Source organism: Carettochelys insculpta, chromosome 12 (assembly GCF_033958435.1).
Source record: "Carettochelys insculpta isolate YL-2023 chromosome 12, ASM3395843v1, whole genome shotgun sequence".
In the NCBI taxonomy this organism is placed as follows: domain Eukaryota; kingdom Metazoa; phylum Chordata; order Testudines; family Carettochelyidae; genus Carettochelys; species Carettochelys insculpta.
In genome coordinates, this window is record NC_134148.1 from 19,449,568 (window position 1) to 19,571,463 (window position 121,896).

General features: G+C 44.7%; 1 protein-coding gene across 1 annotated transcript; it reads left to right on the top strand.

The window, feature by feature from the left end:
* The first annotated feature begins 2,852 nt into the window (after positions 1 to 2,852).
* Positions 2,853 to 119,628, top strand: RFX7 (regulatory factor X7). The gene is made up of 9 exons (XM_075007379.1): positions 2,853 to 3,310; positions 61,928 to 61,961; positions 77,451 to 77,533; positions 79,215 to 79,337; positions 100,877 to 100,993; positions 103,235 to 103,319; positions 104,062 to 104,269; positions 110,860 to 111,155; positions 112,582 to 119,628. Exons 1-9 carry the CDS (start codon positions 3,144 to 3,146, stop codon positions 115,870 to 115,872), a joined length of 4,404 nt encoding a protein of 1,467 aa, XP_074863480.1. The 5' UTR covers positions 2,853 to 3,143; the 3' UTR covers positions 115,873 to 119,628.
* Positions 119,629 to 121,896: the final 2,268 nt, after the last annotated feature.

The window sequence follows — 121,896 nt, forward strand, 5'->3', positions numbered from 1 at the left end:
TGTCCAAGAGGCGGCCCTGGCTGTTCACCAAGGCCTGGAGGACCACGGAATGGTATCCCTTCCTATTGAGGAAGCATCCTCTGCTGTGCTTCGGGGCACGGATGGGGATATGGGTCCCATCTAGAGCCCCAAAGCAATTTGGGAAGCCCAGGCTGGCAAACCCCGCAATGGCAGCATCTGGGTCCCCAAGCCGCACAAGCCTGTGGAGGAGCAGGGCATTGATTGCGCAGACGACCTGCAGGGGAAGGGGACATGAGAGAGCACCAGTGAGGGGTGTGCAGGGTGTGTCTGGCCCTCACCCCCGGGCTCCCCCCCTCCCCCCAGGATCCCTCCCAGGCTCCCCCCCCCAGGGTTCCCCCCCCGGCTCCTTTTACCTCCATGAGGACAGCCCCGACAGTGGCCTTGCCCACGCCGAACTGCTGCCCTACGGATTGGTAGCTGTCTGGAGGGGCCAGCTTCCAGACAGCGATGCCGACCTGTTTCTCTACAGTGAGGGCATGTCACATGGGGGTGTCCTGGTGCCGTAAGGCAGGGGTGAGCCACTGGCAGAGCTCCAGGAATGTCTGCCGGCTCATTCGGAAGTTCCGGAGCCAGCAGTTGTTGTCCCACTCGCCGAGCACCAGCTGCTCCCACCAGTCCGTGCTCGTGGGGTATCTCCACAGCCGGCGGCGTGTGCGGCCGGGGGGGAGTGGGGCTGGGAGGGCAGCAAGGTCTGGGGCTGCTTCCTCATCCCCCAAGGACAGCTCATCTTCCTCAAATAAAAAATGGTCAGCTGCCTCCTTCATGGCACTGAGCGAGCAGGGCAACCACTGCTCCTCCAGCGGCGGGTGTGTGGGCCTCTGGCGGTGGGTGCTGCTGCTGCTGCTGGGGGTCCATGCCACTTACATGGGCTGTGCGTGCTTGTGGCTCTGCAGACCGCGTGCTGTGCAGGCTGTGTGTGTCTGGGAGGGGCCCTTTAAGGGAGCAGCTTGCTGTTGCCCCGGAATACTAGTCCGCCCTGTGACCCTATCTGCAGCTGTTTTCCTGGCACCCTTATTTTGATTTGGGCCGTGTCTACACGTGCACACTACTTCGAAGTAGCGGCACCAACTTCAAAATAGCGCCCGTCACGGCTACACGTGTTGGGCGCTATTTCGAAGTTGAAATCGATGTTAGGCGGCGAGACGTTGAAGTCGCTAACCCCATGAGGGGATGGGAATAGCGCCCTACTTCGAAGTTGAACGTCGAAGTAGGGCACGTGTAGCCGATCCGCGTCCCGCAACATCGAAATAGCGGGGTCCGCCATGGCGGCCATCAGCTGAGGGGTTGAGAGACGCTCTCTCTCCAGCCCCTGCGGGGCTCTGTGGTCACCGTGTGCAGCAGCCCTTAGCCCAGGGCTTCTGGCTGCTGCTGCGGCAGCTGGGGATCCATGCTGCATGCACAGGGTCTGCAACCAGTTGTCGGCTCTGTGGATCTTGTGTTGTTTAGTGCAACTGTGTCTGGGAGGGGCCCTTTAAGGGTGCGGCTTGCTGTTGAGTCCGCCCTGTGACCCTGTCTGCAGCTGTTCCTGGCACCCTTATTTCGATGTGTGCTACTTTGGCGTGTAGACGTTCCCTCGCAGCGCCTATTTCGATGTGGTGCTGCCCAACGTCAAAGTTGAATGTCGACGTTGCCAGCCCTGGAGGACGTGTAGACGTTATTCATCGAAATAAGCTATTTCAATGTAGCGTGCACGTGTAGACGTAGCCTTGGTGTGTAGATGCTCCCCTGCAGTGCCTATTTTGATGTAGTGCTGTCCAACAATGTCGACGGCACCAGCCCTGGAGCATGTGTAGACGCTATTTGTCAAAATCGCTTATTTCGATTTCGCTACATCGAAATAAGCTATTTCGATGTAGTATCCCAGTGTAGATGTAGCTTATATGTGGTAAAATATTGATAACAGTATATTGGGGAGGTCATAATGTTTAGATAATTGGCATAGCAGAATCTAATAATCTAATTTACATCTGTGTGCATGCACAGGACAATGTCAGAACAAAAAAGCAGTCAAGCAGCACTTTAAAGACAAACAATGTCGCCTATTCTCAAATATTACATGTGTGAATGCCATCCAACAGGTGTTTTGCCTTTTACAATGAATAGTTTCAATGTAATGGGGCTATTCATCTCAGTAAATGCAATGCTAACTAATACAGATTTACAGATTGGGTGGTAGACCTTAGCACAGACATCCGATCCAGGGTTGCACACCCTGTGCCTATGAGGCATTCCTAAGGCCCCTGCCCCTCACTGTGATGTGTATCTGTAAAACACCAGGCCTTGTATGTCTGACTAACAAACCCTCAAACCTAATCATGAACAATGTCATCTATGCGTTTGGTTAACCAAGCATATAATCAGTGTTGTGCAAGTTGGTGAGCACATGTTACCAATGCCCTTCTGAGGGGGCTATCCCAGCTCCCTTCCCTCCAGGGGTGTACTGTACAACTCCTGGCCAGCAGGTGAGAGGCCGCCTTGCGTCGCCAGGGCTGCCTCCATGCCATTGCATCTGGCCCTGCTGGGTGTCTCCCTGTGCACGGAGCGCCCAGCCCAGCCTTCTGTTTCGCATGGCCACTTGGCAGCCCTGCCTGGTGCTGCACCGATAGCCTGGACACCCGCTGACACAGGCAGGCGGATTCAGCGGCAGGGCGCTGCTTTCCCCCCTCTGCAGCGCTGCCGGCGGCTGGGGCACGCCGCTGTGGGAGCCCACCTCCCCCTCCTTCCCTCCGCCGCGAGCTGGGTCCCTGCCCTGGTTACCCCCCTCCCCCCGTGTCTGAGCCGTGTTGTTGCTGTCTGCACAGGGCGGCAGTGAGCCTGCGCGCACGGGCTGCCTGCGCCTGGCAGAGCAGCAGCCGGACAAGCTGCAGGCAGCACCGTGCGGGCTGCAGCGGGACCAGGTGCCGGAGCGGCGGCGAGCCCCCACCGACCCCAGAGCGCGGGGCAGCGCCGCGATGCGCCTTCCCCTGGGGAAGGCTCCCCTCCCTCCGGCCGGGCCCGGCGCGGCTTCTCCGTGATGTCCCCCCGGCAGCGGGGAAAGGCGACTCACTCGAGGGCTGGGGCGAAGGCCTAGTGTCTCCAGCGCCGCTTGCGCCCGCTCCCTCTCCCGCACCCCTCCGCCGGCGATGATGGCAGAAGAACAGCAACCCGATCCCCAGCCGCCGCCGCAGCAGCCGCCGCCGCAGCAGCTCCCCGGCGCCCCCGCGCAAGGGGGGGCTCTGCCAGCCCTGGTGCCCGGGCTGCAAGGGACGGAAGCTAGCGCTCTGCAACACAAAATCAAGAACTCCATCTGGTAAGAGCCGCAGCCCCATGGCACGCTGGCGGAGCCGGAGATCTGCTCGGGCAGGCTCGGCATGTGCATTTTCAGAGCCTGCTGCACGCTGATAGGGCCCTTGACGTTGTTGTTGGTTGGTGCGGGGGGGGGGGGATGGTTACTTAATATGCACATTTGACACCCCCCCCCCCAATAAATCCTAAGCAGGTATTTTTTTTCCAGAGCTGTGGAAAAACAAATGGCTTAAAATCTGTGGGGATCGAAGCACTGGGTGTATTTAAAAGAAAGGAGGTTGGGAGATAACTTGCACTGCATGATGGTGGTGTATATCTGTGGGTGGGGGATGGGGAATGGAAAATGTGTTTACTTGCCTTTGCAGAGAGAGAGAGAGAGAGCCCCCTCCCCACACACACACACAGAGGAAGAAGCGTACAGTATTGTGAATTTCAGCCAGAGGGACCATTGTCCATAAGAATATTAATAGGGAAAGCAAAACCTCCTCTGTCCTGGAATTAGTTACCTTCCTTAGATGTTTTTGCAATGTTTATTCAAGATTGTACAGCATCCAGGAGAGGTGGCAGTTCTGCATTTCCACGGAAGAATGCATCTTTTGGAAATCGGTATAACTTACACACAGGTGTGTGTATGTTTTGTATTGTATCACACCCATAAATCCTCTTTTATTTGGGGATACCAGCATTTTTCCCAGAAATTATATACAGTCAAATGCACAGCAGGGTTTGGTTGGTTATGTTTACATTCATTTGTATCCAGAGATAATGGTAATTATAATAGGATTGTGTTAAGATAATGGATATGGTCTCACCTACTTAAGGTATCTTAAAAATTGATTATTGCATTCTCCTTATTAATAGGCTGCTTTTGATATGTGAATTTGTCTGATCCCCAAAGCATTAATACATCAAGAAGTGCAAAATACTGTAGTAAAGATTATATCAATATTCCTATTCTAAACCTCTGTTTCCATAGGTATACAATTAAAATGTGGTTTCGGCTAAAATGTGGCATACAAGTTCCTTTCCAAGAATCCAATTTTTGTTATAAATTTTAAGCAAAAGCACCTGATAGTAAACCAGTGTTTGGTTGAATTTAGTATTACTTTTTAAAAACTAATTTTTAAATGAATCAAGTTTAGTTTGTCCTACAAATTAAAAAAAATAAAAGCTTTGTTTTGACAGTGAAGTATTGTAAGGGTCTGGCACCTGCAATATGTGGATTAAGCCCTTTGGGTATATTCTAAAAAATGTATCTATACAATATTTTTTGCCTTTTGCGCTATCCGTATTATGGGCATCTAGTATCCAGTATACTGATCCAGTGTTTATGTTGCTTTATACTATACTTAGCTTTTATAGTATATTGAATTAATAAGAATTTTAGAAGAAATTGTAAAATATAAAAAAATACTTTGGGGATGGGGTTATGTAGTTAAATGGATATTTAAGAATCCTAGGAAATTAAACACTAAATCACATTCTCTGTCCTTAATCCACACACACAGCCTTTTGTTTAGTTTTTGTGTGCAGTGAGGTGACTTAAGGAGACAATATTGCTGAATAATTTCCTGGGTGCTATGATTGTGTTCCCTGCCGATTATTCTGCTTTATAATGGGTTTTTGTGGTACATGTTTTACATTTTCTGTCCTCCCATCAACAGAGTGGTTGGAAATCAGCTTCTCTGACTGCATGTTTACATTGCATTCAGATTAGGTATCATATCCAAGTTGAAGACAAAATGGCTACTAAGTAAAATCTCTCCTTTAATAAGAACTTGTTTTTTAAAAAGAGCTTGGGTATTATAATATTATATTCAGAGAGATCCTGGCTCAAATATGTAAAGTGTTTAAGTAAATAACTTTTTTTTTTTTCAGTAGAAAAGACCTTCATTAGCTTCACCAACTGGTGAGGTATAAGCTGGTGCAAAGTATCTGAAACCATCAAAGGTTTCACCAGTACATTGTGGTTGTCTCCTTTCCCAGTATGGCTTGTAGAATTAGTTGATTAGCCATCCTTCACCTATGCATAACCTTTACTGTTTGACAGGTCTAAAACTTCTGCAGCACTTCCAGACAGTATCTATTGGTACTCGCGTGCTATACTGTAGACATATAATATGTGAAACAATTTACTTACGGTAAAATTGAACTTCATTTTCAACTTTACTGTAAATTTTGTTTTTCTGCCAATGGAGAGCTAATATTAGAAGTCCTGTGTATTCTCTTAGTACTGCAATGTTAGTACAAGCAGTCTTCACTTGAATGCCTGTTTTTTTTTAAAAAAATTACTAGTGTCCTGTATATTATATTAGTACAGATTCAATTATTCTTTTAACCAGAAAGGATAAGGTTGCATTGCAAAAGAAAAGCAATACATGTACAATTCTTAAGTCATGCTTTGGAAACTCACTCGTTCCCTGCACCCAACCTAAGAATTAGTAATGTTTACAGTAGCTGAAGTGTACTGGCAGTTAATGTATTGTATAAACTGTTCTTCAGAATAATACTAAAATGGCAAGATTCCAGCTTTCTGGGTAGCTTTAACTTATCACTTAATTGAGAAGGGTATTTTCTCCTAGGTTTTATATTTTAGGAAGTCGGTGTTTTTTAACTTCTGAAGGATTTAACACTTTTAAATGAGCGCCTTTCACTATTGTCTTTACCCCTTTCCTGCCTCCTCCAATTTGCTATTATAGTGGATGGACGTTTTTAGTTTAAAAGAAGTGTTTCTAGTATGCAACACATATATTTTCAATCAAATAGTGTAGCAAGATACAGCAGTTACTGAAAACTGGACTTGCTGATCATAAACAAGTCTGTGCCTGTCCTTCCACTGCACAGACAAATATAAATATAGTATGTGATGTAGGCTTCTAGCAGAACAATGGGTTATTCATTATATCAACTCATAGTTAATTTATTCTGTTTATTAAATTAAAATGCAGTTTGACAAAAGAAGTAACTCTTCTGTCATTGCAGACCTCTAGTATGTCTTTCAAATCAACCACTGGATTTGGTTTTCATACTTAACGTTGATGGCATGCATATTGCAGACTTCCCAAAATATTTAGCAATGCTTTAAGTTAATGTTTTTATTTGCATTTTAAGTTTCCATTGGAAGGGGAAATGGAGAATTTCTCAGATTGTTTTAAAAGATCAGGAAGCATGAGTATTACCGTTTTGTCTCTGTACAGGTATGTTGGATAGGTATGGCTGATTAACTTTGACTGATTAAAAGATCAGGGATTTGGCATTGTCTGTCCAAAGAATTATTTTTTTCAGGTGACCTGCTTGAATAGGCCCAATGCAGTGTTATCCATTTTTATTTTGTATCACATATATAACTTGCTTTGACAGTTGGATATGTTCTTACAGTGCTGATGAAAAGGACAGAAATAATATTAGACTTCTTCTAATCCATCACTGGAAAAAGTCTAGACTAGAGGGAAAAAAACTGTCTTTACAGAGCCTAGACTCTCTGATTAACATTATGTTGGGCAGGTTTGTAAATTGTCCTAGTCTTTTCTGGACAGTGGGTCTCAACACACTTATTTGCATTTCACCATAGATTTATTAAATCCTTTATATTAATAGCTTTTTGTCCAGACACTAAAGCCTGGCGGAGGGAAGGGAACCTCACTTACCCTGTTTAACTGTCTGCATATGGCCTAATGCCATTTCAATTTTTTGGAGTGAGAACATAGTATTATCAAATAAGTGTTTTGTTTTCCATATGGAGCATGTGTACACAAATAGACTGCTGTACATTTTGAGTCTACTCATAATTCCATTAGGTTGCTAAAGTATATCCTGTTGGTGGAAAAAATCAGGCAGTACTGTACATGCATCAAGATGATGCAGATAGAGATTAAGAAATTTGGATTGCAAACAAAGAAATATTTTCACATAGCGCAGAATGTCAACAGTAAACAACAGACCCAATGATTTTAGGCAGTTCCAACCTTCTATTACGATCCTGTTCACAAGGTCTAGTTCACACCCTGTAGCTAGTGGAAATTGTTTTGTTTTCCTGATCATTATTTTGACTGCTTGGAGAAAACTATTACATTAAATACTTGTTTACTGTTGCTGTAAATTGTCTTCCTTTGTTTACATCTGCACACACCAGTGAGGCCCTAGGTTTGCTCACCTTACATAGTTTCCAGTTCATTTTTGTCCTTAAGGCATCTGCTGTGATTTGACTTTATTAATTCTGCATGAGAGATGAATGCTTTTTTTCCACACGTCAGACATGAAGGCCACGCTAAGGATTGGGCAGTATGGAGATATGAACACAAAGCATACACAGGCTGCCTCAGCAGTACTGGATATGGGCTTCTGATCACAGTGTTGTTGTCAGATCCATCTTTTGGCTAGTAGCATGGTGCAGTATGCCAAAGCTCCATGAGCTGGGCTGCTGAGTGGTAAACTCCTGCGTATGACAGTTCCGTTGAGTCAGTGGGCATTGCATTGGGCCCTTGTGCATTCTGGACTCTTGGTTTTGTGCTAAGAAACTAGGATGGATTTATATCAGTTGTTCTTAATATCTTGAAAACTCAGCGCCTTTTCAGGAGAAAGAAACCAGTTGTGCATCCACTACAATAACACCTCTCTTAATTAATATGTATTCTGTGTATGCATTCCAGTTAACTCTTTGTGTCCCCTGCTTTGGCAAACATTGGTGTTGGACTTAATATGAATCTCTTCTTTTTTGTACGCTGTGATGATGATCCCTGGTCCAGTTAAGTATTGATATTTAACGTATCACTGTTGAAATTAAGGGGGTTGTTCACACCTTACAGCTCCTCTTTCAGACACTCAGCAAACTCAGGTTCAAATGTGTTTGACAGATTTCTTCTGCAAGCTTGATGGCTAAAAATATTAGGGTTGGAAGGGAATGTTGAAACTTTGGGAAAGTAGTTGAGGAGTTTGCCTGCAAGCTCTTCCACACTCAGCTACTCCTTCATGCTTCTGCAAAGACAGCATGTGCCGCAATTTGGGAAACACTGCTTTTTACTCTCTCTCTCTCTCTCTCTCTCTCTCTGTGTGTGTGTGTGTGTGTGTGTGAGAGAGAGAGAGAGAGAGAGAGAGAGAGAGAGAGAGAGAGTGTAAAACTAAATTGTTTTAATCCAAGGGGGGAAATTAGTATAGAAATAAACTTTTATCAACAAGATGCTCTTAATTTCCCCCATCCACCAAACTTGGTATTTCAGTTTTGAGGGGCCAGTCTCTCATATTTATTGGCATTTTGTAGTGATGTGATTATGTTTGTATATTTGCTAGTTAAATCTGCTGCCAACTATCATAACACAGTAGGCCCAGTTTGTCACTGGAGTTATATTCAGGACAAAGTTGACTCAGTATCTAGGTTGTGTTAGTCTTGCTCGTATGATATTGAACGTGCTGCTAATGAATTGGGTCGTCAATAGCATTGAAGCAATACAGCTTTATTGGTGCTCAGTGAGGGGCTATGGCACATGTTAAAATGTGTACCTGGCTAATGAATAAGAAGAATTATCTATTTGGGTTTTGCTTCCTAACCAGACTATTAATAAAGACACAGGCTGGGATTTTTAAAAGAATTTTATGGAATTAGAATCCTGATGCATTAATTTTCAGTGATATTGAGGTACAGACCTCCCCAGCTATCTCACTCAAAGTGCAGAGCCTCTGCATCTGGAAGGAGACAGATGTTATAAACAGAATACATGAAATAATGACAGTGTCTGTAGAGAGAGCATCTGAAGACTTTTCCTGAGGGAGGTTTAGGTTGGACATTAGGAAAAACTTCTTAACTTTAAGGAAAAATGTAACCAGGAGTTCTGTGGCACATGGTAGACTAACAGAATTTTTGGAACATAAGCTTTTGTGGCCATAGACCCGCTTCGTCAGATTCATGTAGTGGAGATGCAAGAGGCAGCTCTTGAATATACATGCTCAGGAAAAGAAGGGAGTACCAGTCAATAGGAAGTCCAGAGTTGATGAGGTCAATTCAGTGAGGGTGGATGTGGCCCTCTTCCAGCAGCTGATGTGGGGGTGTGAACATTGAGAGGCAATATGTGCCAGCAGTGCCACTCTGTCATATACCTTGGCCAAACTGGATAGTATCTACGTAAAAGAATAAGTGGAAAGGTAACATACAAAAACCTATTGGAGAACATTTCAGTCTCCCTGGACACTCAGTAGCAGATTTAAAAGTAGCAATCTTGGGGGGGGCGGGGGGGACACCTTTCAAAAACAGGCTCCAAAGAGAAACTGCAGAGCTACAATTAATTTGCAAATTTGACACCATGAATCAAGGATTAAACAAAGACTGGGAATGGCTGGCCAACTACAAAAGCAGTTTGTCCTCTGTTGGTGTTCACACCTCCACATCATCTGCTGGAAGAGGGCCACATCCTCCCTGACTGATTGACCTCATCAACTCTGGACTTCCTCTTGATTGGTACTCCATTCATTTCAAGAGCTACCTCATAAGAGTGACACTAAATTCCCATTAAAATACATCTAAAAGTCCTGATTCATTCCAAGTGCTGGTAACTTGACATAAGCCAGTTGAGTTAAGTACTTTTCTGATGCATTTGGATAGTTTGGCACCAGAAATAGGATGCAATGTTTGTATGTAGAGCAGGGATTTCCAGCCTATGGGTTGGGACCCAAACATGGGTCCCGTTAAATTTGTTAAGGGTCGCCAGCTCGGCAGTTCGGAGCTGCATGTGGCTGTTATAGAAGCCTTTTGCAGTTTCTTAACACTGCTGCCTGAGGCAGATATCTGTTGGTAGAGTGTGCTGCTGGAGATGGCAGCTATCTCTATCCGTAGAAATATCAATTACCTTATGCCTATGTGCTGAAACCTTAACACTTGAGTTAATTGGTTTTAACGACTGTTTCCTGCTGGGAGCAGGAGGGCTGGAGGAGCTGCCCAGCTGAGCAGCCCTGGTGAAGAGCCTGTGGGAGGAGGAGGAGGAGTGTCAAAGGCTGGGGCTGTTTAGGGCTGCGGTGGGGGAGGGGTGGATCTAAGGCTGGGGATGGTATGGGGGGGCGGGTCTAAGACTGGGAGAAGCTTGGGGCTGCAGTGTAAGGCTGGTGGTGGTTTGGAGCTACTGGGAGGTGCTGACCTGTGAGCAGTTTGGGGCTGCTGGGGGCGGTTTGGGGCTGCTGGGGGGGTCTAAGGCTGGGGGCGGTTTGGGGCTGTTGGGGGATGTTTAAGGCTGGGGGCAATTTGGGGCTGCTGGGGGAGGTTAGGGACTGCTGTGGGAAGGTTTAAGGCTGGGTGATTTGGGGCTGCTGGGGGGGGTGTCTAAGGCTGGGGGTGGTTTGGGGCTGCTGGGGGAGGTTTAAGGCTGGGGCAGTTTGGGGCCGCTGGGGACAGTTTGGAGCTGCTGGTAGAGGTTTAAGACTGGGGGTGGTTTGGGGCTGCTGGGGCATGGTTTAAGGGTAGGGTGGTTTGGGGCTGCTGGGGTGGGGAGTTAAAACCTGGCCGAGGCTGAGGTCTGTGGGATGGGCTGGGGGGACTAATACAGTAAACTCTCAAGTTACCCAGGGGTTGTTCCTGCAACCCCTGCATAACTCACATTTTCCTGCAAGGGGAGGGTAGCCAGGAACTACCAGAGCTGGTTGGTTTCCAGACTCACAGAGTGGCAGGAGCTGGGAACCAGGGGCAGGCTGACACCAATCTCCCCATGGCTTGCAGGACTGGGAAACTGATCAGCTCATGGCTGGTCAGTTTCACATTCCCACCAGCAGGGGGCGGGGGAGAAGCAGCCTAAGAGCCTTCTTCCTCTGTACCCTCCAGGGCTGTCAGACAGCTGCATGTCTGGGGGAAGGTAGGGAGGAGGCTTCAGCCGTGGGCTGTGGGTCTCCCCGCCCCCCAGGCAGGGATCCTGCAGATGGCTCTGCACCCTCTGCGGGTCTCCCCATCCCTTGGCCAGGGATCCCGCGGCTTGCTCATATCAGCGGGGGAAGTTCCCTTGTCTAGTGAGCATGGTAGGTATATGTGTCGCGCGCTTTAGCGAGCACTCGTAAGTAAAGTACTAGCTAAATGAGAGATGAGTGTACTGTAAAATTGCCAGGTGTTATTGTTGCTAACTCAGTTTTCTTTGGCCTTGTGGCTGCACTGTCATAGGCTATGTTACATGTCCATTCTGGATAGGAATTGCTATTTCTGTTACACAGAGATTTATGGACTGTACTTTTTTAAGTCAGTGCGTACTGACTGTAGCGTGGGTCAACCTGATCAGTCCTCTCTGGCTGGAGTGTATTATCCTTGAGCAGTTAATAGGGGTAGCCTGCCTCTTGACGGTGAGAGCTGGCTGGATCCTCATCTGTCATGTGGCATGGGAGGAGAAGGGAATATCTTCTTCTGTCTCAAGGAGACTTCCTCTGCTCATCTAAAATGGCTTCCATCATTTAGTTGGTTAAGAAAGCACTTGCTTTGCCTCTTACAACGTCAAGGAGCTGCTCTTGGCAAACTGCGTCTCTAACCTACCTCCAATCAACAGGTGCAGCCTGTGACTCTGTCCTTGGGGAATGGGCAGACTTAGCTGCATAAATGGCATTTGGCAGTGAATGCAAAGGTTGGGGAGGGAAAGCAGAGCAGGAGAAGTAATCTTTCAAAATGAGGAGCCCTCACCAGGGTAGAGGAGTCTCTCTCCATCAGCAGGTTTCGAGGCCATTTTTGTGTGGAGGCATTTTTATGAGGTTAGAAGGTAAGCTGAATAAAATGAAAACTGACCTTTATGTAACCTTTGAGAGCAGAGTTGAGGTTTTTTAAGATCCTGGACTTCTGCATATCATAGAGATCACTTTGCAGAAGTGAGCCATTGCAAAGCTGACTGCAAGAGGATAAGAACCAGAGTTATTCACATTCGTTTTGCAAATGTGGTAGCTAGTAAAATGTTTTATAAAACATATTCAAATAATAAGGGATTTGGCAAAGAGCCACTACTGTCACTTCATTTAACTATGTATAGGAGAGCATTAAATTGTTGACTTCACAGCTTAAACATATAAATTTTTTTTAATTAACTTTACACCACACTTTACACCACAGGTATTGTCTTTTTTTTCTTTGTTGCAGCAAATCAGACAGTGCAATATTGTAATACATAATACATTTCTAATTTGTTTTTCATCAGCAAAGAATTACCTAGAGCCATGTTTCTTAAACTATGGTCTGTGGGACGCTGGTGTTCTGTGAACAACTCACAGGTGTGCTGTCAGCCTCTGACACTTTTTTGATATCAGACACTGATGGTATATATTTTCTGTTATTAAACCAGTGACAGTGTTACTTCTTCAATGCTGATAGCCGATTAAATTACTTCATTTTCCTTTTGCTTTATATGTTGCTGTTTGGCTTTTTTTTTGTCTGTTGACAATTTTTTTCAGGAAGAATTCCAGAAGTGTTCTTCATAAAAGTATTGTTTGGTGTTCCATGATCTCAAAAAGTTTAAGAAACACTGACCTAGAGTACTGTCATCTCAGGCTGATAATGTACCCTCCACTGAGGGTGAAATTGTCTTTAAATTCGTGCAATTCAGGTAGTTTCATTACATCTGTCTGTCTGCTAGAGGGAAGTTAGTCCTCAAATCTTGATTGCTATATATATTATTTTAAAAAACCCAGTTTTGTTTCCAGCTGCTATATAATTTAATAAAAAATACCCTATTACTGGAGATGGTACTGTTTGTTTGTTAAATTGATTTGACTAGATTTGCCTGGAAAGCACTGAAATAATTTTATGCTATTGAGAGAAGGATTACAGGTTCCATGACTAATGTATGTTGCTTTCTTTTATTACCTTAATTCTCTTATTAACCTCATTTTATACATTTCGCCAAACTGAAGTATATGGGGTTGGGGTAGAGCTGCAAAGTTCAGCCCATCTTTAGTGTTAATTGGTTTACTTGAAAGCTGATACAATTACAAAATAGATAAATTGATACGAATACATACTTGGACATTACAAAAGGGCATCCATCAGAATATCTCAGGGTAAAAATATCTCACAACAGTGTCAAATTTATTTTGTTGCATTCTGCATAAAGCAAAGGAATAAATAAAAATGCAGCAATTCTGCCATTCATACAGACAGAATTCTATGATGAAGGTCAGTAGAAAGGAGCTGTTCCAGACTTAAAAGAAACATAAATTTTGGATAGTCACAGCGAGGTACCCATGTTAGTCTGTAGCTTAACAAAACAAAAAGCAGTCTTGTAGCATTTTAAAGACTAACAGTGTGAGTTACTAGGTCATGAGCTTTCGTGGGACAGACCCAGTTCTCCAGATCTGGAAATTCTCTGAAGAAGAGGGTCTGTGCCATGAAAGCCCATCACCTCATAAATCATTTTGCTAGGCTTTAAAGCTACAAGACTGCTTTTTTTGTCCTTTGAGTTCTGCAGTGTTCCACAAATACTCTGCCACCAGCCTCCGTACATTTGAGTATTGGAACTTCTTGCTCTAGCCCCTCAACACATCTTTGTCATGAAAAAATGTAGTGAAGAGAGGCAGTTTCTCAAGTTTCAGGCCCCAGCTCTTACAGCGCTTTATTGGTTGATAGCAAAACTTAGATTTGTATTTCTTGATAAAAATTAATTCAAGTTGCCAGTGATCATGTTGTCAGCTAGTGTTCATTGACTACCAACAAGTGCTCCAATTTCTACCTGCTAAATCATAAAGACAGCTAAAAATTAATTTAAAGCTGTCAGCTATTTTTCCATGGCATTATTTGCTTCAATTGCCATCAGAATGTTGTACAAGTGAAATAGGACGGGGAGGTGGGCTGTGCGTTTTTGTATGGGAGGGAGGGTGGTTTGGCATGTGACCTTTGCTTTGAGTAGGTTTGAAAACCTCAAGGACAAAAGTGGACCATTTTTATTTGAGTGGGAGGGCGGGTGGTGGTGGTGTCCATACGCAGATTTTGGTAAGTGGTCAAGCGCTGCACATTTCTGTGGAGAGGGTATAGGGTCTAGGATAGAGGTTGGATGCAGAAGGGAGCTCTGGGGATGGGGTATATGAGAGGTTGTGGGATTTGGATGAAGGAAGGGGTTGTGATTTGGGGCAGTGGATTGGGGTGCCAAAAGGGGGTGCAGGGTTCGGGAGAGGGTTTGAATGCAGGAGTTGTTTCTGGCATGGAGGAGGAGTGTAGGAGGAGGAGCAGGGTGTGGGAAGGAGTTGTGAGTTGGGGTGAGGCGGGCAGAGAGTTTGGTGGTAACCTGAAGCAGAAGGGTGTGGGGTGCCAGACACAGGCTCTTGCTGGTAGGTGCTTATTTAAGTGGCTCCTGGCCAGCAGTCCAGGAGGACCATCAGGTAAGCCCCCTGCCTGCTGCAGCTCTAGGCTGCTCAAGGTAGCCGACTGCTGGGGCCATGTGCCAGTGGAAACCTCAGAATTGTGCTGAGAATGGGGGCAGCGAATGAAGTCTCCATGCCTTCCCCCTGCCCCCACACAAATGGCACATGGGGCCTAAAGGCACAACACCTCAGCAGCCATCTGCTTTGAGTGACCTTGGGCTGCGGTAGGGAGGGAGTCTACCTGAGGGTCTCATCGAGCCTCAGGCTAGATCCAAAGGCTTGACAGGCCAGATCTGGCCCACAAACCACATTTTGCCTGCCCCTTCCAAAAGAGAATTGATATTTGTGACTATCCCATATTTTGAAGCACACATTCAGTTGCTAACTTGCTGGACCTAGTTAGTTACTAAATTCAAGCCTTCCCCAATTTAATTAATATTGCAAGAATAAACTCCATAGACACAAACAACATTTTTTGCAGGTAGTAAATATTTTGTAATACGGTTATTTATTAAGTGATGAGCTTTCATGGGTCAGATCCACCTCCTCAGATTTTAGGTATCTGAGGAAGTGGGTCTGACCCCCAAAAGTTCAATACCTAATAAATAAATTTGTAAGTTGTTAAGATGCTACAGGGTTGCTTGTTGTTTGTGAAGGCACAAACTAACATGGCTTGCCCTTTGAGTCTAAAAATTTTGTGTAATTTTAACAATTCTGAATACCAAAGTTTTGTATGGTAGCTTTCTATCAACTGTAGAGACTTTTTCTGGGTAAACGTTTCTTCATACTGTAGATATGATATAGTTCAATGGTGGTTTTTCCCTCTTTGTGAACTATTCATGACAGACTACTATAAATTTGTTTCTAGTGGTAAGATGTGAAGTAAACTAGGAAAAAAAGTGGTTCGATACCCCTTTCTTTGTGACATGCATGAGTCTTTAATGGTGGTAGTTTTAAAGATAAGTATCCTCATCATAACACCAGCTTCTGTTTTTCTGAATATGTACTAAATACTTTGCTTTCAATGCTATATAGAAACTATTTTCTTTCTTCAGGTAAGTAGAAAAGTCAGTGCTGTGTTTCTCATGTATTGGTTTGAAACAAAATTCCCTGACTTAAAAAGCTGGGAAGAACCAGCAAGAACAAAGCACTTGGAAAGAAAAGCACAATCTAGGAATGAGACTGACATAATGGGGTCTGAAATGATAACTGAGAAATTCAACAAAAATAACTTTGAAAATATTGACTATAAAAACCCAGTATACAACTGAACCGGTTCTGTTGTACTTAGTAAACTCTCCCCATTTGTGATACACACTAACTGTAAAAGCTTGATTTCCTCCCATCTTTTGTTCTTCAGGCAAAAATGATTGTGTTCTGTTTGGCAGCAGTTGGAGACTATCGTACACAGCGTGCATTCTGCATAGTTAAATGTGAGAAACAAATGTACAAAACCAAAATTAATTACACGTATATCACACGAAGTATCATGCTTATTTTGTTTGAAATACTAAATACTCTTCAGATTCATTTGCACGAGGGTAGATGTATCTCATCTGGATTCATGTATCTGTATGGAATTATAACCGTGCTCATTGCGGTAAAAATGATGTTCTTCTTGCTTCAGAAAAAGGTTGGGTGACCCTTTTGGATTTACTGAACTTCCCATAAGGCTTAGTATAAATGACTGGGCCTGTTGCATTAGGAAAAGATTGAGAAGTAGTTTATGCGCTTTGGAATGTAGACTCCTTCATGCTTGGATCTCTTTTGAAAATGAGATTAGGCTCTAAATCAGGTGCACATTGTAACTTCGCTTAAATACCTTTTAAAAATGTGGGCCATATTACTAAAGGATGTTGTTGATATGTTTAGCAGGGCTATCTATTTGGATCTAGAAGAGGTAAATTGAGGACACTGTGCAGTCTCTCTGTGGACTTGAGGTGTGGCATCCCTCCAGGTTTTATGCTGTCTTCATGTACGTATGATATGTTATCTCATCTATTCTAACTGTGGAATAGAATATCAATGTGCTGTTTTGCAGTGATCTCGTCTGACAGACCTTTCAAGCCCAGTTTTTCTCCTGGAGACGTTCTTGGGTGATATTCCTGTTTGTTGTCAAGATACCTCCTTTCCACTCCTTGGAAAGTGGAAGTCTGGTTGTTGGCTAGGTTCGTATCTTAACGTAAGGGAAGGATTGAAAGTAGTTTAAAACTTCCCTGTTTTTATACACATCCTTTTTATGATCAGCCAGGTGGTTCGGACATTCAACAAAATACTGATTCTGCAGGTGAGAAATCTGTATGGGCTGCATCCATGCTCCAGTGACTTTCGTACTAGCAGCATATTTAGTTGCCACTCTGAGGCTCTTTCGACTTGCCTGCTCATGCAAAAAATAGCAGCACTACTGCCTAGTTGCATTATACTGGTTGCTTATAACAGTGAATGTATTTTTTAAAACATAAACCCAGCGGTTGCCTAGGTATATTCGAGAGCACCACCCAGTACTATATCCGGCAGGAAGCCTGTGCTCCAATAGCACCTGCTTTGGGTTGGCAGGAGTTTGTGCTGTTGCTGCAGTGGTTCCTAGCATCTGTAAGTTGTTCCTACTTAACATCTTCCACAGCTGCTCCTTGCCCCTGTTCAAAAGTTATCTGAAAACTCTAGTGCAGCAGTTTTTCCTGTTTTAATTTGGCAACCCCTGTGCAGGCCTTCAGCCTTCCGTTTTGAAAAATTGTTACCATATTTAAATAGAGACCAAAAGCTGGATTACATTATGCTGCATTTTGGCAGAGGATCACGATAGAAAGAAGTAATAACTTAGTTAAGTTGAAGGCACAAGAAGCCCAGAATTTGAAGTCTCTAAACTTTGCCTGTTGTTGTGTTCTGTGGATTAGACTGCAAGTCCCCTTTAAAAAAACCTGCATTGGCTATATTTTTAATGATTAACGTTGGAATGCTAACTCCCTTTTCCCCAAAACAGGGCAGTGTTTTAGCATCCAGTAAATGGTTTTGTTTGTTTTGAATAAATATCCCAAGCTGACTCAAAGAGTCCTGACAAGAGTTTAATAAACAAAGAAGTCAAAAAAGTAACAATTTAAAACTCCCAGGATGACATTACAGCTGTGTCTACACTAGCAAGTCCTTTTGAAATATTTTGTGAAAGAATGGGCTCTTTCGAAAGTTTCCTGTGGTGCATCTGCATGCAAAATACTTCCTTTCAAAAGTAATTTCGAAAGAATGAGGTGCTGCTTTTGAAAGTGTTCTTCCCTTCCCGTTTCAGGAAGAGCGACTTCTCTTAAAAGACACTTTTGAAAGAGAATGTGTGTAGACGCTCCACAGGCTGCTCTTTCGAAAGAGCAGTCATCCATGGCACTAACCACTTGGAGCCTGGCGATGCCCTGGCCAGCGCCCCTGGAGCTCTATGCTGCCTGTGTCTAGCTGTCTGAAAGCCACAGGGAGCCCTAGAAACCCCATGGCAGGAAGCTGAGAGCATGCTGGCAGGGAAGCACAGGAGCCTGGTGCTACACACCCTCACACCTCCCCATGAAGAGACTGCATGCACCATGGCTTAGGCCAGCCCCCATGTGACCCCCCAGGGTCCCCCACAGAGCCCTCAGAGGGATCCCAGGAGCCCACCCCAGCTGCCAGGTGGAGGGTGCCATCATGGAGCGAGACAGAGTTGCAAGACCTCCTTGCTCTGAGGGCATATGAAGACATCGTGTGGGCAACAGTGGGGAGGAGGTGGAATGCTGTTGCCTACGGCTGGTTGGCCACCTGCCTGGCAGCCTGCAGACACCCCTGCCATACCTTGGAGCAGGTCCACTCCAAGGTAAAAGAGCTGTGTCAGGGATATGCGTGGGCCAGGGATGCTGCCAGGCGCCGTCTGCCACCATTACAGGGGCCACAGCCTCCTCGCAGGTGACGACAGCCCCCCCACAGCCCCATCAACACATCAGTCCAGGGGACTCAGTTGGTGCCCGAGGAGACAGCCTAGGAGTGGCTGGGGCCAGAGCTGAAGCCAGAGGCCCCATTGGATGGCAGGTCGTCTGAGGGGGCCCTGATCATTGCTGTCCCTTCACGGACCTCCAGCTGGGCATCCCCCAACATCGCTGAGGGACCTTCCGGTAAGTGCTAGGAGCGTTGCACATACTGGGGCGGGGGAGAGGGTGCCCACCCCAGCCACAGCTCAGAGTGGGTCAGCCACCCAGGCAACATCACAGCCCCTCACACACCACTGAAGGGTGCACCCCAGGCACACCTGCAGGCAGCTGTCAGCACCAGCTCCTGTGGACAGCACTGTGAGCCACAGCGCTGTGGGGGAGGGACCTGGGGAGGGCCGGGCCTCACCTAGTTCACATGCCACCCATGCAGGGACCCCTGTGTGCCCGGACCCCACCCTTGCTCACTAGCCCATTCCCTGGGGGGAAGGGTCAGGGGGGCCACAATGAGGGGCCCTCATTCCCAAGCCAGCATGGGGCCCATGGGCACCAGGGCCTGCCGCACAGGGCACACATGCTGCCACTCCCAGGCTGCGGGACTGAGCGACCACCTCTCTTTCCTCCTCCATCCTTATAGCACGTGGTGGTGGGCCGGTGAGGCCAGGAGCAGTGGCTGCAGAGAGGGCTGGGGCACACCTGCCTCCGGTGGCTGGCCAGGCCCGTGGCCGGTGGTCACAGTGCCGCACACAGGACAGTGAGGCCACCACCAACACAGCTGGCCTACCCCTCCAGAACCAGGTCGCACAGCAGCATCTGCGGCCGGAGGAGACCAACCAGGCCTGGTGGCGGGATGCCTGGGCCGAGCTGCTGGTTCATCAGCCTGTGGTCCATCAGCAGGACCCTCACAAGGCTGATGGCCCAGCCTTATGACCCCAGCCGGTCTGCCTGCTCCCCGCCCCGCTGCCTTCACCACTGACCTCACTGCCCTGCTGCCACTGGATCTCCCCCCTGCCACCTTATGGGACCTCAGCAACTGCTCCTGGCAACAGTGTGCCCTGCTGAGCCAGTCCCCCCTCCTCCTCACTGAGCCCACGGCTCCTGTCCCATGCTCCTAACTCCCTATGGTCTGGGCCCCATCTCAGGCCCGATGGGGCCCTGGGCTCAGGGAGGGTGGGGTGGGTGAAGGCACCGTAGTTTGTGGCTCTCCACACCTGTGGAGGGGTGAGGGCCACAACCCAGTTCCATGCGTCCCTGTCCAAGTTCTGGTGTCTCCACTCCTATCCCAGACCCTTCCCAATGTATATAGTTCCCCCCCGTATATAGTAACAGGTAGCTGTGTTGGTCTGTATTCTAACAAAACAAAACAGCAGTCATGTAGCACTTTAAAGACTAATAAAATAATTCATTAGGTGATTTTATATAATATATAACATGTATATGTATTTATAGTAACATCTATATGTATAGTTCAGATGTTATTTTTCTCATTGCCAATGTTTGAGTTTGTTTTATAACATGGTTTTTTCCTGTCAACACCCCCATGTCCCTTGTTGTTGGTGGGGCAGTGGGCAGGGTGGATGGGGTCATGGGGAGATGATGGGGCAGTGGGCTGGAGGAGCTTCCGGGGTTGCCCAAGGGAGGGTTACTGGGGCCCATGGGCAAAACTGCCCAGAGGGCCTCCCAGATCCAGAGCTCATTGCAGAGGGCCTGACTGTTGGGGACTGCAGAGGGCTGGTTGTACCCAGGCCCAGCCTCGGCTGTCCACCCTGTGAGGAGGGTCCCATTCCTAGCCTCTGTAGGGTTGTGGAGGGCACAGCACGCCCCCACCACCTGGGGGACATTGTTCACCCTGGTGTCTAGGCACGTGAGGAGCCTCTTGAACCGCACCTTCAGGCAGTTGATGACACACTTGATGGGGTAGCATGCCTGGGTGAGACAACTGTGGAACAGCTCCTGGGTGGGGTCTTGGTGGCCTGTGTACAGCTGCAAGGTCTGGGGCTGCTGGGGATAGGCCTCATCCCCTACTGTTCACAGTGACATGGTAATGTCCCCAAAAATGAACTCCCACTGTGGGATGTGGGTTCCCTCCCAGCCTCTGCCATGCTGCCCAGCCCGTTGGTGGGCTCCCCTCAAGCAGTGAGCCTGTGTCAGCGTGGGGTGTCACGGTCTCCTGGGGCTATGCCTCCCTGCCCTGCTCCCTTGCACACTATCCCCAGCCCCTAAGGGTCTCCCTTGCCTGGCAGCTCCCTCCCTATGCTGGGCCTGCAAACCGAGTGTACCTTGCCTCGAGGACGGTGGCCTCAACAGTCAACCTGCCCACTGCGCCGTGGTTCTCCACAGATCAGTAGCTGTCCAGGATGGCCAGCTTCATAATGTTGATAGCCAGGCACCTCACCTAATGGTAATGGCCCAGCACCCCTCCAGGGTGAGGATGAGCCACATGTGGATATCCTGGCATCAGAGAATCAGGTTGAGCCACCTTCAGACCTCCAGGACTGTTTCCTTCTGCATGCAGCCACTGTTCTGCTGCAATCCCATGTTGTCGCATTCAGCCAGGACCAGCTGGTCCCACCCATTGGAGCAGCTTGGGTAGCTCCAGAGGCCCCAGAGGTCACCAGGGGGTATGCCGGGGCTGTGGTGGGTGCGGTCCCCAGGGCCAGGCCTCAGCCACCAGAGTGGGTGAAGGGTGGCCGCAACAATGGTAGCCAACAGCGCAGCCGGGGCACGCATGTGGGTCTGGGGCTGCTGTCAGTCCATGGCTCTTGGCTGTGAGCTTTGGGACCAAGGTCAGGCTCTGCTCTGCTGTATGCACCAAGGCAGACCTCAGCAGCATGTGCAGGTAGGGACTGTTTGGGCAGGGCCCTCTGAGGGCTTGCTGGTCATGCCACCTAGTCCATGGCATTTCCAGCTCGTGTCTTCCCAAAGAGCACTCAAGGCTGTGTGGATGCTCTCTTTTTCGAAAGAGTGATCTGTTCTTTTGGGAGCTTTTTGTGTGTAGATGAGTTCTTTTGAAAGGCAATTGTCTGGAAAATAGCTTCCAGAAGATCGCCTCTCAAAAGAACTCCATAGTGTAGACATAGCCTACATGTTGCAGTTGAACAGGGATATCTTTAATAAGGAGGGAGTGTGTGAATGCATTGCTGATACTGTAGGGTCTCAACATTTGTGAACTTAAGGTTCGTGAATTCAGTTATTCGTGAGTGGCCGTTTCCCCTGGGGCGCTGGGCAGGAGTGCTGGCTGCCGCTGCTTCCTGGTGCTCTGATGTGGGAAGTGTCAGTGGCTGCCAATTCCTGGGGCTTCAAGGGAGAGAGAGACAGTGCCTGCTGCTTCCCTGGGCAGGAGTGCTGGCAGCCACCACTTCCTGGGACTCCAGGGCGGGGAGGGCTGGCAGCCACTGCTTCCCTTGGGCTCCGGGCAGGAGCTATGGCAGCCAGGCTCCAGGTGGGGAGTGGCTGCCATATTCGTGAAATTCAATATTTGCAAGGGTTCTCAACACAGAACCCTCACGAATGTTGAGATCCTGTTGTATTTACATTTTAAAGACAGGGATCAGTACTACAGGATGAATTTTTGATGTAAAAAGTGCAATAGCCTCTGTAATTTATGGCAGTCTCAATTACATTACCAGGGTGCACTCAGCTTAAGGATCAACCCTGAGGCTTGCCACTACTGATAGTGTTAAACATGTTTATTCAAATCCCCAGAAGAGGTAACCTTATCACAGAACAGTTCTTGTTCTCCAGAGAATGCTGCAACCACCGTAGGAAAAACATATTACCTCACCCTTGTTGCTGTTTAGAACTCTGCTGTAATCATAGAAACATAAGAAGACTAGGGTTGGAAGACACCTCAGGATGTCATGTAGTCCAACCTCCTGCTCAAAGCAGGACCAACCCCAACTAAATCATTATGACTGGGGATTTGTCAGGCTTGACCGTAAAAGCCCCTAAGAATAGAGATTCCTTCATCTCCCTAGGCAACCCATACCACTGCTTCACCATCTTCCTAGTGATATAATTTTTCCTAATATCCAACCTCGATCCCTCCACCTCAACTTGAGTCCACTGCTGCTTGTTCTGTCATCTGCCACCACTGAGCATAGCCTAGCTCCATCCCCTTTGGAATCTCCTTTTCAGGTAGTTGAAGGCTGGTATTAAAATCCCCCTCTTCATTGTCTTTTGAAGTCTAAATAAATCCGGTGCCCTCAGCCTCTCCTCATGTGCACCAGCCCCCTAATAGTTTTCATTGCCCTCCACTAAACTCTCTGATTTGTCCACATTCTGTCTGTAGTGGGGAGCCCACAACTGGATAGAGTACTCATCAGTGTCAAATAGAGGGGAATATTCACTTGCCTTGATCTGCTAGCACTGCTCCTTCTAATGCAGCCCAGTGCCATTAGCTTTCTTGTCAACAAAGGCACACTGTTTACTCATATCCAGCTTCTCATATGCGGCAATCCCCAGGACTTTTCTGCACAACTGCTGCTTAGCCATTTTGTCCCCTGCCTGTAGCAATGCATGGGATTCTTCCATACTAAGTACAAGATGCTACACTTGTCCTTGTTGAACCTCATCAAATGGCCCACTCCTTCAATTTGTCTAGGTCACTCTGGACCCTATCCCTACCCTCCAGCCTATGTACCTCTCCCCTCAGCTTAGTGTCATCTGTGAACTTGCTGAGGGTGTAATCCATCCCATCATCCAGATCATTAATGAAGATGGTGAACAAAAGCAGTCCCAGGGTTGACCCCTGGAGTAGTCTGCTTGATACCATCTGCCTAATAGATATCAAACGTTTGATCACTACTCATTGAGCCCAACAGCATAGCTAGCTTTCTGTCCATCTCATAGTCCATTCATCCAGGCCATACTTCTCAGTTTGCCCGCAAGAATACTGTGGAAACCATATCAAAAGCTTTGCTAAAGTCAAGGTATCACTACTCTTCCCATATTGACAGGGCCGTCTGTACAACATAGAAGACAGTCAGGTTAGTCAGGCATAACTTGCCCTTGTTGAATTCATATTGATAGTTCTTGAACACCTTCCTCACCTCTGTGTTTCAGCATGGATTCCTTGAGGACTGTAATTTTTCCAGAGACTGAAGTGAGGCTGACTTTCCCCAGAGCTGCCTCCTTCCCCATTTGCCCCTTCCCTGTTGTTTTGGACCGCCCCTTATCCCCATGAGTTTTCAAAGATTATGGCCAATGGGTCTGCAATCACATCACCCAGTTCTCTCAGCATCCTCAGATGCATTAGATCCAACCCCATGGACTTCTGCACATCCAGATTTTCTAAATAGTTCTTAACCTGTTTTTCACCACTGAGGGCTACTCACCACCTTCCCTACTGTGCTGCCCAGTGCAGCAGTTTGGGAGCTGAATTTGAAGACCAAGGCAAAAAAGAGCATCGAGTACTTCAGAACCACATCATTTGTCACTAGGTTGCTTTCCCCATTCAGTAAAGTATCCTGCACTTTGCCTGAGCACTATCTTGTTGCTAATATACCTGTAGAAACTCTTCTTGTTATCCTTCATGTCCCTTGCTACCCGCAACTCCAGTTGTGCTTTGGGGAACGACTTCTCTCTTACTATGTATTTATGCAATGTCTAGCACAGGGGTCTGCAACCTGCAGCTCCAAAGCTGTACGTGGCTCTATAAGGACTTCTTTGGGGCTCGCGATGCTGTAATTGCAAAGTAAAAAAAAACCCTTCTGATTACTTTTAATAAATGGCGAATGTCTGAAAGCCCAACGATGAACAACTCATATCTAAAGACAAACAATATTTGATCTCAAAACATTGGGTAACTCCAACTATAGTATGTGCAGAGCATTGTGGGGTATGATACTGTATCTGTTTTGATCGTGTTGCTAATAAAATCTTATTCACATGCACCGTGGCTCTTGAATTGTTGGGTTTTTAACTGAATTTGAAAAAAAAATTGTTGTTGTTGCTATTTTGGTTGCTGACCTCTGGTATAGCACAATAGGAAACTCACACTGGTGACTTTACAAGTGGAAGACTGTAGTGTATTACCAGTCCCAGAAGTTCCAAAAATCATGTGACAGACCCCTCAGAAATAATAGGTGGCTCTAGAAAGATGAGCCTTTTTTCACTGAAATGGTTTGAGCCACCAGTACTTGTGCAACTTTGAGTAATATGATTCTTGTGGTCTGTACTGCTCTCTAGAAGGCTATCAGAACTCTCACTAGAAGACTGTCAATCAGGATCCCATTGTGCTAAACACTGCATAAATACATGCCATGAGAGAAGTCCTGCCCCTGTGAGTTTACAAGCTAGTGCAGAGTATGATGGTAAGAATGTGATAGGGGAGCTGAACCTAGATCTACCACGCTTATATGGAAAACAAACGTATTAGATTTGAACGGGTGTTTTGTCCCTCCTGAGCTGGACAGGGTTTACACTGGTGACTTTACAGGTGGAAGACTATCTAATTTTCAGTGTCCTAAGACACCTAGTCCCTGTAGGTGCCAATGTTACATCTCAAGAATGAGGCTGTCTCTTTAGAAATCTAACCTAACTGAGGTCTTGTCTACTCTTAACAGTTTTGTTGAGAGAAATCAGGTTTTTATCAAGTTGTATCAGCAAAGTATCAGTGTAGACATCATCCTTAGTTATGTCACTGTACATGGTCTTCAGGAGGTATCCCACAATGCCTGTCTTGAGCACTCTGGTCAGCAGTTTGTACTCCACTGCCCTAGACCCAGATATACAAGCATCCTTCCCTCCCCTTTAGAAAGCCGAGGAATTCTTGAAATTCCACTTGTTTGCTCAGCATGGAATGGTCACGTTGCATCTTCCCAGCTGACCACAATGGGACAAATGCTCTCCTGCTTGGAGCATGCCTCAGTTGTTGGATCTGCTGGCACTGTGGGGATAGGAGGCTGTGGAGTCCCAGCACTCTAGCCATAGGAACTTTGATACCTATGGTCAGATTTCTTGTGGCTTGCTGGATAAGGGCTACAATTGTGAAATGCATCAGTGTCAAGCAAATAGAAAGGAGCCGAGGCAGGCATACCAGAAGGAAAAGGAGGACAGACATCACTGGTGTTAAACCGAAGACCTATTTCTTCTTTGAGGAGCTGGACGTTGTTCTTAGAGGACCCTGACCACCACCACCACCAAACCCCGTGTGGATACTTCAGCAGGGCTGGCGGCATATGCCTGTGGACTGAACCCGGGGAACAAAATCATGGATGATGAGGTTGCATTGGAGGGCAATATGGAATCCACAGCAGGGTCATCCGGTAGCACAGCAAATTGACTACTTTTTCCAGTCTGGAGGGGTCAAACCACTTCCAGCAGTCCATCTCTGGCACACATGATGCAGGAGATGAGAATCCTGGTAAGAGGTCTTTTTGAGCTGATGTTACTCAGTTATATATGTTCTGTATATTCCAGAAATGAGTGAAGGGCAGCGTTCTCTGTAAGCTAGGTGCTAGTGCAACTGCTCAGGAGAGATTCAGATGTTGCCCGGCTGATTAGCATGGCACCCACAGCTAGGATTTTTGTTTCTGTTGGTGGTGCACATTCACATGCCTTATTGTGCATATTCTGCACATGCACGGAAAAAAATCAGCATGTGGATGGGAAGAAATTACAGGGAACATTGGTGAAGAGATAGAAATGTCTAAGACTAGCTGTTTTGAGTATGTTCCGCCTTTCCTTGGGCAGCTAAGGAGTGTGATGGACCATTGCGTTAATTCACACTTAGATCTCATGGGAATCTTCCAGAGAGGTTTCTAGGAAACTTTACTGAGGTTACTCTCCAGTGTTCTACCGGAGGTTCTTTGGCAGAGATGTTTGAGTTCCTTCCTTGGTTGTAGGAAACTTTCCTGCACCAATTTGCAATCGCTGCTGCAGGGACCAAAGTGGTGCAAGGCAAGCAGCATAGGGACTGGATCTGAAGGTGCATGTGTGCAGCAGATGCACCCTTGCATGGATACTTATCCTCAAGAGTGCAATGCTGGCTTGCAAGACCTCATGTGTGGAAAATGGTGGCAGAATTTACAGTATTGTCCCTAGTTGCCTGCAATGATCCCCTTAAACACCTATACTCTTTGCTCCTTCTTGAGTCCTGCCCTCTGGCCTTCCCAGCTTAGTGTTTAGGATGTTTGTCGAGATGTGTGTATAGTGATAAAGTGATCCATATGTTAAAAAAAAAAAAAGGTGTGTTTTAGTATAATGATTCAGTGCTGTGCATCAACTTACAGTGATGCATTTATGTATTGTCGTCTTGTGCTTCTGCAGATGTGCCCTTCTGGGGAACCCCCTACATGCTGGTGGAGGGCCTCCGTCAGATCAGGAAGTGACCAAGGTGAATCAAGGCAGACATCTTCCAAGTATCTGAAAAAAGAGAATAGAGGGGGTGGAGAACAGGCTCTGGAGTTAAAAATGAAAATAGAAAGGTAGGACAAAAAGGAGAGCTAGGAACACCTTGTTAGTAGCCAGGAGTGCCTGATAACAATGATGGAGGAGTAAACAGAGATGTTGAAGTCTCTAATCACACTCTAGGCAGAACACATACACACGTGTTCCCACCCTCCAGATGATACAGATGCGTTTTTCATGCCCTTCCCAAATTCCTCTCATGCATTCCTTGCAACTTCCTGGAATGGCTGGGCACCTCCATTACTCCACCTCTTTGGGTAGCTTCCAAAATATTTCGACCTACTGCTATGAGAGCCCGTGCTGCCCTGCACTCCTATCTCCCTTTCCACCAAGTCTTGTGTGTGTGCTGTTAATTGTTGTTTAATAAAAACAAACTCTGTGAAAGAGGACCAGCCTTTATTTATGTCTTATATGTGGTGGTTGCTGCTGATAGTCGTACATAGGGGCAGTTAGATTATTTGCTGGTTACAAATTGTGGTCAGGAAACAAAACAGATCTCATGCAAGGCAGCAAATTAACAAAGCATGGTAAAGTACTGTGTCGAAAGACATATAATTGGTGCTCATTGTCAAAATGTTGCCTCAGAACCTCTCTGATTTGAATACCTCTTCCGTTGTACCCCTTTAATAGCTCTGGTATCTGGCTGCTCAGATTCAGCAGTCAGTGATAGACCTCTGTGTTCCACCCCAGGAGAAACTTTTCACCCTTAGCCTTACAAATATTATGCAGCAGACTGCTATGACTGTGAGAATATTTTCCTCATTTAGGTCTAACTCCCACAAATGCAATTACATCCTGCTTTTAATTTGCCAAGGGCACATTCTGTGGTCATTCTGCACCTGCTCACCTATTGTTGAACTACTCCTTGCTTGCAGTATAAGGCCTCATTAGCCATGGAACTAAGGGGTACACTGTGTCTTCCAATATCACTATGGGCATTTCAGCATCTCCTACTGGAATATTCTGGTTTGGAAAGAAAGTCCTTGGTTGCTGCCTTTTGTACAGGCCAGTGTTCCTGAAGATGTCACTTACTTTCCTGGACTGCTCTGCCCTGATGTTAATGAAATGCCCGTGGTAATTCACAAGTGCCTGCAATACCATAGAATGGCACCCTTTCTGCTGATCTCTGTTGCAAGATGCTCTGGGGCCAAAATTGGAATGTGTGCACCATCTGTCATCCAGCTGCAATTAAGGAATCCTATTACCACAGAGCCATCCACTATTTCACACACATTGCCAAGAGTCAACGATCCTTCACAGGAAGATATGATTAATGGCCCTCTAAGCTTGTGTTCCTACAGCCCCAATGGTCAACTTACTTGACTCCAAATGGTTCACTACTGACTGGTGGCAGTTTGGAGTCCCCATCTTCCATAGAGCAGTCACCATGTGCTTCTCCACTGAGAGGACAGCTGTCATTTTGTGCCAAGGGGCTGCACCATGCTCTGCACGCAGTTATAGGAAAGTAGGTTTCTGCACCAGAAGGTTCTGCAGCCATTTCTTGTCACCCCACTCTTCAATTCTTGTTTCCTGAGCTCAAAAGCAGCAGTTCACTGGGTTAAACTGCTCCAGGAACACCAAAAGTAATCTGGCGGTGTTTCTTTCCATGACACACACAAGGTCAGGCAATTCTGATTCCTGTTCAGGTTGGGACTACATGACCATCCACAATGTGTTCATTACAATGATCACAACAGTAGAGAGCAGTGCAAGAGCCGTTTGTTCAGAAAGAGGTGGGGGGCATACAGTAAACCGAGGCCAGTGAAGAATACCACAAAATGAAGTCAGAAGCCCATGGAATGCTGGGATGGAAAAACTGTATCACGTTATCTTGGGCCTGCACCCCGATGCAATGTGACCCACTGTCTTCTCACAAATCCTAGATGTAGAAGATGGTGAGTAGCACAGTGGGATAAGTATCCACAGTGGACTGCTCTCGCTGACAGTAGAGGGACAAGTGTGGACACTCCTATGGAGGGTGTGTTTATGTAAACATGCACAAGTGCTGTAATTATACTTGGTTTTGATTGTTGGTTTAATTTGCATAAAAACTGCTTAGTGTAAGCCTGACCTTAATCTAGGTCTGAAATTTTTGAAGAGCAAAGGAATAAGAAGTTGGTGGCAGAACTAGAGTTCTAACCTCATGGTTTCTGTGCTTGCAGTTCAGTTAAGTTTTCCTTAAAGGGCGTTTATTGTCTGGTCTCTGCTTCCCAATTTCCTACAAATCACCACTTTTTATATCATGATGAACCTGCTTGCAGGAAGGCCCAGAATCATGTTACACATAGTTCAGAAGTGTTAACATGGTTTGGACAGATGCCTTCTTAGGGCTCTGGTAGAGAAGCCAGTTACTTCCATTGCAGGAGTCTTGCCTATGCCCCAAACTGGTTTGTTTTTTTGGAGGAAGACTACTTACAAAGGTTGACAACATGGCTTTATTGGCCAGCTTTAGTTATTCAAATTAAGGAGAATTAACTTGATTTTAAAATAAAACAAATCTTTGATTTAAATCAGGTCGAAGCTGTGTGTGTGTAAAATGCTAAAATAACGCCAATAATAGTTTGTACACTAAAATAACAAAAATTATAATTAGAATTAATAATGTGACAATTTGTATTATTATTTTTTGTGTATAAACTATTATTTTAATGTCACTAGTGGTAGGATGTCATCTTAGAATTTCACAAAACTGCCATAGGGAAAAGAACCATATTGTTCTGAGCAGGTGCATTTGTGCAGTATGTAACTATACATATGAGTAGTCCTGTTGAGTTCAGTGAGACTGTTTATGTACTTAAAGCTTGTGTTGTAAGTATTTGCCACACAAGGGACTAAACTTATATTTCAAGCTTTTAGTAGCGAATCTCTGCCACTTCAAACCGAAACTGCTTTAGAATCAATAAATAAGATTCACACTTTAGCAGAACATAGTTGCAAAATGTATGCACTGGCCAAAAATTTTCACAAGTAGGACCCCAATAAGTTAGATTCCAATGGTGGAATTTTCAAAAGCACCAAAATGACTTAGGAGCACCAACCTTACTTTCATACTGTGGAGTCTGAGGAATGTACATTGTTTGTAGCATAATGGCTACAATATGTTTACATTCAGTGCATCAGAAGTTAGTGTTGCTTTTTTAAGTATAGCACAGGCAATTTGCATATCAGTTTTGTGATAAAATCTGAAATACAAATAAGGATGTTAAAGTAGTCATGGATTTGTCTTTTAAAACAGTCATAAGATGAAAATGTGAAGCAAAAAGTCAATGTAAAATCTGAAATTCTAACCATTAGGAAGCTAACAATTATAAATGTCCACACTAGCAATTTAAAACTAAAGGGGAAGTAAAGAACTAGCAATATGTAAATGAGTCTAAATCCTTTTTAAAAATGAGGTTTTTTTAACTGCTCTGTTTCCTGAGCAAATGTATTATTCACTTGCAACTTTTTCTGAGGGACAGGAGATATACACACACACCCTAATATTTTCCTGTTCAAGAAAAGAAGTCTCTCCTCAGCTCCTTGCCAATCCCAGAAAACAAGTTGGAATATGAATGGCTTGAAAAAAATAATTCCATTAGTATCCTGAGTAGTTACACTGAAAAATAAACATACAGGCATGAAACCAAAAACTCACTTGTAACTGCTAGGGAAATATACTGCCATGCCCACAAAAGTGGTTCAGTTCCTTTGATGCCCAGATCTGTTCTCTGTTACGTTTGTGAGAAGATGCAGTGGTCTGAAAATCCAGTATGGTCAGTTAGATAGCCCTCTTTTAGGGAAACCCTCTTTTCAGAATTAATGATCATACAGAGATTGATTCACCTCAGCATAACACTTAGGCATACAATTTAGAAAAATTGTTAATTGTTTGAAGATGAAGCAATAGCAAGTCATGAACCAGACTGAACAGGTGACATTCTAAAAAAAAGTTCACCTAAGCAAATATAACCTTGTCCTTGATTGGTGTTTTTATGTCTGTAAACTTCTCCTCAGTTGAACTCCTTGGCGTTGTGCAAACAAGTGGCACCTCACATAAGAAATTTCAGCTTTTCTTGTAAGGTTTTTTTTTTTTTTTTTTACCAGATCTGTCCTAGGGGTTTTATGAAGAGCAGCCTTTTTGTTTCATGTTTCTGCTAATTTTTTTCATATAAGCGGATACATATCTGCATTTTAAGTTAACACCCAGCTAGCTACATTATGGATGTAAACATGAGACTCTCTGGTACGGTGGGGGCCAGCTGTCCTGACCCAGAGCAACCCCAGCTGCTTGTGGGCTGATGGGCTGAGCAGTAGGACTTGGGCCTTGGTATGACTTCACAGCTGGGGAGGGGTGAATAGTAGGATTAGATGGCTGCGACAGGGCCAGAGAGTGGGACCTAGGTTAAAATGGTTAACTGCTTAAATGCTGTTATTTAAATCAGTGAACTGCTTCAACATCCCTGAGCCACTTCACTCAGGAGTGTGAAAAATCCACATCCCAAGCAATGACGCGACACCACCCCCGCACCCCCAGCCCCACTGTGGATGGTTGACGGACGAATTCTGCTGTCAACCTAGCTTCTGTCCCTTGAGAAGGTGGATTCCCTCCGGTGACAGGAGAACCTCTCCCCTCTCTGTAGTGAGCATGTACACTGAAGTGCTACCATGTGCATTTTAAGTATAGACAGACCGAATTTTATTGGCGTGAGTTTGTGAGAACTATGTTACTCTTGAGCAGAGCATCAATGAGAAAAATTGGCAAATCATCCTATTTGGGTGCTTATAAATCCTTCATGTTATAATGGCATGTATTCTGCTACATATGTTGCAGAGAAAACCTGATGTTTAGAGTTTTAAAAAAATGTATCACAATATCTTTTGTAACTGTGCACGTGAAGCCAAGAGCATTAGTTATTGCTAAATTGAGGGGAGAGATTTGAAATCGAAAGTTATCTAAAAGTGCTCATACATACTTAAAATGTCAGGGCCTTTCATATGTCACGTACCCTGTGTAAGGCTGGGATTGACCCCAGGCCTAGTTGTTTAAACACCTGTTTTGATAGTACATATCAAAGTGCTCTAATCTGGAACTTTCTGATCCGGCAACATCCATAATCTGGCATGATTTTAGTTAGCCGAATAACCACTTATCATGAGTGTGGCCAGTTTCCCAGGGTCCCATAAAGTTTGTTTATAGACATCAATCCTGGATCTCAGGGTGCGTCTACACAGGCACAAATCTTCGAAATAGCCGTGCTAATAGCCATGTTGAAGATTACTAATGAGGCGCTGAACTGAATATTAGCATTAGGACGCTTCCAGCAGCAGCGCTTCAAAAGCGTGCAGCTCGGCTACACGGGGGTCCTTTTTGAAAGGACCCGCACCTTTCAAAATCCCCTTATCCCACTCACTGATGGGAATAAGGGGATTTCAAAAGGTGCGGGTCCTTTCAAAAAGGACCCCTGTGTAGCCTTGCTGAGTTGCGTGCTTTCAAAGCGCCGCGGCTGGAAGCGTCCTAATGCTAATGAGGTGCTGAATATTCAATTCAGCGCCTCATTAGTAATCTTCGAAATATGGCTATTTCGAAGATTTGTGCCCGTGTAGACACAGCCTCAGTGTTCTGTGCTGTTATTTAACTGTAATTTACCCCAAATGTCTTCTAAGAGCCCAGTAAGCAGTGGAAGCGTTGTTAACGCTGCCAGACCAGCAGTATCCAATACGCTTCCCATTCACCGCATGTGGAGAGGCGGCTCGTTAGAGCCACACATGTGGAATACCTCCCACTGGCTCCATGCAAATGCCCCACTATTTGGTGGGCCAAACGTGGTGGCAATGGCAGAGAAGGCTCCTCGTGCAGCTGTGGTGGTGGTGCACATGGCTCAGCTTCAGCTGTGGGCCAACATGCAGGGCTCAGCTACAGCCACGAGGTGGCTTGCGCATGGCGGCTCCAGTAGCGGCAGCTCAGGTGAATCACCAGCAGTTGGTGTGTGGGGGCCGGTGTTTGGTGAGTGGGGAGGCGCCTGCCTGGGGGATGGTATTTGTAAATCTCTTTTGAACACCTCTGTGCCAGACTGTGTTGACTTCCCATGATTCCGCAAATTCTCTCATTTGGCACCGGTCAGGTCCCAAGAGGGCCAGCCAAGAGAGGTTCAACCTGTAATGGAAAGAAGAAACATTGAATGTTGACTAGAGGGCCCTATATGGGTAGCATGATAAGTTATATATAAGGGAAGGCAAACAAATGACAGACTTTAATGTTGTTGCTTGGTTGCAGTTAGTCTTTGTAAAGGTAGATTAGTAGGCAGATGAGGTGGTTAAAAGTACATATTTTATGTCTTTCATCACCATGCATCATGTGTGCATGCACTGGAACTTATCTGACATCAAGTATTCTTCCTGGCAAACCTAACATTATCTTCCAGTCCTTTTCCTTGTTTGGCTCTCAGTAAAGCAGCACACACTCTCTGAGTGTACGCAAGACAAAGAAGGTCTCCAAATACAGTGTTAGGCACGCTCTACGTAAAGTTGTATTGAATAACTGAAGGTGTGATTTCTGTACTAAGTTAAACTGGTGCAACTTTGGGCATTCATATTTCTTCTTTGAGTAGTGTCCCCAAGGGTGTTTAACTTTGGGATGTCATTGCATCCTTGTGCTGGCACTTGGAGATTCTTCTATACCAGTGGTTTCCCACACCATTCATGAGGAGGCGCCAGTGTGCATGTTATCTGGCACACACGCAGTATGGGCTCCTCAGTTCCTTCTCTGCCTTCCTTGACCATAGATGGAGCTCCATTCTCTCTGCAAGGTAGGAGTTACGTAGCCTTAGTTAGCAATTATTCTATAGTTTCCCTTCCAAGTTGCTTTCCTAGTTGACTTTGTTGTTCGAAAAAAAAAATCTTTGTAGAATTAGTTAGTTAACGTTTGTTGCTGCGTCATTGCTGTGCCAGGCTCCAAGTGATGTGAGATGGTCGTGCTTCTTGCATTAAGTGCTTGGGCAAAGGTCATCAAACTCAGGTCTGTGTGCACTGCTCCAGCGGAACTGCAAGGGCATGAAACAACCAAGTTAAAAGACTTAAAACTTACTTGTATGAAAAATCGCTTCAGCTGGTGGCCCCTGAAAAACCCCCGCTAAGGACTCAGGTGCTAAAACTGAAATATATGGACCCTCAGCGTCCCTCTGCTTCGGCTAGCACCTCTCCCACACCAGACCCATCCCCGGCATATTCCTGGACTCCGGTGCCATCTTCATGGGCTGTGCCAGTAGGAGAATCCTCAGCAGCCTTACCAGTACTGTCCGCAATGGCACCTCCTAAGCGGGTGCTTTCAGAGCCGAGCCGCAAGCATTCGGCACCCCCAAGGCTGTCAGCATTGTTGGCTCCTCTAACTCCAACTGCACTGACATCTGCACGTAAATGGTCATGAGTGACCATGACCCCACCTTCCGCACTGGGCTCCAAGCATAAGCAGCACTGCTCAAAGTCGCCTCATGGCATTCATAAGCTGCAAACCTCAGCACCGCGTAGAACCAAGGCCACATCTCCTCCTCACTCCTGTGCAGAGTCAGCAATGGCACTGAAGCGCCACTGCGCCGATGTGCCCCCAGAACCTCCAGCACTGAGGTACTTAGCTGGGTCCAAGAAAAAGAATGCTAACTTATTGAGAACAATTTCGTGCAGGACCTGATGGTACCAGACCCTCGTCACTCTTCTGCCACAGCACCGCCTTCCTCTCTGCAACTGTCTCAGTGCTCAAGGTCGTCATGAGGATCCAATGCTAGACCCCTTAATCTGGGGAGACGCAGCTCTGACTCTTCCAGCATCTTCTCCTCCCAGCACCTCAAGCTCGATACACTCTGCATCGTAGGGCATCTTGCCCACTATGGCATGTCCACATCCACATCCTCCGTGGTTCACACACCGTTACTTGCCCCCACCCCACCCCACCACCAGAGTGATCTTAACAGCAGACATGGACTCCTCATTCTTACACCCATTCAGCACTGTCCAAGGTGTCAGGGAACCGTCCTCCATCTCCACAACCATCCACCTTGGCACTGTACCAGCCATCTCTGTACTCTGGCACTGAGGACTCCCTTTTAGAGAGGGGACAGGACTCCTCACTCCACTCCTCCTCCTCCTCATATGATGATGCGGTGCTCTCCATCTCACCCTCTCCCACAGATTATGCCAGGGCCTTTCAGGGCCTCTTTCGAAGGGTCTCCCAGCCCCAAGACAAGGATTTGCAGGAGGTGTCAGTTAAACAGTACTGGCTCCTGTGCACACTGCAACACCCCTCCTAATCCAGGGTAGCAGTCCCCATAGCTGAAGCCATTATGAACCCTCCCAACGTCATATGGCAAACCTGGCATCCATTTCTCCCACAAACAAAAGGGCAGACAAAAAGTCTTTTGTTGTCTCCAAGGATGTGGAGTTTTTATTTACACACCCTCCCCCTAATTCTCTGATGGTGGATGATGTCCACAATAATACCAAGTTGTTCCATTCTGTCCCCCAGAACAAAGCCGGCATAAGGTGTATTCATCCAGTATGCTCCTACCATGTGCAGCCATTTATACAGCAATGATGGCTGACTATGACTATCAAAACTACTCCAAACTCCAGGAGCTGGTCCCGGTGCTTCCAGAACACCAACGTCAAGCCCTTGTCAGCATCATTCAGGAAAGGCGCACTATTATCAATATGGCAGTCCAGTTCACAATGGATATTGAGGACACAGCAACTTGGGTTACAGCATCTCCACTGTGGTCGTGACTCGCATGTCCTGGGTTCAGTTTTCGGGGGTCCCCGAAGAATTACAACAGAAAGAGGAGGACCTTGCTTGCGATAGACATCATCAGTTCTCTGAAAAGACCAGTGATATTCTCCACTCTATGAAGGACTCCAGAACCATGCTGCACACACTTAGCATATATACCCCTCCACTCAAGTGGGCCCACTTCTCTTTTTATCAATGACCACGAGAGCACTTTCTGCAACAGCAACAGGCATGCTTACAGCAGTGCCAGAGACACAGACCACGACAACAACACTCTGGCAGACAGCAACCCCAGCAGTCTTCAATGTCGCATCTGCAGCCACCAAAGTAGCAATTTTGAGGGTGTGGTTGAGAGGCTGGGAGATTGTTTAGTTCAGTCCAATGCATCTGTAAACCAACCTTTTTTTTATCATTGCCTCTGCCCCTTTTTTACATCTCTCACAGGCCAACACCACAGACAACTGGGTCATGGAACTAGTGGCCCAGGGGAATTCCATTGCTTTCACCTCTAAACTTCCCACCAACCCCGCATCCTGTCCGTCTTCAGGGGCCCCTCTCACGAGCATCTGCTGGAGCAAGAGGTTCGGCACCTCCTTTGCTTGGGGTCCATCGAACCAGTTCCCACAGAGTTTTGGGGCAGGGCACTTTACTCCACCTACTTTCTCACTCAGAAGAAAACATGGGAGATGGAGACCAATCCTGGATCTAAGGAGGCTCAACAAATAAGTCCTCTATTGCTGCTTCAGGATGGTGACCCTCACTACCATTATCCCAGACTTGGACAAAAACAACTGGCTTGCAGCTCTTGACCTACAAGATGCCTGCTTTCATATCACCATCCATCGGGCACACAGACTCTCTTTCCACTTCATGGTTGGACCCCACCATTACCAGTACTGTGTCCCCTCATTTGGCTTCTCCACTGCAGCCAGGGTGTTTGCCAAGACTTAGGCGGTGGTAGCAGCACACTTGTGTCAACAAAGGGTCATCATTGGAACGGCTGCCTTCCCAAGGGTCCGTAATTCACCAGCGTGCAACACATGGTGCATGTCACCGTGGAGCTTTTGCTCAGTCTCTGCTTTCACGTAAACTATGATAAGTCCATACTCCAGTCCACACAGTCTCTGGAGTTTATAGGAGTGCACAGAAACACCATCGCTGCCAAGGCCACGCTGACCATCCAACAGTTCCAGACCTTGTGTGACTTGATTCAGGTGACATGTTTATCACCCATGGTTATGGTGTGTGCCTGCCTCATGCTGCTAGGTCATATGGCTGCTACTACTCATGTGGTCAGGCAGGCCAGACTCCACATGAGCTGTCTCCAGTCATGGCTGATGTCTTGCTACACCTCAGCTAGGGACCCTCTCTCCAAGCCTGTGGCTATTCTGCTGTGTGTTCTTGCTTATCTCCAGTGATAGACTTGCCTGGGCAATGGCCTGGCCAGCATGCCTTTTCACCAGCCACCGCCATCCTTCACCCTTCCTACAGATGCTTTTCATCTGGACTCCCGCATGGTGCAAGGCAAATGGTTGTTCAATGAATAGACGCTCCATATCGGCATTCTGGCATTTCGGGCAGTTCATTATGTATGCAAGCAGTTCTTGGAACACAAGTCAGTCACCATCCTTACTGACAACATCATCTGCATGTATTACATCAACCACTAAGGAGGAGTCACATCTCCACCTCTGAATGCAGAAGCCATAAAGCTGTGGACATGGTGCATTTGACATCAGGCTACCCCCTATTGTAACCTACCTCCCTGGTGCACTAAACGTGATGGCAGATGTTCTCAGTCACTCGTTCAGCATCCACCATGAATGGGAAATCAATACAGCAGTTCTCAACCAAGCATTTCACCTCTGGGGCCAGCCCTGTGTGGACCTGTTCACAACCTGACTCAACAGGAAGTGCCACCAGTAATGCTCCAGGGTGGGTCCCAGAAAGCACATTCTCGGGGATGCCTTTACCATCAAATGGGACACACATCTCCTGTACGTGTTTCCTCCCATTCACCTGATTCACAAATTGCTGATCTAGGTCAGGCAAGACCAGGCCCACCTCATCCTGGTAGCCTTGGTGTGGCCCAGGCAAACTTGGTACCTTTACCTCTTTCGTATGTCAGTAGTGACTTCTTATCACTTTTGTCCTTGCCACGACCTTCTGTCTTGGGACTTTGGCCACACTGTCCATCCTGACCTTTCAAGCTACACCTTCATGCATGGCTCCTTCATGTCTCCAAAATGCAGAAACCCTGTGCTCTGAAGGAGTAAAGAAAGTTCTCATCAACAGCAGACAGGAATCAACACTCAAGTCCTACCTCTACAAGTGGCGGTGGTTTTCTCATTGGATGAATGCTCATCATTCCACGCCTCATGCCATGCCCTTTACTGTCCTTCTGGATTACCTACAGCACCCCTGCAAGTTGGGCTTGAGCCTTAGCATCCTATGAGAGCATGCCACGATGCTGGTGGTGTTCCACTGGGATAAAGGATGGATACTCGTTCCTCACCCATCTCATTACCAAACATTTTTGACGGGTCTCCAAGACATTTTCCTGTCAGTTTGTTCCCCAGTCCCTGTTTGGGACCTTAATTGCATACTCCATTACCTTATGAAACTGCCCTTTGAACCGCTGGTGACATATTCCTGCAAGCAACTGCATATGAAAGTCTCATTTCTAATGGCTGTCACATTGGCCAGGAGGGCCATGGAGCTTGCTGCCCTTTTGGCCAAGCCTCCCTACATGGTCTTCACCAAGGATAGAGTCACCCTTCGACTTCATCCCAGGTTCCTTCCTAAGGTCCCTTCTCCTTTCCACATCAGCGAACTTACCCGCTTACCAACATTTTTCCCAAAGCTGCACTCTGCCCCTTTGCATGCTGCGTGGCACACCCTGGATATCTGCAGAGTCTTGGCCTTCTGTATCGAACGTATGAAGCCTGGGCATGAATCCCTGAGACCCTTCCTGTCCTTTGCAGAGTGATCTGAGGGCTTGCCTCTTTCCTGTCAATGGCTGTCCAACTGGACTTCCTCCTGTATTCACATATGTTATACGATTCACCGTAGGGAACTGCCAAGAACTGTCACCAGCCACTCAACCTGGGCTGTGTCCTCTACCACCACTTTTCTCAAAAATGTGCCTTTGACAGACATTTGCAAGGCAGGCATGTGGTCTTCCAGTAATACATTCGCTAGACTTTACGCTCTTTCGTCTTCCATTGTTTTCTTCATCCAAGTGGACAAAGCGGTATTGTCTACTGTACTAGTTACTCAGCTCCAAACCCACCTCCATTCTGCAACTACTGCTTTGTAGGTACCCAGAGTGGAAAACCCTTGGGGACACTACTTGAAGAAATTACCCACCTTGTGCAGTAACGATGGTTCTTCGAGATGTGTGTCCCTGTGGGTGCTCCACTTCCCTCCCTCCTTCCCTTGCTTTGAAGCGTCCTGCTCTAATTGTCAAGTAGAGAAGGAGCAGAGGAGGCCACACCACATGCATGCCAGATAGCATGAGGAGGCATATCTGTAGCATGGGAAATCACAGCTATAGAAGGATCTCTGAGCACTGGCATGAGAACACAGTGACACCCCAGAGTGGAGCACCCACGGGGGCACACATCTTGAAGAACCATCGTTACTGCACAAGCTGAGTAATTTCCTTGTGTTATATCAGTTGTAAAGCAGGATTTAAATGTGGAAGCATGCACTGTTGTGCTGGTTTACCCTCATCAAGTTTTTGCAGATTTAAACTGGTGCAACTTGTTGTAGACAAGCCCTGGATTCCCTGAGTAGGCTACAATTCAGCCAAGAGTGGGACGGTTAACATACTAACCTTGTTCTAAAGCTCCATGTGCTATTATAATTTCAGAGGCAATGCGAGTTATATTTGAAAAATGCTTCTTCCTTTTGCACCAACAGAAAGTTGAAGATTGATATGGGAAACAATGCTCTAGTATTCCACCGGCTGACCTTTGAGGCAGACAAATATCTCCTCTGGCTACCTGCCACTATTTGTTTGCAGGTACCAGCCAGTTCTCTATGTGTACCATAGAGAGATCTGGGAGTGGAGGCTGCAGGCGAGCAAGGAGATAACTGAATGACTCAGGGAAGGAGGGCATAAGGGATGTTGAGTTCCAAAGGCATGAGTGACCCAGGGGTGTTGGGCAGAGAAGGAGCCTGGTGTAGACTGGGAGGTAGCATCGTTGTTGAACATGAGGCAGTTGTTCTTAGTGAGTCATTTGCATGCAGCTTTGCAGATTTGGCCTTATAGGAGTGAAGAACAGGCAGTGGGAATATCGGTTTGTAGGGCAGGAGGCAGCAATTAGGATGGGACCGGAAGTGCTTTCCTCATGCTCAGTTTCCCAGTGTTAGAGTATCCCTGCCTGTCTGATGTTAGAGTATCCCACCCTGCCTGTGCCAGGCACAGAAACCTCAGTTTTCAGTAGGTAAAAAGCCCCTATGCTTATAGAGGACTTGTTCATATTTTCTAAGTTAGCACAGGGAAGCTCAACAAGTGGTGAGGGAAGAGATTTCTTTCATGGCTAAACCTGTGGGGGGAGGACTTAAAGTCCAGATGCTATGCTCAGCCTGAGTCCTACCTGTTCCTACTTTAAGATGGGAAGGGAGACATGAGAGATGGTATGAGGGAGCGCTATGAAAGGAGTGGGGTTTGGAGGGCATTAGATGTTTTGCAGAAGCAATGAGACATGAGGACTCTGGCATTGGAAGAGAAAGAGTAGTGAGGTATTGCACAAGGAAAGTCAGTATAGCAAAGGCCTGGAAGTAGGTGGGTTGTTGGAGGGACAAGCAGGAGCCAGTGTAGGTGTTTGTGTGAATATGGGTATGTTGTGGGGAAGATGAAGCTTTGGGCAAGTGTTTGATGTGAAGCATCAGGGGAATGCAGTATCAGTTCCAGGAACTTCTGTGGATGTCAGAACTGACTAGTCTGCATCTCTGCGGTCAATATGCTGTGCAGAGGGGCAGCCCACCCCTAGCTTGGACAGACCTTATAGTGATGTTTCCACCTCATGTGCTGCTACGGCTAGCAGACTAAAACTTTTAAAATTGGTTGACAGTATCACAGTGCTGCTATGGAAATTCATGGCATGTGCATATCCTGAATGCTGGATGAAGTACTGGTTACCCCATCACTATAACTTTCTCTTTCAGAGAAGGGTAACCAATATGGGTAAAGGTATGGAACAGCTTCCATCTGAGGAGAAATTGAAAACTCTGTGACTTTTCAGCTTGGAAAAGAGACTAAGACAGCATATAAGACAGGTCTATAAAATCACATGGTGTGAAGAGAGTGAATAAGGAAGCGTTACGTATCCCTTTGCATAACACAAGAACCAGGGGTCACCTGATGTAATTAATGGGCAGCAGGTTTAAAACCAGCAAAAGGAAGGACTTCCTCACACAGTGCCCAGTCAGCCTGTGGAACACTTTGCTAGGGGATATTGTGAAGGCCAGAACTATAATCGGGTTAAAAAAGAATTACATGTTGTTAGCCAAGATGATTCAGGATGACAGCCCATGCTTTGGGTCGTGCTCAGCTGCTGACAGAAACTGAGAGGGGCAGGTGGGTTTGCTCACTCAGTAATTGCCCTGTTCTGTTCATTCCCTCTAAAGCATCTTGCGTTAGCCGGTGTCAAAAGATGGGCTACTGGGCTAAATGAACCTTTGGTCTGCCCCAATATGGCCATTATGTTCAGTGGATTATAGTGAGTTTTTCTCCCTTAACTCCACTTTTATAGTGATGACATCTTATTAGACCCTTTCTGGCTGCCTGTAAAGAACATTCTGAGTGAGGTGCAGAAGCCCTCCCTCTGTCGTTGCACAGAAGCACCTAGCCTGGAAATGGAAGAGCGTTGTGGCACGGTTTCCAGCAGTCTGAGACTGGTGTACATGATGACATGTAAGAAACAGCGATGAAGTATTATTTGGTTTTAGGAAGAAGGGGCTTTCGAAGTCGGGGGGGGGTTCTTCTGAAAGGCCCCCGTCTACATGGGCAGTGTGTGTTCCAAAAGCAGCACTTTCGAATCGTGTAGCTGCCGTTATCCTAACGAGGTGCTGCTTATTTATGAACTGCCTCAATAACGTGCCCCTTCCAAAGGGAGGCGGTGGGGGTTAGTGTAGACGTAGATACAGCGTCCATCAGCAGCATAACTTAGTTAACTGGAGGAGTTTGTGATGTATAGAATGACACGCCATGCTTTCCTTTTGCCTTCCCTGCTAGTGTGGAATAACTGCTGGATTGGGGCAAGATACCAGCTATTAGGTCCAGATCTCTGGTGTTTGGTTTCTGGTGTGCTCTTTGTGGCCTTTGTCAAAGATTTTAATGTTTGTTCCATATGATCTTTAGGAGTGAACTCCAAAAGCAGTGAAGTTACTGGCTTATCTAAAACTACTATCAGAGTAAGTGCCCAGGAAAGAGGAGTAGACCAGTGCTGAAAGAGGGGCAAGGGAGACAAATAGTTCAGTCTTATTCAAATGAAGACAGTTAGGGGTTTGACGTTGGATGTCCAAGGCTTGGTTACACTAGAGTTAGGTCAGCTTAAGCTGCGTAATGTTGACCTAACTCTGTAAGCATCTGCACTAAATGTAGCATCCACCTAGGTAACTCATCCTTTACACCTGCTTAATAATTCCAACTCTGTGATCACCACAGCACTTTTATCAATGCAAGTAGGTTGACAGTGTCAGTGCAAACACTGTGTTGCTTATATCAACTCTTTCTGCCTTTTGACAACAGCTGTACAGTACTGCCACGTTGGCTGTTAAATCAGTGGGGTTACTCCTGGTGAGGATGCCCACTGCTGATGCAGGGAGCATAGTGTGGATGTGTAAAATTGATTCAATTACTGTGCTGATTGTATGTTGATGTAATATGGGTTGACATCATTTTGTAGGGCAGACTTATAACGAAAACCTCAGTCTTCTGATACAAGAGTTGTAGAGCTGTCAGAACCCAAAGGAGAGTTAGAGTTGTACAGATTGGATGTCTCTGATCTGGCATCCTCAGGACTTGAGCAGTCCCCAACTAGGGATATTCCCGGACTGGGGAGGTCTGTGCTCCCTGGCTCCTCTCCATGCTATTGGGCTGCTCCTGGCTGCCAGATGGGGCCACTGGTTTCCTCTCTGGATCTGGTATGGCTCCCACCAGCTGACCCCTGTGCCACCAGCCTGGCTATAACTTCCCAGCTGCCACCACCAGCTCCCTGGCCCTGACTGTGGCTCCTCCCCAGCCATTGACACCAGCTTCCTGAACCGCTGCCACCTTCCCAATCCTGGCTGCTGTTCCCTGGCCTGTGGCTTCCTGGCCCCAGCTGCAGTTCCCCAGCCGCTGCTGTTGGCTTCCTGGCACCAGCTCCAGCTCCTTGGCTAATGCCACCAGCTTCCCAGTCCTGACTACAGCTCCCCAGTTCCGGTCACTGCGTCCAGCTTCCTGGCCCCTGCTGTGGCTCCCTGGCCCTGGCTGGAGCTCCCATCCATCTGGCTCGCATCTGACCCTCTGGTCTGGCAACATCTGTGGTTCAACAGAGCAGAAAGTCTCGGATTTCAGAGTTTCAACCTGTAGTATTACACCTACTTAGTAGTAGCCCTCAGCTATTCTAGAAAATCTCTTCTGGAATAGCTTATGGTGAAATAACGCTGGTCTTTATACATATCCTAAGATATTACACCATCCCTATCTAGAAGACAATTCTAGAACTCCTCTAGAGACCACTTCCTTGCCCCTTAAAACAAACAAAAACAAAATTAAAAAAACCCCTCATGTAATCCTAAAGCATACTTATGGTGTGCTTTAGAGCTTAGATGTATTAACAGTATATTTGTCCAATTTAAGTGACTGATGACTTGCTACTGTTGTTAAAAGTCTTAAGTTGGCTTCAGTCTGTTAGCTGTGGCAAGCCAACCATGACTTTTGCCACTGTTAGTAGCTGCCATCTCTTTATGATTTTGGATCTGCTTAGAGCCAGTTTCTGTCCTCATTTGTACCCAGGCAGCTCTAGCATACTTTACTTAGGTTGCACGGGTATAACCAAAGACACTGTTAACATATAAGAGCACGTGCATGTTAGCATTGCTAGACATCAGCTTTGCTTCTTCTGACACTGCTCAGTCTTCAGAAGTTGAAGGTTGCAGCATGTACTGAGTTTGACATTTTACTTATTTTTGGCAGAACTAGGACGGCATAAGGAACGTCAGTCTGATTTTAAGATCAGTTTATCTGGTTGTTGTGTTTTGAAGAACTGCATGTAAGAGTAATACTAGATCAGCTGGAGCAATGTGTTTAACTGTTACTGGGTTGGAATTCTTCAGAGAGGATGCCCAGGTACCTTACCAACAGGTTTTGTCTTTTGTTTGACAAATATGCTTTTTGTTTTCTGTTTTAAACAGGTAGAACAGAAGACAACTTAGTTCACTTGTGTTTGCTTCCTTATTTGTACATCGTTAGTGGCAGCAGGAGTGAGTTCAGCTCCTTTGGGTTCACTGGCTACCTGCTTATGCAGAGGGAACAACAGGGAAGCACAACACACTGCTTTAGGAAAGAAGATTTGCCTAGAAAAAGGTTTTCAGTTTACATGGTGAGTCTTAACACATCTGGGCTACGTCTATACGTGCACGCTACATCGAAGTAGCTAATTTCGATGTAGCGACATCGAAATAGGCTATTTCGATGAATAGCGTCTACACGTCCTCCAGGGCCGGCAACGTTGATGTTCAACTTCGACGTTGTGCAGCCCAACATCGAAATAGGTGCAGCGAGGGAACGTCTACACGCCAAAGTAGCACACATCGAAATAGGGATGCCAGGCACAGGTGCAGACAGGGTCACAGGGCGGACTAGCGCTTCCGGGGCAACAGCTAGCCGCTCCCTTAAAGGGCTCCTCCCAGACACACTCAGCCTGCACAGCACGCGGTCTGAGGAGCCATAGGCACACAGACCCCGGGCGCCGCAGTCATGGACCCCCAGCAGCAGCAGCAGCAGCAGCAGCAGCCAGAGGTCCACCCAGCCCTCCCGGCAGGAGCAGGGCTTGCCCTGCTCCATGCCATGCGGGAGGCAGCTGAGCACCTCCTTGCTACACCGGAGGAGGAGCTGCCCCCAGGGCAGCAGGGCTCAACCCCTAACCCTGCAACACCCCCCGCCCCCCCGCCTCACACGCCGGTGGCTGTGGAGCTACCCCACCAGCACCGACTGGTGGGAGCGGCTGGTGCTTGGGGAGTGGGACGATGACCGCCGGCTCAGGAACTTCAGGATGAGCCGGCAGACATTTATGGAGCTGTGCCAGTGGCTCACCCCCACACTCAGGCACCAGGACACAGCCATGTGGCGTGCCCTCACAGTGCAGAAACGGGTCGGCATCGCTGTCTGGAAGCTGGCCACTCCCGACAGCTACCGATCCATGGGGCAGCAGTTTGGTGTCGGCAAGGCCACCGTCAGGGCTGTCCTCATGGAGGTAAGAGAACCCACGGGGGGAGGGCAGGGCAGGGGAGGGGGGCCCAGGCACAGGAGGGCAGGGGAGGGGAGGGGAGGCCAGGGCGGGGGAGGGCAGAGGAGGGCAGGGCAGGGCAGGGCCATGCACACCCTGCTCACCCCTCATTGGTGCTGTCCCATGTGTTTTCTCTGCAGGTTGTGCGTGCCATCAACGCCACGCTCCTGCACAGGCTCATGAGGCTGGGGGACCCAGATGCTACCATCGCGGCCTTTGCCACCCTGGGCTTCCCCAACTGCTTCGGGGCTCTGGATGGGACTCTCATCCCCATCTGCGCCCCGCATCACAGTGGAGGACGATACCTCAATCGAAAGGGCTACCATTCTGTCGTCCTCCAGGCCTTGGTGGACAGCCGGGGACGTTTCCAGGACATTTATGTGGGCTGGCCTGGCAGCACCCACGACACCCGGGTTTTCCGGAACTCGGGCCTGTGCCGCCGGCTGGAGGCGGGGACCTACATCCCCCAGCGGGAGATCCCTCTGAGGGACACCACCATGCCCTTCTGCATCATCGCAGATGCGGCCTACCCCCTCCGGCTGTGGCTCATGCACCCGTACACGGGCCATCTCTCCGCTAGCCAGGAGCGCTTCAACCAGCGCCTGAACCACGCGCACCAGGTGGTGGAGCGCTCATTTGGCCGCCTGAAGGGACGCTGGAGATGTCTCCTGACCCGCCTGGATGCGGGCCCCCACAACATCCCCCAGATTGTGGGTGCCTGCTGCGCCCTGCACAATTTGGTGGAGAGCAAGGGGGACACCTTTTTCCAGGGCTGGGCTGCGGAGGCCGGCAGGGCAGACGTCCAGCCACCTGCTGCCCCCAGTCGGCAGGTGGACCCCGAGGGGATCCGGGTCCGGGAGGCCCTGCGGGCCCACTTCAATGATGAGGCCGCGGGGTGAACTCTGCCCAGGCCCCCCACTGCCCGCCCCTTCCTCCACCACACTCCTGCCCCAACGGCCACACCATGGAGCACCCCACCGCACCCCCCTCCCACTTTTCCTGGACAAATGACAGCATGCACTTGTGGCTGAACTCAAACTGGTTTTTCTTTGAGAACTTTTTTTTTTGAACTGTAAATATATAAAACAAGAACAAACTATAGACAACATGTTGAAACAAACTAATGTGTACAAAAATAAAACAATAGTAACAAACAAGTGTCCTCAATAATAAAAAGAAAACCAGGGAGGATAAAGGGGAGAACTATTTACATGGGGGGGACGGGGCAAACGGGGGGCACCAAAGAAGAACTGTAAACTATATACAAGGGGGGGGGGCCACGTCCCGGGCCCCTCGCCCCTATAGCCCGGCACTGGGTGTGGCCGGCCAGGAGCCCCGCCGCGGTCGCAGCCCTGTCCGGGGCTGGCTGGGGGCGGGCCGGACCGGAAGATAGGATGCCCAGCGAGTCTCAGGTGGCTCCAGGGGTCCCTCAGCGCTCCGGCCCTCGGCGGGGGGTGGTGGGGCGACGGCGGACGGGACGGCGACGGGCGGAGCAGCTGGTGGTGGGGCTGGTGGAGCAGGCAGGGTGGGCGCTGCGGCGGCCGGCGCGGCATGGGGTGCCAGGTAGTTCACCAGCCGGTTAAAAGTCTCCATGTAGGCCCCCCATGCCTCCTGGCACCAGGCCAGCGCCCGCTCCTGCAGCTGCAGCTGCTGCTCCGCGACCTCCAGCTGCTGTCAGTGGATGGCCAGCAGCTGGGGGTCCGTCGCCGTCGGGTGGTGGTGGCGCGGGGTCCGCCGTCTAGCCCGCCGTGGGGCCGGTCGGTCCTCGGCCGAGGGGCTGGCCTGGAGCGATGGTCCTGGAGGGCTCTCCGGGACGACTGACGCCTCGCCAGCGCTCTCTTCCGGTCCTTCTGAGGGTGCAGGTGCGGGACACAGGAGAGGAGGGGGGGAAGAAGAATGGAGACAGGCGTTAGTGTGGGTCCTGAGCTGTGGCCTTTGTCCCCCCAGCCCTGTGCTGCAGGTTCCCCATCCCCGTCCCCGGGAGATGCTGCTGTGATGAATGGGGTTCAGGGGTCCCCCTGCCCTGCACCCCGTCCCCTGGTGGGAGCGACTCTCACTTCACCCCGCAGGGTCTGAGAGCAGGAGAGGTTTCTTAGGCCACAGATGCCCAGTTTCTCCCAGGAGTGACAGCACCAGCTGTCGGAAGAGACAGTCCTTCCAACCCGTCATGGGGAGAAGACCCCAAGGGGTGCCCCTCTGGGATGCAGCTTTCCCCCTCCTCAGGCTGGCTGCCTTCCAGCTCTCCCTTCCCCTAGCCTCTACCTGTGGCCCCCGCCCTCCCCCCCCAATTCCAAGCCAGCTCGGCTCCTCCGTCCTGTTTGTTCAGGGCAGAGGTGTCACATGCCAGCTGTAGCCCCAGGATCCTCCTTTGCCCCTGGGAGCTATTCGGCTCTTGTGGCTCATATGTAGCCTGAGTCTCCCTTTTGCACTCCTCCCACTCCATCACATGCTGCTGCTGCGGGGTGTCCCACCCCCTCCTCCCTGGGGCCCCTCGAGGTTCCGCTCCCCCCGGCCCAGGGATGGGGCATGGCACTGTCATGCGGGGTGGGGGGGGCAGGGGCTGATGGATGCAGTGCTGTGAGAGCCATGGCCCTGCTGTCCTTGGGGCCATGGCCATGTGAACACGTGTGGGGCCCTGGACACATATCTCTTACCCCCGCCCCTCAAGCCCAGGGGTGTACACCAGAGGCGGGTACCTACCTGTCGGTCCACTCCCACGGTCCGGAGATCCCCGGGGGGCGGAGGCCCAGCTGCTGCTCCGGGATAGCAGGAGGAGGATCTGCAGCCCGGATTCTGCAGAGGAGGAGCCCCCCTCCTCCTCCTCCTCCTCCTCCTCCTGCCACGATGTCCCGGGGGGTGGCCTCCGGGGGGGGGGCCCCCGGGGTGCGGGGCTTACCTCCGGGGCAGACTCCGGCTGCAGGGCCTGTTGGGGCTCTCGTCGGCCGAGGTGTCAAGGGTGGCCGGAGGGGAGGAGGTGTGCCGGGGGCCCAGGATGTCCCTGAGCTCCCTGTAAAAGGGGCAAGTGACAGGGACGGCCCCAGATCGGCTGGCCGCATCCCGGGCCTGGAAGTAACCCTGCCGCAGCTCCGTCACCTTACTCCTGACGTGATCAGGAGTGCGGGCAGGGTGACCCCGGGCAGCCAGGCCGTCGGCCAGCCGAGCGAACGCATCCGCGTTCCACCTCTTGCTCCCCATTGCCTAGAGCACCTACTTCTCGCTCCAGAGCCCCAGCAGGTCCCGCAGCTCGGCCTCCGTCCAGGAGGGGCCCTGCTGCCGCTTGCCAGCCTGGCTGCCCTTCTGGGTGGGCTGGCTGCCCTGGCTCCCCTTGGGGGGGGGTCCGCTGGGGGGCTGCCGGACAGCCATTGCAGCTGGGTGGGTGGCTGAGGGACGTGCAGGCTGGCCGCGTGCGTGGGCTGACGCCTGCACGATCCCTCAGCTTCCTGCACAGGAAGGGAGGGGGAGGGGACCTTTAAGGGGCTGCTCCACGCATCCACCATTGAGCTGAGGGGCTGGAGAGAGCATCTCTCAACCCCTCAGCTGATGGCCGCCATGGAGGACCCGGCAATTTCAACGTTGCGGGACGCGCAACGACTACACGGTCCCTACTTCGACGTTGAACGTCGAAGTAGGGCGCTATTCCTATCCCCTCATGGGGTTAGCGACTTCGACGTCTCGCTGCCTAACGTTGAAGTTAACTTCGAAATAGCGCCCGACGCGTGTAGCCGCGACGGGCGCTATTTCAAAGTTAGTGCCGCTACTTCGAAGTAGCGTGCACGTGTAGACACGGCTCTGTAGTCCTTTGGACACTGCTCCATTCCATGTCATTGTATGCTCAGTATTGTCCAGCAGAATGTATGGCACCTGTACCACAGAATATTAAAGTAGCTTTGTGTTAATAGGATTCAGCAACATAGATGTTAGTGTGTCAGCGATGGCCTGGCTGAACTAGTCAGACTTTGGATCTGTATTTCTTGACTGCTATTTTATGGGGAACACTTCCAAGGTCAGCAAGTTAAGGTTTGGATCTTAGTTGTTTTAGAAGTGCCCTTTGAGGAAATATCTGAAGTAAGCTCATTTTGGTGTTGTGAAGAATACAAAGATTTCAGTGCGTATTGGAATGGAAATATTTCTCTTTAGGGTATTATTTTGCTGTAAAATTTGTTTCTTCCGGTTTCAGATGCCATCCAGGATTTTTCAACTGGGTGAACTAATCTATACCAAGACTCAGACTTTATTGCACCATGATCTCCTTTCTGACAGCAAAAATTGCTACGTGACCCCAGGATGGGGAATCGAAACCTGACCCTGCCCGAGCTCCATTGTCCAGTCAGGGGAGGGCAAAGGCACTGCTCCAGGAGGGGTGCCAAGGCTGACATCTGAAGACTTCAGCCCCAGACAGGGATGATGTAACCTGACCCCTGTTGCCATGGGCCCCAAGCCCCAGAAAGTCTTAAGTCAGCCCTGGTGACCCCATTAAAATAGAGTCGCGACCCACTGTTTGAGAATCAGTGACCTGTTAATGATTTCACTGCTGTGGTTTGAGGTAAAGGTTACTGACTTGAGCTAAATGAGGTGTTAGTTGATGATAAATAGCCCACAGAGATCGTGCTTTTTCACTCATCACTTAGTGTAATTAAATTCCCCAGTAAACTGAGTGTGTTCTCTCTGGATCATCTTAAAACAAACCGGCATGGATGATTGTAAAAATTAAGTATCTTCATGCTCCTTGTTCTAGATATCTATTTCAAGTCCTAGTTCTGTGGTTGGGCCAGTGCGCTTGGACCAGTGCAGGCAAATGCACTTGTGGGACTGAGAAACGTACACTGAAAAGACATAATGTGAGTCTCGGATCCTTGTTGTTGTTGTTTTAATTCTCAAACTTACTATACCTTAAGGGAGTGCTGTGTCATATGTTTAAAATACCAGATAGGCACAGACCCCCACTCTAACTGAATGTCCTCCCCCTCTCCTGGAGCCAGGCACACACACCTGCCCTGTGCATGGCAACTCACCAGAGCTGCTGCTGCAGGTGCCCCAGGAGGCAGGAACCACGCAGCAGCTAGAGCCGCCGCCACTGACACGTGCTTGTCCCACCAAGCAGTGGAGTATGCGCGCAGAGGGGACTCGTGTGAGGCTCTTAAGGAGCTGCATTTAAAGGCTCCAAGAGCCTCATGCAACTCCAGAGCCCAAAATCACTGCACTGCAGTGTCCTGTTCACTACATATGGTGAGTGGTGAACATACTGCACATCACAGCACTATGTTTTCAGCTACTTGACCCGAGATCTACATAGATTCATTTCTGACTTAAAGTTCTTTGAATAGACTGACATGAGTTTAGTACTAATCCACAGCTGTCCTTGAATTCAGTGGAATTTACAGCTGCTCAATACTTCAGAAATTCAGGTGTTTAAGGTTTCACATTAGTTTGCGAATCACAATCACATATCCATTTAGTTTATAGAAGTATCCACCAGGGACATAAAACTGCAGTCAGGGACAGAGCCTCTAGGTGGCTCCAACAGGTCTGGTTACTGGATCATTCACATTTTGCGCAAGTTCCGGATTGGGGGTGGAAACTTACTCACCAGTTCTGAACTGGCAGGAATGAGGTGTGGAAATCCACTGTCTTGTACTTTCCATGTGCAACAACTAATACTACCACAGGTTAATTATTTAGTTGTCTCAAAAATGCTTCTTCAGTTAGCTGGACAGTAAATAATACATCAGATATACATGGAAAACATTTGGAACCATGACTAGCAAAAACAAAAAAGTGACTGGGTTTTTTTTTTCAGCCAGTTGGATACTACCATTCCTAGTAGTGTGAGCTGTGCCAGAAACTGTAATATGCTGTATGTGAGCATCTGGTGGCTGGGTATCACAATATCGTAGTGGCTTCAGAATTTTTCCTCTCATTATCACTGGTTGCATTTTAGCATTTCAGTACACTTCTGACGAGGGTATATGTAATTATGTACAAGCCACATAGACTAATTTGGTAAGGTTAAAAATTACAGGCCCAATCCTGCGACTGCTGCTGTGGGACAATACTTACCGAGTATGAGTAGTCCCATTGCCTTTAATAGGACTACTTATGGGGGTAAGCATTATTTCCATTGCCAGTGTTTGTAGAATATGGCTCTTAAGCAGAGCTTGCAGAGTGAAGATTAATATGCATCCCGTCAGTGATTTAACTATTACTTTTAAACCTGGGTAGAGTTCTAGAGAACACCATTAAACCTATTTCAGAGTGAGTTGTTTCAGTGTGTGCTCAGGTTAAGAATATGGCACATAAAATGCTCCTTATTTCTCAGTATGGCTTTCACCAACATGACATGCTTTATTAATGATAACCATTGTTGATGTTTGCTTATATCGGTTTGGCACACGTCTCTGGGTGTACTATTCTGTTTGGAAATACTGACAAGAGTTTGATTTTCCTGTCTCCTTACCTTTTGCAAACAGGGGGAAAAAAAGCTAGATAAGAGGGAGAGGAAAGAGTGTGTCTAAATTAAAATGGCTCCTGTGGTACTGGACAACAAGCTGCATGGGTTCCAAGGCGATGGATGCTGTTCATTTAGCGTTCTTCTCCCAAAAAGTAGCCTTTTAAAACTGCCCAGAGGTTACTGTGAAATAATTTGACAACTGGCTCTTGGGGATCACATGAAAAGAGCAAATGTCTGGTGCAGTAGGAGGTAACGAGTTCTTTCATAGCTGAATGCTTTTTAAATGACCATGTGGCCGATGTAGCTCTCCACCAGAGAGAGACAACCTTCAGCTTATATGTTGGTTTGTGCTCAGTTCACATTTGAAAGGTTCTCTTTCCAGCCACCAGAATGGAAATATTGGGACAGATTCTACCTGCTATATAGCATGTGAGTAACATATAGAAGCCAGAAAGGTGCTGGGGAGGGAAAGGAGAAACAGTATTTCCGTTAGGTGTGAGAAGCACTGTATAAAGGCTAGCCAGTATATGGCATTGAAAGCATATGTGAGCCCATCACTTTGAGCTTTTGGGGAAAGCCTTTATTTTGTGTACTGGGTAATTTCCTATTTCATTAGCAGAGTGGCCTAACTTGGGTGAACTCTTGGGGCCTGTTAATTGTACATAAAATTTATTCATTAAGGTTGACTGACTTGCACGGAGCAGGGGCTCTTTTATATCCACCATACAAAGCTAGGCACTTAAACTACTATTACAAAACGTATATTGTAGCTTTCATCATTTGTTATTGCATATTGGTATATGCAGCGCAGTATAGCCAAATACAGATTTGTTGGAAAATCTGTGCTGCTTTTCAGACTTAGAGCGATGGCCCCATGTTATCTGAGCAGGAGCAAAGTCCTGTCTTCATGATGGGGTAGAGCAGTGGTCATCAACTGGTCGATTGTGGTTAACTGATTGATCCTGGAGACTCTCCCAGTCACTTTTGATATTCAGCCACTAAAAGTCTGGTAAGAGCGGGGCTGCCGCTGAGGCAGGCTCCCTGCGTAACTTGGCCCCGCTCCAGTCCCAGAAGCAGCCAACATGTCTCTGCACAGTGGTCGCAGGGATCAGGGTGACAAGGTCTCTGCTTCTGCCTGCAGGTCCCGCCCCTATAGCATCCATTGGGCAACCAGTGGGGTGGTAGCTGTAGGGCAGGTGTGCCTAACCAGATAGAGATGAAGAGTCCAAATAGTGCTGGATAGAGTGCAAAGAACCATATATTATATATTTATATATAGTCCTCTTTTATATATCTATATACAGGTATGTAAAATAAATATAGTATGTGGCTCAGTGCCCTCCCTAAGAGCCAGGCACCCGCAGTCCCTCCCTAATGCTCTAACGGAATGCCCTCACCCCAGAGCCAGGCACCCTCTGCCACTTTGATGAGATGTCGGCAACTCCCTGGAGCCACCTCCAGCATTGCCACAGCTGCCATGCAGTTCTCCCAGCAGCTAGTGGGGCATGTGCATGGAGCAGGCAGGTGGCACTCCTGGTGTGCAGGTCTGAGGAGGAGCCTCACTGAACGGCTCAAAGAGCCACAGGTTGGCCACCCCTGCTGTAGAAAGAGACTGTGCACAGAGCCACAGGGGCCATAAGGATGCATTGGCCCTTCTGGGAGCAGCATGTGGCCAGGGCAGGCAGAAAGGTAAGTGCCTCCCAGTGGGTGTCCAACCCCAGCCTTAAGGCCCCTCTGGGAGCCAGCACCACATTCCCTTGTACCTCAGCCAGAGCCCCCACCCCACACCCCAAGCCCCTCAACTCCAGCCCAGAGCCTGGATCCCCTGCCAAACCCAACCTCCATCACAGCCCTGTGAGTGAGGGTAGGGAAAAGTAAGTGGCAGGTTGGGAGTAAGCAAGGCAGGGAACAGGGTAGATCCTGAATTCAAAAATGATCCTGTGTGTGAAAAGGTTGGAGACCACTGGGATAGAGCGTGGGGCAAGCTGGTCACAGAGATGAGATGTTTTTACTTCAGGGTCACATTGAACAGACTCATTACATGCGTGGGAGGTGTTCCCAGTTGTGTACACACAGTTTGGCTGTGCCCACAACCTGGTTTCAGAAACCTGCTCTGTATTTGTGCACATGCTTGCAGAAATGAACTAAATAACAGAATGTCTAATGCCTTTAACAGACTCTACTGATATTGCCTATCTATGCCAGTTTAGTGAAAAGTGGCCCTTTTTACTTCATAAGGCTAAATACAGGCAATCTGTTAACGATTTCTCGCACCATAAGTTTAAGTCTATATGTTGCATACAACTCAGTCTTGTAAAACCCTAATGATGTCTTAACTTGTAAGCAAATGCATTGAATTCAGTGGTTATTAGGCACAGGAATAGACTTTGTGAGGTCAAGCCCTTACTGTGTTAGTTCCTTTGTGCAGGGATCTTGTAATACGAGTTTGTTAGGGTAGAGCTGAAAGGCTTAGTCTGTGGGAATCTTAACTGTTGGCTGACTAGTATAAGATTTAGTTTTACAAATTACTTGACACTGGGGGAAGGAATGCAACCACCACCACAAGGAAGGACACCAGTATCCTGCATGGAAGACAGGCATCCTGATCAGCATTATTTCACTTCAGAGTTCCGATAAGATCATAGTCTTCAAGTTAATGGATTTCTATTGTTGGAATCTATACAGGGGCCTCAAGTGCTGCATCTGTATTAGTAAACCCTTTCAAAAGATAAACTGAAAGCCCGGGCTCTTTTGAAAAAGCCCATGGAGTATCTACACAAAAAAAGGCAGCACCTCATTAGCATAATGGTGGCTGCAGCCGTTCGAAAGTGCTGCTTTCGAGTTGCGCACTGCCTGTGTAGCTGGGGGCCTTTTGAAATGACCTCCAGGACTCCAGAAACCCCTTCTTCCCAAAACAAATGGGAAGAAGGGGCTTTCAAAGTCCTGGGGCTCGTTTCAAAAGGCCCCCGGCTACGCAGGCATCGTGCAATTCGAAAGCAGCACTTTCAAATCTCTGTGGCTGCCATTATACTAATGAGGAGTTGCATATTCATGGCAGTGCCTCATCAGCATCTTTCGAACACCCTCATTAACATGCGCCTTCCGAAAGGAGGGGGCTTGTGCAGACACACCCAAAACATGCTCTTTCAAAAGTAAATTGAAAGAACATGGTGCTCCTTTCGAAAGTGCTCCTCCGATCCTGGATCAGGAAGAGCAAGTCTTTTAAAAGAAAGTGCATGTAGACGCTTCACGGGCCCTTCTTTCAAAAGAGGAGTACTCCATGGTGCTGGCAAGCTGGGGCGCAGAGCCACCCTGGCCAGCATTCTCAGAGCTCTATGCTCCCTGCATCTGGCCGCATTCCAAGCCGCATGGACCCAGAAATCCCCTGGCAGGAAGCTGAGAGCGTGCTGGCAACAAAGGCACAAACTGTTTGGAGCATGACCTCAAGGCTACCCTGCAGACCCACAAAACCACAATGTCCAGCAGCCAGACTCCCCAGGAGTCCCAGGACACCCCTCAGAGCCCTCATATGGCTCACAGGACCCCAGCCAGCCAGCAAAAAAGAGGGTACCCTCCTGGGCGGAGCTGGAGCTCGGGGATCTGCTCGGCCTGTGGAAAGAGGAGGAGGTGCTCTGGGAGATGATTGGCAGGTGATGGGATGTGCCCTCCTCTGCCTGCCTTGTGACTGGCTTTGCCTCTCAGGGATACCCGGCCAGCACACAGCAGCAAGTGCGGAGCAGTGTTAAAGAGCTCCAGCAGGGCTACGCCTGGGCTCAGGACGAAGCTGGCTAGTTGGGGCAGGTCTCACAAACTGCCCCTGCTACCAGGAACTCCAGAGTCGCCTGGGGCACAGGGACACCCCACCACCACCAGCTGTTGTGGACACCCTGGTGGATAAGCCACACCCAGAGGGCCAGAAGGAGCCAGGACCCCATGACAGCCCCACCCTGCTGGACACTGAGCCAGAGCCGCCCTCTGAGGTCTCCAGAAACAGGAACCTAGTAATTGACCTGCCATCATGGTTGTCGAGCCAGGCAGCAGCCAGCAGGGCATTGCTGGATTTCCTAGCAGGGCACGTACCCCTGCTCGTGAGGCGGGGCATGACAGCTGCCAGCAGGCCACCCACATACCACCAGACCTGGGCCAAACGCATCCCGAATGGCTGTGGCTGATGGCATGCCAGAACAGCCACCAGTTATGCTCAGCACTGGCCCCCATGGACAGTGGCACAAGTTGTATACGCAGGAAGGGGATGTGTGGGGCTGGACTACACCCAGGGACCGCCCCACATGGGCAGGGACCCTCTCAGGACCCTTAATACCCCATGGCCGTCATGCTGTTGGATGGGAGGGTGGGGGATATGGCCTTCGGGGCAGTGGTGTGGGACTGACATGCTGTCTGTCTCTCCCTTTCTATCCCTACAGCTGCACTGTTGGAGGGCTGGGAGAGTCCCATCCCCTCCATCATCCCAGACAGCCCACTGGAGGTGGTGGAGAGGGCCCAGGTACCCCTGCCACGAGCACCACAGTGGGCCTGAAGCCGGAGGGCATGGAGGCAATTGAGGGAAAATGTTGCCAGATGCTGCCAGGCTGAGGTGGCAGAGCGGTGCCTCCACCTGGAGTTGTCAGTGGCCTGGTGGCAGACAACCTGGGAGGAACTCATGCCAACCTCAGGGCCATGACCGTCATCGTGAGGGAGCACTTGGCTCACCTTGATCGCCCCCACTCTCCCACCCCACTGCCTGCCAAGCCCAACCCCACCAAAGTCCTCCGATGGCCCTACCTGCCCATGCTTCCTGCCCCATCCCAGCCCTGCCAGGGACTGCGAACCCAGGCGGGAGGGGATCCTGGGGCTGACAGGGCTCACAGCAATCCACCCCTGTCCTGGACTGATGCCCCCCACTTCCACCCCACAGGTTGAGGTCCCCTCTTTCCCATCCCCCCATGTACATAGTCTGCCCCCTGTTTCCTGCTGTATATAGTTCTATTCACCATTTGTTAAAACCACACAGTTCCTAATTTTGGTTAAACAATTTATTTTTGCACCATCCCTGTGTCCTGTGCTTATGGTGGGGGGACGGTGAGGGATGTTCGTGTGGTGCGGCCTGCGTGGGGTGGCTGTGGGTGGGGGTCACTGAGACCCATGGGAAAAGCTCTCCAGGAGGGCCTCCCTAATAAGGACCCGTCCCGGTGTGCCTGGTGGCGCAGGGCAGTGGCCAACTGCTCACAGGTGGGGCCGATCTCGGCCACCTATCTCTGAATGCACGCCTCACCCTTGCCTTCCACTATATTGTGGAGGATGTAGCGGATACCCACCGCCTGAGAGGCATTCTGCAGGCCATCCTCCAGGCACCTGAGGAAGCACTGTCACTGGCCCTTCAGGCACCTGAAGGCCTTCTTGACTGTGTTGCTGGCCTGGTTGAGATGGGCGTTAAATACCTCCCAGGTGGGGTCAGGGTGGCCTACGTAGGGCTGCAGGAGGTAGGTGGCTTCCACCACCATGCATGGGGCATGGTAATGCCCCCAACCTGGAGCTCCCTCTGGGGCACATATGTCCCGCTCTCCATGTGGTGATAGATCTCAGAGTTCTGGAACACACGGGCTTCCTGTGTTCAGCCCACCTACCTCACATAGACGTGTATGAAGCGGCCCTTGGTGTCCACCAGTGCCTGGACCACTAACAAGTAGCAGTCTTTTCTGTTGATATAACTGCTGGCGCTGTGTTCTGGGACACAGGTGGGGATGTGCATCGCATCCAGGGCACCTCAGCAATGCGAGAAGCCAAGCACTGCAAATCCTGTGATGGCTGCATCCACATTCCCCACTTAGACTACCCTGTGGAGCAGCATTGCGTTGATGGCACAGATGACCTGTATGGGAGGGAGGGTGTGTGCTCTCGTGAGGGGTGTACTTGGCTCTCTCCCCTGCCATGTTCCCTCTTGCCCCTTCCTCCATGCCTCGGGTCCTCCTTTACCTGGGGCTCCCTCCCAGTGGCCGGTGCATGACCCAAGCACACCTTACTTCCACGAGGACAGCCATGAGGGTGGCCTTGCCCACCCCAAATTGGTAACCCCCCTGACCAGTAGCTGTTCAGGGTAGCCAGCTTCCTTTTTGAGGGGAAGGGCAAGCCTCAGGTGGGTCAGTCAGCGGCAGAGCTCCTGGAAGTTCCGATTGGTCATTCTAAAATTCTGGTCTCACCTGGCATCATCCTAGTCCCCCATCACCAGCTGCTTCCATCAGTCCGTGCTGCTGGGGTAGCTCCTGATGTGCTGGGACACAGCAGGAGGGCCACTACACCCCAGCTGGGCTGGAGCAGCTTCCCTAGTCACCACCCCCAGTTCATGTAACCAGTTAACCAATTAAATGGGACCAGAACTACATTCATTCTCAAAGGAGTTATTCCAAAACCTAGCATCTGTCTTGCACTATGTCTCATCAGCCTCTTTTTAGGCTGATGAAGTGACTTGAGTAGCCTTCCCTGCATGCTGTTTTTTAAAATAATTAAGTTTTTCTAAGCTTTGTAGCAATGCAGGCGGACTCCTGTTTTTCGACAAGTTTTTAAATTGATGGCAATTGACACTGCTTCAGGGTTCTAATACCCAATTTGGATCAAATTACAGTCTTGGTTTTATTTTTGATTTTTCACGAAGTTCTGATTTAAACGGGATTTTCTTCATAAAGTGAACAGTGTACTATCCTTTTGATTATCTATTTGTGAATGTAATTTCTGTATCTTTGATTTTATGTAAGAACTCTACATACCAGTACTGGTTATGGGAAGTTGTTCTGTTGCTTGTGATAACGTCCCAATCAGCATTTTTGTAAATTTTGATTTTTGGTTTTATAACTGTTAATTTTGTACCAAACTTAAGCTTTTTAAAGTGGTTAAACCCAGTGCAGGCAGATGTTAGAAGACTCAGATTGTCAGTCACAAAACAGACTGAAGCATTCAGATGTGGCGCTAGTTAACTTATAGTTATTTTAAGACTGATTAGTTCAAGCAGTCATCTAAACTTTACTTCCCTTGTTAAGAAGATTCATTCATTTTAACTTCACTGTGATTTTTCCCCCTCTCCAGATGGTACTGCTAGAAGCATCTGCCCAAGAGAAACAATAATAGTTGTAACTGATCGTTTAGTACTATATTTAGGTTTCAGATGGGCTTAGGTCACTCAGAGGTTCAAATGGTTATTTTCATTACTGAGAGCATCTCTATCACCTGTTGCAAGACATGTAGCAAAGTGCCTGGATCACAGACTCCAAATGTTTGCAGATACTCCATGTAGGGAACAATTCAGCTGATAATAACAATGGGTTTTTTTTTGGTGGGGGTGGGTCTGTCAAACTCAGGTACTACTGATGTAACAGCTTCTGGCAATCCCACAGGAAAATAGACTGCACGAAGCCCTGGGCTGGTTGTGAAACTCAGTACAAACCTTTCAGATTTTTATCCGTACAGTAAATTCTGTTTTATCCATATTCAGACAGCCAGAATTCTCAATTAACCAGCATTCCGTTGTGCCCCAGCCATCCCCTCTTACTCTGGCAGCCCCTGAGTGTGTGTGTGTTCAGCGGCTCCTCCGCTCTCCCGCCCACTGCCTACCACTGGCAGTGGCTTCCCATGCAGCATGGCAATGGCGCTGCCCGGAGTGGCTCCCCACACAGTGCCTGCTGCCCGGAGCAGTTCCTCATGTAGTGCAGCGATGCCTGAGCCCTGCAAGAGGCTCGCCACCATCCCCACTAATAAGGTAATGGGGCAGTAGTTGAACAGGAACTGGCACAGTGGGAGAGAGGCAGAGGAGCTGAACTTTTTTATCTGGCATATTTAAACGTTGGGCAACCTGCTGCTCCCGGGGCTGCCGGACATGAGTTTACTGTAATGTGTAGCTAATGTGTGCTCTGTATATATTATACATGCACGGTTTAAGTAGCGATGCTCTAATAGCTATTTGTAAAAAATTTCAAGGTAAGTTTTTTCAAGCCATACCCTTCAAATAAGCCAGAATGGGGGGACATAGCCTAAGTGGTAAACAAAACTGATGTCTCTTCTAATGATGTGGACTGTTTTACCACCCTACTTATTGGAAGGCTTATTGCTTTTTGCTCCCTGACTTAACGGAGATACCGTACATTTTACAGTTTTCTAATTGTACCTGGCATTTGAGAGAAAAGACTGAAGAGGGTCAGGTGCTGCCTAGATGATAGCGGAAGCCCACAGCCAGTAGCATTTGTTTCCATGGGGGAGCATGTCTGCACATGCCTTGGTGCACATAACCAAATTTATTCTGCCCATGGAAATTAAAAATTAGAGGGAATGTTGTTCCAGAGAATTGCCTCATGGCTGTGAGCTGCTTTTTGCTTTTTTACTGATAGGGCACATCACTTAGTCAGTTAACCTGCAGAGCGAGAGCCATATGCAGGCTCAAGTTTGATTTCCCCACATGGGAATGCATTGGGCTGCCAGTAAATCAGCAGTCTCTCCTGGTCAGGGTGCCCTTGAAAGTGAAGTCTGATGTCATCTGAAGGAACAATTTCTCTCCAGTGTTACCATATTGAATGTTTCTATGGCAGCGTTTCCCAAATTTTGTTCCGTGCACAATGGGAATAGGTGTTCCGTGAAAAAAGTTTGATGCTAGTGATTATTTTTCCTTCTAAAATACTAAATAAGAAATTATGTGATTATCAAAAATACACAGTAAGGTATTTGAATAATATTTAGAGTGCAGGTATATTAATATTTATAATGTGTTTGTAATAGTATAGTTATTACACGACTCATGCCGACACAGAGTTGCAAAAACATTCTTCCTGTTTAAAAAAACTGTCAAATGTTACTTATTTTTATTTTCCAGTAGTTTTCTGTAAAAATAACAAACTTATAAAAACACAAAATTTAAACATATTTTTCCATACCTAATTTGTTTTGCATTTCTTTTTCATAAAAAAAATATTTTTAAGCTTTAAGGAAGGATATTCCTTTTTTGAACAATATTGGCCTTTCCATTTTTTTTTAAACAAAAGAGTGACATTTGGATGTTATATTGATGTTTTGTTTTGGGTTGGAACTTAATTTTTCATTTTTATACTTAATTATAGGGTTGCTAACTGTCCTGCTATGAGACAGACATTGGTTATTCATTCAGATGGTTTTTTCTTGTTGTTTTTTGTTATTTGTAAAGTACAACACATCTAAAAAACTTAACTCTTAAATAAACATTTGAGCATTACATGTGGCAATTTTTCATTATGAACATCTCCCCACTCCATTCCCCAACCCCAGCCAATGGTTTTGGTCAATATAGTCCAAGCCCAAGAGTGTTCTGTGGCCAAATTAGTTTAGGAAGTGCTGCTCTGTGTCATTTCATATCCTAACAAAACAGCCAAGGTTATAGGCCAGGATTTACAGCCTTCAGCATGTGACCCATCAGGGTAATCAGCTGGCGGTTTGTGAGACAAGTTGCTTACATTGACTGTGATTTGCCATGCCCAGCCAGTGATGGCTCTGGCAAGTGGCACAGGCAGTTGTGGCCACTGGGAGCTCTGGTAACTAACCAATGTAGCTGCCTCTTCTCACAGAAGTGAAATTGTTAACCCCATGGGAAAGAGATCCATCAGTTTAATTCAGAAAAATGTGAAACAAGTGTTTTAAAATAATGAAAAAGAATGGCATCATGATGCAGTCACCATCCACATCCCCTGACTTATTGCACTACAGTTAGAATATTTGCCATTATTTGGCCCTTGTCAAATAATAGGCAGTCAATTGAATGACCATCCCATATTTAGTTAAAGTATTTGTGATGTAACTCTTTACTTTTGCCCTCACTCATCTTTCCAGAACCAGCTGAAAGGTAATACAAGTAAATTGATTAGGATCTTTATTGTAAACGCTAAGTACTCAGTTAAAAACAAATCTTCAACTGTAGAAGCTATTCAGGACAGCTAGAAAGTAATATATCACATAAGATTTATTTCAAGTGTTTTTATAGGTGGACAAGTCAAATGCATCTGAAGAAAATACAGTTTGTAAAAACACTTAATACTGTTCCAGAGCCCAATCCCATGAAATAATGAGCACCTGTGATGCCACTTTGTAGAGGTGGTAGCTGCACAGGCTCTCAGCTTAAAGTTTCCCAATTGCAATATGAGATTTCATTAAAATGGTGACCCTTGTCTAAAAAAACCCATGTAGTTTAATCTACTATGTGACATTTTATATCATCACTGTATAAATTAACTTCGGATTTCTCTCTTTTTCTCTCCTCTAGCAAAACTGTACAATCTAAGGTGGACTGCATTTTGGTAAGTAGAACTTTGAGATTTTCCAAATATTAAAATGCATTCTAAGACCATTATAGATGGTTGATCATCACTGTGTCCCACTGGAAAAATTATCCTGGGTGAGTGGTGTAAGATAGTTACCCAAGTGTCACATGTTCAGTGGCCTATGAGAAGTGAATTTAGTGATCTCAGTCAGCTTCTCAATGGATGTATGCCTATGTCACACAAGCTAGCTAGCTTCAAGATTACTGCAGATTGTAATATCACTGTTTGATGATATTTTAATCATTTCCTGTGTAGGGCTGATCAGTCAGGGTAGATTTTACTTCTCATTTCTCATGTGTGTACCTCTTAAAAATTTCAAATGGAGGTGTGGATCCCTTTGGAAATCTTAGTATTTGAAATACTAAATACATGAAAATCTTAAATTTGAAATCTTAGTATATGAAAATCTTAGTATTTGGACCCCCAGGGATTCCTGAATGTCAGGTAGAGAACTACTGCCTATTGCTATGGCAGTAAGGGATATTGTGCTTTGTTGCTTTTACAGGGACTATTGAATTTTTTCCCCTAACACATTCAGGGTACACATCTATACTTATGGGAAGGTCAAAGCACTGGTGGTCAATCTTCCAGGATTCAACATAGCACACTTAGTGGACATATAGTAACTCAAACGGTCATGGCACTGCCGTCAACCTCCCACTGTGTAGACAGTAGCAAAAATCACTTTTAGATAAGTTGACTCCAGCTAAGCAATTCTCTGAGCTGGATTTGCTTTTCTAAAATCGATTACACCTCCTCGAATAGACCCAGCCTCAGTGTCTTACCGGGATATATACTGCCTTCGGGCCTGATCCTCTAGGAGCGGAGTGCTATCCACTCTGATTAGCCTCCTAAGATGCTCTGTGCTTCAGCACGGTCAGTCCTTTTTACCAGCATGGATTGTACTACATTTGTAGTTCCGCTGCAGGGAAGTATTATATTTGATTTATTACAGTGCTTGATTAATGTCACTATGCCAGGTCTTTGGGGCAGATACCATATTTTAATGATATGTTTGTGCAGTGCCTAGCATGTTTGGGACTGGGACTGCTAAATATGAACACAAAAACATGATGATTTGTTAAGATTCTTGTATGTGTTTTAAGCTTCAGGATAGGCAGATAATGTCTGTTCCAAACTCTTGGAACCTTAAGGCCGTGTTTACACTACAAAAATAACTTTGAAGTAACAGATTTCAAAGTTGAGTGTCTACACACACCCTACTTCGAAGTTACATTTTGAAGTAGGGCATTACTCCATTCCCAGGAATGAAGTTAGGACTTCAAAGTTGGGCTTCCGACTTCGAAGTAAGGGAAGACGTGTAGACTCTCTGCTGGTTACTTCAAAGTAGCGCCTAACTTTGAAGTTAGTTCCTGGTGTAGATGTACCCTTAAGGAATAAAACCATCAAACTAATCCAAAAATTGCCATAGCAATTAGGATGGATTGATTTAAATCAAGGTAATTTAAATAACTGATTTTACTAATTATTTAAATCAGCACATTGGAAACACACTGGAAATATTGTTTTAAATCCTCCTGTTTATTTGCATGTTGCCATTGTATTTTTTGAATTTTTTCAAGAAAAAGGTTGATACTCAGTTTATAATTATGAAAATGTGGTGCTTTCCAACTAAATATAGTCTTTGCATTACATTGATGCTTCTTTATTGCTTTCTTGAAGGATATACTAAATGTCTTATACATATTTATTTAAGTAATTATATAGCTTGATTTACATTTATTCGGATTTTTATTGTGTTAGAAAATGGTGAATGATTTTTTTCTGGAGGGTAAATTTTTTGTTTGTTATTTATGTAAAGCTGTATTTGGATGGAAGTTGAAATTTAATTAAAATATACGAAAATAGCATTTAGTATTTTAATGATATAAACTTACCTTAAATGTTATGGAAATGTAAGAAATATGCACCAAAACAAGGTTTGCATTTAATCTTGCTGTGAATTGTAGTTAGTGAATGGAATAGATTTTTTTCTGGTTACTGTGTCCTCCAGGATTAGAAACAGAAATTCTTAAACTTTCACACTTCATTTTGGAAGAGGACAAAAAGCTTATCTGTTTTTTTCAACTTTCAATTGGTTTTTAATTTTGAGCTAATTGAAAAAAATAATCCCTGCATATTCAGGAAGAGGCTACTGCTATCAAAAAACAGGTTTAGTTAGCTCTTCAACAGAATCTGATTCCACTTGCACCAATTCAGGGTTTAACAATCTTAAAAACTTCACAGCTAGTATGTAACACTTAGTATTTTGTATATATACTTGAATTTATTGTGATACAATAATGATATACCTTAACATAGTTATCAGATTCAGCTGTGTTTTAAATTGGTTTAATAAAAAATATTGTATTTAAATAAAAAAAATTGATTTTTATTGACCATGTTAGCAGGTTAGTTGCTTCTTTGCACAGACATAGGCCATCCATAAACATGACCTCCTCTACCTTGTGTCATTCCTGAAAAAGAAAATCCATGCCCTCCGTAAAAAATCCAACACCATTGTCAAGATCCCAAATGCTTTCCCAGAGAAAAGCTTTGCTTTATGCCTTATTGGGCAGAAGGGTGTATTTCTGAAGTTAAAGCTTTCAAAGTGTGTCCTCTCTTCAGTTCTGAAATGCACCGTTTTGCCCAAAGCAGTCAAGACCCATAAGGCTAGAGCAAAGCCTCCGTCCCTTAAATACTCAAGGAGCTTTGCCTAGAATGGGGCGGGCAATAAGTTTTGATGGCGGAGGCATTCCAAGAATTTGGAAAGTGGTCAAGGGATGTACTCTTCCATGGTATTGATGGAAGAGGTGCGGGACGTGTGATGGAGGCTGGGTGCAGAAGGGAGATTGAGATAAGGGACTGGAGTGCAGGAGGGGTGTGAAAGAGGCAGCTGTGACCTGGGGTAGGGGTCTGGGATATAGGAGAGGGTGCATGGGCTTGGGTTTTGATCTAGGGCAGGAGGGGGTTGTGACCTGGGGCAGGATCTGGGGGGGATAAATGTGGGGGAAGAGGGTTTGGGTTATGTGAGTTAGGGGTGCAGGATGGGGGCAAAGAGTTAAGTTGGTGTAGGGTGGGGGAGCAGGAATGGGGAGCAGAGGGTTGGAGTAGGGAAGGATCTGGGGTGGCAGAGGCAGGCTCTGGCCAAGAGACTTAACTTGAATGACTCCTAGCCAGCAGCCCTGCAAGAAGCCCCATATAGTTGAAAACTGCTGCCTGCTCCATGTGGTTCTCTGCTTCAGGTCCTGGGGGGCAGGACGGGGATTGGCTTTACACAGTGCCCCTGTCTCTCAGCAAAGTCTCTTAACTCCTATTGGCCAGAAACCAGCCAATGGGAGCTGAGAGATTTGCAAGAGGGTGGGAGCAGCATCCAAAGTCTTCCCCTCCCCTATCATCGGAAGCTCAGAATTACGGAGAACAGGAAGCTACTTAAAGCAGTAGCTGGCTGCTCTGTGCCTGAGTGGGTGAGCTAGATCTCACCCACCCTGGCCTAGAATTTCAGTGCTGACTGCGACTTCAGTAGTATTTCATGAGAAAAGCCGTCTCAGGAAGGCAGGGCCAATCCATTTAGGGCTCTAAGGGTGTGTATGTACACTTCAAAAAAAACACCGGTGGTACCAAGTCTGAGTTCTGGTCAATTAAGAGAGCTTAGGATGGCGGGGCTAAAAATTAGCCGTATAGGTGCTTGGTTGGGTTCTGACCAGTGTTCTCATATTTTACATCCCATGTGCAGAATAAATTTGGTTATATAGAAGGAGGCATGTGCAGAACTTTGGCTAGAGCCAAAGCCTTTTTGTGTCCATGTCCTGTGCACCACCAGTAGAAACATATGCTGTCTGCTTTGGGCACTCAGCTAATTAGCTGAGTGGCATTTGAATCTCTCCTGACTGGCCACCTAAGCACTCGGCTTACAGGGAAGACTGGTTCTGAGACCCTCCCTCTAGCAGGATTTCGGAGCCTGAGCTCCATCTAAGCCTGAATGTCTACTCTAATTTTTAGTCCCACAACACGGTTTTTCTGGGTCATGGAATTTCACCCAGAAATGAGTAATGATTAGTAGTAGTAGTAGTAGGTAGTATTATCATATTGTGGCTCATGCTGCCCTCTAGCTACCTTCATATGGTATCTGTGTAGCAATATGACCAAGCACTCTAGGAAAATTTTAAATGTAAGTTGTCAAAGGATACCTTAGATTTCCAACGTGTTTATCCTGAGAATAAAGTTACCCTAATTTGTTGTAGCCACATGGTATTTCTTTAAGCTGTATTTTTGTATCCATGTCCTTTCAAGGACCAGCTTCAGATCCAGTCTTGCCTAAAATGGATTTTGGTGGGCGTTTGATATTCAGCCTGAGGATGAAAGTGTCCTCCTGCATCTCCTTCTTTCTTCATGCCATGTATGCCAAATGCTTCCCCATAGTTCCTCTGAAGTAGGTTGAAGTTCATTCTTGAGCAGAGAACACAGATAAAGGAGATTAGTGGCACAAAGACAAGTTGCAGCAGGTAGAAGTATATATTATTAGTTCTTGCCAAAGTGCAATATGGCTCAGAACTGCTTGAGCCGCACCAGAAGAATTTAGCAGAATAGCAGTTGAGCAAATCATTCATATTCTGTCCGTTTACAAGCAAATCGTGTTTGAGTTGGAAGTAGGTTTTATGCGATTAGTCTTGGGTTTCAGATTTTTAAGTGCAGATCATCAGCTTGTCTAGCAGACCCTGAGGGTAGTCAGCATATTGTGAGCAGGAGGATAAAAATCTGGGGCAGCAAGTCTGAGGGCCCAAGTCTGTAGACTCAGATGTCGAGATTCTGTTGTGGCATTTTTAGTTTAGTTTTGTTTTGTTTTGTTTGCAGTGTGCATGTAAGCCTAAATGTTTCCCTTCTGTTGTGACTTTTGGATTATTCTGGAGAGCTGGATAATAGCTATTTTCCTAGATGGTGTCTGAGCTTGTCATGCTAAAGAACAATCTGTACAACTTGATTTTGAATATCACAAGGGTTTCCTCTTGACCTTGCATTTCAAATACCTCCTTGTCTGTCCTGCTGATGGGATCAGATTCCACCCATCATGGAATGGTTCTCTCTTGGTAAGGTACCTTTGAGACAGGATACATTCTTAATATAGTGCAGTCAGTTAGAGATACAGCGTGGAAAGCACAGCACAGTTCAGAAAGTGAGAATCAGAATAGGTTACAGGAAATAGAAGTGGTGACTATGCCAACCACAATATGAAGACTCAACTAGAAGATTTCTTCTGGCTCTTGGAGAGCTAAGACCTGTTTGTGTGGGAGTCTGGGGATTCCCAAGCTCAATAAAATTAATTTGTTTGTGGTTGACTTTCAAAAATCCTTATGGGAGAGCTTGTGTTAGGAGACTCTCTCTCCAAGCCTGTGTAAGCCTCTGGGGGACAAAGGCTGTCAGCTGCATTTACTGACATCACACTTCAGCTGTGTCTGCACTAAGGAGCTGCACTCTCACTGACATAGCTGTGCCAATATCAATTTAAAATGTAGTTGTATGAACAGGCTTGTATAATTATCAGCAGTTGATGCCATGCGACCTGAGCATTTAGACACTGTTAGATCTCTTCTCTCCTACCCATTCGCTGCTTCCAAAGAATCCAAACCAAGCTTGTGGGCAGGTCCATCCAGTCCACTTAACATGTTCATCCTTCAATTGATTTTTCACGATCTGTACCTTCTCGAGAGATTTCCAGACTTCTCAGCACCATTTGCGTGCAGAGCACCAGGAGGCATGCTGCTACAACAGACCCGTATCCTCTATCTGTTTGGGTTCTTTGATAACAACACCAAGGAGTGTTCCAGAGCAGTGCTGTTTTTTCGGAGCACTTTAATTGCTGACTGCAGTAGGGAACATGAGATCAAACCCTGTGGAGGAAAAGCCACCTTTTAGCGGTTTTCCTTCACTCGGGTAACTGAATTTACAGTCTTTCTTCCTTTGCTGTGAGATCCTATTGCCGCTTTCATACCTGTTTAATCTTATGCAGTTAAGTTTTGCCTTAACGTTTCTAGCAAACATGTTTTCATTGTAGAGAATCTCCATATTTACTGTTCTTCATCGTCTGTGTTATGTAGTACCTAATCTTAGACAGAACCACAGTCCCACTGTGCTGGGCGCTGTACAGACATGAAGGAAGACTAAATTGCTCAGGGCCGGGACCACAACATTTAAGACAAAATGCAACAGTGTATGTTTAGGGGGACAGGGGATAAGAATAGTAACTTCATGTCTTTGTTTAGACTTTTGTGTATCTGTGTGTGGCTTGCTGCACTGTTTGCATCCTGTCAGATTGTCAGTTTTTGGAAGATCATAAGAAAATCATTCTGTGCTGTGCAAACTAGAAGGGATAATTAGCAAGAATTGTGGTGTAAACATCCATTAAAGATTTATTGCAACATCTTTTAAACTGTAGTAAACACATCTAGAAGTAGGTGCTCACTTAGTGTGTCCGGATTGGTATATTTATGTTGCTACGTGCTAAACGAACTCTCAAACTTGATTATGGGGCTCACAGTTTGATCACTCAGCAAGAAGCTTGAGGTTCTTGGCCCTGTCCCTGGCCTTTAAAAGAAATTCAGTGCTAGAGGGAGGTGCTGTATTGAGAGCGATGATCACTGAAGTCCCTACTCTACAGAGGAGTTTGAGCATGGGTGGCAGCAGTACATACCCCCTCCATAAGTGACAAGTTATATGAGCCCAGGGCACTTGGGTTCCAGGAATATTCCTGGCCCAGGGGCCCTGCTTCACCAATGTTCAGGCTGGATCGCCCCTCTGGTCCCACCTGCCGCTTCTGCACACTCCCACAGCCCCTGCGTCCCCCCAGCTCTGGCAGCCATGCACAGTGACAACCCTCCCCCCATCTTCTCCCCGACCCCTACTGTAGGGTTATGTGTGCAAGCAGCCACCTGGAGCCAGCAGCTGGAAGCCACTCTGCATTGCCATGGGTGGTGGCAAAGGCCCCTGGGCCATTTCAGATCACCCAAGGTTGGCAGGTGGGGCTGGGGGACACAGGTGGCAGGCAGCAGTGTGTGGAGATCCTGCCTTGCCCCAAGAGCCTCTGCCAGATGGGGTTGCTCCAGGTAGGTGCAGCACCTGCACTCCGCCATATACCCCACATCCTTTCAGAGTCTGCACTGACTCTAGCCCCCAAACTCCCTTGCAGAGCCTGCACATAGAACCTAGACTCAGTCCCAGAGCCTGCACCTTTCCTGCACCCCTGTCCTCCACCACAGCCCAGAATCTGCACCTGGACTCCATCCCAGAGCCCAGTCCTCACACCTCCTACACCCAAACTCCCTCGCAGAGCCTGCACCTTCTTCTGCATCCCAAACCCCTGCCCCAACGCAGAGCTTGCGCCTGGCACCCAAAATTGCTCCCAAAGCCTGCCTTCCTCCCCCTCCCAAATTCCGTCTCAGAGCCTTAGACAGGTGAGGTGGGGAGGGGTGGGTGCTGAGCATTTTCGGCATCACCTAAATTTCAGCCTTCTCCTTCCCCTCCCACCACACTGACCCTTTTCTGCCTCTGAAGCAGCATGATTCATTTCTGTTCTGGATAGCCATTATCCTATAGGGGAGAAAGGGAATTTCAGCTGTCCAACCAGTATTTTACTGTGCTGTGATAGTGACTATTCCTCCTCCAGATGTTGGTCTCTACATGAAGATGAACTTAGTTTACTGATAAATTAACCAAGAGGCCACCAGCCACAGCTTCATATAACAACATTTTTGGTCAGTATGGATGTGGATTCAGATTTGGTTCTGGGCTGAGAGAGGAGGGAGAATTGTTTTTTAATGGAAATCTTGTGTGGCTGAAGGCTTCACCACGAAACAGTATGGAAAGTCCTAGTAAGGAAGAGTATTAGAGAGGTAGCCGTGTTAATCTGTAGCTTTAAGAATAATATGTCTTGTGGCACCTTATGGACTAACAGGTATTTTGGAGCGTACACATTTGTGGGCAAAGACCTGCTTTGTCAGATGCATGAGTGGCGGGAGTGGTGGTTTCAGAGGGGTATTTAAAGAGTATTTTGAAAATCTGAGATGCAATTTGTTTGCAAATTTGACTCCATTAGCCAAGGATTAAACAGAGACTGGAGGTAGCTCGCAGCTTACAAAGGCAGCTTCTCTGCCCTGGGTGTTAATATCTCCCCATTAAACTCTGAGAAAGGCTCACATCCCCCTGTCTGATCTGACTTTTTTTTTCTTCTTTTAATACATACTCCTGATAATGGGCCATTTCCACCTTGCTGAATAGACCTTGTCAGCTCTGGCCCTCCCTTTTACTGGGACCCCACTCTTTAAATACCATTCTGAAACCACCCCCCCACTCATGCATCTGATGAAGTGGGTCTTTGCCCATGAAAGCTTATGCTCCAAAATACCTGTTAGTTTATCAGGTACCACAAGACTTCTTGTTGTTCTAGTGAAGAAGAGGCAGTTTGTAGTTTTTATACAGGTTAGAAGATCAGCTGAGTTATTGTTTCCCCCATAATCCTTAACTCTGCTTTGCTAGGGAGGAACCTAGGTTTTACCTTAAGCAGCTAATGCATATCAATTCAGCAGACTGTTGTTCTTAATGAAGACACGGTTTTAGTAAAAACCTCTTTATTGTGGTGTTTGGAATAGGTTCAGAAAAAATCCTTCTCTGGAGTAACATTACTGACTTCAGGGCATTCTAATAAAGGTCATGAAATCTTGTTTCTCAGTGTACACTTGAAGCCTGTTAAAATGCTGGAGATTGGTAATATAACCATGATGAAATCTTAATCTGTTTCTGGATGATATCCATGGGCTGGGGAAGAAGGTAAAGCTCAAGAAACTAAGGCTGTTTCTACACAGGCCACTTCCTTTGGAAGTGGCATGCTAATACAGGGAGCAAAAGATGCTAATGAGGCATGGATGCAAATTTGCTGTGCCTCATTAGCATAACATCACGTGATTTGGAATCCAGAAGACCGTTCTTCCGGACTCCAAAACGCTGTCTAGAAGCGTGGCCGCCGGGGGGGGGCTTTCGGAAGGAAGTCCTTCTTTTGGAGGCCCCTTCTTCCTCGGGTCACGCTTCTACACAGTGTTTTGGGGTCCGGAAGAACAGTCTTCCAGACTCCAAATCACATGACTTTATGCTAATGAGGCACGGGGAATTTGTATCCACTCCTTATTAGCATCTTTCGCTCCCTGTATTAGCATGCCACTTCCGAAGGAAATGGCCTGTGTAGAAACAGCCTAAAACTATTTGCAGGATTTACTAGATGAAGCGCTAAAATAAAAACCTCTCTTATTTTAAGAGCTGAAGCTGTTTCTGTATTATTCACATTTGTATTTGTGAGTCTTTTCTGGTCAGAAAATTTTACAAAAGAAGTGAAAGGACCCTGAAAAAATGAATAGGGGAAAAATCAGTAGACATAGGATTATTCTGCAGTTTACAGATATAATATGTTAATTTTTATTATCACTGCTGTTTTCTGCAAGAGATGTCTGAGTATTAGTGTTTGTTCAGAGCTTTGATGTAATACTTTTGAGTAAAAATGAATCATTTTACCGCATTGAAAGATTATGTAATCTTTCACTTACTTTCTTTAAGAGAAGGGAAGGGAAGGGAAGCTAGATCGGTAAGGTCAGGTGTGCTTCAGTCTTTGCTACGGAGACATTTTAGACAACTCACACGTTTGTTGAAGCATATAAGATGTGAAAACTGGTAGGAAGAGTGAAAGGGGGCAATGTTGCAATGCTAGCCCAAAGCTAAGTTCTGTGTTTTACTGACATAATACACGGCAAGTTTATTCCTTCATAAATTTTTCATGGCTCGTGTTAGTTTGTCTGGCATCTGAAATGTACCTTATACAGTTTACTTTTCTGTCCTCAGACATAGCATGTCAGTTTTGTTTACTTGCAGTCAGTTATTTTTAAAAAAAATCTATTTTTAAAATAGCAACTGTTGTTTGGGTGAACTGTTCAGTATTAGTAATCCTTCCTTCCCCAACCCCCAATGAATATTTAGGCGAACGTGGTTGTGTTACTAAGGAGCAGTATTGTAAATCACGTGAAATGACTCTGCCATGGACTGAACTTGGCCAAGATTGCATGCTCAGAGTAGAAGAGCAAACGATGTAGTCAGTCAGTCAATCAATCAGTCATTCATTCAATCATTCATAAGTATGTCTTCTAATGAAGTCAGACAAGTTTTAAAGCAAATCTGATACTATGTGCATGTTTCATTACTGTTTACCAGCTGTAGTTTGGGAACTATGTTGTTTTTATTAAAAAAACAGTTGGGCCACCTTGGGGACTTGCTGTTAGACTATTTCTTTTTTCTGGATTTGAGATGAACCCATCCTGGAACTAAATTATTTTTTTTTATTTGTATATGTTAAGAATATTCTCCCAAAGTACATAGCATCCCAAAAAGCCTGTTGCAGTGCTCAAATCCCTCAACGCATCATTACCAAAAAGCCAGAAAATAATGGGCTTTGATTCTTCCTCCAGGTATGGCAACATGAAATCACTCAAGCTTTGCTGCACTTTATTTCATTAAGAGCAGTGAAGGGTCCTGTGGCACCTTATAGACTAACAGAAAAGTTTTGAGCATGAGCTTTTGTGAGCACAGACTCACTTCATCAGATGCTGGTGATACTTTATTTCATTACAAACTCTTAAAGAAACTACATCCTTGCCTTTCACTGGTTTATATCTGCAGTTCTCATCTTTTGGCTCCATACAAATCATGTTTGACTTCTGCTCAAAACTCCAGCGGCTCTTGGAACAATAGGAAAAAAAACTTGATCCTAGGAGAGTGAAGTTCTAGATCTGTCTAAATGGAAAGGGCAAGACAGAGCTCCACCCAGGGACGTACCAGGGAGAGTAAATATTGCATACTGGAGGCCTCCTATTTAGTTTGTGTACCAGACATATTTTGCCTGCTCCTATGTAATGGGAGAGTCATTATACCAAAGAGGAAGAAACTCTTGACCAGGAGTCAGCAATCTTTCCAAGATGGAGTGCTGAAATTTCACTTGTTGACCTCTATGTACAGTGGGAGTGCTGTGATGCTTTTTAAAGTCACTAAGGCTAAGTCTACACTACAGAGTGGTTTCGAAATAGGGTATTTTGAAACAGTTATATCAACCCATTTAGCTATTTCAAAATAGGCTTTATTTCTCCTGTTGGCAGAGAGGTTTGTTGCAGGGATTGGTTCCAGGTTTAAAGTTACTCTGTTGTGATCTATAGTTTCTGGTGAGAATCTGCTTAAGGTTGGCAGGCTTTCTGATGATTCATCAGGGAGGCCGTAGGTAGGGACTGCGTGTGATGGTAGGTATTACCAAGCTTTCCTCAAACTACAATACCCGCCTAAGGAAGTGAGGAAACAGATTGACAGAGCCAGACAGGTACCCGGAAGCTACCTGCTACAAGACAGGGCTCCCAAAAAAAACAAGAGAACACCACTGGCCATCACATACAGCCCCCAGCTAAAGCCTCTCCAGCGCATCATCAGTGATCTGCAACCCATCCTGAACAATGATCCTTCACTCTCACAGACCTTGGGAGGCAGGCCTGTCTTTGCCTACAGACAGCCTGCCAACCTTAAACAAATTCTCACCAGCAACTGTAAACCACAACACAGTAACTCTAAACCTGGAACCAATCCCTGCAACAAACCTCGCTGCCAACTCTGCTCACCTACCTACACCAGTGATATCATCACAGGACCTAACATCAACCATACCATCAGGGCTCCTTTACTTGCACATCTACTAATATAATATATGCCATCACGTGCTAGCAATGCCCCACTGCAATTTACATTGGCCAAACTGGACAGTCTCTATGTAAGAGAATAAATGAACATAAATCGGACATCAGGAACGGTAATGCACAGAAGCCTGTGGGAGAGCACTTCATTCTCCCTGGACACTCAGTAACAGATTTAAAAGTAGCAGTCCTAAAACAAAGAAATTGCAAAAATCAAATGGAGAGAGAAATCTCTGAACCACAATTTATTTGCAAATTTGACTCCATCAACCAAGGATTAAACAGAGACTGGGAGTGGCTGGCCACTTACAAGAGCAGCTTCTGTGCTGTGGGTGTTAACATCTCCCCATTAGACTCTGACAATGGGCCCACATCCCCCTGTCTGATCTGACTTGTTTTTTCCTCTTTTGATACATGCTCCTGATAATGGGCCATTTCCACCTTGACTGAATAGACCTTGTCAGCTCTGGCCCTCCCTTTTTCTGGGACCCCACTCTTTAAATACCCCTCTGGAACCACCCCCCCCCCCACCGCCCATGCATCTGATGAAGCGGGTCTTTGCCCACGAAAGCTTATGGTCCAAAATATCTGTTAGTCTACAAGGTGCCACAGGACTTCTTGTGGTGTTCATAGAAGAGAGAATTCAGCAACCCCATTTTATGTACTGAGAAATACATGAAACCTGTCTATAGAGAATGTAGTTTAAATACCACAGACTTTGTATGAGTTGCAGTAAAAGTCACACAGATATCGATAAGTCAGCAAGTTTCAGGAGTTAGTATCAGTAAAAATACCAGATGTTGTGATTTGCTGCAGTTTATAAAAGAGGGTAATCCAAATGGATTGTCACCAACGCTCTCTCCACCCTCCTGCTTCCCCACTCCCTCCCAATGTTGTGTTAGCCATTTAGGTTGAGAAAAGTCTTTTACTCTCCTGTCTCACCTCTCCCGGACAAATTTTTCTCTAGTGCTTCCTTTCCTCAGAATATATTTTGTCATTTCTTAGTGGCTCAGTCCTCTGAAGGGACTTGAGGTATGTTGTTTGTTGTATCATTCTCAGGATTGTTTGTTTTATTTGGTTGCTGCTGGTTATATACTGATTAAAAAGAAGAATAGATATTAACATAGTACTTCATTTTACAGTACTCCTCTTTGTAGTTTATCAGAGGTGTTGACCTCTTGGCCACCTGACAAGACTCTGCTTAGCCTTAGTTGAATAAAGGGACACCCTGCTTTGAAATTAAATTAAATTTCCAATTCATTTCTTTCTGCCTTGGTTTCATTCATTCTTACATTGCACAATAAGCAGATGCCTTGGTCTTTCAGCTGAACTATTTTTAAAGTGAAGTAACAGCCAAGGAGAGATGAATTAACCACATTCCAGATAGCACTGTTTTTAAAAAATATTTACTTGTATTGGTTTGGTGATGCTTATGCATAAACTAATCTTACTTGTAGCAAGAGTCTTCTCAAATTAGTGTTAATACAAATGATTGAACTGTGAGTTTTATATAAATATTACAATATAAATAACCATTTTGGGGGAAAATCTGCAATTTTACTATGGCTTCACATGCAACAATTGCAGTATTCCCCCAGGTCTAAATAAGTTCACCTTATCTCATTTACTTTCCTGAAGGAAACTGTTTGCTCCTTGGTATGGGAAGTCTGGTTTGTTAGTCTGTTCCCTACCCTTCCATATGTCACCCAGAGTACCACAATTGACTGTCTTAATATTTCAGAGTCCAGTTTACTGCACTGGGATCACCAAAAGCCTAGCTCCCTCAGGATAACAGAGCATCCTGTTCCCGCTCCTGATGTGTGCATGTGCCTGCTGTGTGTTTGTTTTTTCACCACCTTCCTTGATATAAAGCAGTGGATCTTAACCTTCAGCCCAATCAACACAAAGCTGTGGCTCATGTGGCAACCTCAGGGCCAAACAGGTAATGTATTGATTGTGTGGATGTGGCTCACATGATACAGAGAGCTACATATGTGGACCATAGTGCTAAACAGGTTGAGAACCGCTGCTTTAAAGGCTTTGAGCTAGATCCTTAGCTGAGAAGAGCAGGCATAGTTCTGTTGAAGTGAATGGAGGTTCAGGGATGTACAGCCTCTGAGGATCTGGCCGTCAGTGGCTCTTTGACAGCCACTAAGAAGGAATATAGAAACTTGACTTTCAAAAAGCCTTCTTTAGTGCTTGCTCCCTTTGATCACTGATGCTATTGAGTGGATCAGTCCAACAATCATGCCTTATTACAGAAAATCTATTTTCTGGTGCTTTGGTCTTTGGGTGCTGAGTGTGGCATTACAAGATTAGGCGTTCATAATGAAAGTTTCAATTTAAACGTCTTTTCATTACATCTTTTTTTCTTTTTACTGGGAAATCCATTTCTGGTTATGAACATAGTTACAAGTGGTTCACAGTCATGCTGGAAGAGCATAACAATGGAGGTTCCACAGGGGTCTGTTTTGGGACCAGTTCTGTTCCATATCTTCATCAATGATTTAAATATTGGCATAGAGAGTACACTTAGTAGATTTGCAGATGATACCAACCTGGCAGGGGTTGCAACTGGTTTGGATGATAGGGTCATAATTCAAAATTATCTGGACAAACTGGAGAAATGTTCTGAGGTAAATGGATGAAGCCTAATAAGGACAAATGCAAAGTGCTTCACTTCGGAAAGAATCATCAGTTTCACACATACAGAATAGCCAGTGACTGTCTAGAAAGAAGTATAGCAGTAAGGGATCTAGCGGGTCATTGTGGACCACAAGCTAAGCATGAGTCAACAGTGTGACTCTTGCAAAAAAAAGCAAAGATGATTTTGGGATGCATTAACAGGAGTGTTGTGAGCAAGATGAGAAGTTATTCTTCTGCTCTACTCAGTGCTGATTAGGCCTCAGTTAGAATATTCTGTCCAGTTTAGGGCACCACATTTCAAGAGGGATGTGGAGAAAGTCCAGAGAAGAGCAGCAAGAATGATTAAAGGTCTAGAGAATATGAGCTATGAGGGAAGACTGAAAGAATTGGGCTTGTTCATTTAGAAAAGAGAATAGTGAGAGGAGACATGATAGTGGTTTACAACTACCTGAAAGAGTGTTACAAGGAGGAGGAAGAAAAATTGTTCTTAGCCTCTGAGGATAGGACAAGGAGCAATGGGCTTAAACTGCAGCAGTGGAGGTTTAGGTTGGATATTAGGGAAAAACTTCCTAACTGTCAGGTTGGTTAAACATTGGAATAAATTTCCTAGTGTGTTCGTGGAATCTCCATCACTGGAGATGTTTAAGAGCACGTGAAATAAGACATCCATCATGGATGGTCTAGAGGGTACTTGGTCCTGCTCTGGGGGCAGGGGACTGGATTCGATGACCTCTCAAGTTCCTTTCCAGGTCTTCTATGATTCTGAGATTAACTTTTACAGTTAAAGGTAAGCACATACTCAAGCGTCCACATTTAAATGCTGATGATTATTTACCTTGCTGTACTGTGTGGATGTAGACTTGAGGTCCTGTTGTATAAACACAGAGCAAAATGGTGGTTCTTGCCCCAAAGAGCTTGCAGTCTAGTCCTTTCACATTGGCAAATGTTGCTTGTTATTTTATTTGGGAAAATTTTAAAAACTTGTGTTTGAGTTTTTTTACAACCCCATCATACTGTTCATTTACCATTTGCTTTTTTAAAAAATCTTGTTTTCTAGCAAGAAGTTGAGAAGTTTACAGACCTAGAGAAACTCTACCTCTACCTTCAGCTGCCTTCGGGTCCCAACAATGGAGAGAAAAGGTATGTAGGCATTTAATGTTAATGTTTGTATAGTTTCCAAGAGATTTTTTCCTCCATCAAATACACATTTATCTACTGTTTCTGGAAACAGTCACAATTCTGTTTTTCAAAACTGAACAGCGTCTTTCAAAATATTTTCAGAGAATTAGTTCTTCAGAAATCTTAACTTTGGGAACCGTTGATGCATAATAACTAATCTGTCAAAATGAACTTTGCCTGGTAACAGAGAGGTAGCTGTGTTAGTCTGTAGAAGGCAGCAGAAATGTAGCACATTAAAGACCCACTTCTGTCCCATGAGAGCTCATCACCGAATAAATAATTTTGTTAGTCTTTAAAGTGCTACATTTCTGCTGCTTTGTTTTGCCTGATAAGATATTTATGAGGGAATGCTTTTGGTTGGAAGACTAACTATGGACTAGATGAGATTGTAACCTCAATTTGTATATAATGGAATTGCTGTAGAGCACTTAAAATATTAATGTAGGAAAGAATGATTGTTACTTTATCATAGGCATGGCAGTAGTTGTTTATCTGTTTGTCCTTGCCATCTCTGAAATCACTGCACATATCATACTTGTAATTAATAATCATTTCTCCCTCATATTAATATCCAGAACAGGTATCTTTTATTAGTGCTTATTGGAATTTCCCATATTTTTGAAAGTTTTTTTAATTATGAAAAGACTCCATTGTTTCCACAATTTAAGGAAGAACCATGCCTTCTGTTACAGGCCTTAGTGTGATCCACTCTTAACTTCACAAAAATATAAGCAATCCACCTGAAAGTGCATTGGCAAGAATTTATATCAGGACAGAAATTTCAGGAAAGTTTGAGGCAAATTGTAAAAGGCATTTGGGAGATATGAGGAATGACCATAACCTTTTAAACACGATGGGCTACATGAAGTCCTTCATTCTGTATGTCCCCAGTGAAGCCTGTACAAACTCTAAAGCATCAGTTAGAGAAATTTAGTGGGTGGTAGAGTTTTTTATATTCATTGACTCCATTCTGCTTGACTGATGGATTGCATGGCATGCAGCTTTCCCATCGCTACACTGGAGTCACAGATATCTATCTCAGAAATGTAATAAATTGTCCTTTCTTTAATGTTGTTTTCATTATGTGTCATATCCTGACCTTGAGTCATGCAGGAGAAAGAGGCATGAAAGCTCCATGTGCTGCTGTAAAAGGGGGCGGGGGTCATTGGGAACACCAGGCCAACCAGAAGATCCTTCATGCCCGTTAGGATATCTGGGAGCTGTTATACATGTAGTGGATAGATTTAGTGGCTGAGATGGTATACAATGTGTGGTACTTGAACCTGACTGAAATGTCCCTTTCTACCTCCCCTACTCACTGTTGAAGTGTCTATGGTTGTAGAACTCAGTTAACATGGGGTTATATGACAGCATATATGACTAGATGTTTGATTAGTCGTTACAAAAGCATCCATACAAGTTCTGGTTCTGTTTATGCCTCCTGTTATTCAGGCAAAAACGTCTCATCAAGGAGGCATTGTGGAGTAAATTTTAAGAATTGTGTTTATATGATGTCTGCACTGGATCTCCAGTTTACCCATGGTTTCTTTCCATGGGAATCTTTTTAGTCTATTTGAACATTTAGCACCACTAAATGAAATGGAGCTACCAAGTACATCCTCTTCATATTTGTTTTGACTAGTGATCAGATCTCGATGTCGTCGAGCCGTGCACAGCAAATGCATGCATTTTCTTGGATCCGGAATACCTTGGAGGAGCACCCAGAGACATCCCTTCCCAAACAGGAAGTTTATGATGAGTATAAGTGAGTGCCACTAAGTTAAATCCATACATCTGTTTGTAGCAGTGCATGAAGAATAACATGTGCAGTACACATATCAAATCCTACAGATGCTTTACCTATAAGCAGAGGCTTGAGCTGCCTTGTCTATAGTATAGTGAAATGTGGTAGGGGTTAGAATTTAAATTCTTGCATTACTTATGCTGACAGTGAAACTTAAATGAAAGGAACTGTGGATAAATCCTGGCCTGCTGAAGTCAGTGGGAGTTTTGTTATTGACTTGGGAAGGGCCAGGATTTCACCTGTGTGCAGAACAATAAAGAAGTGAAAAATCTCTTTTTCAGACATAGCAGAAGGAAGATTTATATGTTCATAAAAAGAAGCATAAATAATAATATGGTTATTAAACTTGCTCGAATCATAGCGCAGTATGTACAGAAAGGCCCTGCTTCCTGAGACTCTACTCCTGTTGACAGGTAGAGACAGTTTTCAGGCAGGTATCCTAAAAATACGTTTAATTCAAAATTAGTGACCAGAGTTTACATAACTCAGGATTGGGACAGACATACATTAGTCCGTCTGTCTTGTGTATCTCAGTGCCTCTGTATGTTTTTTTTGGTAACAAGTGCATTAACATAGTGTCTTGGGATGCACTAACTCAAGTGATGAACTGCTACTATCATCAATATTTGCACTATTGAAAGTAAGACGGTGGTTTTAAACTGCATTTTTAAATAAATCTAAAGTTAAGAACCTTTTTAAAAATTAGCATTTAAATTAATATTATTTGTATTATGGTGGAAAAGGGGAATTTGTGTACCTAACACTAATAACAAATTTGTATTGCTCCCTTCCATGCAAAAATGGCCTAAGTTTTGCAAACTGTGCACATACATGACCATCAAAATGGTGCAGTGACTTTCTTACACGCAAAGTGGTGGCAACTAACCAGCGCCCAATACGTTGCACAGAAAGGCGAACTGGGAGTTTTGGTCAAGCAGATAGGAGTAAGCAGCAACTTCAAAGTGCCAAGAGATTGTCATGCCCGGACAATTCATCTGTCACCTGAAAGACCGCACACAAAGCCAAATGTGTAAAAATCAGTTTATTTACATCAGTAGGTTGAAGGGGATATTGACCCTCTGATCTACATGAAATACTGTATCTGTCACAGAGAATGAACCCTCACGTGATAAGCTTGTTTCCAATGAGTCGCAGTATATCATATTGGTCATAGAATTTGTGACCAAGCTAACACAAGCTGTTGTCAGTTAGCTCTCAAAGCTACCATATAGCCAGAAAAGAGATTAGGACTGGAGGAAGGGTGCAGCCAGATATGACTATGCTCTTGAGTGTATTTAAAACCAAAAGCCAATCAAAGCAAGAAATCATGGCCCAATTCCCTGAAGATGAATTAGAGTAAAAATTATGATCTGTATTAACAGTTTCACCATCCAGATGATTACAGAAATTGCAAGGTGCTGATTTTGCTCAGCTCACAAAATGTACACAGTGCTATGGCCAGATTTTTCTGTGCAACATGTATATACATCCCCTTAGTGATTTTGCTAGGCAAAGTTAATTTACTCTGACTGAGTTGAAATGTGGTGGTATTAGCTTGCCTGGAGTAGCTGAACACACACACACACACACACACCTAGTTCTGAAATCTCACCATGACCTCAAGTTGTGTTGTAGGCTAGAAACCTCACCAATAGCGCAAGTATTGTGAACTAACGAATCCTGGAGCAGTCAGTTACACATACACATGGCAACAAAGGCACCAATAGTTGCTGCACAAGAGAAAAATGTAGGCATTATTCTTAAATATTTTTCTTATTAAATAATCTACGGCCTGTTTCAGCAACAAATCTGCTTGGCTTCCATGCTGTGCCAAGTGCAAATGCCCAGAAAAATTATCATCTACAGATTGTGTAGTGTGAAACTTGGACGGATTTTCTGTGTAGCTACATCAATTCTTTGTGTATTATTGTTTCCCCTCACAAAATAAAGATGGTGAGGAAGTATCTGGTAAAATATCAAATATTTGTAATCTGTTCTCTTTTTAAAGCATCTGCTCTCTTTTAAAAACATTTAGCTTCCATGAATATTTGTATGAGTTACCCTCATGCATCAAAAGGAGACTAGACAGCAGGGATAGGAGATGGTGGGAAATGACAGATAAATAGTAGCATTAGTTCTAAGATAAGATATTTCTCCCTACTTAGGGGGAGTAAGACATCTCAAAATGTACTTTTTTATGTCACTCATGAACTATTGTTTCCATCTTCCACCTGAGCAGACAGATTTTGTGTGGGGTTTACAATGAGAACCACACACACAAATATTAATATTATAAAATATGCAAGGGTCATACATCCATCAGAAGCCACCAAGATTTTTGGGGACTAACACCATAAAAATACATTTGAATTTCTGCTTCAGCTATGATGTGGTAGTTTTAACCTGTTTCATTACATTATAGTTTGGATTCCAAGTGTTTTGAAATATTAAAGGCAGAAGCACTGAAGCTACCCATCTCCAACATTTCTTTTTGATTTTTTTAAACTTTTTTAACGAAAAAAAATTTTACTTGTGTTACGTCCTTGAAGTTCCAATGCACTTTTATTTGTACACTAATTCTTCCTACTTTATGGTTTTATAAATTGTGTGCGTAGGAAGAGACTTACATTTGGTCATCAGATAGATGTGACTACACTCATCTTGCCTTTAAAATGGTAAAATAAAGTTAAATTACAAAATAAAATAGCCAGCTGAAAGGTAAAGAATTTGTCATACAATATCAGATATGAGATGGTTCACTGGTACAGATGTGCACCAACCATTATGAGCAAGGCTTCCTGTTTCACAGAAGGCTTTAATACCAGGGAGGAATAGCAGATGATGTCTTCTCTGTGAGTCTCCCTTAAAGTTTACTCCAAGAAGAGTCAGCTTTAAAATGCGCCAGGGATTGCCTGGTGTGCACTGGAGATGCACAGAATAAATGTATCCCCTTGTCAGGTCCCCGCACTGTTCTGTTTGATACACCTTCCAGCAAAGGGGAATTTTGCTGTGCGACTTCTCCCTAGAAGTAATGATTTTCCGGCTAGGCCTATGTAGCCAGAAACCAGCATGGATTCTATATGAATTTAGTGCATAGAGTGCAATCCTGTGTCTGTTACTCAGGTATGACTCCCATCTGCCTGATCAAGGGCTTAATGGGGCCAAGTCACAACTATACAAAAGATGGTTGTCAGGTGATAAAATCGTTAGAGAAGAAAATTAAAGATGTTGCTGCACTGAGTTTTAGCTTTGCCTGAGCTCTGTTGTAGACTTCTGTTATTGTCTTCTTGCCACTGTGATGATCAGAGAGAAATGATCATCAGATCATTCAAGTATTTGAAGTAATAGAGCTAATTATTCGTTTACATTTCTGATAGAGTTGGCAAATTTTGATCAGGAGTTCTTTAGTTCTCCTCTTCCTCCTGTAACTGACTAAACACTGTTTCACTGTCTGTAAAGGCAACTGCTTAATTTGGAGATGGTGTGTCATAAGTGTTAAAGATCTCAAGCCATAAGTTAGAAAAGAAAGATTTGGGAACTAGAGCAGAATGACTGTGGAAAACTCAGCTAGATTAATGTGACTGGCACATGTGCTCAGTGTTGCACGTTTTCTTTGTCTCCTGCACACTATAGTATTGGCTGATAACACCTTTGGCAGTGCTTTCTGAGAGGGAGTCTAGACCCCACGAGTCAGGAAAGGGTTAATGGGCTGCTGGGGCCCGGTCAACCTCACCTCGCCGCCCCAAGACACTTAAAAAGGTGCCAGACTGGGAAAATAGTGGAAAAGCAGGTGGGAAACAGAGGTGTGTAGTGGCTTTGCCTCTTTGTGCCGAGCTACAAGGAAGCATGCAGAGGGAATGAGGTCACATTTACCATTTAGACACCAGACAAAATGTGCAGTGCCATGAGCAGTGCTCAGCATTGGCCATTGCAAAGCATGGTGCAAGTAGTGGCCAAGAAGTTATGCTACTCTTCTTTCAAGGAAAAAAAAATATTTCAAAAGAAAATGTCATTCAGTCCCCTAAAACCGAAACAATTAATTTTCAGGTGATCTTTTCTGTGAAGTCTTTTGTGTTTTTATTGACCTTTATTTTGTTAATGCATTTTATGTTCCAAATAACAATGTTATGTTTCAAGCACTTTTACAGCGTAGGTCAGTGCTTTACTCTGAGGGCATATCAACATGGAACCTTAGTCCTTACCACATGTGGCCTAAATTGTAATGGGCTCTAAATGCCGACTGGCCTATATGGGTTCTGCTGGCATGCACTCGGGTTCTCTAATGTGTGTTCATGTAGTCCTCTTTCAAACAGTACTGCATTAATGTGCATTAGGGAACTTTTAGCGGGTTTGAACAGGGTCCAGATGGACCAGTTAAAATGCAACAACTGGTGTGTGTTAGAATTTACGCCCCCTGCTAGTGAGGATTAATGCACTGTGGATAGTGTGGGGAAGAGGAGAGGTGCTTTGCAAGGAAAGTATGGAAGACTCCAGTATCTCTGCAATTTCTGATGTGGACACCTTCCACTTCTGTCTGCTTTATCTCAACCTGCCCTCTGTGCAAGCACAAAAGCTTCTGGGCATATCACTGCCCACCAATGTGCCAAAAAGGGGAATAAGCAGAGGCAGGAGCCATTAAGAAAAAGGCATGATGCATGATGCTGAGTCAGCGTCAGATCACAGACAGATGAGGCTCTTCGAGGCTGAGCTAGGAGGAGGGTTCACAAATGCCATGGAATGGTCTGTGCTTTTAAATTACATCATGAAATAGTAGTCGCTCAAAAAGGTCATGTGTTCAGGAGCTTCCAGCATGGACCCAGGAAACCCAATGAAACTGTTGAGGTCTGTGGCTGCTGCTAGGCCCTAGCCAGAAACAGACCTGCTAACCTTGCCAGTTGCATATTTTTCTTTTTTCCCCTTAAAATGAAAATTTTCATTTGAAAAGAAGTGAGCAGTAAGGTTCCAAGCCCATTGCTTACTAGTTTAAGTAGGTTTTACTTGTACTGTTCAACTTCAAATGAGGATTTTCAACATTCTCACAACAACTCTCACCGACTGCATCAAAGAAACTGTACAGTACACCCAGATGTATGCTACGGAGATGAGGCTTTGTACTCCAGTTGAAAGGGGGAATACAACAACTGGCATCAGCCAACTGTGCTATCATACCTTATGAGAGCCCCAAGAGAGTAAAGTCACAGTCCAGGGGAGACTGGTGACATTTGAAAATGGATAGGTGAAACAGACAAAGCAAGTTGATGAGAGGAAGCAAAGCTGCTCATGGGACCCCATCTATACTACAAACTGGTCAGTGCAAGTTACATCAGTGTAAAGTTGCTACAATCAGTATATTGCTCACACACGTGGATGCTTGGCTGCTTATGTCAGCATTTCCTGCACTCCCTGGCTAGGATGACTTAGTTGGGGTTGATCCCACTGGAAGCAGGGGGCTGGACTCGATGACCTCCTGAGGTCCCTTACAGCCTTGGGATTGTATGATCATAAGAGATCTGAGTTGATGCAAACTTTTCACAAGTGCAGACCCTCAGCTTCCCACCACACCTCCACCCGTTTGCAGACCCCCATCAAAGCCAATTCTGGCAATTCTTATTTATCTATTTTTTTTCCTGGGACACCCTGCAATACCCTCACAGACTCCCAGGGGTCTGTAGACCTCAGGTTGGAAACCACTGCAGTATGGCGCACTATGGTTATCCTACTGCACCATGCTCCACCCTCTGGGGAAATACTTTTGGGGGAATATTTTCCTACATGCTGGGGCACACCTGAGTTGTGCAGGATGGTGTTGGGAGCAAAATGTCAAGTTTACCTCATACAACTTTCTTTATCGCACAATTCCAGATCAATCCCCATAATATTGGTCCTCTCCCCCTCCCTCCCCCGCCAAATCCCACTTCTTGCTCTCTTCCATTTTTGACAATGTCAGGCCCCTGCAGGTCACCACACTCCAGTCTTCCACCCAGCAACTCAATAACAGCAGCTGGGATGGGGACCATGAATCCCAACTGGAGCACAAGCCCTATCCCTGTGCTCTTAATTGGGAAAGCTCCATGGTTCCTGATTTGGCTTCAGTCTCTATGTAAGACAGAGGAAGAAACAGGAAGTTATCCATACAACAGGGCTTCTCCTGGCATTGACCATGGAACCTGTTCTTGCCTTCTGATCCTGACATCCAGGCATCCTGACTCAGATTGGCTCTTGATCCCTGCCCTCTGGTTTGTCTCTTGATTCTGATCTCCTGGCATTCTAATTCAGGCTGATTCCTGATTATTCTCTTGTGGGCTCTTAGTTTGTATCTAGTTCCTAGGCCAGGCCACCCACTCCCTAGCCTTAACACAGAAGCATGGAGCCTGCACAGTGAGACAATATTGTCATGAATATTGCAAATACAAGACAAGAATCTTTTGGTAATTGCAGAGCAGCAGGAGGTTCCTCAGCAGCAGTGTACATGATGATTTCTGTGTGGGAACATAATAAAAAACAATTCAGATTTGTTGATGGCATTCATGGAGCAACTGCAGATGATGGAATGCCAGTTGGGCCCGAGAAAGGATCACTGACTGTTGGGATCTCATTATAATGCAGGTATGGTATGATAAATATTTGCAGAACTTTCAGAGGAGAGAGGCCACACTCACACCAGCTTTCCTGTACAGGGATACCAGAATGAGAGCTGTACTGAAAGCTGAGAAATAAATGGTGTTTGCACTATAGAAGCTTGTAACCCTGTATTACTGCCAGTCAGTGAGAAATCCATTTTGGAGTTGGAAAATCCACAGCGGGGATCATTGTCATTCAACTGCATGGGTCAGTTAATTGTTGTCTGTTATATAGGACTATTGTCTAGAAAATGTGCAGTATATTTTGGATGAGTTTGTAGCAGTGGGGCGATAGATGGCATGCATATCCCATTTTGGCCCCAGTCCAGCTTGTCACAGACCACATCATCAGAAACAGTTACTGAAACATTTTTATGCGAACATTGATGGGTCATCAGGGATGCTTCTCTGCCATCAGTGTGGGCTGGCCAGTGAAGGTATTTGATACTTGCATCCCTAAGAACAAAATCAGGAAGCTGCAAACAAAGACATATTTTCCTAATTGGTAGATTATTGTCAGTTTTCAAATGCTGGTAATGATCCTGGGGGGGAGACATGGCCTCCTCTTTGTTCTCCTGGTTCATTAAGCTGTATGCTGGCAGCTTCAAGGAAAAGATTCAGTTCCTGGCTCAGCAGGTGCAGAATGCACTAGAATATGTTTTTGGTAGAGTAAAGGCACACTGGGTGTTTACTCACTATATCAGATCACATTGAAAAAATATCCAAATGGTTATAGCTGCCTGTTGTGTCCTGCACAATATCTGTGAGCCAGGAGAAGAAAAGCTGCTTCCAGAGTGGAAGACAAGTGAAGCAGCAGTCTGCTATTAGCAAGCAAATAGAAGGGCCACTAGAAGAATCCGATGTGGACATAATGAAGCCTTGAAAACATTTTGACACAGTAGTGTACTGTGCTGAACAGTACTGTATCTGGGCTTGAAGTGTGGCGGTTGTTGGGTATTGTATACATTTGGTGTACATTTATGAAGATCACGCTTTTTAATGAATGTATGAATTATGTAGTGTTTACATTTATAATGATCATATTGTGGTTTTTAATTAAACATGGACGTTCTATGATATTTCTCTATTACAAGGAATGTGCACTATGAGCAGTATTGGACATTGTGCAGTATATTGTATCAAGTATTACAGATAAATTCATTTACAAAAAACAAAAAATGATTTGTATTGTAAACAGTGCCAAACATTATTCTACTGATATACATACATATAAAAAATAAGTTAAAATAGTAAAACTTTGAAATTAGAGTGGTAGAGAACATTTGTGTCTGTTTCGGTCCATTTCTACTAAACATACACTGACTGTGGTTCTCACAGGTCAGCATATATGAAACTGTACTTTATTGTTGCCCAGCATGGAGTGGTAGGGATGTGGGGTGTACAGAGCTGCTGAAATTGAGTTCTCTGTTTCATGTGAGAGGCAGATGAGTGTGTGACTGTTGGACCTATAAGTCAGCAAGGATCTGCAGCATTTGTGTTGGCTGTTTGAGAAGCCCCATTCTGTCCTGGTACATATCAAGCCTTTTTTCCTTCTGAGAGTCCCAGGCCTTTCTTCTCTTCACTCTTTCCTTTCCCAAGCCTTCTATTTACAGTCTGGTGCACCATTAGCAGGAGGGTCTTCCTAGTCTTCTACCTTCTCCTCATCAGGGCCAGCTGTTTTATAGGTATGAGGGGGCAGCACTCAAGCCTGCAACAGCAGCAGCTACAGATAAAACAGGCACATTTACATGGTATTTACGTCATAATGGAATGCAAACGATAAGTTTCAGCACTCCCTTTCTTTATTCCCATAACAGATGTAAATAAGACGTGGTTATTGATATTTCAGCTTTGGTGTACCTGTGCATAGCACTTCTCTCTAGCTGCAACCATAGACAGAATACCTCACTGCAGGTAAGAATGAGGAAGGAATTGTTTGCAAAGAACAATAAAATGTCAGCCCATTTCCGTAGCATGAATACAGGACAGTGTTACTGAATACTGCCACTGTTCTTCACAGGTGGTTTTAGCTTACGTTTCTCAAAGGCTGGGGGCTTTTCTGTACTAAGTGGAAGATCAACACTGCTGTGGTCAGTCTTCCAGAGTTCGATTTAGCATGCCTGGTAGGATCACGCTAAACTGAACTCCCAGGGTACCCTGTTGGCTCCAGTACTTCTGCTCTTCGCAGGGAGTAGACCTCCCACTGTGGAGACAACACAGAAATGGGAATTAATATACATCAACTCCAGCTGTGTAAAACCCAGAGAATACACATACTGCTGCTGCTGGCGTCCCAGAGCTGCCTAGATCCCTGTACTACTAGCCTGTTTATTGCAGTGGAGCCTGCTGAAGTCTATACACAGTTGTCAGGGCCAATTTTAGGGATGGTTGATATGCATGACTGCCTAGAGCGTGCTATGGTCAGATGGTGCTGTAGTCAACCCTCTCCCCCCCCGAAACACACACACATTGTCTACCATGCAAGAGGCTCTAGCTGCAAGTCCAGCCTGGCTGGGGAAGGATGGAACATCCTCTTCCCTGCCATGGACTGCTCCCTGGGCCAGGTCAGTCACAATTTCTGGAGCCTCTGCCTGCAGGAAGCTCTGCAGCCTCCATCCCCCCCTGCCAGTTTCCTGTCTCCGTTGCTCCTCATCCACAGGGGAGGAGTCAGTGTAATGTGAGCTGGCCTCCAGTTTACCCAACCACCTTGTATCTGGACTCTCAAAAAAAAAATTGCCAAAAGTTCACCCAGAGTGCCCAAGGTGAGCTTTGTGTGGAGCGGTATGGGAAAGTGTCCTACAGTGGAGGCAGAGTTAGGGAAGCTGTATCTAGAAACCATCAGGAAAGGGTTGCAGATATTTCCATTGAAATTATTTCCAGATCTTTCAAGAGGATATATGGTCCTCCCAGTATACATAAACAGACTTCTCCATATGCCCCCATCTTTTCCAGTGCCTGAACTTACAAGGAAATGAAAAACAGATAATAACTCTGCCTCTTTGTAGGAGTAAAACAATGGCATGTTGGTAGCTGTGTCCTGCTAGCTGGATGTTGAACCAGGCACTCTCTTCACATGTAATCATTCTAGAGGAGAATGCATGCACATATTGTCCTGAAGTGCCTTCCTCCCTGATTGGGCTCTGCCATGCTTGTCCTATAGGACTCGCTGGAGTCACAAAAACCTCTTGGCTTATGGCATAGTTGGACCCACTGCCACATATCCCTTCTCTTCTGGTCCCTCCAAGATATTCAGAGTGATCTGCGGGTTACTGATGTCTGCTAGGTCTGGCATGGCAGGTCAGATCATTTAAAAGCAGCACATCTACAGCCTGAAACCAAATCAGCTGTTTGTCTTCCTGTCCTCATGGTGTGCCTGACGCAGTTTCTTTGCTTTGATGTGGCACTACTGGTAATCCCAGTCATTTCCTTTTGCCTGCATCCCCAGTTCAATCTGTTCATAGCTATCCATGCTTCTATGGCTTGTCCAAAGCTGCATGTTTCCAGCCCCTTTTCCTCAGAGGCCGAGGAGAGTCAGCATTCCTTGCTTACTTGTAAGGAATCAGGGCCTGCAGCAGAGCTTGTCTCCAGGAAGCCTCATTAGTACAGATGGTCTTGTAACAGGCTGCCTGCTTAGCCACATTGCTGGTTGGGGTACAGAGGCCAGTAAGATGGTTCTTAGCCAGGACTAGTAGCAGCTTGCTGTCTTCCCCATGCCCATGCCAACCACTCTCCCTGCTGCCTTGTTACCTTGTTCTAGCTGCTTCTGCCTTGTACCCAGTCTTGCCTTCTTTGGACCCTTCACCCGCTCCCCTGCTTGCTCCAGTTCCTCCTTCCAGTTTGGTCTTTTCTCTGGCTCTGGACTCTGGCTTGACCCTCAGTTCCAATATCCATTTTTTGCCAGGGGCACTGAGTTGTAAGGGCCTGTGGTGCTCAGGGTACCAGGTCTCTCCCACAGCCCCACCAACTTCCTCAGTTCCTTCCCTCCCTCACTCTCATTGGCCAGCCATGACTTCTCTCTGCCCCGTCCCTGCCTGCAGGCTCCCCGTCGACCAGTCACCTTCCCCACTCACTGCTTGTTCCTTTCAGCACCAGTTGGCTGGGGACTCCTCTCGGCCCCTCTCACAGACAGGCAGATTGCGGTGGAGAGGAGCCCTTAGTCCCTGCTGCTCTGGACCAGCCCAATCACTGTCCTCTTCAGGCTTCCAGGGTGGGGCCCACCTCTCTGTTCTGCTTTGCAGAAGCAGCAGGCTGGTCAAGTTGGAGTCCCATGCAAGGAAATGCCTCCTTTGCCATGGGCAGCACCTAGGTGGGTAGGGCTGTGTGGGGCTTCATGGAAAGGGGCTGCTTTGTATGACTGAGCTTCAGCGGTCCTGCCTCTAGCACTATGGTGGGAGCAGGGAGGTTGGAAGTGCTGGGCAGTTGGGGTGGTTTCTGTATTTTGGGGTGCTAGGCAGTTGAGTCTCTGTAGTGAGGCTGTGCGGAAGGGCACCGTGCAGTTAGGATGATCTGTGGATTTTGGGGTGCTTGGGGGGGGGCTCAGTGGGGCACAGGTAATGGTAATGGTGGTGGGGCGGAGGGTGGGGGAGCATTATTGTCCCAAGAGAAACTGGCTAGAGCAGCCAGCAAATCCAGCAAGGCTGACCTCTCTGAATTTTACTGCAATCGCAAGATCCCTTTAGTAGAGTGCAGAAGGAGAAGTGGACTCTTTTGTTGAGAGCTGCTTTACTTGTGTGGTGGTAGAAGCTTCAATATGGACGACTGCCTCCTCTGAGCTTCTCTGTTGGCTGCCTCCCTGTTCAGTTTGGCTTGGGTTAAGTCATGGTCTTACTGTGACAACAGCTGCAGAAGCAGTCACTAGGGTTTAATGTTGTTGGTACTCCTTTCTCCTTTTGTATCTTCAGGGCAAATAACTGGATCTGAGCACCCTCCACTCATGGAAATGGAGGTCATTATCTACCAGTCTTATACTTTGATGTCACAGTGATAATCATGAAAAACATGAATAGTAGATATCTGTTCAGTAATGTTTGGGGCCTTGTCTGTAGTAGGTCTGCTTTACATGTTTCCTCTCCATTCTAGGGGCTGATGGCCTCTGCCTGCCTTCTCTCTCATGTGTAAGGTGCTGGCCTGCTTCCCCGGTCCCTAATATCACACACTTTCAGCTGAGCTCTCATCCTTTACAAGGCTCGCCTGACCCCTTCCCACTTGGTTCTCATAAATTCCACAGATAGGAGTGACCCAGGCCTCTTGTAAAGGAGGAGCCCGCCCTGTTATATTGACTCTGAAGATATCCTTTGTATTCCAAATCTCTACAACCATCTATATTAGTCATGATTCAAGGAGGTAGCCTTTGGTTGGCAGGTTGAGATAACAGAAAATCATTGCTAATTAATGCGATTGCAATTCTTGCTGTAGCAGCTGGTATTGGGAATGAAATTCCAGTTTCTGGAGTGCTGTAAGGTAGTTTCATTTATCTCTAAAATCATGGTGCTTTCTCTGCTTATTTTTAATTAGAAAGGCTTTTTGATGCATTTACATTGAATTTTGCTGGCATACATGTGTTTTGTGCTATTTAGTTAGATTACAAGGCACTATAGTTTTTGCAATGTTCTGTGTAAGTGCATTCAGATTTCTACATATAGAACGCTCAAATAACTGGCATTTAACCATAAGTAAATTTTAGTTGGGGTGTATAGGGCATGCAGGGAGGGGTAGCACCTCTGGTGTGGGGGATTTGTCATGTCTCTTCTGGGGCAGTTCGTGCACCTTTGGTCCCCACCTGGCCCTCAGCTCTCACCTGTGGCTCCAAGAAGTTGTAGTATGCTCAGTGGCCACACCCCAATAAACCACTTTGACAGACAGGTTAAACCAGGTGAAGGTAGCCGACAGGTCTGAAACCTTTGGTGAGATAGGGACTTGCCTTTCGCAGCATGCAAAGTCGGGTCAGGTGGACTGGACAGATGGCATCAACAGTGAGATAGAAGGACTAGAAAGGCAGTGCTGTAATGATCTGTGGAGAGCGAAGGGCATGACAAGGCAGAGAAGACTGCATGGCCATCCACTGTAGCCTAGGAAGTCTCCAACTGTGACAGCTTTTCATATCTGCCCTGTGCAATGGCTTTTCCACTTCTAATGTTCTCCCTCACAGGTTCTTTGCACATTCTCATCTCTCAAATCAGTCTACTTTATTAAAGTCTCTTTTATCCTTCTACATCTTCTCTTTACTTCAAGGTCCTGCAGTGATGTGGGAAGGGTGAAGCGTCAGGTGGAGATGACCACTGGGACTCGTAATTCCAAACTTGCATATAGGTGGCCTGTGGACTTTGGTCGCTCAATTCTGACCCCAGGACAACATCCCAGGCAACTGAGCAGGCCTTTTAGAAGCAGCACTGCTCACCCTCAAATGAAGGAGGGGATGAGAACACTAGAAAAGGTGTCCCAACAATTGCTTGTGCCATGCTACCCCTCCCTGCACACCCCAAGCATGCCACCGCTGGCAGTTTTACCTTCCGAGTGGTCAAAAAACAGTGAAAAGAAAGATATCTGGAGCATGGACCATTCGCATCTGCTTGGACAGGCAGAACACTATGAGGCCTGAGAGAAGAACAGCCCTCATGGCAAGAGAACTGACATGCAAAAAAACATTGACATAGCCACCCTAAATGAAACTAGACTTGCAGAGCAAGGATCCATCTGCAAACCGAAAGGAGGTTACACCTTCTGGAAAGGCAGGCCAGAAGATGAAGACAGAATCCACGGATTGGGACTTGTCATCAAGACATGACTTCTGCGCCAGCTTCCTGACCTATCAATTGCATCAGTGAGCGTTTGATCAAGCTCCGCTTCCCCTTCATCCCCTCTCGCCATGTTAGTCATCAGTGCTTATGCCCTCACGCTGACGAGCAGGAATGAAGGAAAAGAGATTTTCTAAGAGGACCTTGACCGTCTTGCAAAAGCAACTCCTCCTAGTGACAGGCTTCTGCTGTTGGGTGACTTCAACACCAGTTGGCAAGGATTGTAGGAACTGGAAAGGGGTGCTGGGGCATCACAGCATTGGTAACGTGAGTGCCAATGGCCTTCTGCTGAGCTTGTGTGCAAAAACTGACCTGACAATTACCAACATTCTCTTCAGGCAGGCCGTTAAATACAATACCACATAGATACACCCGAGATCAAAACAGTGGCAACTGACTGACTATGTCATCAGTCATGGGCGGGACACTCGTAATGTTAAGATCACCAGGGCAATGTGGGGAGCTGAGTGCTGGACTGATCATTGACTCATCAGGTCTGCCCTTTTGCTTTATATCACACCACTGCACCACAAGAAGCTCAAGGTTGTCAGAACTTCCTTCAGCATCAGGAAGCTGCAACATGTACTGGTCATCATGAGCAGTTCACAGCCCACCTTGATGAAATGTTGACATCCCATGCACCTCTGACTGGAGACTCAACACAAAAGTGGAACCAGTGTAAAACCCTAGTGATGGAGTCATCCAAGTCGACACTAGGACTGAAAAAGGGAGTTTACCAAGATTGGTTTGATGAAAATGATGAGATCATCATGACAATCTTAGAGGAAAAACAGAATACGTTTCTGTTATGGCAAAACTAACAGTTCTCAATCTCCAAACATGACCATTTCAAGCACCTTCAGAGTCCGGCGCAGACTACACTTCGCAAAATGTAAACTGGGTGGTGGCAGAGAAAAGCTGATGAAGTTCAATACTACACTGACACTAAGAACTCCAAAATGTTCTTCAGTGCTCTCAAGCTGTATATGGAGCTTCAAAGCCAAGTATTACACCTCTCCTGTCTGCAGATGGCATGACCCTCCTGAGGGAGAAGAACAGCATCAACCACAGGTGGAGAGAACACTTCAGCAACCTTCTCAACAGGCCCTCCATTGTTGAACCTGCAGACCTAGACCAGATCCCTCAGAAACCCACAATAGACAGTCTTGACCTGCCCCCTACAATGGATGAGGTCAAAAAGTCAATCAGCCAGACCAGGGCTGGCACAGCCCCTAGGATGGACAGTATCCCTACTAAAATTTTCAAGGCAACAGGACCAGGGTCACTTGAAGTCTTTCACAGCATCTTGATCAGCATCTGGGAAGAAGAAGACATGCCCAAAGACCTCAGGGATGCCACAATCATCTTCCTCTTCAAGCAGAAGGGCAACAAAGCTAACTGTGGAAATTACCAGGGCATCTCCCTTCTCTCTGCTGCCGGGAAGATCTTGGCTCGAGTCATCCTAAACCGTCTGATCACCAGCATCTCAGAGGAGAACCTACCAGAGGCACAGTGTGGTTTCCGCCCAGGCTGCAGCACCATTGAGATGATCTTTGCTGTTTGTCAGGTCCAGGAAGAGTGTATAGAGCAGAACTTGGATCTCTACCATGTCTTTATAGGCCTGATCAAGGTGTTTGACACTGTCAACAGAGAAGCTCTGTAGATTATTCTGCCAAAATTTGGCTGCCGGAGAAGATTTGTTAACCTCATACGTCTGTTCCATGATGACATGACTGGCTGTGTCCTTTTGAATGGCAAGTCCTCAGATCCATTTGAAATATCCAGTGGCATAAAGCAAGGGTGCATGCTGGCCCCAGTGTTATTCAACCTCTTTTCACATGCATCCTCAGCCATGCAGTTAGGGACCTGGACCATGGAGTCTACATAAGGTACAGGCAAGATGGGTCACTTTTTGACCTTTGTCATTTGAATGCTAAAATCAAGAGGCTTGAGAGGCTCACCCTTGAAGCCCTTTTTCCTGACGACTGTGCACTTATGGCGCACAAGGAATCTGATCTCCAGGTTATTGTCAACAAGTTTACTGAAGCCAGTCGCCTCTTTGGTTTGACCATCAGCCTAGGAAAGACGGAGGTGCTGTTTCAGCCTGCTCCAGGATCTGCTGCTCTCCCGGCTTCAATCTCTCTTGAAAGAACAGAGTCAGAAACAGTAGACGAGTTCAAGTACCTTGGCAGTGTGATAGCCAATGATGGGTCCCTTGACAAAGAAATCAATGCCAGGATCTGCCAGGCCAACCAGGCACTAGGATGTCTGAGAGCACAAGTGTTGAATCTGCACAATATCCAACAGTTCACTAAAGTAAAAGTGTACAAGGCTGTAGTCCTGACCAGTCCCCTGTCTGGATGTGAAACCTGGATCTTGTACAGAAAACATGTGAAACTGCTGGAGCGCTTCCACACATGCAGCCTGAGGTCAATAGTGCACATTCGATGGCAGAACAGTCACAAACCTGGAAGTCCAAGACAGAGCAGGAACCCCAAGCACTGATGCCATGATTCTGAAAGCCCAGCTTCGCTGGACAGGGCATGTCATATGAATGGAACAGTCAAGAATCCCTAAGCAACTCCTCTGTGGTGAACTCTCCCAGGGCAAAAGGAATCAAGGTAGGCCTCGCAAGAGTATAAAGACTGTGTGAAGGCTAACATTGCTCATGCTGGGTTAAAGTCAAAGCAGCTAGAGCAGCATGCAGAAGACCAAACAGACTGGCATGCTCTCATACGACACATGTATGACAACTTTGAAGAGCAGCGACGCATACGCCTGATTGATGCTCATGCAAAGAGGAAAGTAACAGCAGCAGCTGCATCAACAGAGCCAGGACAGTTCCCCGACCCCTACTCTGAATGCCCATGCCATTCAAGGCTTGGACTCCTGAACCCCATGGGAGTCTACAACCTCTGAGCTTGCGCAGCTCTAGATGTCATCCTTGGACATGATGGACTACCAAGAGAGAAGAAAGAAGAGAAATCTTAGTTACATTTTCCATAAGTACAGTATAATAAAAGTAAATACAAATAAATACAGCAAATACAGTATAAGTTTGCAGTATATGATACTAGTGTTGGTCAATAAAGTACTCTGCATACATTTTTGCTTGTTTCTTTAACAGCTAATCTTGTTTCTCTTTAGTATTATTCATTGCTAGATTATTATGGATATTTGAATATCCAGCAACCTCTCGGTCCCAGGGCTACCAGATATGAAAGAATTTACTGTATTGCAGAAATGGGGAATAGATCTTAAATGGTATCACTTCTTTCCCTAAACGTTCAGGAATACACTATACCAGTGTTTCCCAAACTGTATTCGATAGAACACTGGTGTTCCCCCCAGTGTGAACAGGTATTCTGTGAAAAAATTTTTGATGCTAGTGATATTTTTTGGTCTAAAATATTAAGTATGAAATTGTGTGTACCAAAAATACTAAGGTTTTTTAATAATATTTAGATTGTAGGTGTATTAATATTTATAATGCATTCATAATAGTATAGCTGTTATTATGTGACTTGTTCTGAAACAGTCAGAGTCGATTGGGATTGTTCTGGCACAAGTCATGTTCAGAAAAATCAAGCAATGCTGCACCTGATACAAGGATCCAGCTCTCCTATATCATTTCTAATATTAAGTGGATTTATTATCAAAAGATGTAAAAACACTCTTTCCATTAAAAAAAAAAAACCCTGTCAAATACTATTTTTATTGTGCAGTAGTTTTCTGTAACAATAACAGCTTTATTGAAAAAAAAATTAAAAATTTTTCCATACTTAATTTGTTTTGCTTTTTTTTTCATTAAATCTTTTTTTAGCTTTAAGGAAAGGAAGGCCCTTTTTGAACAGTATTGTCCTTTCTATTTTTGTACAAAGGAATGACACTAACCCTCCTTCTTTCGGCTGTTATATTGATGTTTTGTTTTGCGTTTGTACTTAATTTTAATTTTTATACTTAATTATAGGGTTGCTAGCAGTCCTGTCAGAAGGACATACGTTGTTCATTCAGATAAATTAATTATATAAATAAATGGAGATAAGCCTATCTCATAGAACTGGAAGAGACCTTAAGAAAAATGTTTGTCCAGATCTCTAAATGGCCCCCTCAAGGATTGAACTCACAACTCAGGGTTTAGCAGGCCAGTGCTTAAGCCATTGAGCTTTCCTCCACCAGATGATTTTCTTTTGTTATTTTTTGTTCTTTACAAAAATAAAGGACATCTAAAAAAAACTCTCTTAAATCAACTTTTGACCATTACATGCAGCAATTTTCTTATGAAATCCCCCATCCTGACTAGCATGTATGTGTTTCATCAACATATTACAAGCCCAAAGTGTTCCCTGGACAAATTAGTTTGGGAAACTCTGCCCTATACAATATAAGCATCCTTGAATCAGTATAACTGTGCCTTATTTGGAGATCGCACTGCTATCTTTTTTTTCCCTAAAATAAGGATCGGCAACCCCTGGCATGTGTACCACTGTTGCCACACAAGCCAATTTACGGTGGCATGCGGCAGTAGCTACAGCCCCATCCCTCCTCCCCCATACAGCATGAGAGGGGGCGGGAACATAGGACCAGAACCAGAGCCCTGGCCACGGCATGGGGCCAGGACTGGAGCTGCAGTGCAGGGCCAAAGCCCTGCTATGGAGCCCCAGCGCTGCAGTGCGGGGCTGGAGATGAAGCTGGTGCCCCTCCATGGAACCCCCAGCCTGGGGCTCTGCATGGTGGAACTCCTGCCGCAGCATGGGACCCGGGCTGGGCCCCAGCCAGAGCATGCGGCCATGGTCCGGGGCTACAGCCCCTGGTGAGGGGCCAAAACCAGGGCCCCCACCCAAGTGTGAGGCTGGGCCGGAGCCTCTGCCATGGCGCAGGACCAGGGCACAGAGCACTGGGGCCCCACTGTGGAGTCCCAACTCTGCTATGGCATCCCTGCCACAGCATGGAGTTGGGGCAGGAACCTGTGGCTCCAGGCTTGGAGTGCAGGATTGGGGACAGAGTGCAGGGGCTGGGATCAGAGCTTGGCATTGCCAGTGGATTTCAAAAAGTCATGCTGGCGCTCAGACTATACATAAATGTCAAAAGGTCAAATTACACCACTCTGCCTCAGAAAGGTTGCTGACCCATTCTAAACCAATAATTGTAATAGTACAAAAATTCTGGGTATAACAGGCTTGAATTAATAGGGGCCTGCCAAGCCCATATATAACCAGTTTTAAACTTCTATAAGGATGTCCACACAGGGGCTTGTGTAAAGCCAAATTCCTACAGGCTCTGTAGCTCTTTAGCTAGTCCCCATTACTGCTAATATCCCAGATGAGTTTATTAAATTAATTTATAACCAATTTGGAGCTTTCATGTGAAGAGTCTTCCAATCTCTAGACATAAGCAAAATCTCTCACGGCTGATTTACAATTGTTCATACATGACCTTATACCTTGTTACACCCAAGCAATTGTAACCCATGCCTTAAATACATGTAATGAAACATGAGGAAATAGTAATCACATTGTCGAGGAAATCCTAATCATTCTTCAGATTATGATTTCCACAAAACTTGATCAGAGTAAGGGAATGTCGAAGTGGAGCTCTTGTTTCGAAGCTACCCCCACTGTCAATCTGCAATTCGAAGTCTGCACTTCAAAATTTCGGTGGCCACCATTATGCTAATGAGTTGCTGAATACACCGTTAGCGCCTCATTAGCCTGCTTCGAATTGCCTCATTACCATGCCACCTCTGACAGGAGGTGGCATGTGTAGAATCAGCCTAACATCCTCAGTTGTGAAGATTGAAGCAAAGAATTCATTTAGTTTCTTGGCAATGACTTTGAGTCTTTGAGTGTCTCTTTTGTATCTCTATCATCCAGGAGCCCCACTGGTTGTTTAGCGGACTTCCAGCTTCTAATGTACTTAAATAATATTTTGTTGTTATTTTTTGAGTTTTTGGCTAGCTGTTCTTCAAACTTCTTTTTGGCTTTCCTTACTTCATTTTTACACTTAATTTGGCAGTGTTTATGCTCCTTTCTATTTTTTTCATTAGGATTTGACTTCCACTTCTTAAAAGACACCTTTTTATCTCTCGCTGCTTCTTTTATATGGCTGTTAAACCACGTTAGCTCTTTTTTTTTAAACTGTTTTTTAATTAGGGGGTACACATTTAAGTTGGGCCTCTATTACGGTGTCTTTGGAAAGTTTCCATGCAGCTTGCAGGGATTTTACTTTAGTCACTATGCCTTTTAATTTCTATTTAACTAACCTCATCTTTGTGTGGTTCCCCTTTTTTGAAGTTAAATGTCACATTGTTGGACTGCTGAGGTGTTCTTCCCACCAGAGGAATGTTAAATGTTGTTATATTATGGTCACTATTTACAAGTGGTCCTGTTATAATTACCTCTCGGACCAGATCCTGCACTCCACTCAGGATTAAATTGAGAATTGCCTCTTCCCTTGCCCGTGACTCCAAGAAGCAGTCATTTAAGGTATCAAGAAATTTTATCTCTGCAACTTGTCCTGAGGTGATATGTACCCAGTCAGTAAGGGGATAATTGAAATCCCCTACTATTATTGAATTTTTTATTTTTATAGCCTCTCTAATCTCCCTTAGCATTTCATAGTCACTATCACTGTCCTGGTCAGGTGGTCAATAATATATCCCCAGTGCTTAACTCTTATTAAAGCATGGAATTACTATCCATAGAGATTCTATGGAACATTTGATTCATTTAAAATTTTTACTTCATTTGATTCTGCATTTTCTTTCACATATAGTGCCACTCCTCCTTCATGACCTGTTCTATCCTTAAATAAATTGAAAAGTTATACATATCTCATAGGGCTAGGTGGGACTTCCAGAGGTCATCAAGTCCAGTCCCCTGTAGAGACAGAAAGACCTATCACCAACCCTGACAAATTTTTTTAAATCTAACTTGCTGCAAAACCTTGAAAAGCCTTCTCAAGAATTGATCTCACAACCCTGGATTTACAAGGCTAATGCTTTACTGCAGGGGTGTCCAACCTTTTTTCATGGGGGTCACACTGCAATTTTTACACGTTCTGTAGGCCCAACATAAAGTACCCCCAAACTAACTTCCTGCCCCCAGGCTTAAACCCCTCAGAGCCCTAAACCACCCCCAAGCTTAAACCCCCCCCACACCTCCAAATCATCCCCAGCCTTAAACCCCCCACAGCCCCGCCACCCACCTGAACATTGTGGCAGGGGCAGCTCCCTGCTGCACTGAAAGAATAGGACTCAGTTTAATTGGTTTAACAGCCAGATCCCTCCAGTGTGCCTTTAAACCAATTAAGTTCTACTCCAGTGTTTCTCAGCCTTTTTTTAAATAAAGTATCTCTTTTAAAAAAAAAAAAAAATTGTAAGTACCCCCAGTATCCACAATGTTCAGACATGCCAAATCTGCAATTCCTCCTCCTCTCTCCAGAGCCAGGCAGCTCCAGGCCTCTACTTTAACCCAGTTCTCCCTCCCCAAGTACTCCCAGCTCCCCACTTTAAATCAGTGCCCCCTCTCATCTCCCAAAGCCTGGCACCCTCAGCACAAACTGAATGCAGCGACTTACCAGAGCTGTCACCACCTCAGGAGCAGCAGGAGCTGTGCAAGCTGGGCCTGAGGTGTGCAAGCTGGGCCCAAGCTGTGTCTGGGCCCAGTCCACAACCTGCATATGCTGGCTGGCACCAGGGCCCATGCAAGCCATGCCCCGTCTGAGCCATGCTGGAAAAGTGGTGGTGTGAGCCAGAAAAAAACGCTTCATGGGCTGGATTCTAGCCCCCGGGCCACAGGTTGGACACCACTGCTTTAATCACTGAGCTAGCCCTCCCCCAGATGACTAGCCTTTGAACTTGGAGGAGTACAAGAAAAAATGATGGTATTAACAGTTCTTTTTATGCATTTTTAATGTATTCGTTTCATTGTAGATAGATTCATGACTGTTACATGTAGTTCTAAATAGAAATGGTCTGAGCGTTTTTTGTTTTTTTATTTTGAAGACTTTGAGGGAAATTTAATGAGTAGGGTGGCCTTTTCAATTAATACCAGTTTCATTTACATTTTCTTTCCTTCTGTTTTAGGAGCTATTGTGACAATCTTGGCTACCATCCTTTAAGTGCTGCTGACTTCGGAAAGATCATGAAAAATGTCTTTCCAAATATGAAGGCCCGCCGTCTGGGCACAAGAGGCAAATCAAAATATCCTTTGCTAGAATACTTTCCAGTAATCTCTTCTGCACTTGCTTGAAGAACATCTGTTGTTGTAGCTCAGCTACCAGCTAAATTTAGAAGTAAAATTAAATCAAGAAATGTAAACAGTTTCCCCAAAGTGCTTGGTAGAATGCTCAGAAATGTGTTTTTCTTCTATCGTTAAGATGTAAGAAAAGTCTTCAGAGATTTTGTTTCTGTTAGAGTTCATTTGATTCTAAATGTTTAGTTGTTCCTGCAGTTCTTTACCCAGGGAACCTAGTTTTATCTTAAAAATAAAAAGATGGATATTAAATAAAATAACTTGCATTACTTCTAGGCAATACTTTTCATGCCACAATAGCACAAATAAGGAGAATCATGATCTTAATTTCCTCTACCAGCGCAAATCAGTTATGTGAGAAATTAAGATAAAAACTTTGTGGCCTCTTAAGCCATAATGAAGTGTTTAAAATTGTCAGCCCTCACCCCACAAAAGTGCTCAGCTACAGCGCTCTTTTTGGAAGGGGTGGAGGTTAACGGGAGAGGAATGTTAGTTGTCATATAAAAGAGGAAAAGAATCAACTGGATGTCAGTGAGGAAGGAGTTCCAAAGCATTCAAGAATCCACAAAAGCTATAACACAATTAGCAGGTCACCTAAGGATGAAACTTGGAGATACCTGAAAGAATATCAGAGCACAAATAGGCATGTCTACTATAAACAGGGCTGTGCACAATTGAAGGCATCAAAAAAGGCAATGGAGCCAACCTAATGTCATCCCATCCCTTAAAAGGCAGCCAGTGTGAAGAACTCAGATCAAGCAAAGAAGAATTATATCTTCCTAAAGTTGACAGTCAGTCATTGTTTTATGACGGAAAGGTGTGCTGTTCACTTCAAATAAAGGGTGTGGCTCCAGTGCATACAACAAGTAAAATGAGCCCATCATTCTTCCACATCTATAACTGAGCATGCAGAATCAATGGACAACAGCTATGTAACTATATAATCTGAGTACTCCCATCTTTGGAAATGAGATCACAAAAAGGCCTCATCAGTGTTGAGGTGTATGGGAGACAGATCTCTGGAGGGTATGACATTCTCCCTGGAGATCAACAGTTTTCTGTTACCACAGATTGACATTTGTCCTCTAAGGTCTGGACTCTGTGTGTGACTTGAAACACTGGATGGTACTGGCTTTCTGTCTATGCCACAGGGCCAGCTGTGCCTGTAGGACAGTTCTGTCCAGCCCTTGAACATCCATGGAATGCATGTGCAAATTTTTGATGGTGAGAGTAATTAACCATTGCAGCAATTTATCAAGGGTCAAGGTGGATTCTCCATCACTGACCATTTTTAAATCACAATTGGATATTTTTCTGCAAGATCTGCTCTAGGAATTATTTGTGGAAGTTCAATGGTCTGTGCTACAGAGCAGGTCAGTCTAGAAGAGCAGAGGTCCCTTTTGGCCTTGGAAACTATGAATCTGTTTAAGCAGAGACTTAAATGCTTAGTTGGTAACAGTTCATTATATACTCACTGGTTTAGAGAACGAGTGCTTCATGTAATAGGAGATTGGAAAAATTCTAATTTAAAAGAAAAAGTAATTCTTTTATCAATTCAGAGTGATTGAAATGTGTCCTTATCTTGTCAGGGGCTGCTAATGTATCAGAAGTATAAAAAGAACCACCGGCTGGAAGTTAAAACCAGGCAAATTCAAATTAGAAATAAGGCACAAATGTTTAACAAGTAGGGTAATTAATCATTGGGACCACCTAGCCAGGGGCGAGGTGAATTCTTTCTCTTTTGAGGTGTTCAGATTGCCTCAGTAGGTGCCCAGTCATCAGTACTTGGGCTCAGTATGGGGTAACAGGTTGAAATTCTTTGGCCAGTGTGATGCAGTAGGCCAAACTACATGTTTAATGATCCCATTTGGCCTTTAAAGCCATTAAATGTACCTAGAGTCTGCAAATTACAGCATTCAGGCAGACTGCTGTGTTCATTCACATGAAGCCCTACTGACTTAATTTGGATTTCAGGGAATACAACTACCCATGCAGATGACCATGTAGGACTCAAGTCCATCATTTATACTGTTCCAATTCTTGTTTTAATGTAAAGGATTTTTAATGTAATGTCCGCAAGTATGAGGCTTGCATTTCAGTTTTGTGTATAAAGTCTTTACTGGGAAAACATTTGCCATTTTCCTACAAACCAAGGAGCAAAGAATATTTAGACCTTAATTCATGATCACATATTGCTACAGTGGATTGAGGAAGAAAGCTTTCGTTCATATGCCAACACTGCCCAACCTTGGCTTCCATAAAACTGGAGATGGGGTACAGTATTTACATATGTATTTGTACACATTAATATTTACCATATCTTCTTTTAATATTTCACATTATTGAAACAAAATTATTTCATCAGAAGTAAGCAGGCTAAAGAACTTTTATGTTATTTAAAAATATATATAGGATTTTTTTTAACTGAACTCTCAAATCCTAAAACAAGCCCAGTTGGATTTGCTTTAAACTTGAGTAACGATTGGAATGCTATTAATAAAAATGATGATCTGATTTAGCATCTCTTCATAGTGTCATCACCCACAAATTATTTGCTAAATTCATAATTCTTTGTGTATTTCTGCCTTCACTCTAAAAAACTGAAAAGATTGCTGTTAGAAAGAGAGCAGGAGTCATAATGACGCATGCATCTTCCAGATAACAGGTGGCATGCTAAATTTGTAGGCTCAGAAGAAAAGTAGCAAAACACTAAAAATGCTTTGCTAATTTTAGTTTGGCTTTTCATGCAGTGGGCATTGGATTGTGGGTAGTGAAAGTGCTGGGATTATTCATGCAGTATTCTTCCAGAACCATAATAGTAACCTTGCATAATGTCTTTGCTTGTGCACAAGTGGTAGGAAAAGATTGATGTGTATCATCTTAGATAATATTGCTTTAGATGAAGACTGAATGCATTTTGTTAAATAAGTTAATGTGTTCCATTTCTGTAACATTTGCTGTAGCGCTATCATAACTAGCACTGAATAACTAACCTTCTACTTTTTCTTTGTTTCAGTCGGATGGCTCAGATCCATCAGGGCAGCTACAAAGTGCTGATGAGGAAGTTGTGTCGGCTGCCTGCCGGCTCGTGTGTGAATGGGCCCAGAAAGTCCTAAGTCAGCCATTTGATTCTGTCTTGGATTTAGCTCGTTTCCTTGTCAAAAGTCACTACATCGGCACCAAGTCAATGGCAGCTTTAACTGTAATGGCAGGGGCGCCAGCAGGTAATGTTATTTCTGAATCTGTGGGATAGATGATCTCTTCTTACTTCAGAAGAAAATTAATGCATTTTGTGTAATGATGCCTTTTTAAATTTAAATAAGAAATGGGGAGACTGGGTGATTGGGGAAGAGGAGCAGATGAATAAGGAATTTGTCTTCTTTGTCACCTCTTGGAATGAGGCCTAGTTGAGGAAGGAAGGAAAGATGTCACAGTCTAATGACCATTAGGTGAAATGAGGACTGTGGAACTCTGCTCCTCCAGAAGTGCTGTGGAGTCCAGTAAGCATCTAAACAGTAAAGAAAGCAGGTGAAAAGAGGAATATTTGGGTACTCTAATTGTTGTGACATGACCCAGGGTACAATCTGGAGAGCCGTGTCCCCTCAATTCTTCAGCCTAGGGTGCCTTTTACACTACTTTTCTGTGAGAGCAACCACTCCTGCTTTGCTCACACACCACCTCCAGCATGTAAGTTTCTCCCAGTTATACTGTGTGAGAGCTGTGGCCAGCCACTTCTGACTTACACTGCCAGCAAATTCTCATTCCCAGACTTGTCTCCAGAAATGAGCATCTTGTATTGTCCAGTGCCCTCATAGAAAGTCCACCATTTTTATTAATAGAAAATGGTAGGCACCGAATCTTGTTTCAGAGGAAATTCCCCACTGCAGGGTTGCATACATTCTCATTGCTGACAATCAAACACCCATCCCTCCCAGCTTCACCACCTGCTTCTGCTCTTTTCCACCCCCACCCCATCACTCACTGCTCTTTATCCTCTTCCTCCTTCATAGCTGGATCTCTTCACATCTCTACCAAACCCCCAGCTTGGCTCCCTCTGCTCTGGAACTGCAGCCTGATGCAGAGCCTGCCTGGCTAGTCAAGAGATGCACACAGGAAGTGGCGCTAGTTGAGCTGTGGCCGGCACAGGTTGATCACCTGCCTCACCCCCCACCCACAATAAGCAGAGGTTTAGTGTCCAGTCAGTACATCTGATCAGATATTGCTAGGTCCCCTTTTCAGTCAGACATTCCTGTCAAAAACTGGGCACCTGGCAACCCTACCCCCCAACGCTTCAATAAAAACACATTGGCATAGGTAAAACAATAAAATTTAAAATCTTTCTGTAGTTGGTAAGTGTTAACAAGACATAAAAGTCAGAATTTGATTACAAGAAAAGATGTAAAATGCAGCTAATATCTAATTTAACAAGCTGAAGGTAATGCAGAGTAAGATGTCTCTCTCATCACATGATTGTGTGTTCTGACTGGCTGGAAGCCTTTCAGTCAGGAACCCTTTTCCAATCCAGCCCTCCTTCCTTTGTCTTCCAAGCATTGTGGATGTTATGGGCAAAGAGAAGGGTGAAGAGATCATCGGAGGCATTTGCTCTCCCCCTTTTTTTTTTTTTTTTTTTAAATAATTCTCTTCTTTAAGAATTAGCTCTTGCTTGGCTTCATGTGACAGAACGTCTGGGATGGGAAGTTCCATCTGTTTCTTTGCCAACATGTAGATTTCTCACTCACGCCCTTCTTTTTGCCAAAGAATGACTGCTTAACCAAGCATTAGTCCATTTGATTATGCCGACACCTGGCTGAGGTGCTTGCTAGCATGGATGGTGGGGAACATAGGCAAGGAAAGGGTATTGTCTTCCCAAAGCTGCTAACACTCCTGCTGGCCTGGAAAGCTGGAGCTGTGGCTTAGCTACCCAGCCAACCTGTGTTCCAGCCAGCTGGAAAGGAACAGGCTGTGCCACCCACTGAAAGTAGGGAGGCTAGAAGCCCTGGGAGTGCTCCAGGGCTGGGAGCTGTAGCTTTTGGGGATGCCAGGGAGGCTTGGCTCTACCAGGGGGTTGTGGAAGGGGCAGAGCCGGGGTTTCCCTTCCCTGACTAAGCGTTCACCTATTGCCCATTCTAGCTAGCCTTTTGTCTACAGAAAACTGGTCTGAAGTTGTTTTCCTGGGCTTGGAACATGTCTTGTACAGTAGAATGTTTTAACTTTACATGCAACGTAGGAAAATATTTTACTAGGACAATAATGGTCTGCATACTATGAGTTTTCAGATGATACCTTACAAGGTATACTATGTGCAAAATACATCATAGTCTTGTAAAACCAGTGAACATAAGGATCCAGATGTCAAAAACATCTGAACAATAGAGAAAGGAGGTGATGTGTGAAATATTTGACTAAATTAATTGTTAGTAAAAGAAGAATTTAAGGAGGCTTCTCTCAAATCCATTTCCTTAGTCTCCAGAAGCAGGTTTTGAAATCAAAATCTCAAAGAGAGGGGGGGTAAATTCCAGTCACCCAAGGCATTTTACAGTCAGGCTGTGGCACTCTAGTTCACCATGACTGTTCAAGTTGGATCTAATATGTTCCCTTTCTATATAGGACAATTACCAGAATATTGGTGGCTCTTTGAAAGTTCCATATAGGGAGAATGCATGTCAAATTGATTAAATATTTTAAAAATGAATCTGTTAAAAATTTCATGTGAAATTATGGTAATTTGTGTTAAGGCTTAAATTTACCGTTACCTATTAAAAATATTAGATAAAAGTTGCACCAGTGAACCTTCCTCAAATAAATTAAAGGGTGTTGCTTTTTAAATTATATACAGAATGGGGAGAAGCACATTTATCTGTTGAGATCAGGTAAAAGTTTTATGTATTACATAAAGTTTCAGTTTTATTTACAGTCTTACAATGTAGCAAGTGCTACTTACATTTTTCCAATTCCTGTTTCTGTTGTGCAGAAAAGCTTTTAACGTAATTACTTTTAATTCCAATTTTAAGTAGTCCATGCAGAGAGGATATTTTCTTTATTTGTTCTTGTTCATTAAAAATTGAGAAATCAATGGGGACTTGTGTTCCTCCTTCAGATTATGAATAAAACCCAGGATGAGATCTACTAAATCTGTAAGCTTGAAAAAAATAGCACTAGATGTTCAAATGTATTTAAGCCATAGACGCCCATATGTATTTTTAGGCACTTAAATACATTTGAAAATCTGACCTCCAGTGACTAAAAACAACCTGTCAATTTATTAACTCCATTGTAAATCCTTCCTTTGTTTAATAAATCAGTTAATTTTAAATGCAAAACATGTTTTGATAAGGTTAACTTTTTTTCTTATTCATCTAACGCTATCTTAGTTTAGTTTAACTAACTGCTGTTTTTGTACTTCTGTACACAGTCACACATGTAATTAAGCAGTGGAACTCACTGCTACAGGACATCTTTGAGATTAAAAATGTTACTATGATTCATAATGGCATTGGACATTTATATGTATATAAGAATGCCCAGAACTATAATATGTAGTGCTGTTATAAATTTTGGAAAAGACAGTTGACCTTATGAATTCCAGTTTCCACTTAAATTGAGTATGAAGTTATCTAGTAAATAAAAATGCTTCATTTGCCATTTTCTAACATTAAAAAAGTAAAAAAACAAAATGGGAATAATGTATGATAATGTATATGACTGCTTAAATAACTGTATATATGCAAATGTAACAAAGGCTCTAGCTGACTGAAAATCAATATTTTAATAGCTATATGAAGCAAAGGGAATCAACTTTTCTTCAGGAAGATAACTAAAAGTACTAATGCAAAACAAGATTATAACCAGTAATTTAAATTAAGGTTTCCTACTTGCTGATTTAAATTGGGATTAAAATCAGTGCTTTAAACCAGTTTGATTAAAATCAGTGGACCCTGCTCTGTATCAGCATTTGAATGGAGAATCAACTATCAAAGCACTGGAGAGCAAGCTTTACTGGAAGCCGATGATAGATGGCCTTAAAATCAAGGGGACTATTCATATGCATAACTTTTGGCATGGTCTTAAATATTTTGTTGGAGCAGGGCTGTAGTAGTACAGTGACAATGCTCTAGAAATTCTTAATAGCTACCGTGTGAATTTTCTGTCAGGAGAATTTATCTCAGCACTCATTTAATTTTCTTTCAACAACTGATGTTCTCAGGGGCAGTCTTGATGCATGTCAGCTGCAAATGGTCCTGAAATGTTTGCTCTGGTTCAGGTAAAACAAGTAGGTCAGCAGGTGTCTACATGAACAGTATTAAAAATAGAGCTTGTGCAGCAGTGTGAATGGGCTTTTGCTGGTTCAAGTTCATGAGGTTCTGTAGCTCTCCAAATGTTATACCTTATTTCACTTTTAATTTAGGATTAAAGCACTACAGTAAATAATACATTGTTAAAGTTAAAAGACAGTTTACAGATAAGAATATATGAATTGCTATACCGCAACAGTTCCTTGTTACATCTATCCTGTCTCCACCAGCGGCCAAAACCCAGTGCATTAGAGGAAGGTGTGCAGGAAACTTCCTAATCGTTAATAGATTGAGATTGGCGCAAAGTCATACACATGAAGTCTACTGTCTCTTGCAAAATTTATAATAGCATTAAATATTATAGTTCTGGATATTCTTATTGTCCATATAAATGTCCAATACCATTATGAATCTTAGTAAGTTTTTTATCTCAAAGATATCCTGTAGCAGTGAGTTCCACTGCTTAATTGCATGTGTGGTTATGTAAAAAAAAAAAAACATGCTCCTTCATCATTTTCAGAGATTCACTTTATTCTTAAACTTCTATGACTATGAAGAGGAGATGAGCAAATATGTATTTGGTATGGAATGTTTGAAATAAATTGCTGAAGTACAAAAAGATGTTATTGAGCTATAAAGCAAAATGATGATTTCTTGTGCATCAGAACTTGTTCTCACTGTGTATTTGTCTCTCAAAAACTGTCTGGCCTGAGAATTTCTCAGTACTTCTATCAAGTATCAGTGTAAACTTTGCATGATACCTAGATAGTCCTCTTCGCTACAAAGAGAGTCTTTAAAATGTAAAAAAGATGGTTAACCACGATGATTGTATGTTTACATAAATAAAATGGGGAAAAATCACAGATTAATCCTCCTCTCCCTTGCTAAGCTCAAGATCATCCTCTTTTTCAGCCACTGGCATTTGGGGCTCATCATTAGAGTTCCTAGCTCATAACTAGAGTTCTTACTCTTTAGGTCCCTTATTTTTCCCTTGCCTGGCTCCTGAACTGATACATGGGAGTGCAAGGCTGCACTCTTTTCATACAGCTTCTTAGATATGTGCTTTAGCTTAAGTAGCTCTGTGAAAAGTACCCCGATACAAAAAACATAATGACCCATCCATCCAGTTCTTCAGCCAAGAAAACTTCCTCCCACCCCTTTTAGATGAGATGGTCTTGCCAGCACTCACAAGGATACCCCACAAATTTTCTCCCTATGTGCTGTCCATATCACCTCACACACCTCACTGTCCATGGTCTGGGCACCAAATCTCTTCCTCTTCGTTTGGAATCCAACTACCTTTCCTTTTTTGCTGAGAATAGTTGTCCATCATGCAGATTGCAGAGAGAGTTCAATTGTATGCATTCCCATAGTTATTCCCCTTCAACATTCAGACTAGGTCTCTCCAGATTTGGACATTTCAGTTCATACGTGAAAAAAGAATTGAGAGGCAAAAGCTGTAAATTGCCAAGGGCTGTAACATGCCACAGCATTTCTAATCTTATTCAAACCTAGTGACTGCTGCTCCTAAGGGAGGTGTTTAGGAGGCACTTTCTGAGCACGTTCTGTATGCTGCCAGTCATTTGGCCTAAAATGATATATCTAGGGCGCCATAATTAGATGTCTGATGTACAACTTTTTAACATCTGTGTGTGGAAGGGAAACAGGATTACACAGGCATAATTTTAAGTAGAGGTAGTCCTGGAACTGTTACTTAACTTTTTGAAGGTCAAGATTATAGCATGATCAGGTAACAGGTTAAAATGTTTATTGCTCTTGACTATCCAGGTAAGAACAGATGTCTTGCCTGAAGGCCTTGCTTCTTGTCTGTGACTTTCAAGGGCATGGTTTCTAAGAAATACGTTTCTCAGTTTTTTGTGTATCTCAGCTCTTCTGCAATTCAGTTGTTTTCAGTTTTTCATCTTCTCTGTGTTGTGGCTCCATTCCTGTCAGGCACTAATAACGTTATTAAGCACTTCCAGCATTACCCATTACATGCAAACATAAGTTCCACACTTGCACTGAAATTGATGTTCAGCATTATATACTGCTGGATTCTCCCCAGATGGTCCAAGGGGATTTATATGCTGTATAATCTATTCAGCATTTGTTCATGGCACAATCTCATGTTTTGGAATATGTGTAATAAACATTAACAGGAAAAAACAGATTGAAGATATTTAAAAAGTATATTCACTGCCACCTGCTGACAGTTGTGTGAGGGACACACTGTTGCAGCATTGTGTTAATTTAGAGGTTGCAGATTGGGATTTCCAGAAACAAAATACTAATGCAAAACATTTGAACAACAAGGTAAATATATCCAGCTTGCCCAGCACTACGGGGTTTTATCATCAACGTCAGAAATAAATTTAATCAGTAAATGATTGTTCTCAGTATAAACCCCCTTGTGAATGTTTTCACTGTAGGTACATGCACACATATTGCCATGTATATATTTAGATGTAGAAGTGTCAGACAACAGATATGGCATAAGTCACTTTCATTATTTTTGCTTTCAGGAATAAAAGGGATCCCGCAACCTTCTGCTTTTATACCCACAGCTGAAAGTAATTCCTTTCAGCCTCAAGTGAAAACTCTCCCATCGCCTGTTGATGCCAAGCAACAGCTACAGCGTAAGATCCAGAAGAAGCAACAGGAACAGAAATTGCAGTCTCCTTTGCCAGGGGAGTCTCCAGCAAAGAAAACAGAAGGTGCTTCAGCCAATGGAGTAACAAGTATTTCTAATGGAAGTCCTGCAATCTTGTCTCCTCAGCCTATTGGGATCGTAGTGGCAGCTGTCCCCAACCCCATACAGGTAATGTCCTCCAACAGTTTTCAACCCAGCCAACCTTACAAAACTGTTTTTCTGTGTTTTATATTTATTCTAGAAATATTTAATCAAATAGAACATGATCACAGACTACTTGCTTCCTGTTACTATATGACCATTGAAAGATGGATGCTTGTTTTCCTCCTTCACTTTTTCTATTATTCCAAATAAGTGACAAAGCCAGGAATGCAATAATTTTGCCTGATGGAGGTGGCTGTAGTAGAGTGAAACTTAGCCAGCATGGGCCAAGTTTATCCTTGGTGTAAGTCAGTGGCAGTCGCACTTAAACCAGCAATAATTTGGGAATAATTTGGGTTATCAGTGGGAATAATTAATCCTTTAAGGCAAAATTTCCCTGAGTTCTGAAGCTTGTGCAAAGCCCTATGCATTGCTTAAGCCCTTAATATCATATGAAATCATGACTACTTTAGTGTGGAGGGCTTTGTGCTGGTATCTGTTTAGTATATATTAGAAAATATCTATGCTGTTTGTTTCAGCTGAGAAAAACTGATATTTGATATATATTTTGATAGCTAAGCCAATCTCTGCTTGAATGTTTGATTTGTGTTTCATTCACTCGAAGTTTAAAAATTAATGTTCAAAGATCTCCCCCCCGCCTCCAGTCAGCACCCCCAACACCTGCATCTGAATCTCAAAAATGTATGCCTGGAAGGGACATTATTAACAATACTAATGAATTATTAACACTCTCTCTTTCTCTCTCTCTCTGTACCTAGATAGAGATAGTGCATTTAAAAAAAAAAAAAAAAAAAAGGAGCCAGTACTCAGCCCGTTTCCCCCCTCTTCCCTCCCCTTCAATCTTCAAAAATTCACTTAAAATAGGACTTCAGTTTTACATGACTCAAGCCTCATGTATCTAGCACATGTTGTAGTTGTCTGGATTATTATTTGTATTACCATACTTCATAGGAGTCCTCAGTATGGACCAGGGCCCCACTAGGTTAGGCAGGATGGATTGTTGTTTGTTTTGGGGTTTGTTTGTTATCAGTTTTCTTCTGGTTTTTGTTTGTTTGTTTTGGGGTTTTTTTGGCCTTACTGCTCAGTTGTGTCATCTTTCATCCCATCCCCAGGAGCATGGGGATGAAGTGGGCCTAGGGATAGCGAGGCTTTGTTGCTTTGTCATTATGCCTGCGCTTGTGCTTTGAGTAAGCTGTGGGACAATTGAACACTGTATGTTTTGAGTATTTACTGTGACTATCTGCAAGTATTCTATAGCTCTTTGGGATTGTCCACAGTGATGGTGACAGGAGGTTTGGTATGCTGAAATTGCAACTAGAGTATAGAGTGGGTCTTTAGGATGTGGCTCTCATCTTCCCCATTAGTCTAACTGTCCGTTAGATTATTAGATTATACTTCTGTTTAAATTGAGTTTTCTTTTTCTCCCCTTCAGGTATCAAGGACCAGACAGCCAGTGACATCTCCAAGTCCCATGGGCTCCTCTGATGGCAAGGTTCTTCCGCTCAACGTTCAGGTGGTCACTCAGCACATGCAGTCAGTCAAGCAGTCACCAAAGACACCTCAGAATGTTCCAGCCAGTCCAGTTGGTGACCGTTCCTCTCGGCATCGTTACCCACAGATCCTACCTAAGCCAGCAAACACCAGTGCTCTCACCATCCACTCACCCACTACAGTGCTTTTCACCGGTAGCCCAATCAAGACAGTTGTGCCAGCTCCACATATCAATTCCTTAAATGTGGTAAAAATATCTCTTGCCCCTAGCAGTAGTAGTGTGCCTGTCAAACACACTACTTCAGTGAACAGCAGTACAGGAGCAATGGAAGAAACGAGGACAGTTCCACAGATTAAAAATGGGTCTGTTGTTTCACTTCAGTCGCCAGGATCCAAGACAAGCGGTGTTGTAGCTACATCTGCAGTTGAGATCAAAATGGAACCAGAAGCATTACTGGATGAGAACCCAATACAGTGCCAAGAGAATTCTGATGTGTCAAAAGGCATAAAAGGAGCACCAGGCCTGCCTGCTGCTCAAAGGAATAATTTTGAGGGTACAACCTTGAAAGTTACAGCTGAGAGCATAGGTGAAGTGAAAACAGTTAAGGGCAGTGAACAGAAAGCTGAAGGAGCAAGGACCAAATATAAAGCCCGACCGAAAGAAATCACACCAGTTTCTTCAGCAGGCAATAATCAAAACACTCTTACTCTCTCAGTCGCCACTCAGAACTTGTCCAACACCAGCATTAGTTCACCTCCTAGTGGTGATTCTACTGTTAAAGACAAAACATGCACTAAAAGTCCAAGGAAGCGACTACCTTCTATGCTTCAGGAGTCCCAGGTACCACCTGTAAAGAAACCACTAGTAGGGCAGCTTTCAGCAAGCAGCATGGAAGGTCAAAAAGGAAGCAGTGTTAAGAAGGTTCAGAAGGTTGTATCATTAGCTAGAAATGATAGTACTGCAGCTCAAGTTCCTAACAAGATCACTATAAAATTAAATTCTACAACTTCGACACATTTAGTGACAAGCTGTCCATTGAATTCCAATGTTATAAATACCAGTGATTCCACTTTGGGACAGCAGCTTACCGCATCATCTCCAGATATAAAAGTAAAATTAGAAGGAAATTTGTTTATCTTAGACAGTGACTCAAAGTCTGGTGGCAGCTTTAATCCAAATGCATGGCAGCATATCTCTAAAACTTCTGACTTCCCATCTGTGAACTCGGAGCAGCAGCAAGATATCAGTGTTCTGACTATTCCGGGACAGTCTGGCTCTAATGATTTACCAGAATCTGTATGGGAGCCAGTGCATTGTGAAGGAATACAGCAGGATACATATAGCCAGCAGTTACAGAGCCAGATCCAAGAGTCATCTTTGGGTCAAATACAAGCACAGTCCTCAAATCAGTTACCTCTGCAGTCTGAGCTAAAACAATTTGAACATACAGTCCCTCAGTCAAACGAAAACTTCTTCTCATTTGATGATGACCTTACACAGGACAGCATTGTAGAGGAATTGGTGCTCATGGAGGAGCAAATGTCAATGAACAGTTCTCATCCTTATGGTAGTTGTCTGGGAATGGCACTGCAGAATCAGACAGCAGCCCCAGGTGCTCCAATGTCATCTCATCCAAGCAATATGCACTTCTACCATTCAATCCACAGCAATGGCACTCCAGTTCACACTCCCACACCTACCCCGACTCCCACACCTACTCCGACCCCGACCCCAACACCCACGTCAGAAATGATTGCTGGATCTCAGAGTGTCTCACGAGAGAGCCCATGCTCAAGACTGGCTCAGACTACTCCTGTAGACAGTGCCCTGGGAAGTAGCCGGCACACACCCATTGGCACACCACATTCAAACTGCAGCAGCAGTGTTCCTCCTAGTCCTGTGGAATGCAGAAATCCATTTGCATTTACTCCAATAAGCTCTAGTATGGCATATCATGATGCCAGCATTGTCTCAAGTAGCCCTGTGAAACCAATGCAGCGACCTATGGCCACTCACCCTGATAAAACCAAACTTGAGTGGATGAATAACGGGTATAGTGGAGTCACTAATTCATCAGTTTCAAATCATGGCATTCTTCCAAGCTATCAGGAGCTAGTGGAAGACCGTTTCAGGAAACCTCATGCTTTTGCAGTTCCTAGCCCATCATATCAGTCTCAGTCGCGGCACCACGATACACACTTTGGTCGTGTGACTCCTGTCTCACCTGTGCCACATCAGGGAGCCTCTGTAAATAACACCAACAAACAGGAAGGCTTTGCTGTTCCTGCCCCTCTTGACAACAAAGGAACAAGTTCTTCTCTCAATAACAGTTTCAGATGCCGAAGTGTCAGCCCTGCTGTCCATCGCCAACGTAATCTTAGTGGAAGCACTGTCTATCCAATTTCTAATATACCACGCTCGAACATGACTCCTTTTGGAAGTCCAGTGACACCTGAAGTTCACAATGTCTTTACAAATATTCATGCAGACACTAGTGCCAATAATATAGCTCAAAGGAGTCAGTCAGTTCCCTTGACTGTCATGATGCAGACAGCCGTCCCATCTCTTCAGAAACAAACAAACACTAAAAAAATTACAAATGTGTTGTTAAGCAAACTGGATTCTGATAGCGATGATGCAGTGAGAGGTTTGGGAATGAACAACATGCCTTCAAATTACACAGCGAGGATGAATCTCACTCAGATTTTAGAAACGTCTACCACTTTTCCTAGTGCCAATCCACAAAATATGATCAATTCCAGCACTTCAGTTTATGAATTCCAAACACCAAGTTACCTCACAAAAAACAGCAGCACCGATCAGATCAATTTTTCTTCTGGAGATAACCAAGCACAATCAGAAATTGGAGAGCAGCAATTAGATTTCAGCAGCACTGTAAAAGACTTTTTAGGGGAGGACAATCTGCAAACCAACCAGCAGCTGGTGAATCAGGTGCCGTCAGATCTCAATAATGTTACATCTGTTTTTTCCAGCGACATCAGGTTGTCTTCTGACCTCTCAGGCAGCATTAATGATCTGAATACTTTAGATACAAATCTACTGTTTGATCCAGGTCATCAGCAGGGACAAGACGATGATGCTACACTGGAGGACTTAAAGAACGACCCTTTGTTTCAACAAATCTGCAATGAGTCCATTAACTCAATGACTACATCAGGTTTTGAGTGGATGGAAAGTAAGGACCATCCTGCAGTTGAAATGTTGGGTTAACTTTGTTTTATAATATGTATGTAGCACACTGTATCTGAAAGACAGACGTATTGTATTTGTCTTAATGGAAGTGCCTCCTGCAGCAGAAACACTTGCTAAGAATTGTGGCATTTTTAAAAAAGAGTTTGCTGTAAAAGTTGCTCATTCATCAGCTGGGAATAGGCAGTCTGTTCAATTTTAAATAAATTTTTGAAGGCTATTGAAGAGCCAGTATTAGAATTTAAATTTTATAGGGCTCCCACTAAATAGCATTTCTTATTGTAGCAAATATATATGTAGAACGTGATTGAAAACCAGCATTCACAACTTCAGAGAGGCGTTGGAAGGATTTCAAATCCAACTTACTTGTTATTAGAGATTCAGTACGTTGTATTGACTGCTATTTTAATGGCGATGTTTGATATTGGCCTGTGTTATTCAAGTAAAAAAATGTGTGGGACCTTGAGACAAGTAGGCAGTTGATGAGAAGGAGGGGTTACAACTTGATGAAGGGCATACAGATTGTGTTGTATCACTGAGCAGTACCCAGAGCTGCTGTACTGTGGTGAACTATGAGAAATGTCAGTGGCACCATTTACATCTATGATGAACGGCTGAGATAGGAGAAAATAATGGGAATGATCAAGAAGAGGGGAAAAATGCACTAACATTTTATTTTAAATATAATAGTGTTTTTAGCAATAGACAGTCATGTCTTCACCTTTAGTGTTATTTTAGTTTTCACTTTAAATGTTGGGTTTTAATGTGAGGTAAAAATGCATGATAAAAGATTCTGAGCACTGAGGTTTAATAAAAGTAGACATGTATATTAGAAAATGATAGTTACTGATTTCTTATTTATCAGAATTAGAGAAAGTGCCGGAACCTTTGTTTTCTTTTTCAGTAGGATGGCTGCATGAGTTTACTAGAATATTATTATGTTTAAGATTTGTTTTTAAACCCTTCCTGTTCTAACCTAATGGAGGATAGAGGAAGGTGTTTGATGTTGGCCGATAACTATTAAAAATAACTTCTATAGAGCCATGTTACCAGGCACTTTATAAACATGAAGCAAGACACATGAAGTCCTTGAGCAAAATTTTCAGAAGTGTTTGTCTTATTTTAAAAACTGTCTTAGGTATTAAGGATCATAGAACTCATTGACAGTTGGTAAGATTTAAGCTCCTAATTAATTTAGATACTTTAGAATACTTTAACTCTTCTCTTAGAAAATAAAAGGAGAATTGAAGTATGTAAACATCTCTCATGATGAACACAAAAAGGTAGATAAGCAGCTAAGGCCCGAATGCTACAAATTTGACTCTACTACAAAGGCAAGCCCTCATTTCCACGTACAGTGTCCCTGAGATGCCATGAAGCCAACTAATTCTGTAGTATTGTTCCCAGGTTATTGTAAGGGATTTGTTATTTCTTCTATGGACTGATGACATTAATAGAACTTAGAGTGTCACGTTAGAGGTTTGCGGGATCATCCACTTGTTCAGGAGAGAGGCAGAATGCTGCCATCGAGATTGGGAAAAATAGGAAGAAAGGATCTGATTTTCAGCTCTTGAAATGTATTTTGGTAATGTCTTGCATTTCTGCAAATGATCTGAAATCTCCAGTGTTTGGTTTTGACAGCATCCATTGTCATGGAGCTGCTGTACTAACACTCCAGATGCTTAGTACATCATTTCTTCTCCTGGTCTTTGGGACAAAAGCATTGAATTAAGGCTGCTCCCAGCATGTGAGCTCTTCTAATGAGAGGCAAAACAGTGATGCCGTGGTGCAGCACCTGATTCCATGGGCAGCAGACCAGAGAGTTCAAGCAGATTCCTCTTCAGTTTTCTTGAGAAGAGATGGGCTTTTGGTCTGGTTATTGATTTTTAACAATGCACATTAGAACTATCTCTTTTTGAAAGAAGTTCTCAAGGTGCAGCTGGAACACTCCAACTTTCTGTGACCTTGATCCCAAGAGGCACCGGGCAACCCCAGATTTTATTGACGTCTCATATGATGCTCAGCCCCTTGCAGAGCTGACCACGCACCTTGTGCCAGCACCACTGTGTATATGTTAACTCTGCACCTCCAGCAGGCTTAACGTACGGGAATGACAAGGGAAGGCATATACATAGGGGAGCATCTGCTCTAGTGTTCTGTGTACATGCATGGCTTCTTTCCCTTGCCTCTGTGCTGCTAGCACTGCACAATAGACTCAGGAGCTGAGTGCAACTAGTACCCTCCAAACTGTTTTAAGAACATTTCTCAGCAAAGCTGAAATACATTTAAAATTATTTTCTCAATTATGCAGCCTGAAGGTTTTTAAAATACATGTTTAAAACCCTTTTTAAATGCAAACGCCACAAGGGGCATAACAAAGTTTTTCTTTAACTTAATTAGCAGGCAAATAGGAATAGTATTTAATCAGTGGATTTAAGGCAAATGTGTGTTTAATTCAATAAGGATTCATTGTTTAAGTACATTACCAGTCATATGGGTAAAATATTTTCACATCAGTAAATGGTGCTAGGCTAATTCACAGCTTTGTACATTGGTATGTAGTAGTTTATTGGTGTTTGTGTGTTTGCTGTTCTGATTAATAATCTGTTAGATCCCTATTCTTAGTGTTAGTTAATTATTTACTGTACATTGAGACAGAGCACTACTTCACACCAAAGTATGCAATACCCAAAGGAAAACTCTGTGATTCTAACTAACGGAAGCCTGTCTGTGTCAGATACTCCAAAAATAATACTTTGAGACAGTTCTGACCCCTTGTTTACATTATTGGCTTCCTAGTAACAAGAGAAAATAATGAAATTATTTTGATAGCATTTTTTGCTGAAGTATAAAGACTAGTGAATTTGTACCCCATGTACAGTATTGCAGCAAACACTTTAAATTTGTTTGGTTAGTCCAGCAAACTTTCTGGGGTTCATATATTGCACTAAATTTCTGTTGAACCTGTGGCAGGCACGTTCCTTAGGATAAATGCAACCAATACGGCCCACAGATAAAAACTTTTTAATGTGTTTCATTATTAAAAGGCAAAATGTCATAAAAATGACAGATGAAGTTGTCTTATGTAGCAATGTGCATTGATCTCAATGAGATATTTCTATTTCTTATTCTCTTACGTGAGAATATTACAGCAGGAAGAAATTAAGTTTAGTTTGCTTCACCATGTTAATACATGATCACAAGACGTGCATGAGTGTTATTGACTTATCTTGTACAGTACTAGGTATATTCCTGTAACCACTTTATTTTTTTTATTCTTTTGCTGTATTGAAACTGGTTCCATGTTAACCAGTAAAGCATAGTTATTCACAAGTAATTGACTTTTTTATGTTTACTAATTCAGCTTAGTCATTGTTGAGTATGTTCCTTTCTTGGATTATTTTTTATTGTTCTGGTGTTGAGAAACATTTTGTACCATTTTATCATGATGAGAATTCATGAAGAAAAGAATTTGCAAATAATTGCAATAAGCACTGACTTCTGAACTGAAAAGAAGGAAACTGTTTCTTGTGCAGTGCACCTGAAGTTCATACAATAGTCTTGTACTATACTGTGCTTTCTTTACTGCACCATGAGGAAAGAAATACCCCTGTTCTACGTTTTCATTTAGTGCAGCAAATCCAATTCCCCCCGCGGCCCCCCCCCCCAGTGTTTTGTTGTCTGTTGTACTGCTGAAACTACAGTAGTTGAATATTGCAGTAGCATTTCAGTTATTTTTTATTGAAAGTGCTCAAAAATTGTTTTTTAAATGTTTTCAAAAACAATAAAAACATTTTATATTAAACTGTATTGTTGAGTATTTTCTTAGCAATCACACAGGAATGCACACTGATGTTGTCAGAATAATAACCTTTCTGATTTGTATAGACCAGCTCAATAAAATATCCAGCAGTCTTAAAGACTGTAAACTATAAATCTTTGTAGGATCAGGGCTTTATCTTTCAATGTACTAATTGTCTCAGTGAGATAAATGAGACTACTTGTGTGCTTACAATTAAACATGTGCTTAAATCTTTGCAGGATTGGGACCTTAATTTGCAGGATTTCATGAATGTGACAGAACAATAAATACCCAAGAGCCTTTTTTGTTTTTGCATTCTGTTCCATATTCAGTGGAAATGCTAAACCAGAGGGATGGAAGACAGTAAATGTTGCTACATTTTTAAAAGACACTGAGTAGATTCAGCAATGAAGGGTCCTGTGGCACCTTATAGACTGACAGAAAGGTTTTGAGCATGAGCTTTCGTGAGCACAGACTCACTTCATGAGATGCTGGTGATGCATCTGATGAAGTGAGTCTGTGCTCACAAAAGCTCATGCTCAAAACTTTTATGTTAGTCTATAAGGTGCCACAGGACCCTTCGTTGCTGTTACAGATCCAGACTAACACAGCTACCCCTCCGATACTTGAGTAGATTCAGGGAGTTAAAGACCAGATAAATCTTAATCTGAACCTGGGAAAGTGCTTGAAATGTTTAACTAAATCTTACTATCATGGTTCCTGCAAAGGAAAAACAAGTCAGTAAAACACCAAATAAAGGATAGCAATTTATTTGGGCTTTTCAAAGGCCATTGACAAAGTTCCAAAGAGGTTACTAAAGGAACTCAAGTCAAGGTGTGAGAGAGAAATTACTGTCATGAGTTAGACACTGGCTAGACCAGGAAACAACAGGAATAGATGATCAGTTTTCACCATGTCAGAAAGTTAACCATGGAGTTCAGCTAGATTATAAACAGAGGCCAATGCAGGTCAATTTACAAAAAAAGGAGGCAAGCAGCAAAATGGCAAAATCTGAAGATGACAAATCTAGTGGTAAGATTTTGAGAAGACTGTGAGAAAGGCCAGGGACCAGAGTAAAATGGGTGAATAGGCAACCTGAAAAGAGATGAAAATCAGTGTCAACAAAATGCAGGGTGACTTGCCTATGGAAAATGACTTGGGCATCATTGTGAACAACTCATAGATCATCTCTTTTCAGTGTACCTCAACAGTAATAAATGCAACTAAAATATCAGGATGTACCAGGAATGAGATGGAGAATAATACAGGGCATGACAGTGCCATTTTAGAAATCAGTGGTTTGGACTTATCTGGAATAATGTTCATTCTGGTCACTCCATTTCAGAAAAGATAAAACAGAAATGATAGAAAAACATGAAAAGACTGGGATCTTTGGAAATTAGTATGAGACAAAAAGTAATCAAAATAAGGAATGGTGGAGAGATGGCAGAGTGAGATCTGCTATTTGCAAGAGCAAGAGAACTTCCAGTGAAATTCAAAATTAAAGGAAATATGATTTTACAGATTGTGTAACTCTTTGTCACATAGCATTGAATCCAAGAACATAGCAGGATTCAGCAAGGAGTTTCACATGTATTTGAATAAGAACGTTCGGCATAAATAAAAAATTATAGCTGTCAGGGCTGTCTTCCCACTCTGACTCTCCGAGTGCAGAAAGTGGGAGCCCTCAATACCTTAAAATACCTTGCCTCTATAGGCTCTGCTTAAAAAAAAAAAAAAAAAAAACGTTCCCCAAGGTCACAGATTCCCTGACCCTAGGAGATAGCTGCCGCCACCCATATAGGAAAACCGCTGTTCAGAACCCAGGAAGACACACTTGGGATGTCTCCCTGTTCAGTAACCCAAGCTCTTAACCCTCCCTTAGGAGAGAGCTTGAAAACAAAGAAGAAATTAAGATATAATCTGATAGTTGACGTTGCTTTAGGCAAGTATTCACACAGGCTGTGTCTACACCTGCATTCCTCTTTTGAAAGAGGCATGCAAATGAGGGAAATTGAAAATGCAAATGAGATGCAGATTTACATACTGACACCTCATTTACATGTTCTTTCAAAAGAAGAAAAGCTGTGTCAATGCGGCTCTTTCAAAAGCAAACCCCATCCTTGAAAGAACCCTTCTTCCCTTTCTCAAAAGAAGAATATGCAAATGAGGTGCCGGATGTGTAAATCTGCACTTCATTTGCAAGTGTAGACGCAGCCACAGTCTGTCTAGGACACAGAAAT

Bases quoted from the DNA above. Each gene is read 5' to 3' on its own strand.
- RFX7 (XM_075007379.1), top strand. From the start codon at position 3,144: ATGATGGCAGAAGAACAGCAACCCGATCCCCAGCCGCCGCCGCAGCAG. The intron at 100,994-103,234 runs ATATCCTTTGCT...ATTCATGATCAC, and splicing joins GGCACAAGAGGCAAATCAAA to ATATTGCTACAGTGGATTGA. The intron at 104,270-110,859 runs GTAATGTTATTT...TTTTGCTTTCAG, and splicing joins AATGGCAGGGGCGCCAGCAG to GAATAAAAGGGATCCCGCAA.